Below are 144,179 nucleotides of genomic sequence, written 5' to 3' on the forward strand. Positions count from 1 at the left end.
ACCCCACTCCAGTGCCCTGGCTCTTGGCACCCTCTTTCCGCACGTGCGAACCCGGGTCTCAGTGGCGGCTGGAAACCTGCGGGGTCAGCTTAGGGCTGAGGAGTGGCGATGGTCCCCGCCTCCGTGCAACTACACAGGAGTGCGTGGCCCACACCTGCTCTTCGGAACACCGGCTAGAAAAGCACTTTTATCTCAGCCAGGGATTCAGGGTTACCGTTAGGGAGGGTCTTTCAATCTACTCTCCAGCATGTTTCCAGGAGAAACAGGAACCCAGTATTCTTTTGAGTCCTTCCTACTCACTCTCAACCCATTCTTAAAAAACAACCAACCCCCCCCCAAAACTAATAGACTTTAAAAATTTTTTTATTTAAATTCAATTTAAAGAAAATTTTTTAAAGGTTTTATTTATTTATTTATTTATTTATTTGAGAAAGAGAGGGAGAGCATAGAGGGAAAGTGAGAGGGAGAAGCACACTCCCTGCTGAGCAGGGAGCCAGATATGGGACTTGATGCCAGGACCCTGAGATCCTGACCTGAGCAGAAGACAGCCGCTTAACTGACTGAGCCATCCAGCCACCCTATTTAAATTCAATTTAGTTAACATATAGTATAGTATTAGTTTCAGGGGTAGAATTTAGTGATTCGTCAGTTGTATATAATACCGAGTGCTCAATACCTCAAGTGCTCTCCTTAATGCCCATCACACAGTTACTCCATCCCCCCACCCACTTCCCCTCTAGCAACCCTGTTTGTTTCCTGTAGTTAAGAGTGTCTTATGGTTTGCCTCCTCTGTTTTCATCTTATTTTATTTTTCCTCCCCTTCCTCTGTGTTCATCTGTTTTGATTCTTAAATTCAACATGAGTAAAATCATATGGTATTTGTCTTTCTCTAACTTATTTCATTTGGCATAATACTCTCTAGTTCCATCTACGTGGTTGCAAATGGCAAGATTTCATTCTTTTCAATGGCTGAATGATATTTCATTATATACACCATAGCTTCTTCATTCATCGTCTGTGGATGGACATCTGGGTTCTTTCCATGTTTTGACTATTATGGACATTGCTGCTATAAAAATTGGGGTACATGTGCCCCTTCAAATTGTTATTTTTGTATTCTTTGGATAAATACCTAGTAGTGCAGCTGCTGGGTCTAGGTAGTTCCATTTTTAACTTTTTGGGGAACCTCTGTACTGTTTTCCAGAGTGACTGTACCAGTTTGCATTTAAGCCATTCTAATAGGTCCTTCAGGCTTCCTGGCTTTTGGCCTCTGTGTTGTGACTTAATACAAATCACATTTCCATGACCCCTGCCCCTCTCCCACCCTGTCTCACAGGAGGAAACAGAAAGCAGAAAGATCTGCGCTCTGAAGAGAACCAACAAAACTAATAATAACGACATTTACTGAGCCTTTACTGTGCGTCGCATACTGGCATAAGCACTTAAAATGCCGTATTTCATTGAGTCCTAGCAATAGCTTATGAGATAGTATTATCCAATATCCCCCATTTAACCCGCTAATAACTGAGACCTCCTAACTGGTCTCCTGAATGTTCCTTGGTTCCCTTCCAATCCATTGTTCTTTGCTGCCAGAGTAACCTTTTCAAACTACAAGCATGATCATCTCACCTCTCAGTTTAGAGCATCACAAAAAATTTCATATTGCTCTTAAGATTCACATTCCTTTTTTTAAAGAATTATTTATTTATTTTACAGAGAGATACACAGTAAGAGAGGGAACACAAGCAGAGGGAGTGGGAAAGGGAGAAGCAGGCTCCTCACTGAGCAGGGAGCCAGATCCAGGGCTGGATCCCAGGACCCCGGGATCTTGACCTGAGCCAAAGGCAGACACTTAATGGCTGACCCACCTTAGTGTCCCAAAGATTCACATTCTTGTGTGGTCTATCCCCATGTGTCTCTCCAGTCTGTACTTCAGCCTCACGAGTCTTCTTCCAGTTCCTTGGAGGAGCCATTCTTGCCATATGGCATACCTTGAATATCCTGTTCTCTGTGCATGGAATGTCCCTTCTACCCTGTTCAGTAAACAGACCTCAGCTCCATTATCATTTATTTAGGAAAGCCTTCTCTGACCTCCCAGAGTGGGTGAATTTTCCCTAAATATAAGCTCTGCAACTCTCCTGGACGTTTTACTTTTCTCGGTGGTAATGGTGGGGGTGTTATGGGTTGTTTGATTCATATTTATCTCCTTCCCTAACTATAAGCTCTAACAAGGCAATTGAGTCTTGTTTTTTGCTTACCATTAACTCCTTAGCACAGCACATAGAAGGTGGTCAATAAATACTAGTGTAAGCATAGCAAGAAGTTAAGGTCTGGCCCAAGGAAGGCAAGTGGTACAGCTGGAATTTTAAACCCAGACTGTCTGCCCCCAGAACCTGTGCTGGACTTCGCAGACCTGGAAGGACGGGGTTGCACTTCATGAACCTGCTCCTTGTCCTCCATTCCTATCTCCAATGGCTGCCCTAGTTTCACAGCTCACAGACTGCTTGTGGGAAAATAAATCCAGAAGGCTGCTCACCTGGCTTCAAGAAAGCCCGCACCCCTGAGCCCCATTCATGGAGGGCAGGATCTCTTGGGAGAGACAGGCAAGAAGGAGGTGGCATTGTAGCTCACCTTCCAGTCCCTTGGCACGCTTCCAGCAGTGAACAACAGTGGCTGCCCTGGCCCCTTCTGTCGTGTTGCCTGGCTTTCTGCCTGGTCACTCCTCCAGGCAAGTCTTGCCCAGGGAACAGTGAAAGACAGCCTTGCTTTGTCTCTCTAGGACAGGTACCTCTGAGCTCAGTGGCAACGCATCAAGGCGGGCCCAACAGCTCCAGCCCCTGGGGCTTACCCTGGGACAGCTACTTTCCTCTGGGAGGCAGCCAGGCAGGCAGATTCCAGCTCCCCTCTCCTCAGGCAATTCAACTCAGTCTTACAGCCTTTTTCCTGAGGATGACCCAATGGAAGAAAGGGGCTCTTTTTATAGCAAGATTCCCCCCTCCCTCTGGGAACACCAGAAAGCTGAATGTCTCTGAATGAACTGAATTTGTCCATATCAAGTGTTGCTGAAAAGTAAACAGGGCTTTGACTGGAGCTAGGGATCTTTGTGAATGCAGAGCCCTTTGCTGTAGTGGGATTTGTGTTTCTGCAACTGGATCTGTGGCCAAATCACAATTGGTCCCCTTATCTCTTGGAGATCTTTGTTAGCCAGACTGATATCATCAGCACGGGTCCATGTGGTGAGGCTAGCCTGCACATACGAGTTTCTGCAGACTCCAGCCTGGCCGCTCCATTTGAGAAGCCTCACCTCTACTCAGTTTATCCCATTTGCCCAAAGAATATGAGAAAGTCACTTCCTGCCTCTAAGCCTCAGCTTCCATATCTATAAAATGGATGCCGTGAGATTGCATATAAAATTGGGCTTTGTGAACTCCAGAGGGCTTTACCATCAGAGAAGATCATTATTATGATCTATTATTAATTCTCCATAAAGCCAACCTTCCCTGCCTTATTGACCTATCTTGGAAGAAGTATCATATAGTTGTTAAAAGCACAAGTTTTGTTGGAGTTTGACACACTAGGCTTGAGTCCCTGCTCTGCCACTTACCAGCTGTGTGACTAGTAAGTTTACTTCACCGCTGTGTTTTCGTTCCTCATCTAGAAAATGATGCCAGTAACACATCTACTTCTTAGGGCTGCTGTGAGGATTAAATAAAATAATACACATAACACACGGTGGTGCATAGAAAGGGCTCAGCAGAAGGTAGCTACCATCATCAGTGCTTGAGACAGACTCGGGAGAACCTGTAGGCTGCTGAGTCTCGGAGTAGGCCCTCGCCTATGCCTGCTACAAGGCTTTCTACGAAACTCCAGGCAATGCGAGTGAGACCTGAGTGCCTTATCCCATCTCTGGAGCCAAGGCCTCCCAAAGCAGGGGCTGGCCAGCCTCTGGATTCTGGATTTTCCATGTCATGTGGTTTCTATACTAAAGTTCTCTTCATCCTGCCTTGGCTGTTGTAGATGATCAGTCCTTGAAAATTGTTCTAGTCAAGCTAATTCTGTTTCAATCAGGATTTTATTTGTGATGTTCATATGATAAGTGACAGAAGCCCTGTCGAAATTTTCTTAAACAGAAGTGTAAACTTTTTTGGTTCCATTATCTAAAAGTGCAGGGATTTCAGGCATGACTGGATCCAAGGGCTCAAATGACATAACCAGTATAGGCACCGAGGTGATGCCACCGTAGGCAGGCTCTTCCTGTCTCTTGACTGTCAACAGCTCCCAGCTTATAATCTATTCTCCCAACACCCCTCCTTTGGGTCTTCAGCTAACAAGGAGACCTCTGAGCATGGATACACGAGTGCTAGGGCCAGGAGGCCAGAATAGAAGAAAAGAACAGAGGGGAAGAGAGATTGTCAAGGAGTTCTTATCCCTCTCCTCACCTTCCCACCCACACAGATTTTGCTCTGACTGCCCTTGGGCACCCTTGGAAGTAATGGCCCTGCCCAGATCCCCCTTTGCTCACCACCCCCATCCTTATAGCTGCAGAGTCTGCTTTCTTCTCTGGTGCCCTCCCCACCACCTCATCTCCCTCTGTCAGGAAGATTGTTTAAACAGCTGTGCACTGCAGGTACCATATGAGTGCCAGGATCTCTGGCTACACAGAGCCCATGACTTGGCGCCCAGCTCCGAAGATTGTGTCTACCTTGGCAGGTTAAAGCAAAGACGAGATATTTCTGTCTTCTTCCTTCGGAGTGATTCCCAGCATCACCGAAGCCTCATAAAACAGGGCTGATGGCAGCCCTGCTGGTGTTTTCCAAAGTTGGCTGAGTATTTTGGATTCATTCCTGTTAGCAATGATTTTGTTTCATTTCTTGGGATAAGGACAGGCTGTGACCTCAAATCAGACAGCAAAGAGGAGAGAAAGAAGGGGGGAAAATCCAGTATCTGAAGCAAGAGAACCTGGGGGACAGAGGGGAGACTAGGCTTGGCTTTGAATCTGGCTCTGCCTCTTGCTCACTGTGGGACCTTAGCCAGATTACTGCAGTTCTTGGAGCCTCAGTTTACCCATCTGGCAGGGCTCTGTGTGGTTTAAATAAAATAACATGTAAAGCACAGGGCTGGGCACAAATTGAGCTCTCAATAAATATGACTCCTCTCCTCATTTCATTCTTCTCTCCAAGATAGTAGAGAACTTGGAGAAAGACCAGCCCTCCAGAGGCCAATGGAGAGCTCTTCAGACTGGAAACAGACCTCTGAAGATGGCAAGCCTCTCAGAGGGCACTAGGCCTGACCTTCCTGCTCCCAGCCAAAGGCAAGAAAGCCTGCAGGCAGCTCACACTGGTTACCTCCGTCTGCCTCAAGCACATGGAGGGCTCTACTGCCTTCTAACTTGGGGTGTGATATGCTGCTTGGGTGTGACAGTGGGAGGTCAGTGGCCCGTGCTGGGCAAGCCTTAGGCCAGATGGGGCAAATAGCAGCTGAGAGGCGAAGCACCCTTTGGAACATGGGTAGGCACTTGGGTGTGCGGACATCTACACACCACAAACGCTCACACAACATTCTCTCTGACCTGTTTTCATACAGCTCTGCACTGCCCAGCAAGAAAAGTCTTTTGTGATTATTTGCAAACTTCTTATTTGGAAACGATTTCAAACTTACAAGAAGTTGCAAAGACAAAAACAATCCAGATCCTTTAACCAGATTATTAACAATTTATTCCATCTGCTGTATCATTTGCTTTTCCCCAACACACAGCACGCTCACATTTTTTTCTGAACCATCTGAGGATGAGTTACCTGTATTATAACCCTTCACCGCTAATACTTCATTGTGTATTTTCTAAGAATAGGGAGCTTTCTCTTACACAACCAGTGTATAGATAGAAATTTCATAAATTTACATTGATACAAAGCTTTTATCTAAACTACTGTTCACGTTTCAGTTTTGTCAGTTGGCCCAATAGTGTCCTTTATGACATATTCCTCCAATACAGGACCCAGGCTAGAGTCCGATATTATATTTGGTTGTTGTGTTTCTTTAGTCTCCTTTCATCTGGAACATTTCCCCAGCTTTGTCTTTTATGACATTGATTTTTTTCTAGTTCTTGGTTTATTTTTATTTTTTAAATTTAAATTTAATTAACATACAGTGTATTATTAGTTTCAGAGGTAGAGGTCAGCAATTCATCAGTCTTATATATTACCCAGTGTTCATTACATTATGTGCCTTCCTTAATGCCCATCACTCAGTACCCCCTCCTCCCACCCACCTCTCTTCCAGCAACCCTCAGTTTGTTTCCTATGATTAAGAGTCTCTTATGGTTTGTCTTCCTCTCTGGTTTCATCTTGTATTATTTTTCCCTCCCTTCCCCTATGATCTTCTGTTTTGTTTCTTAAATTCCACATATGAGTGAGAACATATAATTATCATATGATTATCATATGATAATTATCAAATTACCATATGATAATTTCTCTGATTGACTTATTTTGCTCTGCATAATACCCTCTAGTTCCATCCATGTTGTTACAAATAGCAAGGTTTCATTTTTTTGATAGCTGAGTAGTCTTCCAGTGTGTATATATACCACATCGTTATTCATCTGTCAGTGGACATCTGGGCTCTTTCCATAGTTTGGCTATTGTGGACATTGCTGCTATAAACATTAGGGTACAGAAGTCCCTTCAGATTGCTACACTTGTATCTTTGGGGTGAATACCCAGTAGCGCAATTGCTGGGTCATAGGGTATCTCTATTTTTTTTATTAACATATAATGTGTTATTTGTTTCAGGGGTACAGGTCTGTGATTCATCAGTCTTACACAATTCACAGCCCTCACCATAGCACATACCCTTCCCAATGTCCATCATCCAGCCACCCCATCTGTCCCACCCCCCACCAGCAACCCTCAGTTTGTTTCCTGAGATTGAGTCTCTTATGGTTTGTCTCCCTCTCTGGTTTCATCTTGTTTCATTTTTCCCTTCCTTCCCCTATGATCCTCTGTCTTATTTCTCAAATGCCTCATATCAGATCATATGATAATTGTCTTTCTCTGATTGACATTTCGCTCAGCATAATACCCTCTAGTTCCATCCATATCATCACAAATGGCAAGATTTCATTTTTTGATGTCTGCCTAATATTCCATTATATATACACATATATGTATATATGTATATATATATGTATACACACACACACTATATCTTCTTTATCCATTCATCTTTTGATAGACATCTAGACTCTTCCCATAGTTTGGCTATTGTGGACATTGCTGCTATGAACATTGGGGTGCATATGGTCCTTCTTTTACTACATTTGTATCTTTGTAAATACCTAGGAGTGCAATTGCTGGGTTGTAGGACGGCTCTATTTTCAACTCTTTGAGGAACCTCCATACTGTCTTCCAGAGTGGCTGCACCAGCCGGCATTCCCAACTGCATTCCCACACAACAGGTCTCCTCATCCTCACCAACACCTGTCATTTCCTGACTTGTTAATTTTAGCCATTCTGACTGGTGTGAAGTGGTATCTCACTGTGGTTTTGATTTGTATTTCCCTGATGTCGAGCATTTTTTCTTGTGTCTGTTGGTCATTTGGATGTCGTCTTTGTCAAAATGTCTGTTGATGTCTTCTGCCCATTTCTTGATTGGATTATTTGTTCTTTGGGTGTTGAGTTTGAGAAGTTATTTATAGATTTTGGATACTAGCCCTTTATCTGGTATGATATTGACATTTTGAAGAACATAGTCTTTCATATTTTAGGGAAAAATGTTTTATTACGATAGAATTCACATACCATACAATTCACCCACTTAAAACTTCACAATTCAATGCTTTTTAATATATTCACAGAACTTTGAAAATATCACTGTGTCAAATTTTAGAGCATTTTTGTCCCCCCAAAAGACACTATGTACCATTTCCTCCCAAACTCTCCAATCCCAGGCAGCCTGTAATATCTAGGTTCTGTCTTTATGGATTGGCCTATTTTGTCTGTTTCAGTTAACCAGGATCATACACGACTGGCTTCTTTCACTTAGTGTAATGTTTTCAAGGTTCATCTGTGTTACAGAATTTCATTTCTTTTCATGGCCAAATCATATTCCATTATTTGGAATAATACTCTTTCCAGTATTATCATATTTTGTTTACCCATTCATCAGTTGATAGACTTTCGAGTCATTCTAACTTTTGGCTGTCGTGATGATTACTGCTGCTGTGAGCTTTCGTGTAATAAGTTCTTATGAAGACGTATGTTTTCATTTCTCTCAGAGTGGAACTGCTGGGTCATATGGTAACTCTATGTTTAACCTTTTGAGGAATGAACAGACTTTTCCAACGTGGTTGCATTTTACAATCCCAGCAGTGTGTGAGGGTACCAGTGTCTCCTCATCCCTGCCAACACTGGTTATTATCTGACTCTTTAACTAGAGCTCTCTTAGTGGGTGTGAAATAGTGTCTCATTTTGGTTAGATCTGAATTTCCCTGATGGCTGACGATGCTGAGCATATTTTCCTATGCTTCTTGGCCATTTGTTTATCTTCTTCAGAAAAATATCTTTCATGTCCTTTCCTCACTTCTAGGTTACTTGTCTTTTTATTATTGAGCTGCAAGAGTTCTTTAAATATTCTAGCTACAAGTCTCTTGTAAATTTGTACAATTTTTACATGATTTGTAAAAATTTTTCCCCATTCATGGGTTGCCTTTTCACTTTTCTGATGGTGTTCTTTGGAATACAAAAGATTTGAATTTCATTAGTGTACCAGTTATTTTTCAGCTTCATTCCCTTTTTTAAAAAGTGAAATATTCCTCACTTTTTTGTATCTGAAGTTTCCCTATATTGAGGATAAGTTTTTGCATTCTTGGCCTGAGTACTGTATAGAAGATATTATGCTGGGACACCTGGGTGACTGAGTAGGTTAAGCAGCTGCCTTTGGCTCAGGTAATGATCCCGGGGTCCTAGGAGTGAGTCCCACATCGGGGTACTTGCTCGGCAGGGAGCCTGCTTCTCTGTCTGCCACTCCCCCTGCTTGTGTTCTCTCTCTAGCAAATAAATAAATGAAATCTTAAAAAAAAAAAAAAGTGTTATTTTTTTTCAGGGTATATGGAACCATGCATGTGATGTCCTTATGTCCTTTACTGGAGTTGATAATTCTGATAATCTGATCAGGGTATTGCCTGATTTCTCTTCTGTATAATTATTAGATTTTTTCTTCCCCATTCATGATTTTTCAAAAGATGAAATTCTTTCTTTTCTAAGCTATCTACACTCTATAGCCCATTTGAGTTCAGTGCTCTCCAAGGCATGTGCAGCATGGTGGACAGACCCTGTGACCTCATGTCTCATCCGGGACTTTGTCCCACTGACTGTGAGGGCTCATGCAGATTCCTCACGGTTTCCTTAAACCCCTCTGGCTAAGTGAATCTCTTTGTAGGCTTTATTTGTCTACAACCCTAAGTACTGCCTCTCTGGAGTCAGAAGTGGACTTTGCCATGTTGGAACATCAAACTTGAGATAAACATTTCTGGAGAATGTGTTATTCTGGCCTCAGTAAGATGTGCTGATGTCCTTACACATCAGGGCCTTTAGGTTGAAAATAAGAAAAGATGAAGGATTGACAGGCCTGTGTGAGTATGTTTGTGTGTGTGTGTGTGTGTGTGTGCGCGCGCGCGCGCGCACGCACACGTGCTATTCCTGACCTGAAAGTTTTATAGGATTGGAAAAGTGCATTTTACTTTCTCTGCTCAGGAAGATAAGGGTTTTCAGAGGTCTTGTGTGAGAACCCAGATCAGGCATTGTGGCCTTTCTTTCCTGCTTCAAGCTCTAATTCATCTGTTCCTAGAACACATCCCACCAGAAAGCCTATGACTAAAGGACTTTCGGTGTCACTGAAATAGGAGAGACCAGCAGAGTGTAAACCCATTAACAAATAGATCTTGGATTTAGGCTGACCCTTGGGGTGGCTGCAAGGCCCAGGACAACCTCATCCAGGAGACTGACAGCAGACATCCCTACCCATCATGTCTCCTGAGGTGGGTGTGGTCCTTAGCCAGAGAGTTGCTTGTGGACTCGACTTAAATCCTTTCTCCTGGCACTGACAGGGCTGGAGCTCTAGGGCCCCGGGTCCCTCTGTCCACCCACTAAGTTAAGTGTCTCCTGACTCAGGGAGGCACTCTGAGCTCTGACCGTCCCATCCCCTCCTCTTTCCTGTCAGTGTTTCTTGCCTTATCTTTTGAATATTAAAATAAACCCAGGAGACGTCAAAAAATGTATCTTGGATTTAACTTCTCAAGTCTGAAGAAGTGGAAGAGAATAACGGTGATGATAATAGTTAACATTTATTGAGCCCTTACTCCATTCCAGGCAGTGTTCCAAGAATTCTCCATGAGAAACTCATTTAATCCTCACAACAACCCTATCCAGTCAGTTTATGTACCATATGAGGAAACTGAGGCACAGAAAGGTTAAAATGACTTGTGCAAGGTCACACAACTATGATGTGGCAGAGCTGGGATACAAATCCAGGTATCACAGAGGACATAAGGAGAATCTTGGAGAAGATGAGCATCACAAAACATACTCGTAGAGAAATCTTTCACAAGACAGACAGAGAGAATGCATTCTTAGCAAAGTACATTAGGAATTCTGGGAGGCAGATATTGGATGACTGATGCTGCTTGAGTCACCTCAGCTCCTCGTTGGAAGCCCCGAGTGAGGGTTTAACAAACCTCTGATACTTGCTCCCAGATCACCTCAAACTCCAGCTTTGGTACCTGTGTGGCTGCCAAAGCCTGCCTTCCTCAAACCAAGTCACCTGGATCTAACGTCAGGGTTCTGGGCACATGTTCTTGCTTGGCCACCATTACCGTCTTGTCGTATCATCCACAGCTGTGTATGGTGGACAGGTGCCATGCACACACATTGGCAGTGTGTCCCAAGACCAGTTTGTGGTCACACAGCAAGACGGCCACAAGGCTGCAGAGGGCTGAGCACAACAGGCCTGGCCAGGGTTCACCACAAACTCCTACTCCAACTGCCACAGTCTTGCTGGTTGTGGTCACATCAGTAACATACTGTCCTGCCTGCAGCTTCAGTTCCATTTCCTGCTCAACAGCTATTAATTTTTCTTGAATCACAAAGTGTGCATAATAAGGCAAAGCCAGCACCAAAGCTCAGATTTTTTTTAAAGATTTTATTTATTTACTTGACAGAGAGAGAGCACGGAAGCAGGGGTAATGGCAGAGGGAGAGGGAGAAGCAGACTCCCTACTGAGCAAGGAGCCCATTGCGGGGCTTGAGCCCAGGACCCTGAGATCATGACCTGACCCAAAGGCAGATGTTTAACCGACTGATCCACCCAGATGCCCCACAAAGCTCAGATCTGAGGTAGGTTTATATTTCTGCTTTTTGCACTGTGGAGGGAAAAGACAGAAAACACCAAACTGTGTCTCAAAGTTATCCCTCAATTATAGGATAAACTATAGGATCAGAGGGTGGTCCCAGTCAGGGGCTGTGGTAGCTCATGAAACTATGTGTGCTGAAATACTTCACAATATTACAGTTTGGGGACTCTCCCCCCTCATTCTTTCAACTCCTTTTCCCTCCTGTCTCAGCAATATAGAGCCAATCTAGCATGGTGCCTAGACCATTACAATGAATGAATGAATGTACAGGCTGGGGGTGTGTGTATGGGTGGGTGTGTTTGGACATGATTCAGAGCACTGTTGATAGTCTGAAAAGACCCAAATCAAGGCCATCCCACTTGGTCATTAGTCATTAGGCCAGGCAGAGAGAAGGAAAAGGTCTAAACAGATACGTTCTGAGGGCTGTACTGAACAACATGCAATCAATCAATTGTCAAACCACAGCCCTGGTCCACAAATCTCACTAGTAACATTCCCCCTTAAATTGCCCTCATTTAAGCTCGGAGAGGACAGAGACACACGTCTACTCCACCTTACAGCCACTAGGTGGCACCTGTCCCAGAAATTGCAAAACCGCTTGTTCACAGCTGGAGCTCTGGTCAGCCTGGGGTGAGAGGAAATGTCAAGTGCTTGCTGGGTGGGTCGAGGAGCTTGCCAGGGCCTGTGCTGCCAGCATAGGTTTGAGGAGCCAGTGAGTACCCCAGGAGAGGCCTGGATTGATGACTGTAACGATGAGCTCACCCCACCTAAAATAGCAACTCCTTCTCACCACCTACTCATCCTGTATCATTTTGCCCTTTACCTTCTTTAAGCAGTTATCACACTTGACTTTACAATTTGTTTATTTTCTGCCTCCCTTCCTAAGAACATAAACTCCACAAGAGCAAAGACTTTATTTTGCTCACTATAGCCCCACCTGTCCCTATGGTACCTAGCGCTTTGTAAGCCCTCAAGAAATATGTTGGATAAATGACCAAGTGAGTGAACACATAACAAAGAACTATTAGTAACCAAGGTCTGTGGTTGCACTCCCCTGAGATACTCTGAAACCCAAATAATGCTAAGTTATTATCATTGTTTGCAGCAGATGAATTTGTGTCCCTTTTATTCAGCTAAGGCAACCTGGATGAGAATTAGAGCGGTTTCATTTTTCTAAATCTATTTTGATTCTACTGTGTTCGCTAGAAAGTGATCCCTGCTGAGTAGTTCGGTTTTTTGGCTGTCCGTCACAGGAGCAGCCTTGCTGGGCCATCAGACCCCTGAGGATGGTCTCCTGCAGGCAGATCAGGACTGCCTGAAGGGAGAAGGAAGCAGGGAACCACAAATACTCAGGAAACTCAAGCTGCGTTCACAGTCCCCTAGAGTAGAAGATGCCACAGAAAGGAAGCCTCACCAAGGCTTCTAATTTCCTGTGGATGGGGCTCTCGTGGCTACATCTAGGACCTGGATTCGGAGGATGGCTTGCCTACCAAGAAGGCCATAGCCAGGCCAAGCCTCCCTGAACTTGGTGAGGAACTGCTTTACTCTTCATCTAATCCATTTGCCTCCCAAATACTGGCTAAGAGTGACAAAGACTGGGGTAAGGCTGTCAGGACCCATCCTGCCATGAAAAAGGAAGCAAAGATGCTGACAGCCCTGGTAAGAGGCATCCCTTCCGGACTGAGGAGAGGACTGAGGCTGGGCTTGGTGTGGGTGCCCGGATTTCCCGGTGCCCAGGCCCACCAGCTGTTGTAGCCTGCAGTAGGCAAGAGCTCTCGTGCTCTCCCCATGAAGATCTGCCCAAGGGCAAGTGAGTCCGTGCCTTGTGCTGGGCAGCCACGATCTTTCCCAAATTACCACAGGACAATTTTAAGATCACCTGCGAACCTAAATCCAGTGAATGCCTCAAGAAAACACACTTAACAGCTCAGAGAATGATTCAGAGGAAGCAATTTTCCACAGTGAAGATAATGATCTGGTAGTGTGAAAAGGCAAACACTCTTTTATTAGCATTGGAAACTCAAGGGAAACGTTGCTAAATCCATAAATGCAGCACTTGAGTAAATGGCTCAGGAACAATATCCACAGCTGAAAAGGAGGACTTGTGCAGATTCCAGTTCCACTCAGACTCTTCCCACAGAACTAGCTCCCTCGGAGGGCAGGGGAAACAGCTCTGACCTCTTCCCATTGACTGAACAATCAGATCCTCCAGTCCCGGTCCTATGCCCACACAGGGAAACCCAGAATGTAGAGTGCCCTGGTCTTCTTTATGTCCATACTTTGCCCAGGTGTCCTCAACCTCATGTCTCATGTCTTTATTCTATGACATATTCCAGCGCTGACCTCTTCTGGGACTTCATAAAATCAGTTGCCTATCTGAACTCTGGAGTTTGGATTCCTAAACAGGTACCTCATACTTGAAATGGCTCATCTCCTCCAGCTACCAGTTGCTCAGGCAACTAGGAGGTCTCCTTGGTGGCTGCTTCTCCCTTCCCCTCCATCCAGTTCTCATGCAAGTTCTCGACTCTGCCCTAAAACAGGTCCAGAAACTTTCTCTCATCTCCACTCCACACCCTTAACCCAGACCACCTCATCTCCCACCAGGATGGCAGCCTGGTTGGTTGCGAAAGTTGGCTGATGGCTCTCTGCCTCCCTGCCTTTTTCTGAAATCTATTCACACAGTAACCAGAACTATCTTTTTAAAACATAAATCAGCTTGTCCCACTCCTTTGCCCCAACCCCTCTGAAAGCTTTACAACATACCGAGAATGAAACCCAAGCCTCTTGTTCTAGATTCCAAAGCCTGATGTGCTCTGGCCCCTGTCCACTTCCCTCACCTCATCTCATCCCACTGCCTTCTCACTGGACAGTGACTACACACATATACACACACGGGCTCCTGCCTGCCAGCCTTTGCACTTGGCCTTCCTCTACCTGGAGCCCTCGTCCCCCTGCCTGTCCCAAGCCTGGTTCCCTCCGGCCGTTTTCAGGTTGAAATGTCATTTCCCCAGAGCAGCCCTCTACAACCCGTAATTCTAAAGTAGCAACGCAGTCATCTGTCTTGTTAACCTACCACATAACACAATGCTAGCTGATACTTTCTGTGGTGATTTATTTGTTCACTGGCCACCTAAAATATAAGTTCCACAAGAGCAAGGACCCTGTCTGTCTTGTCACTGTGCATCCCTAGGGCCTAGAACAGGGCCTGGCACAGAGCAGACATTTAATAAATCTTTATTGACTTATAGGTAGCAACTGTAGCCACAAGCAGCCAGTCTTCCATAGCATCTCTTAGGGTGGTTGGTGGGGATAGAGAGGGTGCTTAGGAAGGGCCTCAGTTGCTCACACTTATACTAGGAGCATAGCTCTGGTTGGCAGGCCTGCTCCTGGAGGGGGCCTCCTTCCAACCCCCAATGCATTTCCATCCCTGGCCTTCCTATGACACCCGCAATACAGAACCATACAGTCAAGAACACAAAGTTACCAACGTGCTTGGACAGGGTGGCACGGTTCCGCTCACCCCACCCCACATCGGGCAGGTCACTGACCCTGGTCGTATTACATTTCAACTTTCATTTTATGATTAGACTCAGAAATGTAGGCAAAGTTCTGCAATGACAAACTCTAAGTGCTTATTTTGATGATTATTTTTTAAAATGAAGATGTTTCAATTTTTGAAAAGAAATTTGGAAATGGGTACTTAGGACCCATCCAAATAAAAAAGAAAAGTTTGATTAGAGGTTGTTGTTTTTTTTTTTTAATCAATGTTATGGATAGGTTAAAAAAAAACAGGTGAAACGTGAGCTCAACAATAATGAAATAGTCTTTGTTTGATTTAGAAATATTTGTTAACTATTCTTGAGTACTTTGGTGTTGAGAGTTGTGTGTCCAGAGTTAGTCTGTTACTGAAGTAACAACGCCATAGTTGTTTGTTCTCAGTCCCCTTGGGAATGGCAGCTTGTTTGATAGGATTTTTTTTTAAATTCACTGTAATAAGATTTTTACTTACGGATTTAAATTTGTAAAAATTAACTGGTATTGAAAATGCCAGATTCTGTGGGAGAAAATGACTGTGAAGCCCCACTGTGCTGACCCAATGTTGACCGCAGTACCTGGAGAGCGGGATTTGTGTAGCTGCCTCTGGCAGTGGTGTGATGGTTAAGAGAAACTCCGGGTTTGTGATGCAGTACTTCTCCTAACTGTAGGTGATTCTCACCCACCAAGGAGATCATGTCCGCCCTGAACTCTCCAGGCCCTAACACGGTGCCAAGCAGGGTGCCAGAAGGACAGCTGAAGGTGCTAAAACCAGCACTGTGCATTTGCCACCGAGCTGAAGCTGGCCACAAGGAAGGCCGTCCCTAGAGCTATAGGATTATGTCTCTGGAAGTGCTTAGTTTTTATCTTTTTATTACTAATTCTTTCTGTTTTAAGTACTTTTTCAAATGATCACTGCTTAGAACCCAAGTTCCTGTCATCTAATGTAGGTCACACAGGCTGGAGAAGGCCACAGGGAAACGGAATCCTCCCAGGTCTTAGGTGAGGCCTGGTGCCTGGAGCACTCTCCCTTCTTCCCTCTCTCCCTTCCTCCCTTCCTGCTGTGCCTGGTCACAGCCTCGGTGCAGAGGGCTCCCTTAGGGAGGGCCGGGCAGGAGGAAGCTGAAGTTTTAGCCAAAGCAGCCCCTTTTGTGGCCTCCTTTCCACCACGGCCCCCTTGAGGAGGAGTGAGAAGCAGGAGGGACTGGTGAGTCTTGCCTGAGCTAACTAGAGTCCCGCTCAGCCAGCCCTTGATGCATCTGAGACCTCTGCCCACAGCAGTGAGAGGTGGTGGGACTCACTGCCATTCTCAGTCCATATCCACAATGCTGGCAAAGAAAAACCAAGTTCAATTTACCAAAATATCTGTATTATCTATAAAAATTGAACTCTAATGAGTCACTGCTACGGGAGGCAGCAATTTCCAACTATGTTGGCTGCAGAGGCAGACAGCTGTGTCCCACCAGCCCACAGGCAAAACGTGGCACCGAGGGTCCTGTGGGCAGGCTCACTTGTAAGGCCTCAAGAACCTGGACACTTTGGAACGCAGCAATCGGATGAAGGATCTTGGAAACATCTCCCGGGATTCCTGGGCTGTGTACTTGAAATAGTTCTGGGGGTGGGCCAGGACGTCAAACAGAGCCTTGATCAGTTTCTTATCCTAAAAAGAACAGAAGTTCTGTTGCTGGGCCAAAATACTTAAACATTCCAGCATTTTGCCAATGGAACTATAATGGGTCCAGTGTTGGACAGTAGGTTGATTAGCTGAGGAACACTTTGGGAAAATTGTTTCTTCTGATTTTTATCTTTTCTCCAGTTTTTATCTTCCCTGATTTTCTACAGAAAAAGGTATTATTTTTATAAAGGAAAAGTGAATATATTAAAAAAAAAAAGTTTTCTTTTTCTAAACCAGATGAGCCACAACACTGGGATTTTAAGAGTACTTACAGGGTTAGTGATGTGGCAAGTGTTTGATGATTACTTATAAGTATCTAAATTTGGTGAACCTTAGGCTTGAAGGATAAACAAGGAGCCAAACATCTTCAACCATCTGGAGAGTGAACATGGAAACATGATCTGCTTCCGGCTTATGATCAGCAAATTTCCCACTCTTCCTCCACACATTTCCAAATGTAAACAAATACAACTTCATTTGGCAACACTGAGGACAGCCACCTGATTTTTTTTTTTTAATTAAGTCTAGTGAAGATATAAAACTGACCTCAGCCCAGAGCAGTCTTCGTGCTGACAGGTGGCCAAATGCAGCAAGAGGAAAAGCTTCCTCCAGCGGCGCTGGGAGCTCCACGGGTGCCAGGTGACTGCGGTGTCCACCAGGGCTATGTACTCACCTTCAGTATTTCCTGATGGTTTTCAGAGGCGTAGAGCCTGCCATCTCGAACTATGTCTTCAATGAGCTCCTGGTAGTCCTCTGTTGGAACACAGGACATAACTGACATTCAGAGGGTTTTGTTATTTCCAAACTCATTCTTTCCTTCATTTTAAAATAAGGTTCTGAGGAATGCCCCTTCTGTAGCTGTTATCTGAACAATGACCACTGTGATACTGAGAAGGTGAGCAGAAGAGAACTTCCACAGACGCCCACCATCATAGCCTCACACCTACCAGCCTCTGCACCCATCTCTTCTGTTCCATCTTCCCTCAGAGGAACTGTCTATGCAACCCGGTCAAGGCCCTTCCTCCACTTTATCCACCGACTCCATCTTCTCTCACAAAGGCAAGGACATTGGTTCAATAATTCTGCCCTTTCTTCCCTACACAATGACATTCTTTCGCCTGACCAGGCATTCCCATCAGCACATAAATGTGCTATTATGTCTCTAATCCAGAAAAAGTCCTTCCCCCTTGACCTCATTTCTCCTTCCAGCTTCTATCCTACATTTCTGCCCCCTTTATTGCAAAACTCCTCAAAAGAATTGTCAACACTTCTTCTCTCCAGTCATTCCTCCTCCCGGATCCACTTCCTCATTCAGTTCCAGGATAAGACACTCTGATTTTCCTCCTCCCCCACTGGTTGCTTTGTCTGAGGCTCCTTTGCTTTTCTTCCTCTTCTCTCTGACCTCTTACTGTAGGAGGGACCCAGGGCTCAGTGCTTGGGTCTCATCTCTTCTGTCTACACTCACTCCCTGCTGGCCTCCTCCAGGCTTGTGGCTTTTCTCTGCTCTGCTTCTCTGCCTTCTGTCCTCCTCCCTTTCTTCTCTCTGCCCTCATATTGTGCAAAACAATTGAGCTTCTTACCCACCAAGGAAGACTCTTTTTTATGTTGTTGTTTTTTTTTTTTTTTTGGATGGGGGTGGGGAGAATTTGGCTGGCTGGAGAAGGAAGAAAGCTACGTTCATTTTCTTATTAATAATTTTTGGTCCTGACGTATACATTAAATGCAGTGTATATCACATAAGCTGTCTCCGAGTCTAAACCCCCACCTTTCAAAGTCTAGCCTATTTCCTACAGTCATAATTCAAGCCAGGCATATGCAAAACACAATCTTTTCCAAATCCCAGGCTGAAAAGAATGCCTCTTTGTATGCATATCATGTGCAGCAAAACCAAACAAATCATAAGAACATCACTGGAATTGTGTGGGAAGAGTTCTTGAAAAAGTTTCTCCTAGTCAAGTGATGGTAAATGGAAACTCGTTAGCTCTTCTTAACTATTGTATAGTTCTCATAATGGCTAATTGAATACATGTACAACCCCACTGGTACCCTATGCGTGTGGTCTCTTCTTTCTTAGTCTTTTATTTTAATGAGTATAAAATATGAGGAAGGGGACTTGTTTTTCTCGAATTCTTTGGCTGCAGAGCGTCTTCCTGGGTGAACCAGCTCCTTTGGGTGATGGGTGTTCACCCAAAGGAACACCAGCTGCTGTGCTGTGTTCAGGTGTAAGAGAGAGTGGAAGAGCTGTTGGCCACTACACCAATGCTTCCAGACTGCTGTCAAAAAAATCTTCAAACGGTTCTCTCCACTCTTAAGAACTACCATGTTTCGTCACTTGCTACAACTGTCATGAGAAAAGCAGTTGGGAGTTGTAGGTAAGAACTCGGGCCCTGGAGTCCCAAAGACCTCAGCAGTGTTGTCCTCCTGCGACCTCAGGCCGGTAGTCTACATTAATCTCTAAGCCTGAGTGGCCTTGTCTGTAGACCCAGCCATGAATCGTGTCTACTTCACGGGCGATCGTGAGGAATGTGCTGTGTCAGAGGCACTTAGCACATGCCTGGTACTCAGTACACATACTCAGTGCATGTCAGCCACGACTACAACTCTCCCTGTCCTCCAGGGGTCAGTGAGCCAGTCTGTAGCAGCCTCCCCTGCCTCCCCCCTTTAAAGATGTGTTTATTTATTTGAGAGAGAGAATAAACAGGACCGGGAGAGGGAGCCAGAACCCTCAAGCCAACTCCCTGCTCAGCAAGGAGGCCAACGTGGGGCTCAACCCCAGGACCCCAAGATCATGACCGGAGCCAAAATCATGAGTCAGCCACTTGCTGACTGAGTTACCCAGGTGCCCCAGCACCTGCCCCTTCTAAATGTGATTTCTATTCTTCTGGGCTTGGAAATCAGGTATCAAACTTGTCTGAAATACGTGTTTTAAAAAAAAAAAAAAAAAGACTAAATAAGCTCTGAGTGAAGACCTGCAACAGTTTTCAACCATTTTCTTCTGTGACGTGTAAGACATGTTCTCCTGGGCCTAACCGGGGTGACGTTGTAGCTCAAGCTACAACTCTATATTTCAGAAAATGAGAAAAACATTACCATGTTTTCATGTGTCAGAAAGGTAGAGTTGAGAACAGTCAGACTAAAATATGTGAGCTTTAGTGATATTTATTCTAGAGTCTCTGTGTCTTTTTTGGTTCCCTCACTGATTCCAGGGAAGGGAGGTTGTTGGCTGGCTGCTCTCGGGCAGATGAGGTGCTCTGTCTCGCTCAGCAGAACCACGTGGGGGGAACTGCCGTCCACCCAGGAGTCTGGCCCCAAGAGCCCCTGTCTTGAGGGTTTGACATGGTTTCAGGCACAGAGTGATAATCCTGGCTTTTGTAACATGTTAGAAACAAACTATGTGAAATGCTTTTATAAAATCCATAGAACAATATCTTTCCAAAACACCTACTTTTGACACTTGCTGCCTAAAAGCCTTCCGCACTGCACTCCAGGCTCCTCATCAGCTAACTCCACACCCTTCTTATCTCGTCTCTCCCTGCTAAGCCCCATGCACCTGACCAACTGACCCAGTCGGGCTATTAATCAGTCCCTGCACAAATGAGGTACTCTGTCCTGCAGCTTGTATCATTCTCTCTTCCTAATGTTCTTCTTCCCATTATAAAAACAAAAACACTCATATTCTTTGAAGACACAACTCTCGAGATTTTGCTGTATTCTTTCCAAAGACCCATGCAAAATTAATTGTTTCCCATTCTTCTCTCCTCACACAGAGCTCTATATCTGCCATGTTATAGCATCTATGAGCTGTGTTTCACCACTAACCCTGTCGTTCCTAGGAGCTTGCCCAATGCCTGGCACAAGAGCTGCTTGTTAAGTATTCATTGAGCTAGATGGATGAATGAATAAGTTCATGAATGAACAGATGACTAGTCCCTCACTGAATTATGACATCTTCTAGGACAAGGTCCAGTTCATTTTGTATTGCAAGCAAATGTTTGTCAACCAAGGTCCAGACTTGGGTAGGGCCCCAGGGGCAATGTGGACCACCCCTTTATTTAACAAGAGGAAAAGAAAACCAGAGAAGTCATCTGAGTTGCCCAAATCACACAGCAAATTAGTAGCGGAAACTAGGCCAAAACTTGAGTCTTTTTCTCCCTTCCTCAAGATGCTGTATAATAAAAGCCACAGTCATAACTGGCTAGTATTTACTAAGCATTTACTATGTGCCAGGCCCTGCACCAAGTCCTTTATGGACTATCTCACTGAACTCTCCCATTTGGTCTAATGATTATCCTTATTTACACATTAAGAAAATGAGGCTTAGATGGGGTAGCCACTCTGGAAAACAGTATGAAGTTTCCTTAAAAAGTTAAAAATAGAGCTACTCTATTACACTACTGGGTATTTATCCCGAAGATACAAATGTAGTGACCTGAATGGGCACATGCACCCCAAAGTTTATAGACCCAATGTCCACAAGAGCCTAACTATGGAAAGAGCCCAGATGTCCACTGACAGATGAATGGATAAAGAAGATGTGGTATATATACACAATGGAATACTATGCAGCCATCAAAAAAGAAATCTTGCCATTTGCAACAACATGGATGGTGCTAGAGGGTATTATGTGGAGCGAAAAAAGTCAGTCAGAGAAAAACAATTATCATATGATCTCACCATATGTGGAATTTAAGAAACAAAACAGGATCATAAGGGAAGAGAGGAAAAAAATAAGACAAAACCAGAGAGGGAGACAAACCTCTAAAGAGACTCTAAAGCATAGGAACCAAACTGAGGGTTTCTGGAGGGGAAGGGTGTGGGAGGGTGGGGTAACTGGGTGATGGGCATTAAGGAGGGTACCCGATGTAATGAGCCCTGGTGTTACATGCAACTGATGAATCACGATCTCTACCTCTAAAACTAATAATACACTATATGTTAATTAATTGAATTTTAATTTTAAAAAGGTCAAAAAGAAAGAAAGGAAGGGAGGGAGGAGAAAAAGAGGCTTAAAGTTGGTAAGTAACTCACATAGAGTCACTGAAGAGATTAGGCCAGGGCTGGTCCATGTTCTTACCCATGAAGCTATGCTCACTTCTATTTATTTTCTGAAAGATCTTTCCATCCCTATAGACAGGGTACCCAAATGCCTGTTTAAAATCTGGCACTTGTGAGTCAGCAACATCCTTTGTCCGTATCCCTCCTGCCTTTCTGAGCACGTGTGCTTGTCAGCAATCCACCAGGGGTTGGTTTGACTGAACACAGAGAAGCTCCTTGCATGGGATGGAGCGTGAGCCTCACAGTGCTTACCATCGTACGTCACATAAGGGACCTGGAAGCCCCTGGCACTGTTCCCTTCGTTGGACTTGAACTGAATCCACAGCTTCTTTGATCTGGAGGTGAAGGCGATGGGCCGTTCGTAGGTCTGGCAGGTCTCATATGTTGTCACAGAATTGGATGAAGCTGCCAAGGGAATTTGGAGGGGGCAGGCTTCAGGACTCATCCTGAGCAGGCAGACAGCAGCAATCATCTTTGTAAACACACCATACAACAAGCGATGCTCAAGAGCTCCGCAGGCCCTGCTTTGCCATCACAGGGGCCAAAGCCCTGGAAATGGAGAGGACCCAGCTGGCAACCGCAGGCCCCCAGGGAAGGCTCACTGAAATGCCCAGGGCTGGACAAACAGCAGCAGCCCAGGCCCCAGTGCTCCCTGCGGGAGCTGCGGAGGGGCCCTCCAATTCCGGAGCTAGCTGCTGCCATCCAGAGAGAATCACCACCTAAGACTGGGCAGGCAGGGCGGGGCCTACTTCACAGAGTTTATCTCACGTAACCCTCAAAAAACCATAGCAAGTTGTGTGGTTGTTAACTCATTTACCGAGGGTTTAAGCACTTGCCCAGGGTCACTGAATCAGTATGTGGCTAAGTCAGGATTCAAACCTATACCTGACTTCAGACACTGTAACCACTAAGAAGAGGGGCCAACACACAGTGGTTCCATGTGTCATTATTTCTCTCAGCGCTTTATGAATATGAACTCGTTTATTCCTCACGATGACTCTATAAGGTAGCAACTATTGTTATCCCCATTTTACCAGACAAGGAAATTGAGTCACAGAAAGATCCAGAATGTATATCCAAGATCACAGAACTAACAAGAGGTGAGGCTAGGTTCCGATCCAGGCAGTCTGGCTGCTGGGCCCACTCACTACACTGCCTCGAAGTTGTGTTGATGGTAGCATCTCTCAGTGGACACTGGGTCATGCGCCAAGATGGGAGGAGGGTACCTCCTGGCTGGACTCTGACCTTAGCCTTTGTCAGTCTCCAAGCCAGAGTGGCTTCCCATGGTAAAGGAAGTGGTAGGGTTAGCCTTCCATGAGCTTCATTGGCTCTCTGTGACCTTGTGGAATAGAGTCCATGGTAAGGCCAGCGGGGAAAACTGGCCTACAGAATCACTACCTCTGGGGTTCAGCAAGAAGCCTCAAGAGGCAAGGGGCCCAGCAAAATTGCACAAATTTTTTTTTCTTGGCAAATGCCATAAACTCATGTCCCATCTCTGTTCTAATATGGAGGTGACACCCTAGGCTTGCTGCTCACATTTAAAGCTGGGGAGCAGGCCAGCAGTCTTCCCCACCAGCCTTAAAGGGGGAGGGGGCTGAGGGAGGGGACGCACAGGTTTTCCGCATCACCAGGTAGTCTCCACAGTCGTCTTCTATGGGCAGGAAGATCTCAGGGACCACAATTAAGATTCGGCGTTTGGGCGGTGGGTTGATGGTCCATGTACACTCGGTGTTGGCTGGGTAATTGCCTGGGTAGTTTGGGGATTCAATGTATCCGGTGAAATCTCCCAGCTCCCCTCCACATCTTCTGTCTGGAAGGGGAAATGCCATGAGTCATGAAGGCACAACACTGTCATGGCCACCAGCAGCTCAGCTGATGAAAGCTGCTGCACCCTATTGTCATCGAGGCATGGGGCCTGCAGATGGTGCCATTGTGGAATTAGTATGTCCTGTAATGCCTAGGGCCCCCCAGGGGAGCCCAGCTACACTAACCCCCCTCACAGAGCTCACCCTACTGAGTCCCTCTCTGAATTACCATTTTCTCATTAACTTGAAGGTGATCTTGAACAGGCCCTAGTGAAACAAAGGACAACTTCAGTTTTCAATATTTTGTTTACAAATTCTAAGTGCCAGGGGAACCCATGACACAGAACTTCTAGGTCTGTCAAAACAGGAAAAGCAGAGCTTACTGCTAAATAGGGGACATTTGACCCCTTCCTAGAGACCTTGGATGAATTCATGATCGCTGTTTTCTTTCTCTTGTCTTTCTGGTCAAGACCACATTTTATTTTTGGTGTGGAAGAGAATTCCAATAAAGTATCAGCCAATATGGGGCATGTTGAATACTCACCTCTGGGAGAAACACATTTGTGCACGCGTGCACGCGCATACACGCGCACACACACACACACACACACAACCAGCTCGCCCATGTCTTCATTCACTGAATCTCCACTCATCCAACATATGTTAGCAAAAGCTCTGGGGGTTCAGAAATGAGAAAGACACAGTCCTTGCCCTCAAGGAGCTTACTGTTTAAAACTGTCAGGTGAATGTGTACTGGAGAGGATGTTGAAGGGACTATCTTTCTCCTCTCTCATTGTAACTGGGAGTTATTATTCCCATTAGGAAAAAAATAGTCTTTTCTTCTTGGAAGGGGGTCAAGTAGGGAGAGCCATGGAGCTCAGAAATCTGCCTTCAAGCGTGATAGACCTTCTGAGGATCTGTGCCATGTGGCTCCTAAGGGTCAACCAAGGGTGGGGATGGGAGGGCAAGGAAACAGATTCCATCTGAGTATAGGGAACAAATCTTCTTCTTTTTAAGATTTTATTTATTTGTTTGAGAGAGAGAGAGAGCATGAGAGGGGAGAGGGCCAGAGGGAGAAGCAGACTCCTTGCTGAGCAGGGAACCCGACCCAGGACTCAGTCCCGGTACTCCGGGATCATGACCGGAGCTAAAGGCATTCATTCAACTAACAGCCACCTAGGCACCCAGGGAAGAATTTTCCAACACTGTGAACTTCAATCCCAAATTCCTCCGGTGTGGGGAGACTTCCTTGCTCCCCTATACCACTGTCTGACTGACACTAGATTAGCTGTGATTTACTTCTGACCTCTCCTGGAGAATTTTCCATAATGATTAAAAACCAGTCAACCAGCCAACCATGTGGCAAGTCCTTGAATGATCTGCTTCCCTACTCCTATAGGATATAAATCCAACTCCTTCGTGTGGCGTTCAAGGCTTCCCTTTTTAATCTGCCTCAGATTCCCCTCAGATACTCCATGGTCCACACTCAGGGGTCTCTTCCCAAAAAGCCTTTCACTTTTCCGTGTCTGCTCTTCCTCACAGCTGTGGTCTTGGGTATAAAACTCTTTGTTCTGCTCTCTCCCATGATCTCCATCAAAACCTTCCCATGCCTTCCAGAAGCCTTTCCTTATCTCTCCAGACAGAACGAAGTGCTCTTTCCTCTGCAACCCCACAGCCTGTCTATAGGGCCAGGGACTTATTCTGCTTATGGTGTCTAGCACATAACAGGTCCTCAAACAATGTTTGCTGAACTGAAATTCTGCCCCTGGAAGGGAATGTTAGCAAGGGAGGGAATGTTAGCCTGTCAAGGTGCCTGGAGAAGCAGCCAGGCTCCACACAGGTGAGTACCTGGGGGCCAAGCTCTCCTTTAGTGCCAACCTGGGTGCTGGGAGCTGGGATAACAGTGTCCTCATGGCTCTTGGTGGACGTGGGACCCTGGCCCCAACCCCCTCCCCCCCAGCGTCAGGTAGACCCAGGCACTTTCCTCTGGGCCAAGACTTTGAAAGACTTAGAGAGACCTACCTTTACACTGCGTTATGTTTGTGGAGCCATCAAAGTCGGTGGTAGTATTTCCTGGGCAAGAAACACAGTTATCTTTTCCAAATTCAGGTTGGTATGTCCCTGCTGGGCAGCGAATGCATCGGTGAGTGGTGGTGTTGTAGAAATGTCCAGGTGAACACTGAACTGTGCGGTGGGGGGAGAGTGGAAGGAATGAAAAAAATAAATAACAAAACTGTCTTTTCATCACCGGTCACAGAAAAGTCTTCACAGTTGGTGAAATAAATTGTATGCCCAAACAAAGTACTGCTTTCCTCCTAATCTGGGGCTAATCAACACTTAATTCCCGAAATAGCCAGCTTGGGTGGGACTTGTAACTCATGACACTGAGAAAAACACAAAGGGAACAAAGTACGGGTGTATCTTCAAAGTGTTTACAGTGCATGCGGTCAGGCCTAAATGAGCACAGCCCAGGCTTTCATACAGAGCTTGCTTGTGGGTTGTGAGTTTGCCAAACTGATGCTGGGCCTTGTGCTGGGCTGGGGCCCCTGGAAGAGGCGGAGTTGGGGCTCTGGGGCCAGGTAGGACCTATATGATAGGGAAGCTCCAGGGAAGGGGACTGGGATGGAGAAAGGCTGGAAAGAAGGAGCCAAGAACCTATTACACAAAACCTGCTCACCTCTCCCAGACCAGTTGCCCCGCGCCCCGTCTGCAGGGGCCCAGGTGGCTGGGGGAGAGCACATCTAGGGAGTTCCCATGCTCTGTACTTCCTGCAGGGGCAGATGGAACTGGGCCCTGACCTCCCCGCTGCTGGGATACCACACAGGGCACTCCGGGCCGGGCTTGGTTGGAGCTTTACCAGACTCCCGTGGTTCTCAAAAGGGAAATTCCATTCTGGAAAAAGGCAAGCTGCCAAGTCCTCACCTCTGGTTTCGCAGTCCTGGAAGGAAGTGGCTCCCAGGTGTTTGGTGGGGAGGCCTCCCCCACAGGGGAAGCAGGAAGTGCGGCCGGCCTCAGGCTGGAATGTGCCCAGGGCACAGAGCTGGCACGGTGCAAAGCCATCTGCAGAATATTCCCCAGGCTGGCACAGACCTGGGGAAACCAATGACCCTAAGTGAGCAAGGCCCCTGGGCAAACCCCTTCCCGTCTCTCTGTCGATGAGCTCAGAAGTGGGTCAGCCCCGTGGCCCCATGCTGACCTGAGGTCCCACCTCAGGGAGAGAAGCCCTGTCCTGCCCCACCACTGACCCTGAGCCTGTGAGTGCCAATGTTTACATGCAGGGCTACAAAGCACAGTGCAGAGATGGAGACCAAGGAACCCAGTGATAATTGCTTCCACAGCATGCTCCAGGCCTGGGTTTGCTTAAGGTTGGGGACTTTGCAGTGCCCAGCCAGTGCCTGTAGTGCAGGAACCCCAGGGAGGGCCCTGGGCTCTGGAATCTTCTGGTAATTCAGCCTGGAAGTGCCCCTTCACACAGCAATCATAGGAATAATTCACGTACTACACATTGCTCGATGCTGGGCATAGGTAAGGATTCCATAAATGTCAACAATTGTTGTTATTACTAGTATTATTGTTACTACAAATATATGTTAACAAGGCCACATACAAGTGTAAATAGATGCCCCAAAGTGCTTCTTCATCAACCTTGCAGCTGGACTTGGGGGGAGGGGAGGGGCAGAGGGAGAGGGAGAGAATCTTCAGCGGACTCCCCGCTGAGTGTGGAGCCGGCCGCCTGGCTCCGTCACATGACCTGAGCCGAAACCAAGAGTTGGACACAACTGACTGAGCCACCCAGGTGCCCCATGACTTTTAAACCATTTGAAAGGTCCTATTTGAAAGGTCCTGCAGTTGAGTCTGGCGTGGTGTAGGTGGGGACTAAAGCTGGGGACTAAAGCTCTGGGAGTCACTGGGAGGAGAAGCAGGGGCCACAGGGCACCCCATGGTCTGTACCATGGACATCACCTACAAACCACAGTGTTAGGTCACACCTTCTATTTGAGCCCACAGAGCCTCAATATAGCTGGCCCTTCTTCCATTTAATAAAAGGAAGACATTTATTAATAAAATTAATGGGAACCAAGCCCACAAAACCTAAGTAAGCTTGGCTCCAGAGTTAACATTTTATAAGGGACATTAAAAACTCTTCACAGAATTCTAGCAAAATAACCAGATGGGTACTCTTTAAAAATCAATAAGGTATGAATTCAAGACCCACGTTGGAAAAATACTCAGAACTACTTTCTCCATGTTCACACTTTCAGATAGCCCACCATACACAGGAAGGTCACTCTGGGAGATCACTCAGGTCTCAAGTTGTTTTTATTTACAGTGAGTACAGATTGCAACAGCAACTCTTACACCTTTTTTTCTGCCAATGTATTCTATCAGCTTTTCATTTATGTGTTCAAGTGAGCATCAGCCCAGCACGTGTTGGGCACCGAGGTAGGCACTGGAGAGCTAAAGATGAAGCCAATATGGTCCCGACCCATAGGAAGCCCACGGTGCAGTATGCACTGTTTGCACCGAAACGCCACTTATGCCTTCTAAGTAATACTGGAGACCCAGGGAATAAAAAGGGGCAGATGGAACTCTTACCTCCACATTTGGATACATTCCAAGCTTCTGGAGTCTTCAGGGCTCCAGGATTTTCTGGTCGTGGGCAAGGTTCACATGTGATTTGTCCTTCCTCATTTTGGAAGGTTCCATTTGGGCACAAAATGCAGCGTTCTTGTTCTCCATCATAATATGTCCCAGCCCTGCAACTGACTAGCCAAAGGGGGAAATGATCTGGTCAATGAAGGCACAGAAGCCAAGGAAGGATGATTTGAGTGCTAGAGATGAAGGTAAATAGATGACATTGAGCCCACGCTCCTCCACACAAATGCCCTAAATGCAGAGTGTACCACCTTTGGGTTTTCTGTGCACACCCCTTGCCCTGATCCCTGTCGCCCACTCTTTGAGGTGTCCACATGGTCCCTAGACCATGAGCTCCTTAGAAGCAGGGATCACACTTGTCCTAATTATTTTTGAGCACAAGTACTTGATGACCTTTCCTATTTCACACGGCTGTCAGAATGATTATAAGGTAAAAACACTCACTGAACATAGGCCTAGTGCTTAAAGAGGGTGCTATTAATTCCGGCTGATGGCATTCCTGAAGCCTTCCTAGAGGAGACCACATCTGCAGGGCAACTTAAAGGTGAATAGGATCTCCCCAAGAAGGAAAAGGGGGCAGATCACAGAAAGTCATGCATGACATATGGGAGGAGAGGGAAGAAAGGAAGGTTGGGATAGATTTTAAAAATTCTTGAATGCCAGGCATTTGGGTTTTCTTCTTCAGGGGGAGGAGCCATTGAAAGAAGAGGAATATGACCAAAGCTGAGTTTTGAAAAGCTCACTTTCTGGTGGCTGTGGGGAGGGTGATCTCGAGAGACTTACCAGTAAGCTCCCCAACACAATGTGCTTCATGTTTATAATAAGTTAATATGTTATGAAGAGTAAACCACGGTTAATGTCTCCCAAAAGAATAAACTATAAGGAAATTAATAAACTGTGTCTCTGGCTATATTTCTGGTACTGTTAGTTAAATGTAGATTCATACCTTGTTTTAGAATATGAGTATAAAAGAAATATGCTTAAGTGGGTTCTCTAGTATCATATTCAGACATCAACATAACCATCAAAAGAGCCTTTTTAATGGCTAACATTTACTGAGTACTTACAATCTCCTGTTCACCACACCAAAAGCTTTACATATGTGATCTCAATCATCCCTAAAAACAACCCTAAGGACCTAACAACCCTGAGGAGTTAGGTGTTGTTATTAACTCCATTTTACAGAAACAGATACTTAAAGATGTTAAATAATTTGGCCAAGGTCCCACAGCTAGTCTATGAAATACACCTACGGTAAGATGAAGGGCTTTGAATTTAAGGGGGATAAAGGTCTTCAGCGAAAGTGCAGACTGAATCATAATTCAGGACTTTGCCAAGGATTCTCTCTGTGGCATTAGGGGAGTCTGACTGGAATAAACACAGTCTCTTTTTAACTTAAACTGCTGAGAAACAGAAAACAAAATTCACATGATAAAATTAGCTATTACATCTCTTCAGTGTCTGTGAGGGGTATACCTGTTTTCACGCCATCTGATGAAGGCAATCTGCATACACACTTCTAGGGTTAAACACGGCCAAGTTCTCTATTACCATTCTTACAAATGTCTTTTCTTCTTTTTCTTCTTCTTCTTCTTCTTCTTTTTTTTTTTTTAGGATTTTACTTGTTTATTTGACAGACAGAGATCACAAGTAGGCAGAGAGGCAGGCAGAGAGAGAGAGGAGGAAGCAGGCTTCCTGCGGAGGAGAGAGCCCGACACGGGGCTCGATTCTAGGACCCTAGGGTCATGACCCAAGCCGAAGGCAGAGGCCTTAACCCACTGAGCCACCCAGGCGTCCCTACAAATGTCTTTTCATTATTCACTTCATAATCTTAAAAAACAAAAGCCCAAAACAAGGCTTTTCAAAATCATAAGCTAAAATATGCCACATTTCAAATATTAGGTCTACAACTAAATGCAATCAATCAATAAAGTCTACTCTAAAATCTAACATTTTAATGCCTTTTTATGTTGTTTGGATTTCTTTCATAATATTCATGCATCATTTTTATTTATCATATTAGAAAAAATTAGAAGTGAACCAAGCTCTTGCTATCTCAGCAAACAACACTGTAACAAGTCTGATGCACAGACCTGTGGCGGACAGAGTCTATAATTTCAGACCTGGTCTCTAAATGCAGTCTTCCTGGATAGCGGTTTCCCTGATGACTCAGTTTCAGCTCATCTCCCATGAAAAGGTGGGCTGAATTATATACTAGGAATTCATGACTTCTTATCCTGTGTCCCACTTGACTCTCCGAGGGCCCACAGTCCAGGAGGAAGAGGATAACTCCCTCATGGCTCTATAGGGTCAAGTGTCCTGAAGGCTGGCAGAAAGTAAATAAAACAGAGGCTATCCGGATCCCCTCTAGCCAAGCCAATGCCATTTCTGTAACATTCTATTGGCTAACGGGAAAACACCAGATGATGGTGATGATTTCAAGCCTCACTAACCCTAACCTGGAGTCAGATCGCATGGTCGTGGTTCCTCTGGCGGAACACGGGTCCTCTCCACGGGTGTGCCAGCAGGGCTCTGGTTCTCCCTGGAAAGAGTAACTGGATGGGCTCCCGCTGCTCCGGGCGTCTGCTAGCTTCCTTAGAAGTATTTATACACCCCAAAGACTTTTCGAGGTTACATTTTGAGAAGCCTCACAATGTCCCATATCTGTTGCAATTTTCCAACTGAGCAAAGGGCTGAGAAATGCCCCTCGGGCCAGCCTGCAGAAGGGAGGGCACCTGCTCTTTTTTCTCCCCGTGAAAGTCACGCTTCACAGAAACAAACTCACATTGCTGTTCATGGTTTCCATTTTCATTCCAGAAAGTCCTACAGAAATCATTCCTGCCAAGCACCTTCCAAATTAATTTCTTTCACAAGGTAAAGATGAGCTAAACAGCAAAGAGGGACTCTGAAGAGATGCCTGAAAACCGCTTTTTGCAAATGTGCTGAAGATCTGGCCTGAAGAGACCTCAATCACACGTTCCAGTTGGTTCTCTTTTCTCCTTGAGCAGCCGGCTTGTTTTGCTGCCCTAAACAAAGGAGTCAATTGCCCCTAAACACTTCAGGATCACAGCAAAGCTTTTGTGTGTCTTCAGCGACCATCCCATTCTCAAATCCCACACAGCTGTTTTCTCCCTCTCTTTAAAAAAAACAACAACAAAAACAAAACAAAAACAAAAAACAAGAAAGCTTTTCTGATGCAAAAGGGAGAGACTGGCAGGGGCCAGGATTAATGTTGACAAAGAGACCTGAAGGCTCACCCTCTTTTCAACACCATGGCCTTTGAGTATTTCAGGCTATGGACAAACACTATGGTCTCTCTGTGGCGAAGATGGTGAACCTAATAAAAGAGGTCACTCTCTAGCATCTGACTGTTTTCTTAAGAGTCACGCCTTGACTTCTGAAGGAAAGCCACAAGCAGCCCACGTGGATTCCCAGGGTGCTCTGGAACCTCTGGTTTGTCAGAGCTCAGAGGCTAGGACCACATGGTGGCCTTGGGATCCTTGTTCAAAACCCTCTTAAATGAGTGTTTCAGGGTAACAGAGGAGAGCAGCCCCTTACCTCAGAGGCTGAGCCGTCCTACCTGTCCAGGTTTTTGGTGTGTGTTCAGGTTTGCTAGAGTTGGGGCAGAGAGCTGAGTCCAGCCTGCCGCCTTCCTGGCCGGGTTCCCCAGGGCCTGCCATGTTCTCGTCATATCTAGTTAATGGGGGCTGAGATGTCACTTCCTTTCGAGTACCGCTTCTGCCCTCAATTTGAGTATCTCCCCAGACATGTGCCCTTTGCCCTCTTTTCTCTTAATGTGGGTGGTTATCCTTGAGATTTCACCTGTTGTCCCTATGAAAATTCATTAATTCTGTTTAATACTTAGCACTGATTATGTGCAGAGTACTGTTCTGAATGGAGCTAGAGCCATCACACAGAAGTCAGACGCGGCCCTGCCCTAAAGGGATTTTCGTTCTAGTGGAGAATATGGACACACATACAGAGTAGAATGCTACTGAGCGGTAAGTACGATGAAGAAAAGCAAAACAAGGTAAAGAAGGGAAGGCAGGGTGGTGGGGGTAAAGTCCGTGCGTTTGTGGTCTCAGAAGAGTGGCCAGGCTTTCCTCTCTGAGCAGAGATCAGACTGAAAGGAGTGAAATGATCCTGCAGTGGTATTTGCTTAATAGCAAAAAATGCCAGTGTAGGAGGATCAGAGTGGAAGGGCCAGGGCGATAGGAGAGGAATACTAAAAAGCAAGCAAGGGCCACACAGTGTAGGTTCTTGAAGGTCACGGTAAGGAAAGTAGACCTTACTCAAAGCGTGTTGGAGGTTTTACATAGAGGAATGGCCTGGTCTGACTTATGTTTCCAACAGAACTTCTGACTGCTCTGTGGAGAACACAGGGAGTCAGGCAAGGGTGGGAAACAACTCAGAGCCTGTCACAACAGACTGGGCCCAGCATGTCGGTGGTTTGGAATAAGGGTGGTAATGACGGAGGAAGACAAAACTACTTAGAGTCAGACTATAATCTGAAGGCAGATATGACAGAATTTGCTAGTGGACTGGGTGAGGAGCATGACAGAATGAAAGAGATCAAGAAGAATGTGAAGATTTTTCATTTGAGCAACGAGGCAAATAGAAGTGCTGTTTACTGAGATGAGGGAGAAGCAGGTTTTACTTGGAAGGGAGGGAGGACGATAAAATGTTTTGTTTAAAACACGCTGAGTTGAAGATGCCTGTTGGCCAGGCGAGTGCTGATACTGAGAAGGCACTGGTTTTACCAGGGGTCTCCAAGGTCGAATACTACACCTCGGAGGTTTATGAAATGATCCCCTGGGTGTGGGCAAAGCCTTTTCATGCTATGCCTAGTTATTTTTACCTAAAAATAAGAAAAAAGGAAAGGTTCACTGGTTCAGTGTATGGTGTCAGACAGGTCCCTCAGTCAGTCCACATCTCCGTGAGGCATAGATACACGTGAAGATACAAGGTCTCCAAGGAAAGAAGGACGGGCATTCCCCAGCTCTGGGAGTGGGAAGGTCCTGACTGCTTAGCTTCTTTTCAATGTATGGAGAATTGTAATTTGCCTGGTTGAACAGGTTTCCAGATTGTATTATCCACCTCCAACCAAACTAACTGGCACAAAATAGCCAGCGACTTGAGAAAATCCTGCAAAAACCCTGGCCCGAAGGTACAACTAACAATAGAAGCCCAGGTGAGGGGCAGGGAAGTGCTGGGCAGATGCAAACTTTTACTCCAGGATGAGTTCTTTGTCAAATATCACAACACAGAAACAGAAATCAGATCTGACAAGAGCTGAGCCAAAACACCAGCAATGAACAAAAAGGTTATTTGAAAGATGGATTTACAACCTCTACTGCTAGCAATGGACCTTGCCAGACTATAAATGTGGTACCTAAAGATGCGAACCAGTTATTTAAAAAAATTTTTTTTAAAGATTTTTATTTAATTATTTGACAGACAGAGATCGCAGGTAGGCAGAGAGGCAGGCAGAGAGAGGAGGAAGCAGGCTCCCTGCAGAGCAGAGAGCCCGATGTGGGGCTTGATCCCAGGACCCTGGGATCATGACCCAAGCTGAAGGCAGAGGCTTTAACCCACTGAGCCACCCAGGCGCCCCTATTTTAAAATTTTTGTTTAATCTGTACCTCCTTTTTAAATCATGTACGTAATATATTATCCAATAGAACAAGTATGTAGTTTTTAAATAAGTAAACGTTCATAAATTCAAAAATATTTTACTTTGGGGTGCCTAGGTGGCTCAGTGGGTTAAAGCCTCTGCCTTTGGCTCAGGTCATGATCCCGGGGTCCTGGGATCGAGCCCCGCATGGGACTCTCTGCTCAGCAGGGAGCCTGCTTCCCTCCCCCCCACCTGCCTCTGCCTACTTGTGATCTCTGTCAAATAAATAAATAAAATCTTAAAAAATTTTTTTTTTTTTTTACTTTCAGAGTGTGCGTACCAGCGCATGGTGGTGGCAGTGAATGAGGTCAGGTAGGACAGTGTGAAGGACTGAGCCCAGGGATACCCAGTGTTGAGAGATCAAAAATGAGGGAAGAACCAACATAGGAAATAAAAAGGAAGCAACCTGGGAGGCAAAAGGAGAACCAGAAGAGCGTGCTGTCTGAACCCCGGGAGAAGAGGGTGTTTCTGGGAGGAGGAGAGGGTATCCCCAGTATTTGAATGAGAGTCAGCAACTGATTTTGGTAACATAAAGGCAGTTAGAAATCTCGGGAAAAACGGTTTCAGTAGAGACGTTGGGAACACAAACTCTAGACTGGCTAAAGTTGAGGAGAAAATGGGAGGGGAGGAAGCAAATACAGAGAGTTTAGACAACTCTTTTAAGGAATTTTGCTCTACGGGGGTGGTCAGAGAAATGAGGCAGTATCTGGAGAGAAGCATGAAGTCAAAGGAGGGTCTGTTTGGTTTTTAAGACAGGAGATATGTTGGTGTGCTGTTGGCAATGACCCAGGAGAGAGGAAGAATGCTGAGCTGAGGGGTCAGTGGGGACAACAATGGGAGCAATGTTCTTGAGAAGAGGAAAGCAGATGGGCTCCAGAGGCCAAGTGGAAGAGCTGGCCTTGGTCGGAACATGGGCTGTTCATCCATTTTAACAGGAAGCAGGGTGGAGTATGTGTGGACAGATGCAGGACAGGAGGTTTGGTCTGCATGTGATAAGATAAAGTCATTTCCCTAGATTCCCAGAAGCCCGTGGACATCTCTGCCTGGAAGTCTTGTTGCAACTTAAACTCAACGTGCTCAAGGGGAATGCTTCCCTTCCCTTCCTTGCACAGTTATTTCTACCCCTCTGGCAAACAGCATCTCTGCTCCCCCAGTCACCAAGCCTCCAACCTTTGCAATCCAGCCCGTAGTTATTATTCCAGACCTTTCCTCCCTGCTCCATCAGTCAGCTGCAGCATTCTGCAGCTGTGTTCCCTTGGTCCATCGGCTAATCTCCATCCCTGTGGCACCAGAGTGCTTTGATCCTTGCCATCTCTAGATTCCTGCCATAACCTTCCAACGACTTCCCTTGACTGTGTTCCTCCTTGCCTCAGCCCTGTCCCAGCCTACCGTCAGACTCACCTTCCTGAAGTGCTTCTCTGACTGCTTCCCTCCCTGACTCCAGAGTCTTCTTGACTTGACTCCCCGCACTCCTCTTGGTGTCTTTGATTCCGACCTCAGTCTTCAGTCTCCTTTTCTGCATCTGAATTTTCTTTCTTCCTTGGGCTTTCTCTCAAGAGCCTATTTTTTCCTGCTTTTCCTATAAATCTTTTCTGATTATTTCTTCCCCAGTGATCACATTCATCCAACCATTCAACCAACCCACAGGCTTTCTCTCCATGCCTCCTGCATATTAAACAGGGCTGGGTGAGATGAGGGACACGTGGGAAGCAAGGGATGGGTCAGAGGCAAAATCAGAAAACTCTGAGTTCACCCCAGCTCTTTCCTCTTCTAAGTCCCCAATCTAATTTATCACCAAATGCTACTCACATTTCCTCCTAAATATTTCTAGAATCTATTGCTTCTTTTCTAGTCCATCTAGTCCATCTCTATTCTAGACCACATCTCGTGCCATCATATTCTCAACATCTCTCATGCAAAGCATTCAGAAACTTCCAAGCTAGGTTTTCTGCCTCTGGTCCTAACTCTCAATCCAGTAAATGAAATTTTGCTAGAATACAAATACAACCTGACCCATTCCCTGATTCAACCCTCTCATGGCACCTTGTCACCTAGATATAAAGCCAAGGCTCCTTAGCAGCATACACAAGGTCTCTCATGACCTACTGTGCTTCTCCCACAAGCCAAGCCGCCCACCACATCCCCCTTTCAGCTTGAGGTTTAGTGGTACTGAGGTATCAATCACCTCCTGGGTCCATCTTGCTCAGTCACATTCCCCAAGGCTACTCCTCTGCCTGGATACTCCTCTCCATGGACGCGCCACCTGTGTATCCCTCAAAACTCAGTTTAGGCTTCTTCTCTCTGGGGAAGGCTTCTCTAACCCTTCCCTGGGAGGACCAAGTGTGACTTGAGAGGGATGTTGTCTTTTTTTTTTTTTTAAATATTTTATTTATTTATTTGACAGACAGAGATCACAAGTAGGCAGAGAAACAGGCAGAGAGAGAGGAGGAAGCAGGCTCCCTGCTGAGCAGAGAGCCTGATGCGGGGCTTGATCCCAGGACCTGGGATCATGACCTGAGCTGAAGGCAGAGGCTTTAACCCACTGAGCCACCCATGCACCCCGAGACGGATGTTGTCTTATTTATAAAGGCCTCCTCAGCACCCACCACAGATCTGGCCCATAGAGGGTTCTCCATACAAGTGCTATCGGAGTTAGATACTTACAAGGCACAGGCTGTACCCAGAAGAGAAAGCATTCCCATTGAGAGAGTTAGGAACACAGGCTCTTGAGACAGATCTGGAGTGGAAACCCCGGCACTTCCTCTTACTTGCTGGGTGACCCTGGGAAAACACCTTACCTCCCTATGCCTTAGTTTCCTTATCTATTAAAAAAAAGGCATGATGCAAAATAGACTTACAATGAGGATCAAATGAGATAATATATGTAAAGTGCTTAGCACAGTGCTAAACACACTGTAAGTGCTCAATAAATGTCAACATTTTACTAAATTATGTTTTGTTTTGTTGTGGGTTTTTGGGAGGGGTTAGAAAGAGAAAGGTGGTGAGTGCTATGAAATGTGTAAGCCTGACGATTCACAGACATGTACCTCTGGGGCAAATAAACATGATATGTTAATAAAAATAATTAATAAAAAAAAAGAGAGAGAGAGAGAGAAAGGAAGAGAGTGAATGGGGGTGGGGAGGGGCAGAGGGAGGGGGAGAGAGAATCTTAACACAGGCTCTATAACCACGGAGTCCCACACAGGGCTCGATCTCACAACCTTGAGATCATGACCTGCGCTGAAATCAAGAGTCGGACACTTAACTGACTGAACCACCCAGGTATCCCCTAAATTATGTTTCTTAAACTCTTTTAATCAAAAGAATTTCCTACCCTGTTTGTGTGATAAGTATTGGTCTAATATTGGTTTATATCGCTAATAAAGACTTTATATCTTCCATGATTTAAACAGAAAAGAAAATTTCTGCCTGTTCGATTGCAAATAATTTCTCAATTCTGAAAAAATTAAATAGAAAATGCCTGGCTCATTCCTGCCTCAGGCCATTTGCACCTGCTGATCCCTCCTCAGCCAGAATACCCTCTGCCCCCATCAGAGCTTTACAAGGCTAGTTCCTTCTCACTTAGATCAAATGTCACCTGCTCTGAAAGCCTTGCTGAACACCTGTGGGAAGTAATCCCTCCTCCACTCTGTCCTTCTCTGTACTTCTATCTTCATAATACTTATAACTTCTGAAACTACTTTTTTCTTTACTTTTTAATTGTCCATGTCCTATAAGAATGTGAATGTCATACAGGCCGGCTCCCCACCCTTTATCTTCTCACTGTTTCATCCCAAGATCAGAGTAGCCCAGAGTGGTATCTGAATATATACTGGTGGTATTAATTTTTCTCAACTGCTGCACAGGGAAGCTACTGCTCTTGAGAGTTGAATTAAACCCTCCCAGTCTCTCTCAAGAGCCCAGGCACAAAATGCTTCCCTGGTTTGCCAGTTGCCTGGATGTGTCTTCTAAAAATTTCAGCAAGTTTTAAGAATAATTACATATAAAAATATACATTTAGGCAAGTACAGACCTTAAATAATTCACCCTTTATGAAGGGATAAGTAGCTATGAAAGAAAAATAGAAATCCATGTCATCATTAATTTTTCTTTAGATAAAAAGAAATTTTTATTTAGGAATTACTATTATTAGCCCACATTATTACTATTATTTAGGAATTACTATGGAGATTAAGGAATTTGCTCCTCAGAGAATATAATCACTAATTTTTTTCCATCTTGCTAGAATTGAACACAGATGGTACAAAGGTCACCTGCAGCAGGCTGTCCCCAAAGTCCTTAAATGCCAAATGAATGAGACTGCTATGCAAAATGATTATAAAAAGAAAGAGTTTAATTGGTCAGAAGTGATTATGTTCTTTGATAAGACTTGGGACTTTAAAATTAATTTTTTAAATGATATTGGAAAAACAATTCAATGGAAAAATAGGCAGAGAATGTGGATACTCTCTGAATGAGAAAACCAAATGGCCACAGACATATGACAGCAAACTCAGTTTTACTAAATAATCTAAGAAAAACAAGTTAACATTTGACTATCATTTTTGCTTATTAGATTTGCAAAAATTAAAAATATTAATGACAGGGCACCTGGGTGGCTCAGTGGGTTAAAGCCTCTGCCTTCAGCTCAGGTCATGGTCCAAGGGTCCTGGGATTGAGCCCCACATCGGGCTCTCTGCTCTGCAGGGAGCCTGCTTCCTCCTCTCTCTCACTCTCTCTGCCTGCCTCTCCGCCTACATGTGATCTCTGTCTTTCAAATAAATAAATAAAATCTAAAAAACAAAAATCCATGGCAAGCAACCCATGTTAGCAATGATGTGGGACAACGAGCTCTCAGCTACAAGGCTGGAGGGAGTCTATAGAGGAATGGTCTTTTTGCAGGATAATTTGGCAGCGTCTATTAAAATTTTAAGTCTGCATCTCTTTGACCCAATAAGTGGACTTCTATGACATTTCAGACATGTTGGCCACATGCACACACAAAAAAAATCTTCACTGAAGCATTGTTTGTATTTTAAAAATTAGGAATAACTTAATTAAATGTTCACCATGGGGGTCTCATTAATAAATACCGGCATCTTAGAACAAATACAGACTAGGAAGCTTTAAAAGGAATAAGGTAATTCCTCTATTAGAAGGATGCTCATGATCCACTCTATCATTAGACACAACCCAGCACTATTCAAATTGTATTGATATATTTTTTAAGGTGGGGGGAGGGGCAGAGAAAGAGAGAGAGAGAGAGAAAATGAATCCGGAGCAGCTCCAGGCCTAGCGTGGAGCCCAATGCGGGGCTTGATCTCACAACCCTGAAATCATGACCTTAGCCAAAATCAAGGGTCAGATGCTTCACTGACTGGGCCACCCAGGCGCCCCATATATTGAGACATGTTTTTAAAATATGGTTTCTTCATAGGTAAGTTGATAGCTCCCAAAGTTCAAAGTTCTTTGAAGACGTAAGTCAGAAACCCTATTACTCTTCTGCTCAAAACTCTTCACTGGCTTTGTTTCTCACTCAAATTCAGAGTCAGAGGCCTCACCGGGCTTCCCATTCCCTCATGATGTGGCCCCTGGCAACTGCTCTGACCTTCTCCCTTCCCCTCTCTCCCTCAGCTAGCTGTCTGGCCTTCTTTCCCTTGCCTCAGAGCTTTTGGTACTTGCTGTGTCCTTCACCTGGGACTCTTCCCCCAGATACCCCCATAGCTTGCTTCCTTCCATCTCTCACATCCGGTTCCGAGTGACTCCGCAACAACTACAGTCCCCGACCATAGTCTACATTTGGGGGGAATATATTCCTCCTCAGCCCTCTCCCTGCCCTGCTACTTTCTAGTCCCCTTCCCCGCTTACCCCTCACATGCCCTTACCGCCATCTGCTCCACAACACAGTTCCTTCTTTACTGGTTTGTAACCTGGCTCCCTCTTCCTAAGATATTTACCTTTTTGTTTAATTACTGCATTCCCAGCACCTAGAATAGTACCTGGCACACAGTAGGTGCTCAATAAATATTTACTAAATAAATAAATAAAATCTCATTTTTACACGTGCATGAAAACAGATGAAAAAAAAAAATACCTCAAACCCACTGACAGTGATTCTTACTGAAGAATAGGATTAGGAGAAATTTTACCCTAACTGTATATGATTCTGTACCACTTGGAACATACACTATTTTGGTAACTGGAAATGAAATAAAAAATATTTTGAAGGAAAAATGTAACAATTCCATCTGCCCTTCCAGTGACCTCAAATGCTTTTGGGAGACCCTTTTGGCCGACACTGAAAATAATTTTCAAAAAGAACTACCCTAGGCATAGCTCCACTTGTATGTACCATCCAGAGTTCAGAAAATATCAGTAAACTTGGTCTTTATGAGGTTTTAAGACCAGTCAATATTCCAGGAATATAAAGAATATTAGATACATTCCTGCCCCTGAACACTTACTCACTCCCTAGCCCTAGTCTTTTTTCCTGTGTAGAATGCAACTTTCTTCTTTTTTTTTTAATTGAAATTCAATTATCCAACATATAGTACATCATTAGTTTTTGATGTAGTGTTCAATGGTTAGTTGGGTGTAACACCCAGTGTTCATCACCACACGTGCCCTCCTTAATACCCATCACCCAGTTACCCCATCTTTTTACTTAACATATACAAGCCCTCCTTATACACGCCTCCTCCCTTCAGCAGGAGGAAGAAATTTCACTGGTAACTCTTTGTGCTGTTTTCTCTACATGGTAGAATCCTCAACACTGCAATCAGACAGGGTGAACGCCATCTGGTTCCATGGGGCTACAAAAGTCATCCATTGCTAGAGGGAGCTCTTGAGACAAGACGCATTGCCTCTCAGCAACAATCCAACTTAACTTAGCATGACAAGCATCTCAGGACACATTTACACACACAACAGCCACAGCATCTTTTCACAAGTTGTCACGGTCATGAGGCCTCTGTGAAGTAACTCCTGATCCTCATTCCTGGGCCTTTTTCCCAGGAACACAGTCATGGTAGTATTGGCAATACTCTAGTTTTGCCTGATTTCTTAACTGGCCACGGAGGCTCCCTGGCAAGGCTGCAAGGCCTCTCCCTAACAGGACTGCAAATGCGGAAGTTCAAACCCCAGGTTAACTCCGAGGGGCCAGTGGGAAGACTGGCCTGCCTGTCCCTGACAGCTTTCTGCAACTCACCCTGTAAAGCAGGTTAGCAACAGCCAACTCTCATCACCATTTTGGTATGGAAACGGGAACTCTTAGAATTTTAAATGAGAACAAACCAACCAGCTGGGTTTTTTCTTTTTTTTTTTCTTTTTTTTTTCTTTTAAAGAGAGTCAGCTAGAATAAAAGTCAAGACTATTTGAGAACCAGCCCCTGGTGGACAATTATACTTGATTTTACACTTGATTTTTACTACAGTTTGGCAAAGCAACAGATTTGGGCTGGGGGATTACTGCTGACAAGTCTCCTGAATGAGTGCCTTGGGCTCAGCTTTGCTTCTTCAGAAACACAGGTTTATTACTCCTTAGCTCAAGCCTCACTTCTAGGGCCTTCTAATGATGCTTGAGAAAGGACATCAGTTTATTCTGGAGGGGGCTGGTTATCCAAACGCACCTTACTTGGGTCTAGAGCCCAGGCTTTGGAGTCAGATAGTCAGTGTGACCTAGAGCAAAAGAACCTATAGCCCTCTGAGCTCTGCTTTGTTCGTCTGTTAAGTGGAGTTAATAACACCAGCCTGGAAAGATGACCATTTGGGTTGAATGGGACAATGCAGGTACCATCTTAATGTTGTACTTGTGTCAGATGAAAACTCAAGAAATCATTTCCAGGATTATTATAAAGTGAGACTATAAAGGGATTACCTACAAAGGTAGAACCTCCCATAAACGCCCAGAACAAACAAGTCTCAAGACTGACCATCCTAGAACATCTTGCCCAGGTTCCCCTTGCCTAGAACTTCATGAGTTGGTATTGTTCAAATGCCGCATCTCAAACTTAATTCTGAAACACACACACACGTGCGTACACTCACACGCATGCACACGCACACACCCATATATGGTACTGTCACTACCAGTAGTCTTGGGCTAAAGCTCAGAGATCGCATAAGGCTGCCAAGTGGCCTCCAAGACTTGCCTCTGCACGAAAATATGGACAGGAGACTGTTCATGGCTGCCAGCAGCTGGGCCAGAGGGAAATGATGGGAACTGATAGTGGGGCATGCAGAAGGCTCATGGGTGCCTCACACCTATCGTCCTGCCCCTGCCCAGGACCACAGTGCTCTAAAGACCACTGTGCCTCAGACCCCTTAAGGTCAGCACTCCCTCTCCTCATCACCCTACCTCTTCCTTTCCATTCTTCAATTTGGCAAATGTTTATTAAGTGCCCACCACAAGCCAGCCACTGTGCCAGGCACTGGGGAGCTCCTGGTCCAGAAGACACAATAGGCCCCAACATGGTATTCCTGAATGACAGTGGGTGTCCACAGTGTTCTCTGGAGTGAGCCCAGACAGGGAGAAAGGGCCACACTTTTGGTGACCCCGAGTCTTTACAGAGCTCAAGACAGTTCCAATGGCAAGAATATCCTGGCCAGGTGGTCACTCACCACATTGGTTTCCTGCGCGGCCCTGACCCACTCCACAGGACTGCACTCGGTGTTCAGGTGTCCTGGGAGACTTTTTTGCCTCTTCCAGGTCCATGCCTGAGAGCTGGAGGTGAAACTGCTCCCTGTTGGCAGCCTTCCTGAGTGCACGGATGGCTTTCCGGAGCCGCTTCTCTGTTCGTTTGACGATACAGCTCAGGTCACAAGAAGCTATGGAAATAAGAGGGATGGCTGTGGGCGAGGAGGTCAGGCTAAAGCAGTGAGGACGTCCAGACCCACTGCAGGACCCACCAGCAACACCCGCAGCTCCCTGAGGACAGAATGGGGGAGACCCGGGGCTGGGCACCTTGCAGGCTGGGCAGCATTTGATTCAAACAGAAATTGGTTGACCAAAATGGAATCTTTGAATTTTTAGGAAACAGATGATACCATGAGGTTCCAAACTAATTCAGTTTAGTTTGGGAGTGAAAAAGAAAAAACAAAACAAAAAAACAGGAGATACTTCAATGGTTGCATTACTTCCCCCGCCACCACCCCCCCCCACCCAAAGAATGACGAAAAGTGAAAGGCAAAGGAATAAGGAGCAAGCTGGGAGAAGCCTGGCACCAAAGACTGTTTTCAAACCAACCTGTCACCTCCTTTTGGTTAGTTTCAAGTTCAAACTCAACAGTGATAAACATTTCCTTAGTGGCGCTTGGGCGGCCAGGGGCTCCTGGGACGTGCTTGCTGGAGCTGCATGTAAGGTTTGCATAGCGGAAGCTCTCTTTTACTGAGCTGTGCTTCTCTGTATGAAGAAACAAAATGATCGGAAGCCAGATCCTGGCAAAGCACTCGGCTGAACATTCGCTAGAGCTCAGTAAACATTTCATTAAAACGACTCTCAAGGGACAAAGTGATTAACTCCAGATGCCAAGACGCTGTAAGCCTCAGCTTGGAGCACGGTGACATTTTAATTTTGAAGAGCCTCCTATATAAATGAACAATTTAGCTCTCGAGAATGATTTTCATGGATGAATGCTGGATGTGTGCAACTGACCAGCCCCCTGTGGGGAAAACAGGACGCGGGGTTGCCTTGCAGTCCTAACTGATGGTCTGCTAAGGTGTGCTTGTGTTCTCACGGTTGGTTTCCTTAGAGCCAGACTGTGTAGTACCAAGCAGGGGCTGAGGCTTCAAACAGGGAATGAGCACAGGAGTGGAAAGGAAACCAACTCCTGCTTTCAGGCAAACTGAGCTTGGAGTAATTCCAACCCGAAGGGAAGCAGGAAAGCACATTAACAGTGATGTCTCATTTTGGAATAACCAGGAGCAATATACGGCAGAAGGCATCTAGGAAATCAAAAAGTATCATGAAGGCATCTAGGATGGGAGGAAGTGTTGCATAAGGCAGGGCTCTGCACACCCCCATTCCAGACTCTGGCCGTCTCTCCCCCCACCTCCACTTCCAGTGGATCTTTTAACTAATGACTGTGAACCCAAACCAAAGAGCACTTCTGTGTATCATCCACACAACTGACCTGTCTCTAGTTTAAACTCTTTATTCAACTGAGGTGTCATCTGTATCACATTCCTCTTCAACATTACAAGGCTGTTCAAAGCAGTAAGTCATCAGGAGCCAAAGGAAGGAGGGGGCAAATTAATCCCACCCCACCCTACTCTCGGAAAAGTCCCCTTACCTTTTCAAAAGGCTAACTTCAAACCTCAAACTAAACAGACACTTTGAACCTTCCTCTCTTTGAATTTTCCCAAATCTATATTTTCAAACTTTTTATTTTGGAATAAGTTTAGATTTGCAGCAAAGTCACTTAGATAGAACTGAGAGTTCCCATATACTCTTTAAGTTTTCCCCCATGCTAACATCTTACATTATCGTGTACATTTATCAACACTGAGAAATTAACATAGTACAATACCATTAGGGAGATGAAAGACCAAGACTATTTTTAAATAATGGTTTTTTTCCTGTGATCTAAAAGCATAAATTCTGGGGCACCTGGGTGATTCAGTTCATTGAGCAGATGACTCTTGATTTTGGTCATAAAATCTCAGGGTCATGGGATTAAGGCCCACACTGGGCTCCACATTCAGTGGGGTGTCTGCTTGAGAGTCTCTCTCTCTCTCCCTTTGCCCCTCCCCCTCACATAAATATTTTAAATTAATTAATAATATATAAATATATTTATATTATATAGAATATATAATGATAAATATGAATAATATTAAATAAACATAAATATATAAATATATTTATATAATAAATAAATAATAAAATAAAATGATTAAAATAAACAAATAAAGTAAATGCTCACTGTGGAGAATTTGGAAAATCCTTAAGAAAAAAATGAAAATTTCCTGTCATCTCCCCACTGAGCTATAACTACTATAATGATATGGTCAGCTTCCTTTCTTTTTCTTCTACTCACCCTTTTTCTAACACAGTCTGGGTGTATTAGACATATGAAATCTTACTCTCATTATATTGTAAGAACATTTTCCTATGTCAGTAAACATTCTTTAAAAACACACAATTAATAGCTGCATAATATTCCATCAAATGGAGGTACCAAAATTCATCTCAGTTTCTTAAAATATGCAGTCATAAGTGACTACAGTGAGCCTCATATTTATTTGTATGATTTATGTGATGGCACACTGGGGAAAGAAGCAGCCCTAAGACATGAGTCATGATTTTTTTTAATCTCTAAAATTATTTTACGAAATAATACTGGAAATGTGAGCTGGGGGGAGAGGAGTGTTGAGTTCTGCTCTCCTCTACAAGGCCAGTTCTACTTGGATGGTGTTTGTTCTGCTGAAGCCAATGGAGTCACTGCCTCCAAAGCCTGGATCCAGCAGGAAAGCTGGATATCACATCCTTGTTCATCAGAGATTATCTGAACCAAATCTTTCTCATTTCTTTGGCTTATATTCCAAGCAAACTCTGGGATCTAAAAAATTTAACCCAATACAATCACAAACTGCCAATCATCTTAAAGCCCTTACTGATTGCCGTGAACTTGGGTTTCTCCAGGGCTCACCATGTGTGCCTGGTAAAGGAAGCCCTGAAGTGTAAGTCCAGAGCTCTACAGGGGTGCTAGGCTAGGCTCCTCTTCCTCCTGTGGGGAGAGTCCCTGGAGATTCTGGACTGTTCGATCCCAACTGAAGGGCTCGGCATGTTACAGGCCCCTTTCCCAACATGCAAGCAAGCTCCCTACACCAGCTATCTGATTCCATACCTGGTAGTGCTGGTCGCAGACCCTCGGGAAACAGCTCAGCCTTTTTCAAACTACACTTGCCTTCATTTAGTTTAAAGGTTACACTTGTCCTGATGGTGGCGACATCTTCAGAAAGAAACAAGTGAGAGATGTTACCTTCAGAGGCAAAGGAATGGAAAGACCCGGATGGGGTTTATAATGGCGAGCTATCCCAAGGCGGGGTCCCGCCACACTCTGCATATCCTCAGCCGCTCTCTTCTCCTGAGACCACAAAAGATTTGGCTCATGACCCTGAGGCTGGGAATGCCAGGAGCCTCCTAAGAGTTACACTTGTTCATCCAGCTGAGATGAATCTAATGCTCAAATATAATAAAGAGAGGGCCCCAAACAACCTCAACACTGAAATGAACTATGAGGTCACTTTTGTGCCTTCCTGAGAAAGAAGACCAGAATCCCCTAATTCTAATTTGGACATGATTGCTGAGGGAAATGGTGGAGGGCAGATTCACCTAGAGAAGCCTTTCCTGGGAGGACAAGTTTGAGGGAGCAGATAAGGATGGCACTCACCAAATGCGGCTAGGATGTCTGGGCTCTGGGGGGCAGAAAAGGTCCCACTTTGAGGGCCTCGTGTGCAAAATTCTGCTCTCCCCCCACAATCGGTCTTAACCATATGTCAAGTTCTGGAGCCAAAGCCCAGGACTCACACGCTAGCTCATTGACTTGTGGTGAGAACTTAAGCAAGTTACTAAAACCCCCTAAGTCTCAGTTTCCTCCTCTGTCAAACAGACAAAATTGAGGTATTTACATTAAGGTACCTATATTACTATGAGGATTAAATGAGATGATGCAAAAAAAAGAATAGCTTAGCCTACTGTCTGGCACACAGCAAGAACTGAATAACTAGTAACTATCGGTTTGCCCATCCTGGTTAGAATCCCAGCTCCACTGTGTCCTATCTGAGTCACTCTGGGTACATTATTCTATCTCTCTGAACCTCAGGTTCTTCATCTAATTAATGAGAAGAATAGTAACATTTCCCTGAGCACTGCAGTGTGGATTAAATCAGCTCAGTCCTGTAATACAGTGGCTGGTATATTTGAACTGCTCGATCAATATATTTCAGTATTACTATCATGGTTCATGTCTCTAGCTCTGCTCATATATGTAATATGGACATCAAGCAAGAATCAGGGGCACCTGGGTGGCTCAGTCAGTTAAGTGTCTGCCTTAGGTTCAGGTCATGATCCTGGAGTCCTGGGATTGAGTCCCACACTGGGCTTCCTGCTCGGCTGCTTCTCCCCCTGACCCTCACTCTGCTTGGGCTCTCTCTCTCTCTCTCTCTCTCAAATAAATAAATAAAATCTTTAAAAAAAAAGAATAATTTCCTCATTGATGTCCTCATGATGTAATCACAGAGATCTCTAAATCTGGGAGGATAAGGCTACTTTAAATCTTTACATTTCATTCTATGTCTTCTGACAAACAGAAAAGGTTTGGGACTGTTTCTCTGGACAGAATGTTTGCCCCATCATGCCTATGTCTATCTCCACCAACGCCATGTGCTCCAGGCACACCCTGCCTGCTGGGCCTTTGAGGTACAGGGAGTTTGGGAGACCTGAGTCTCCTGATCCCAGAGCTCTGTGGGCCTCTGCCCAACAGGATGACCCACCAGGACTGAACACGGAGCCTCCGAGCACACAATGGACACTCGGTAAATATCTGTTACGTGGTGAGTCAGTTTTCAGGCACCAAGTCTGTGGGCAAGAACAGTCTGTAATGTGCTCGCAGCACTGAGGAGATTAAGAGAAAAGAAAATAAAGCCAATGCCCAAGAACAGCACCCCAAGAACGAAGCCCTTTTAACACAGTGAACCCCAGAGAGAACACGCAGATTTGGTAATTACCCCCGAAAGCTGAGTCATTTGATTTTTGCTGTTTGCTCCTGAGAGAAGAGGAAGAGCCACAGGCGACAGAGTAGGCCTCTTGCAGTCCTGACAGACAGAACGTGGGTTGTCAACATGTAAGCAAGGTTACAGTCTCTCCTGGTAGCAGCTATATTCGCTCCCTGCCCCCCATGCCACAGAAACCACAGACAAATGCCCAGCATATGGGGTCTCAAAGCATGAGCCTCCCCGATGGTCAAGCGGCAGCTGGCCAAAGACCTGGAAACCCTTTGAGGGCATTGAACACCTAACGGCCAGGAAGGCCTGGCCCTGGCACGAGGACTCGCCCGGGGGACTGGGACCCACTCACCTGAAGAGAGGTGAATGCCCGAGTGACATCTGAGGAAGCACCTGTCTCCTCCGCCACTCTTACCGCAATGCAGGGACACATAGGGTGATACGCTAGTGGGCAGGACCCCCTTCACCTCTGGACAGGACAAAAAGCAGACACTTACAGAAAGAGCAGGACACTTCCAGGTGAGTCCCAGACACCCAAGGCCCCAAGGAAAGAAGGGAGGGCTGATACCCAGCACAGAACACAAGACACAGGGCACTATTTCCCTCCAAGGTAAAGAAGCTACTTGCATGCTCTTTTTTTTCCCATGCAGGAAAACAGAAGGGAGTTCCAACCTACGCAGAAGCACAGACGGAAACACCGAAGAGCCTGTAAAGTATCTCCTGTTTTTGAGCTATTTCAAGAACGGCTGCTGCCACTGAGGGGAGAAGCATCAGGGGCAGGATGAAGGCGGGTGCACTCCGGGCCCCGTGGGGACAGAGCTGCCTGCGGACTGAGAGACACGGGACCCCTTACCCACACAGTCTTTCTTATTCCAGTGGAGCTTGTATGCTGAGTGGCATCGGCATTCGTAGCTGCCCACTGTGTTCACACAGACCTGCTGACAGCCCCCGTTGTTGACGCTGCACTCATCAGTGTCTGCAGAATAAAACACTCTCCTGTCACAGCAGCCTGCTGGGGACCAGGCTGACGCCATCCCTCCCCTGAGGAAGGAGCAGCAGGGAAGTCACAGGGTTGAAAGCCACTAACCCAAGGTAAGGTGCTAGCTGCCTTCAGGATGTGCACTGGGCCCCAGCTGACCCCGCTCCCCACTCTGTGGGTTTCCTGGCACGCGCTTCACCCGGATGGTCTCAAGTTCCATTCTGGACCAAACCTTTCCACCATTAAGGATACTCAGAAGGGGACACACTCCACTTCCACGTGTCCAAACTCAAACACTGCACAGGCCCCAGATGTGAAGTTCTACCATCCTCCTGGGCTACATGCTAAGGGAGACAGAGTTAGGACTCCTCACTGGACAGTTCATATTCAGTAGTTGAATTATAGAGAAGGGAAATTACTTGCTTTAATCCCCATCTACCCAAGACCGAGTCCAGGTTGGAAGGCAGCTCCACCTAAAACCCAGACACACATCTGTATTCAGGCCACACATCCTTGGGGTTTCCTGATGGACTGAAAGAGGATGTGTGTAGCCATGCCAAGGATATATTGAAAAGAAGGAGAGACGATGTTATCTACACCAAATCACTGCTATCCATTCTTCTTAAGCACAGGGTACAAGAATTGGGCAGGAAATATTTAAGCCCCGGGTTCCCAAATATTTGGATACTCAGGATCACCGTGGAAGCCATAATAGCCATTCTGAATCAGAAGCTGAATATGTATTCTCAAAGATTGTTGAATGAACCTGATGATCATGGGGGGGCAGGGTGGGAGTCATTTGAGGTCAAATCTGATTTATGCCATAGTCTACATGAGAATCAGGACAGATGACATCAGAACACAGGGCTACATGGGCACAGCACAGACAGATGGAGTCGATGGTCCACTTCCAGCTCAAAGATCAGCTCAGATCTTGAAACATGCTTCTCAGCTGGTTCCTGGGCACAGCAAGGCTGTGGAAATGGTTGATGCCCTGCCAAGTCTAAGGACTGTGACTTTATGATTCACGGGGAAGTTCCAACAGACAGGGTATCAGCTCCTGAGAGAGCCTCCCACGGTCTGAATATACTACATCAATAAAGTCAATAAAGAGTTCGCAGTTGATTAGCTCAGTTCTTCTCTCTGCTCCGTAATGTAACATGTTAAAGGGATCAATGTTTTTAAGCCCTTAACAGATGCTTCCCTTGAGTCGATGAACTCACTACTGCCGTACTAAAATGTCCCACTCATTCCCCAATATGGGAAACTTGACCGGGACCTGGGGAAACTGTGGAAGGTAGGCCCGTCTCCCCTGCAGGACCAACGTCCCCTGCCTCTAGAGGGGCCTTCTGCTCACCTCCACAGTGGGTGAAGCCATAGAGGGTGTACCCTTTGTTGCAAGCACATGTGAATGTTCCGGGGTGGTTGAGGCAGCTGTGGTCACAGGTCCTATCCAAAGAGCATTCATCCACATCTGTAATTGTCAAAGGGAGAGGGGAGCTGAAACCAACGCTGAGGGGTGAGTACAAAGAACAGGTCTATAACTCCACTCACTGACCAACAAGAAAAACAATGTAAACAGAATTTAAAAAGTGTCCATCAGTTCTCCTGCTTGCTTGTGTTACAGAAAATGTTAAGCAGCCTACAGTAAGTTTACTCACAATCAGAATCCTTATTTCTAAATTCTGTTGTAAATTGCAGTTGCCTTTAAGCTCAGTTGGTCTCTCTCTATCCCATGCTTATCTGCAGGGCTGAGTAATTTAAAATATTTAAATGAAGCTAAATGAGATAGCATTCCTTAAAAGGGTTTGCAAATGATAAGCTAACCCATGCATTACTGTTGTTACATCACTATTGGTAAAGCAACAGTACTGATTATATGAGCTATAGCAAATGGAAAGGAGAAAACAGTTGGGGTTGGAAATAAATCTGGTTCTTATCTTTCCAGAATTAGCCTTTGGGCCCCAAGAGGCCAAGTGGGTTTTAATGTCCTCTGCACTGAAAGAATGCATGAACACTAACATCCTCAGTGATTTTCTATCACAGACACTAAAATTTGGTTATTAAGCTCCAAACTGGATCCTGTGAGAAGGGAAAATTCTCTGTTGGCCAATCCCTTGGCTTTGTTCTTCTGCCATGGTTCAGTCCCACGGAGCCCCTCCTGTCCTGGTCCAAGGTGGAGGCATCGCTGGCTCCCGCCGGGGTCCTGGAAACTAGCTTAGGAGGCTGCCTTTGTCAGTCTAATCATCTCTTCTCCCCTGGTCTGGTCCTCACATCTTTCCTATAGACTAGAATTTCAGTGCTTCACTTCCTCAACTCTTTGGAGGGTTTTAACAGAGTTACGACTTGCATCTCCAAATGGATAAACCAGGACTAGTGCAGAACTCCGTGGAAGCCAACTATCCCAGTGCTAGATCTCTTTTTCAACATCAAATGTGCCATAAGAAACTATGTTAATAAAAAACAAACATTTGGAAGGAACTGGAGGGATGAAGAAATGAAATTAAAAAGGGCAAATTCTTACAAAACCTCTTCATCACTAGCTTTTCCCAGAAATCCTGGCAGTTTCTTCAGTAAATCTGTTTTGTGAAAATATTCATTCTACCAAGACCAATCAGTGAAAAATAAGAAAAAGTCCATTTCTTTCCTAGTAATTGATGTTACTCTATGAATTCTGCTATTAACATCAGCCAGTTGTTGAGAAAGTGGACTTGTTCAGTAGCCGGCTTTGGCTGCAAATGACGGGCTGTTGCTTTGCCAAAAATAATGAGATCACTTTTCTAATTTCTTTTTAATATGTTTACACAGCTTAAACAGTATTTCTGGCTCTATACATTCTGAAACATTATGTGGAACATCAAATTTGCTTTCCAAGTACAATGAGAGAAAGCCATGCAATAGTCATCTAGAATGAACTTGTTGAATTTAAACGGGGCTATACTTGAACTGCCTGAAAAATTATTTATTAAGAGAAAGAAAAAAAAAAGAACAGAGAAACCTAATTCACACACCATAAGATTAAAAAAAAGGGTAATGTTACATTTTTATTACTTGAAGTGAGAGTAAATATTATTTTCTGATTTTAACTCTGGGATTTCTAACAAAATAATTTAGGCTGTACTTATTCCCAGAAATGGAACAAGACTACATGACAGCACATCTTTCCTGAGAGCAGCTTCCTGTATATCCCTGGGGCATAAAAGGTGTTCATCTGAAAATATCAATCACGCCTCGCATCCAACACACCAAAGAGTTACCACCACCGCAAAGAGTTATCAGTAACAACAACTGCTCCCCAAAGATGTTTCCTTGACACCCCTTGTGTGGGAGCAATGCATCTAAAAGGAGGTCTGTAACACTGCCCGAAGACCTCCAGCATTGCCTCCATTCAGTCCCTCTCCCCAGGCCCCAAAGGCTGGTTGGTCATTAAAATAAGGGCTATCAGGAAGAGACCAACCGGTACATGACCTTGGTTATGGGTTGACCCCAACTTTACGCTAGGAAAAAGTAAGGTATGTTAACAGAACCTACATATTTTAGCCACCAAGTTTTGTCATAAAATCCACAAAACTAAAGGAAAATTTAGAAGAGAGAAATTATTCATAATCTCAACACCCTAATGCAAACCTGTTTACGCTCTGTGATCCATGCCATTTCTGGCAGCGAGCTCTGCTGTAATCACACCAGATGGATGCTTTGAGGTGTTCTCTAATCATTAACAGCTTAATGTCCAAAATACACTTGTGAGCTACATCAGTGTTTTTATTCTACCAACAGATGAAATAAGTGAAGCATGGGCCGGAGGCTGGATTAATGACTCCGTCCAGCAGCCCAAGGAGCCAGTCTCTGCCAGCGTGGGGTTTCGTCTTCTCGGCTCCAACAGTGGGCACTGCATAGCCCAGCTACGTTTCAGCACATACCTTGGCAAGACTTTTCATCTGTTAATAATTTAAATCCCTTTTTGCAGCTGCAGTCAAAACTGCCCACGGTGTTTTTGCAGAAATGATCGCAGCCTCCATTGCGGCTCTGGCACTCATCAATATCTGTAACAGGCAAGCATGGGCAAATCAGAGAGTGAAATGGGCCTGCCTTTCTCCAAATCCCTGACGTGCTACTGTGTGCGTGCTTCGTTCCTCTCTGCTGCAGAAACAGACCCGTGAAAGCATGAAAGGGTGTTTGCTCATGTTTTCAATCTTATACATGTTTTCTTGTTTGGCTGAACCAACTGGGAAAGGCAAGTACCTCAGCCCCTCAAGAATTCTGACTTTTGCTACCCTTGGCTAGCATTAAGGAAACAAGTTATGGGAAAAGAATGGTAATGTCCTATTATATTCTCATCCTTGCACGGCTCTCTCAAGATAAGGGGGCTCCCTTCGGTATACTTTCCATTCCAGTTTATTGATTAAAGTTATAAGGAATTAGGACATTTGTTTGGGCAAATTATATGATGATCAAGTAGCCTCAAAGCTTTTAAGTGATTCCTGATACTCAAATTAATCCTATCTTCTCTCAGTTTCATCTGGTAACTAGTTATCTGCTTTGTATCATGTTAAAGAACTAAGACTTTGTACTCTTGCCCGTGAAATACTAGCAGGTCATTGAGGTCTCTATTCATCAGTAAAAGTTAATTGTACAGCTATTCATTAAGTTCTCTGGATAAAAATCTTGGCTGTTATTTCTATAATAATCTCTAGGCTGTTATTTATGAGATGTGATATTATCACCTGCAAATGAATGTTTTCTTGAACTTCTGCCTTTTTTCTAATAAGGCCGCTGCCTGGGTTATCTGATGTTCACAGAAGCTGACCTTCTCAACAGTTAGTGTAATTAAGTTGGCTCTAATTAAGCTTACTCAATTATAATCTTCCACTAGCCCAGGGAATAAAAGCTTCCACCGAAATTAATCATAAGCTTCCTGGAGTCTCTCTGGAGGTATGGAGGGGACAAGCTGCCTTTTTCCCCACACATTAGCAGCTTGGAGAAGCACAGGTTACCTTTACAGGTCTTCCCATCCAATTGGAGTGTGAATCCCACGGGACAACTGCAATGAACACCTGTCGAAGTATCCTTACAGGTGCGATCACAGCCTCCATTGTTGACAGCACACGTTTCTGACAAGGGGGTAAGAAAGACAGTTAGCTTGCTAAAGGAGCCCTGATGCAGCTGGGAGAGAGGATAAGACTGCAGGATTAATGCTTGACAAAGTTCACAGAAGCCAAGAAGCACTGTGGGGCACTCACAGTTGTAGCCCAAGTCTCTACCACCTGCAGGTGAGATAAACGGAGAGCCGGTGTAGCTCCTCTCACCCACCTAAATGAGCGACATCTCCCAAAGAAGCTTGATAGAAGGTTAAAAATGTGTCTCCAGCCTGCTGAGCCTTTCCCCCCTCCACTGGCAAATCGGAAGCTACTACGTGTTCCTACTGATCCGTAGCCACTGACCCGCGCAGTGTGGCCACATCTGGAAAGCTAGATGCGAATGCAGAACAGGGCAAAGGAAGATGGTCCCTCCTTAATCCGGAACCCTCTCCCTTCAAAATAAGTAATGGACAAAGCAAGAGAGGGCAAGCTTCGCCTACTCCAACCATTCCCTTGCTATAGAACAATGACTTCATCCTTGCAGCTGTCAGTCAACTCAGATTAGGGATTTACCTTTCCCTGAAAGGAGAAAGAATGGTCAGAAGTACATGAAAAATCAGCCACAGTTCGTAAGTCGCATCTATAGAGAAGAGAAACAATGAGCAAATGTCCTTCTAGTTTTACTTACTGACTTTACTTCCATAGCTACATCAATGTAAAGCCTTGGAGGGAAAGCTTAGTTCTAATTAAATATGCCAGACAGAATAGGTTTCCTCTCAAAACCTAACATGAGTAAATAGACTTTTTAAAGTATAAATCCTTTTTTTTTTTTTAAAGATTTTATTTATTTATTGGAGAGAAATCACAAGTAGGCAGAGAGGCAGGCAGAGAGAGAGGGAGAAGCGGGTCCCTGCCGAGCAGAGAAACTGATTTGGGGCTTGATCCCAGGACCCTGGGACCATGACCTGAGCCGAAGGCAGAGGCCTAACCCACTGAGCCACCCAGGTGCCCCTAAAGTATAAATCCTTAAGAACTGGTATAGCCACTGTGGAAAACAGTATGGAGGTCCCCAAAATGTTAAAAATAGAACTACCCTATGATCCAGCAATCGCACTACTGGGTAAATGCCCCCAAAATATGAAAACACTAATTCAAAGGGATATATGCACTGCTCCCCAATGTTTATAGCAGCACGATATACAATAGCCAAAGTATGGAAACAGCCCAAGTGTCCACTGATTGATGAATGGATGAAGAAGAGGTAGTATGTGTGTACACACACACACACACACACACACACACACAGGAATATTACTCAGCCATAAAAAAGAATGAACTCTTGCAGTTTGCAGTGACACAGATGAAGCTAGAGAGTATTATGCTAAGTGAAATAAGTCAGAGAAAGAAAAATACCATATGCTTTCACTCATTGTGTGGAATTTAAGAAACAAAACAAATAAGCAAAGGAAAAAAAGAGGGAGAGAAGCCAAGAAACAGACTCTTAACTACAGAGAACAAAGTGATGGTCACCAGAGGGGAGGTTGGGAGGGAGGATGGGTAAAATAGGTGATGGGGATTAAGGTAGGCTCTTGTGTTGAGTACTGGGTCATATATAGAAGTGCTGAATCACTATATTATACACGTGAAACTAATATAACACTGTATGTTAACTGTACTAAAATTAAAATGTTTAAAATTAAAAGTACAAATCCGGCACGCCTGGGTGGCTCAGTCACTTAAGCCTCTGCCTTCGTCTCGGGTCATGATCTCAGGGTCCTGGGATCTCGAACCCCATGGGGGGTGGTGGTCCTTGCTCAGCAGGGAGCCTGCTTCTCTCTCTGCCTCTGCCTGCCTGTCTGCCTACTTGTGCTCTATATCTCTGTCAAATAAATAAATAAAATCTTTGAAAAAATTAAATAAAAGTACAAATCCCTAACGACGAAGAAAATGGAAGCAAAGACAATAGATGAAAAACGTCAAATATTCTGGAAATGGCATGTCAAGGAGGGACAGTAATGGACAAAGCAGAAAGCTAACCCCTAGCAGTCTGCAGAGGGGCTACCAACAAATGGTAAGCTCAGGTGAGCCACAGAACCCCAGAAAGGCCCAGGAATTGGAGTTGCTAACTTACCCTAGAGGCAGAGGTGAGGAAGAAGTTAAAAATAGGAAGATTGATTATATGTCTATATAACAAATGGATAAACCCTCAGATCCCCTCCTAAATTCCACAGCCAAGTGACTACCCCTTCCCTATTTGGGCCACAGCAGAGAAATTAATCTTCTGAAGAAGTGGGACCAGAGAAGCACTAGACTCGAGGATACCAGGAAGAGCAGGAGGGAGGAGGAACACTGTCAGGTGAAAGTCTGTACCCTGAAAAGAGAGATCTCAAAGCCCCCCACTACCCCCACCTCCCCAGCTCCAGAATCACTGGTGGTTAAGTCTATGTCCCCTCGGCAGGAGACTGAAGGATTCCTCTCCACCTAAACTGGCCTGGCCAAGTGAAAAGACATTTAGACTCTGGCATTTCAGGGTCTGCAAATGAAATGGCCAAGTCACTGCCTAGTCATCCAAGTTTAAAGCCTATTGGCTGGTAGAACACTCAGTTAACTTTTTAGTATTTCACTATTAAATATGAAGAGTCAGCCTAGAATCACCAGACATTTCAGGAAGGCCTTTTTTTTTTAAATTAAAGATTTTATTTATTTATTTGACAAACGGAGATCACAAGTAGGCAGAGAGGCAGGCAGAAAGAGAGGAGGAAGCAGGCTCCCTTCTGAGCAGAGAGCCCGATGTGGGGCTCAATCCCAAGACCCTGGGACCACGACCCAAGCCAAAGGCAGAAGCCTCAACCCACTGAGCCACCCAGGTGCCTCCAGGAAGGCCTTTAATATTAAATAAACACACCCAATCAAATGAATAGGGAAAAGGGAACTTGGAAGAAACAAAGACAATACAAGAAACAAGAGAAAAGTTTTAAAAATTTCATGACTAATTTCCCCAGAGAGCTAAGGAAACCATTCATGAAATATGAATAGGTGCCTCCAACAGAAGACTTAAGTAACATTTTTAAAAAATTAAGATATGAAAGCAGAAATTTCAAAAGGATCCTGTAGAGGGTTAGAAGAAAGAAGATGAAAAATCTCCTAGGAAGTAGAATAAAAATTAAAGTTAAGAGAAGAAAAATTAGTGGAGTTAAAACAGCCAACTGACAGAAGTTTCAGAGATAAAGAATAGGGAATATGTAGTGAAGAAAATTTATCAAAGAGGGGCATCTGGGTGGCTCAGTCTTTAAGCGTCTGCCTTTGGCTCGGGTCATGATCCCAGCGTCCTGGGATCGAGGCCCATGTCGGGCTCCCAGTTCCACAAGAAGACTGGTTCTCTCTCTCTCACTCCCACTGCTTGTGTTCCTGCTCTCACTCCCTCTTTCTCTCTGTCAAATTTAATTAATTAATTAATTAATTATTTTTTTTAAAGAAAATTATCAAAGAAAAAAATGTAAGGAACTTTCTCAGAACCAGGGTGCTCAACTGTCCATATTGGAAAGGCATTCGGCATAACAGGTGGGAAAAGTCCAATCATGAGGGTCGTTATTGTGAAATTTCAGACCACCAAGGACAAGGAGAAAACCCTGAAAACAACCAGAGAGAAACTTTCATGGGTTCCATTCAAAGGATCAAGAATAAAAAGGACTTCAGACTTCTTGAAACAACACTAAATCCTTAAAAACAGTAGAGCACTCACTACTCACAACTCTGAATTCTATACTGAGCCAAATGCTCAATAAAAATAGAGTAAAAGGCATTTCCAGGCATGGGAGGTTTTTAACAACCTATACCTACCCACATGAACTAATAGCAGGGAAGACATGGGGTCCACAGACACGGGAGCAAGGTGAAGGGGATTCCCAGGCTGGAGCTAGCTGGAAGACTGAGATGAGAGGTGTGCAGCCAGCCCCGGGGTCAGGCCCCTCAAGAACAGAGGAACACTCAGAAAAAAAAAAAAAAAAAAAGATTTTATTTATTTGAGAATGCACAAAACACAGTGAGAGAGAGCATGAGCAGGGGGTAGGGGCAGGGGGAGAAGCAGGCTCCCTGCTGAGGAGGGAGCCCAGTGAGGGGCTTGATCCCAGGACCCTGAGATCATGACCTGAGCCAAAGGCAGACGCTTAACTGACTGAGCCACCCAGGTGCCCCCAGAAAACACTTTTTAAGAAATGGAATTAATAAGTTGATTGCTGTATTTGAACACATTGAAAGGGTTTTAGAACTCTGCTCAAGATTTGCAAAAGAACTGGTAAGAGGTACTTAGAAACCTAGGCAAACAAAGACAATAATAAATCACAGCACACTACATGGTGGGGGTGACTCACATTTAGATACTCATAGCCACGATGATATAAATATGCAATGTTGATTTCAATAGTGATAGAACTACAGTAAAGGTGTGGGAGAGGGAGAGCGCGTGCATTGGGGGAGGGGGCAGAAGAGAGCTAAAACTCGGTGTGCTCTGGAGTAAGTAGTCCCAGCTAACATCCAAAACTGTCATATCAGGAAATAAGTGTATAATATAATAAAACAAGAAAAAGAGAAATAATTGTATTCACTCTTCAGAAATATGGGGGAAGGGGAGTGAGAAGAAGAAACAACTGGGAGAAATGGAAATTGCAACCTCTGGCAAATGGGATGAGGGAAACGGAAGTTCTGAAGCAAGGAAATGATGTTTCATTACAAGCTTAATAGCACTAATTAGGTCCTTAAGGGATTTTTTTAATATTATTCATATGTAGTATTTTGAATTAACACAATTAAAAATAACTTTAAGAGGGCAGAAAAGAGCTCAGAAATGTCACATGCCCCGTAACCAGTGGCTGCTCAATATATTACCTGTTAAATCTAGAAGCTATCAAAAAGTCAGCTTTGTTCTGGTCAAGCCAAGCTTTCTCCAAAATAAGAACATGCCCAGGGATCTGACGGCCGCCCCCACAGCCACGGCCTCTACTTCTGCTCCCGTCTCCAGCTCTGCCGGCAGACTTTCCCACACCCCACTGCCAAGTGCCACTCTTCTGAATTCATCTCTTTTGCCAGCAACACGGGCTGAAGTCAGAGAGACAAGGACTTTGCTGACAAAAACCCCAGACACATGGCCATGTTGAGCCAGGGATGGCCCAAAGTGCCTCCCTGGTCACAGCCGCTCAGAACTGGAGCCGACATTCGCTGACCACCTATGAAGTCCCAGGCATTGGACTCTGGGCATTTCCGCACCTTATCATCCTCACTGAGCTTGCTGAGAACCCTAAGAGGTAGGTTTTATGATCCCAGTTGAAAGACCCAAGACACAGGCTCAGGACCTTTCGCCAGATGGGGGCAGTGCTGGGACCCTAACCAGGCCATTCTGGTGCCCTTCCCACAATTGCCGGGTCCTTGGATGGGGACTGAGTGACAGCCGTGGGGGAAGAGCAGACACACCTGGCTTGACAGGAGCTGCTGACCCTGGTCCAGCTGGTCTGAGGGGGTATGGGCCCCAAGTGCAGGCCTGAGGTACTAAATGAGGGAGGGAGAGGGTCGACAACAGTGGCCAGGTAAGGGTGGGGGAGGCACCTACCCATAAGCAGCCGCCGCTTCACCCGCTTGTCGCCGTCCACCAACAACGTGGCATTGCTCTCTGTCCCCTCCGGAGCAGAGTCTTCTTGCTCTGTAAGAGACACCAAAGAGCACAGTTCGCAGAGTGAATGAGTCAGATGACTCACCCCTGCACAACCACTTCTGCTGAAACCCCAGACATGAGAACAATGGAGGATACGCGACTCTGTTCACTCAGTAATAATGTGTTGTAATGAGGCTCTGTGGGGAACAAGGCCGGTTACATGGCCACAGAGCCTTACTTAATGTTGGAAAAGATTTTTGAAGCATATGGCAGTGACCAGAGATACCAGGGAATGCAAGCTTCAGATTCCCTCCAATGCCCTTAGTCCAGGACAAAAAGAATCTTGGGCCTGGGAACCTCTAAATGGAGCCAGCGAAAGACATGCCACGAAGTACAGGATTGGCATCCTGACAGAAATACGCAACCCTGCCTTCTGCTCACCATAACGGTCACTGAGTCATCACAAATGGCTAGCTTTAACTTCACATCGCCCTGGCCCTTAGGATGCAATGTCCCAGTCCTCAGAATATCATCTTCAGGAGCCCCCTCACTCATCTAGGAGAGAAAGGGCTTTCCGAGGTGGCACAGGAAGAGAGAGAGAGACCCCCTCTGAGGACTAGACCACTTACTCCCACTGTCACGTGTAAGGTAGCACAGGACCTGTTTGGAGGCAAATAGACCAGAAGCACCCTGAACCTGGTGCTAAACACCAGTCACAGTCAGGGGCAGGGTTAGGGGTTAGGGGGTTAGGGGGCTAGAGGCTAGAGGATTAGGGGTTAAGGTTAAGTTTAGGGGTTAGGGGTTAAGGTTAGGGGTTAGAGGTTAGAGGTTATTGTTAGGGTTATGGTTAGGGTTATTGGTGGGCAGACCCTTAGCAAGTATCGGGCTCACTCACCGAGGCAGCTCCTCCCATCTGCATGCATCTTGTACTGTGGATGGCAGCTACACTCGGGGCCTTCAGCAGTGTCCTCGCATGAGTGCTGGCACCCACCATTTCCATGGTTACAGGTCACTGAGATGAAAAGGAATCAACATGTTGGGCCATGCATTTTCCACAGCTGGGGCTGCTTTTGTTTCAGAAGGTCTCTGATAATCATTCAGTAAGCATCTGAGCACCTCGTATGTGCTAGACATGGTGCATAAACAAGTAACTCTGACTCAGAAAGAGCCTGCCGCTATCTATGTAGATAGAGTACGAATCCAGGAAATCCCAAAAGACGGTTTTGAGCAATTACACAGGAAGATGGGGATAGGAAGTCATTCCCCTTTCATTTTTCAAGAGGAATTATACAAAGGATTCTAGACTACTGCTTTGGTCTATCAGGAGAATTTTGCATATTAATGCAGCTATACTGGGCCTATAGAAAATGTTATAGCACTTTATGGCTGGAAGAAACGGATAATGTTCATTTGTACATATATGTTAAGATTTCTCTCATCTGATTCTATCTAGATTAGTTAGAAGGGAGGATATTCAGAGGAAATGATGACTCCACACACAATTAATGCAACATTACCCAAGAATTATGAAGACTGTGTATGAATTCATTGATGATCAGCCAAAAAAAAAAAAACCAACTCAAAACTATGTATTCATAAAAGTAAACAGTGGTTACCTCTAGTAGGAAAAATGGGAGAGGGAAGAATATGTTTTCTTTGAATACTTACACAGGCATTTGCAACTTTTCCAGTTAAAGAAAAAAACTAAATACATATTTGTGATGTTAGAAAGAAACTCTTCTGAGATCATAGTGAGGTAAACACTGTGTACACATGAGATCAACTAAATAGGAATATGAAAAAAGTGAAGGGGCAGGAAGGAAGAGCAAAACAAAGTGAAACAGCTGGTTATGTGGTACAGTTCTGCAACTTTTTTTTCTTTTTGTTCTTTCCCCAAATGTGATTATAATATTATGTGAGAAGTGACCTCAATATTTTAAATTTTAAATTCCAGGTATTGGGACATCTGGGTGGCTCAATGGGTTAAGCACCTGCCTTCGGCTCAGGTCGTGATCCCAGGGTCCTGGGATCGAGTCCCATGTTGGGCTTCCTGCTTAGCAAGGAGCCTGCTTCTCCCTCTGCCTGCCATTCTCCCTGCTTGTGTTCTTGTGCATTCTCTGACAAATAAAAATTTTAATTAATTAATTAATTAATTCCAGGTATTCTACTGGTCCCTGAAAGACTGAAATGCCCAGAGTCTCACTCCAGAAGAGAACCTCATCTGGAGACCCAGGTCCTCCTTGAGAAGAGACCAGGAGCGAGGAAGGCAGTTTCCACTTTGCTCAGCCCACTGGAAGCCCTCAGGGACAGCCTTACTTTTAGGGGCCCCAGGTGGTGGCTGTGGTGGTGGTACCAGCCCTGGTTTGACAGTTTCAGGGCTGCACACTCTGCTTTGTGGTGGAAACTGGAGAGAAGTCCTTCACCAGAGAAACAACCTCCTCCTCTCTTAACCACTAAGGTCGACTCGCTGTAAACAACCATCCCTAGCAAACTGCAGGGGAATTATAGAAGGTCCATGGCTTCGGGAAGACTTGCTAAAGGAAAACCGTCCATGTTTCGTCTGGCACAAATAGTGGTTTAGGAACACCTTTAATGGCTGGTTGTTTCCTATGACCAGTTGGAGTTTCATCCTTGTGTTTCATCATCATGGGGCATCTGTGTCCAGACTGTGGACACCATTCATTCATTTAGTAAACATCCTGTGCTGGGCACTGGGGAACGACTGAGGGGCAAAAATAAGAGGAGGTCCCTGACTGGGGGTGTTCGCAGTTGGGGGGACAGACACATAAATGCACAATTCAGCACATGTGTCATGTGTTATCATTGAGGAACCAACAGTGTTGTGAGAGCCAAAATACAAAGTGGCTGCCCAGCTGGTCAGGGCAGGCTTCCGGGGACAGTTATCAAGGTGCGCCAGCTGTAGAGCTAGGAGGACCCACATCTCAATCCTGACTGGGCACATGCTCCCTATGCGACGTTGTTGCTTTACCTTCTCCACAATTTTCTCTACTAAAAATGAGGATAATAATACTTAGCTCAATAGGGTGGTGATATTAAGAAGTCAGTGGAATTGGTGCATCTTTGGACAAGCCTTTACACGTAGTAAATGTGCTCTCAATAGTAGTTAATCTCTGGGCACCTGAATGGCTCAATTGGTTAAGCATCTGTCTTCAGCTCAGGTCATGATTCCAGGGTTCTGGGATCAAGCCCCACTTGGGACTCTCTGCTCAGCGGGAAGCCTGTTCTCCCTCTCCTTGCCACACCCCCTGCTGTGTTCTCTCTCTCCCCCCTCCCTCTGTGTCAAATAAATTAATAAAATCTTTTTTTAAAAGTCACTATTCTGCTTGTCACTATTAGAAGTTAAGCAGAATATTAAAAGTTGAGTGAGAATTCACCAAGCCAGATCTGGAGGAGTGCTTGGAGAAGGCTTGGAGGTACGAAGGGACACGGGCTGTTCTCTGACAGGCAGAGGCTGGGTATTGGGGAAAGGAGGCAGATGTGGCTTGTACAAGAAGCAGGACCAGGAGGTACCTAGGTGGCTCCGTAGGTTAAAGCCTCTGCCTTCGGCTCAGGTCATGATCCTGGGGTCCTGGGATCAAGCCCCGAATAAGGCTCTCTGTTCAGTGGGGAGCCTACTTCCTCCTCTCTCTTTGCCTGCCTCTCTGTCTTCTTGTGATCTCTGTCAAATAAATAAATAAAATCTTAAAAAAAAAAAAGAAGCAGGACCAGGTAGCAAAGAGCTGGAGTTGCCAGATGACCACATCTGATTTTATTCTGTGGGAACAGGGAGACCGGCCCCAGCATTCACGGTCCTTCTGGATTTTATTTCCTTCTGATTGGTTTCCTTAAAAAGCATCATCTTCCTTCCTCCCTTCCCTAGGGGAGACTACCCCTGGTGCAGCGAACTTAGTCCTCAGTGGAGGTGAGTATCCCGTGACAGCCACCTTCCCTGACGTGACCACTGTGCCATGAGGTGGTGTTTCTGACACTGGGCTGCACAAGACAACGTCTGGGGCAGGCTGGATCCCAGCACAGGCATGTGCTAGGCTGTACTTACAGACACAGTCTCTCTGGTTCTTGGCCAGCTCGAAGCCTGGCCGGCACTCACAGGCGACGCTGCCCCTCGGGGCCTCCTTGCAGATGTGACTACAGCCGTGATTCTGATTCATGCAGCTCAGACCCTCTGCAAAACAGCAGCATGCAGCCAGTGACCAGACTGTGCATACAGTCCGCAGCCCCAGGGGCACTGCCAAGGGCTGGACGGTGGGACCTGACAACCTGGGTCTCCGTCAGCCCCACACTTTAAGAGAACATGTCATTAAAATCCAGTCAGGTCAATTAACAGAGACATGACAAATTTCCTCTGTCACCAAGAGATACAATGTCTCAAGTCTCCTAAAGCGGAAAGAGCCCTCTCCTAATACATGGAAAAGAAAGCGCCCACCAGGGACGCCTGGGTGGCTCAGTGGGTTAAGCCGCTGCCTTCGGCTCGGGTCATGATCTCAGGATCCTGGGATCGAGTCCCGCATCGGGCTCTCTGCTCAGTGGGGAGCCTGCTTCCCTCTCTCTCTCTCTCTCTGCCTGCCTCTGTCTACTGTGATCTCTCTCTGTCAAATAAATAAAAATAAAATCTTTAAAAAAAAAAAAAAGAAAAGAAAGCGCCCACCAGGGGCTCTCCGGTGGTTGTAGAGCCATACCTGCAGACCCCAGGAACCAGCTCTTAGACTCCCTGTCAGGTTGTTACCCATGCTGACCAAGAAGACAAAGAAAGAAGGAGAATCTCTCTAAGAAAATCTGCAGATAGTGGCGCCTGGGTGGCTCCGTCCTTGAGCGTCTGCCTTCCGTTCAGGTAATGATCCCAGGGTCCTGGGATCAAGCCCTGCAGGAAACCTGCTTCTCCCTCTCCCACTCCCCTTGCTGTGTTTCCTCTCTCACTATCTCTCTGTCAAATAAATAAAATTTAAAAAAAAAAAAGAAAGAAAGAAAGAAAAAAGAAAATCTGCAGATAGATTAAGATGGTCGAAATTTTCACATACTCTTGAAGATGATTTTCTGAAAACATCAACCCTCATCTCTTCCCTAACCAAATGCACACTTTGGAGGTGACTGTGACTACTGTATTTTGGCATCAGCACACGAACACTGGCCCAGGGGCCTCTCTTCTGTGAGCACTCTCATTTAATCTCTGCACCCCACCCTCCATAGCGGGCTTGGAGCACACCAGCAAGGGGGCAGAGAGAGCCCGCACGCAGGTGGTTTCTACAGCCACTGTAAAATTCTCTCCAGGTAGACTCTCATTTTCATTGCAGTCCAATCTTGTGGTAACAGTGCAAGGAAGGGGGGTAACTTCCCGAGCTGGTTTAACATGCATTTAAATGACGGGGTTTCATAACATAGTGTACGTCTGTGTAGTTTGCCAGAATCCTGCCTCTTCTCAAAACCTATTCTTTGAGACCCTGCCACCTGCCAGCCCTCTGGAGGAACTATTATCACGCCCAACAGTATTCTCAAGACCTCTGCTCCGTTCGAACTGTGTTACTGACTACACGCCCATCTGATACTTCTTTGTATCTGTGCAAAGAACATCTTTCAGAGTAGGTTTTTTGGTTCTCAGCTAACAAGACACTCTCTAATGTGGGAAGTAGTAATGCTGTTTTAAACATGAGTACAAGGGGTGCATGGGTGGCTCAATGGGTTAAGCCTTTGCCTTCAGTGCAAGTCATGACCTCAGGGTCCTGGGATCGAGCCCCACATTGGGCTCTCTGCTCAGCGGGGAGCCTGCTTCCCCTTCTCTCTCTGCCTGCCTCTCTGCCTACTTGTGATCTTTCTCTCTCTCTCTCTGTCAAATAAATAAATACAATCTTTAAAAAATAAAATAAAATAAACATGAGTACAAGAAGTTTTCATTCAACTTCTCCAGGATCCTACACTGTTCTGTATTGTGTCACTGAAACCTTAGCCAAGTGGTTCTAATTAAGTCAAAAGTCACTTCTCTCCAATTCTTACCACAGAGCTGTTGATCTGTGCTTAACTGGAATAGCCGTTTTAATACAAACAGATGTCATTCCTCTTCCAAAGGACAGTGTAACGGTTAATACATCCCACACTCTCTTAAAACCATTTTGTTTTTTATCTGACAGTTACAAGCTGTTTGGACTCCCGCACTCCGTCTGCGGGAAGTCGCTGAGATCCATTCACCCGTGCCAAGCCTGCGGCCCATTAACACAGAATGGGGCTCATACCCGAGCAAAGCTCTCTCATAGCTCTGGCTGGTGATCTGTGGAAACATTATTTGCTTCTAATACTGAGACAGCACAGGAGGTGAGAGCTGCCCCCAGAGGCAACGTTCTATCCTCCCAGGAAGGCCCAGCAAGAATTACATTTGTCCTTGGGTCAGCAGGACTTTTGGGGTCACAGGTGCCAGAAAGCACCCAGAGCTGAACATAAGAGCACCCCAGAAAGGGCAGCAGTAACACCTGCCATGCACACTCCTCGAAGAGGTCAGCTGCTGCCGCTTCTTCTCACTCTGTCTACAAGTCTGGGAAGACATCTGCAAAGTGACCTTTCCTGCCTCAGAGCAGCAATTCATTCACACAAGAAATATTTCATAAGAATTGAGAGCTTAAAAAACAAACAAACAAAAACCTGACTATGTGCCAGATGCTGTGGGGATACATGAAAATTTGTCCCCTGATGCCCTATCCTATTGAGTTATACCAAAGTTACCAGGAGATAATAGATGTTAAAACGGCTCTGGAAATGCCGGGGGCTTTTCAAAAGGGACCCTGAAGCTGTTCATAGTTCCCCGATTCAAAAAAAAAAGGCCACTGTTAGGGAGGTGGATGCGTCTGGTCCAAACTGGGAGGTCCCGCCATGGTTCTCACTCCCCTTGCCCAAGAAACTGGGCTGGCAATCATGTTTAGGGCTGTTAATTCACCAGGAGGGAAATAGCTCAAAAGCATTAGAGATACACTATTGCGATGGTCCCACTGAGGAATATTTCTGGAAACTGGAGAAAGACAGGCCTTGCAAAACCAGTGGAAACATTCTATAAAAGGCGGAAACAGTCCCTGCTGAGAGACAGCCCCTTCCTCACGATCCTGACACCTTCCTCCTACTCTGAAAAGGCAGTGGTGCAAACATCGAAAAATATTCTCAGAGCAGACAAAACGAAAGAGGAATGCTCATTTTGAGAGCCTGAGCACCCATGAATAGGGACAAAGCCCGGCTGGGGCAGAATGGCTCTCTCCAGCCTACCCCCATTACATGGGTGAAAACACACAGTCTCTTTACCAGAGCTTTGGTGTCTCTAAGAATAAAAAATAGAAGAAAAGAAAAATCAATAGCTTAAGCTTTCCCTCAAAATCATCTACTATGATCCCCTGAAGAACATTTAGTAAATAATTATTAAAAATAACCACAGCACCAAAAAATACTAGCTTGCAGGATTACCTTCTTTTAACCAATTTTGGAGTATCAACGGGGGTTTTAAAGCTCACTTTAATACAGTTTCTAAGGGCTTAATATGCACATCAAGGAGGAAATCCTAAAGGAACACTGTTTACACACTGTTCTATTTGAAGAGTTGAAACCTTAGGATGGTCAGGGTCTCAGTTATCAATGCTATAATCTGTTGGCCCAGGCTGCCGTGAATTCAACAAGAAATCAGGCTGCAACGGCACAGACAGCACTCCCAGACCACAGCTCAAATTCTTGGATTTTGGTTTTAGCTCCAGACAAGTATGTTCGTTTTAAATACTCTTCAGGGACTCCAAGAATGTCTGAATTGTAGAAAATTTAGAAAACACAGATTTCAGAAAGGAACTGCTTTTGTATTTACTTCTGTTAGGAAGAGCCTGTGTCTGTAATCAGTCTGGAGGTTCTGTGGGAGGGGACAGAGGAGCTGAGCCACTGCTTTGGAAGCACAAGGGTAAGAGATGATCTTAATTGCCGTGAACTGCTTTGGGAGTGGGTGGGGATCTTTCCTGTGTTCAAGCAAAGGCCTGATGCACAGGTCCCCACTCCTGTCCGAGGCACCTGTAGGGAGAGCAAGTGACTTGAGGAGGTGTCCTGAGTTAGTTCTTCCTGCAGGCTTCTTAATCCTGCCTCATCCCAGATGTGAGGTTCACAGAAAAGTCCAGAGAACCCACCAGGAATATGAAACACAACTGTTACTCTATTAAGGGCCACACCTGCGTGAGATAAGAGATCTGCCAGTTAGAGTCAGTGTGTGTCTCTCCTGCCCAAACACTGAGAACCAGCAGGCTCAGGGTGATAAGACTCATCAAACCCACTGGCCTGTGACCATTCCTTTTTGTACCCAAACAGCCTTTTCCAGTCAGGTAGAAGGAAGAACCCATCATTCTTGGAAAATAGGCAAAAATCATCTTCCACAAAGACACTCTTGAAAAGTCACAGAAGGGGCACCTGGGTGGCTCAGTCAATTAAGCAACTGCCTTCAGCTCAGGTCATGATCCCAGGGCCCTGGGACTGAACCCTGCATTGGGACTCCCTGCTTGGGGTGAGTCTGCTTCTCCCTCTCCCTTGACCCCTTCCCCTGGCTCGTGCTCTTTCACTTTCTCTCTTTCTCAAATAAATAAAATAAAATAACTAAAAAGAAAGAAAGAAAAGTCACAAGAACCCTGATTCAACAATAAACCTACAAATGTGTGATTAAATAGCACAAGAACTTAAACTCGCCTCATTCTTCAGTGATGAGAATGAACGAGCAGCACATGCCAAAAGGAGTTAATAGTCTAGTGTTCAGAGCACTTCCCTCACAAACACACACAGGCAACCCCGGGACGACATAGCCACCAAAACGTAGCCCTTGGCTTAAGAAAAAGCAGAGAATTAAAAACACACCATTTGGTTAAAAGTGGCTGATCAGCCACGTGTGCTTAATGCCTTCCCCCCAACTCCAGAGAATCCACTGAACTAACAGAGGAATAAAAAAGGTATAGACCCAAAGCAAAGAGAACAAGATGGCGGCCATCAGAAGAGCCATCTACAAATTTCTGGAGGAATGGTAAGCAGTGGCGCGGGGAAACCACAGCATCGAAAGCCCATGCCTGGGAGGGGGTCCCTCTGAGCTAGAACCCCAGAGGCTCAGAGTTCAAAAATGGGAGACCCGGGGAAGACTGGATCCGGGTCTGCCGTCCCTCTAAGAAGGCTCAGCTCCTCCCCACCCGCCCAGGGCCCCGAGCGCGCTTGCACTTGGGGCTGTGGTTTGCAGCACCTTTTTGAAAAACTTGGCAGATTGTCCATTACATTTCTCCTGAGACATCTAGTCATGTTTGAAATGTTCTCTATTTAAAGATTAGAATCAGGAATGTGAGAGTTTGAAGAGACTCAGAGCTCACCCCACCCAACCCACTTATTTTGCCAGGTGAGGAAGTGGAAGCTAAAATAGCTTGCCCAGGGTTACCCAGTGGCAGGGACTGGACTCATCCTCACGCCTCCAGATTTTCACATACTCCATGAAAATCACTGAGTGTGGGAGAGGGTCTCAGAGGTGACCCTGCCCCCCAAGTCCCACCCACCTACCCACCCACCCCCGCCCACAGCAGAGCCGAGGCACCTTCCAAGCGGTGAATGCACGTGTGCTGATTGTCACTCAGGAAAAATCCCTCCTTGCAGCGGCACTCATAGCTCCCCATAACGTTGACACAGGTGTGCTGGCAGCCGCCATTGTTCTCTAGGCACTCGTCCACATCTGGAGGGAGAGGAGAATTAGCCTTTGCTCTGGGGACTATTTCAAATGCCACCCCTCCCTGCAGCTCAGGGACACCTGCTGAGCAGAGATGAGGTCTCTCTTCCTTCCCTGCATCACAGCAGTTCTCAAAATTGAAGTCAGCAGGGTCTGGGGCTCCCTTAATCAGGCCTTCCTCATGAACACACCATAATCAATTTAGTAAATATTCATTGAACATCTTCTGTTTCCAAAGTATGGTGCTAGAGGAGACAGTAAAACACAGATGAGTAGGATCAAATTCTGCCCTAGGAGCCTACCCTTCAGCAGAGGGAAACACAAATAAAATAATAAAATGCAAACGTCCCGAGTAATTGTGAGATCTGGTAAAAGTGGGTGCAAAGGAAAAAGAGGCCACCAGGTTGCGGGGTATCAGAATGGGTTTTATGGAAAAGCTGATGAAAGAGGGGCCCTACAGAATGTCTTCAGTTCTAAATCCGGAGAAGGGAGTCTAGGCCAAAGAAAGGGCATGAGCATAGTACAGATGCTGGGGAACATGGGTATGTTCAGATAACAGTGGCCATTCAGTTTGGCTGCAGTACAGGTCCATGCAGGGAAGTTTCAGGAGATAAAGCTGGGAATATATTGGGTCAGACCATGGAGGACTTTGAATACCAAACAAAGAAGTTTAGCCTTATTTGGGCAGCAGTCAGGAACCACCGTAGCAAAGGTGGCTTGAATTGGGAAGACCCATGAGTTTGGAAGAAGGTAGTAGCCAAGGAAGGGGTAGGATGCAAGGAAGGAGAAGGATCGAAAGCCTGGGAGTTGGGCTTCACATGTGTACCTGAAATAGCCTCAGCTGGCACTAATGGGGGGCCAGACCTGGGGCCTGGCCATGGGGATGCCTAGGAAGGAAGAAATAGAAGAGAGCTGTGGGCGGAGTGCCTGCAGGGTAGAAAACCACGTAGGCATCGGGGTGGGGTGGCCGTGAAACACGAAGACCAGAGCCGGGTGGGGAAATGGGGGTGGAGATGGGGTTGGCCCCCACCACACCAGGGAGGTGATGTGTGTGAGATGATGACCTTCAGGCCTTGGTCCAGTAGGCAGGGGAAACCTGAGTCTGGTGTTGTGAAGACACCTCTGAAAGCCATTGACTTGCGGTGGCCTGGTAAAGCGGTGGATGTAGATGAGAAAGCCGAAGGCAGGAGTGGGAAAGGAGAGAAGGGCTGCAGAGAGCACAGGGCCAGAGGCAGAAGTCAGGAGAATAGCAGGGGCAGGAGGATGTGGAGGAGAGAGCGGAAGACCCAGAGAAGGAGTCGTCAGAAAGAGAGGGAGGGAGCCCTTCGCTGCTGGTCTTCATCTACCTCCCCTGGGGTGGGATAAGGGACTTTCCTTCTACTGTGTCATGTATTACTCCAGACCTGGTTCCATCAATACACAGACCATATTGCATTCTCAAAATCTTCTTTCTTTAATTTGTACTTTTTGACCTCTCAGAATCTTCCACTTATCCATCTCCACTAGACTACAGGCTTCTTGAGGACAGAGATTTTTGTTTTACTTAGCACAGCCCTGGAACTGTGGGTGTACATTGCTCAGTGCATGAACAAAAAAACAGGAGAGCAGAGCATCACCAGAGCCAAAGCAGAGGAAACTTCCAGAAAAGTCTGAGACATGACAAGGCTCAAGGAGAAGACTGATATAAAAATAACTTATTGGGGCACCTGGGTGGCTCAGTGGATTAAAGCTTCTGCCTTCGGCTCAGGTCATGATCTTGGGGTCCTGGGATCGAGTCCCGCATCGGGCTCCCTGCTCGGCAGGGAGCCTGCTTCCCCTCCCTCTCTCTCTGCCTGCCTCTCTGCCGACTTGTGATCTTTGTCTGTCAAATAAATAAATAAAATCTTAAAAAAAATTTTACTTTGGGGCACTTGGGTGGCTCAATCAGTTAAGCATCTGACCCTTGATTTCAGCTCAGGTCACGATCTTGGATTTGTGGGATCAAGTCCTGCATCGGGCTCTAAGCTCAGCAAGGACTCTGCTTGTCCCTCTCCCCTTGCTCCTCCCCCTGCTCACTTGTGCGCATGGGCTCTCTCTCTCTCTCTCTCTCAAATAAAGAAATAAAATCTAAAAATTTAAAAATAAAAATAAATAATAAAAGCAATTTACTTGTCCAGCCTGATTTCCCATGTGTCTAACACTAGCTTCTGGGCACATCCATAACAAGAAAATTCACATTTAAATATCTGTTATCTGGTTTCAAGCTTCAGATCTTACAGTCATGCATCCTCCCACACTACCAGGCAGATGTCTTTCTAAACAGATGGGACTCAAGCCATCCCCTCAAGCCTAACAAACTTGCCCTTCTCTATGCCAAAGGGTAAAGGGAGCACATTCCAAAGGTTGAGCCGCGCAGAAACACACCTGGCTGGGGTGTTCCACGATGAGGACTTGTGGTGAGCAGGAGAGATCTGCTCCCCTAAATGCCAAATCCTGGGTTGGTTTTGAGTCAAGGTGAGCTCCCCTCTGAGCTGCCACTCACCCACCCTACACTTAACCTACCATTCCTTTCTCTAAAGCCATTAGAAATGTTCCACTGAGTTGGGGGATGTACTCTGACTGAATTAATACAAAAAGCGTGCATGTTCCCAGACACAAATAGGTATCACTTGCTTGGTCAGTTTCACCAGACTGCAAAACACTGCTTCTCAACCCTGGCTGCGCGTTAGCAGCCAGATGCCGGGAACCCAACTCCTGAGATACTAACGTAACTAGTCTTGGATGAGACCTAGGCAATGGTGTTGTTTTAAACTTCTAGAATGTTCTAATGTGCAGCCAGAGTTAAGAACCACTGCCACAACACTGAATAGCTAGGAAGCACTCCTAGACGCTCAATAAAAGGAAACTGAATTCAGGAAGGAGAGCTACACGGAAGAGCTGTGTTTCGTTTCTCAGGCTCCCAGACATTCAGGACCTTGGAGCATTCTGGGTCTGGTGCCAGAGTTAAGTGGTATGTGTACTGTGTATATTCTGGAGAATATACTTGTGGCTAATCTGTGGTGAGGGGCCGAGGAGAGGATCGCGGTCAGCCCAGGGAATGCAAGAAAGTGCTGCTCCTGAGAAGTGTTGGCCCTGAGCTTCCATGTCACAAAATACTTCAGCCCTTTCAAGTCTATTTATTTGACAGACAGAGATCACAAGTAGACAGAGAGGCAGGCGGAGAGAGAGGAAGGGAAGCAGGCTCCCCACTGAGCAGAGAGCCCGACTTGGGGCTCAATCCCAAGATCCCGGGATCATGACCTGAGCCGAAGGCAGAGGCCCCAACCCACTGAGCCACCCAGGCACCCCAGCCCTTCCAAGTCTAAATGGTACAGAAATCCCTGGGTCTGCTGGTCCTGCTCTTCTTATCATACCACTTCCTTTTCTCGTGGTTTCCTTTAAAGAATCCTTAGCCCTTCAGATACACTAAGTGGATCTTCATGATATTTCTGCTAGGCAGATCCTTGCTACCAAGGCTACAAAGAGAACCCGAGGAGGGGAAATGGAGATAGTCTGCTGAAATACCTGTGTTAGCAGCCAGGGCAAGGACAGACTCCCGGCCTCGGGACTTCTGAGCCGGCCTTGACTGAGAACCACCAGACCCAGCCTGACCCAGGTCCCACCCTGGGATGGTTTGCTCCTAGAAAGTTCACATGTTCCCCCAGACAGATGACTGGATCTGCCCTTAGGCATAAATTCCTGCAAATGGCACTTTTGGCAAATCAAAAGGAAATGTAAGATTCACCCCCAGAAAACAGCATGTGTCTCCAAAACTTACACACTGAAAGTGACTTTTTTTTTTTTTTTTTTTTTTTTTAGTTTTTAATTAATCTCAATTGACTGCTTTTCTCAGAATTGGCTCTCTAGTGTCTTTTGAGGTCCTGACTGCCCTAGGCAGTCTGCAAAGGGGTTAGTGAGGCCTTGGCCTTCAATCAAATCTTCCTGACAGCTGCCGGCTTGCAAGGCCAAGTGTTCTGGCCCAAAGACTGAACTCTCACACAGGGTGCCAACGGGAAGGGCCAGAATCTAAATCAGCGTGGGGTTCCAGGGGACACTGAAGTAGGATAAACATCATACAAGGGTTGATTCCCAGATAGAAAGTCTTTCCTTGGGGTGCCTGGGTGGCTCAGTGGGTTAACCTTCTGCCTTTGGCTCGGGTCATGATCTCAGGGTCCTGGGATCAAGCCCCACATCAGGCTCTCCGCTCAGCAGGGAGCCTACTTCTCCCTCTCTCTCTCTCAAATAAATAAATAAAACCTTAAAAAAAAAAATCTTTCCTTCTCCACCACTTGAAAAATGAGTTCTGTCTGTACTTATCCAGTGGCTTATATGCTGACCTCTTTTATGTTTAATCGAACAGCCATTCCCCCTGCACTATAATGGAGCATCTCAACAGCTGTCCCTCCCTGTTGGGGCTTAGCACAAGTTACTCCTTGGTCAGCCAAGCAGATATCAGCAGGTTAATCACACAAAGGGTCATCAGTGTCAAAGGACCCTGATGCCATCTGTTTCCCAGGATGTCCTTCTGTACAACTGATAGCACCAGCCTTAAAATGCAAACGGACCACGAACACCTGTCTGCCACGTGTGCTGAATCCTCTAAGACTAGTCAGCACCCAGCCCACTCAGCCCCATCCAGTTGCTGGCTAGTTCTGAATTCTGTTTTATTCCCAGCATAAACAACCACCGTAAGCAACGCTCTTTGCAGTCCCTAACTCCAGGACTAAAACTCCAACAGATGGTTCTGTTTTGTAGAGTCAAAGGAGGTTGTTAACGGAAGGTTTCTGTTTGAAATTAGTCTCTCAAACAAAAGGTGGTGGGGGGGGGGTGGTTACCTAACTGAGATCCAATCACACATTTGAATTTTCAGAATAAGCAGTTTTACCTAATTCTAGGACAGAGATACTTACAGCATTAAAGAAATGGTTATAAGTCTTTCAAATCAAGACCAAAGATCTTAAAGGGGACAAGTCAATGCTAGAAATGAGTAATAACAATGATGTCTGTCTCTTTAGACTAATGGAGAATTTATATCATGAATGATCCCACAAAAACTGAAACACTTTACCTGGTTTTCTGTCAGAGTGTGATTTCTAGGGGGCCAGGAAACACAAATCTCTGATCCCCTTTTTGTTTTAATGAGTATGTTTTCATCAAAGGAAGCAAAAGGGCGGGGCAGCAGCCGATAAGTGAAGGAGCACTGCCATTTCCAACTGTTTTCCTTACCAAGACAATTATGACCATCATGAGCCAACTTGAAGCCATCAAAACAAGTGCAGCGATAATTGCCTGGAATATTCAAACAGTCATGGACACAGCCTCCGTTGAGTTCATTTTCACATTCATCAATGTCTGAGGAATAAAACAGAAGTTAAGTAAGAAGAAGTAAAGAAGGGGCCATTTCTTTAGGATGGAGATAGAAGTATTTACCCTCTAACCAGTCATCCCACTTCCAGGAATCTACCCTCAAGATACATCTCCAACAACAGGAAAAATAACAGGCATAAGGTTACTCACTGCAGTATTCTTTGTAATCACAAAATACTAGAAACAACCTAACTGCCCACACATAGGAAAGTGGTTGAAGAACTATGGTATATTTATTCGCTGAAGTACTGTGCAGCTATTAAAAAAAAAAAAAAGGAATGAGAAAGATCTCTGAACTGATTTGGGGTGATTTCTAGGATATGCTACTAAGTTAAAAAATCAAAATGGAAAAGAGTATCTGTAGTTTATTATCATGTCAAAAAAATCGGGGAATATGAAAAACACACACATTCCAGAGCACTTTTTGGCAGAACTTGACAAACTTATCCTAAAATGTATACTGAAATGCAAAAGACTCAGAAGAACCAAAACAATATTGAAAAAGCAGAACTTTCCTTTGATTTGGAGGACTTTCACTGACCAAAAAGCTATAGTTATCAAGACAGTGTTGTACAGGCATAAAGAAAAACATACAGATCAATGGAACAGGATAGAGAATCCAGAAATAAACCATCATATCTGTGGTCACTTGATTGTAGACAAGAGAGCTAAGGCAATTTTTTGGAAGAAATGACAGTCATTTCAACAAACAGTGCTGAGACAACTGAATGTCCATATGCAAAAATATGAATTTAGACCATTAACTCACACCTACACAAAAATCAGCTCAAAATGTATCAGGCTCCTAAATGTAAGAGATAAAACTATAAAACCTTTAAGATAAAACATAAAGCTTTTATGAGGAAAATCCAAGACCTTGGATTAGGTAAAGATTTCTTAGCTACAACACCAAACATACAATTCATAAATTTTAAAATTAATGAATCAGAGTTTATAAAAATTTAAAACTTTTAAAACATTTAAGGAATGCCTGGGTGGCTCAGTTGGTTAAGCATCTGCCTTTGGCTCAGGCCATGATCCCAGGGTCCTGGGTTTGAGTCCCACATCAGGCTCCCTGCTAAGCTCAGCAGAGAGCCTGCTTCTCCCTCTGCCCGCTGCCCACACCCCACTTGCGCGTGCTCTTTCTCTGTTTCTCTGACAAATAAATTAAATCTTAAAAAACACACACACACACAAAATAAATAAATAAAATGAAGACAAGCCACAGATTGGTGGAAAATATTTGCAAATCACATACCTCATAAAGGATTTACAAAGAACTCTCATAACAATAATAAGACAAACAACCCAGTTTCACAATGGGCAAAGGATTTGAATAGACATTTCACCAAAGATGATATAGGAATGGGTAATAAGCATATGAAAAGACAGTCAACATCATTAATTATTATGGGAAGTCAAATTAAAACCACAATGAGATACCATTTCACGCTCACTAGAACAGTTTTGATAAAAAGACAATCACAAATGTTGAAAAGGATGTGGAGAAATGGGAACCCTCATACATTGCTGATGGTAAAGTAAGATGGCACAGACACTTTGGAAACAGTGTAGCAGTTTCTTAAAAGGCTAAACATAAATTTCCCATGCAATCTAGAAACTTCTATATACTTCTAGGTATATATTCACGAGAAATGAAAAATTATGTCCACACAAAGACTTGCAGGTAAATGTTCATAACAACATTATTTATGAGAGCCCCAAAGTGGAAACAACCTACATATCCATCAACTGGTGAATGGATAAACAAAATATGGTATACCCATTCAATGGACTATTAGGCAACAATAAAAAGGAATAAAATGCCAGTACAGGCTACAACATGGATGTGCCTCAAAAACATGGTAGGTGAAGGAAGCCAAAAGCAAAAGACCACATATTGTATGATTCTATTTATATGAAATATCCAGAAAGGCAAATCTGTAAAGGCAGGAAGTAGACTAGAAGTTGTCCGGAACAGGGCTGGGAATAAGGGATCTTACTGAGAAGAAAATGTTTGAAAATTGAATTATGTGATAGTTGCACAACTCAGCTAATTTACTCAAAATCAATTATTTGTATACTTACTTTGAATTGGTGGATTTTATGGTATGTAAATTAGAATTCACTAAAGTAGTTCAAAAGAAAATACACATTTATCAGGGCACCTGAGTGGCTCAGTCAGTTAAGCATCTGACTTTTTTTAAAAAAATTTAATTTAATTTAATTTTTTTAGTGTTCCAAGATTCATTGAAACATCTGACTCTTGATTTCAACTCAGGTCACAATCTCAGGTGGTGAGATGAAGTCCCACATCAGGCTCCACACAGATTATGGAGCCTACTTAAGATTCTCGCTCCCTCTCCCTCTGCCCTCCCCCATTCACTCATAGTTTTCTCTCTCTCTCTCTCTCTCATTCTCTCTCTAAAAAAAAAAAAAAAGAAGAAGGAAGAAAAGAAAAGAAAATACACATTTATTTGCAAAAGAAATCTAGGAAGCAGGGAAGATAAACCTGGTTTATCTTCTAGAAACTAGAGAGACTGGTGATCCATGGTGTGTTAGAAGAGGTTGAAAAGGAAGAATGAGATACAGGAGAACAGGAATGGGGAAAGGGAGTAATACTTCTCTGTGTATGCCATTTTGTATAGTTCTGAATCTCAGAACCATAGTGATACACTCATTAATACATACATAAGGACATACCTATGTACTTATGTACATACATACAATCAACCAGTATACAGAGGTGGGGGGAGGGGAACAGATAAAAACAGGGTACAAAGAGAAACAAATGAACTTAGCTATATAACAAATGAATAACAACCACACTGAAGGATATGTAGAAGAAAAGTACTAGTCAAGTAACTTTGGAAAACATCTTGGCTGAATGTTGTAAGGCTAAAAATAAAAAGAGCTATATACAGATACTGTACTCTAATAAATCTGTTTCACTTGCAAGGCTATGGAATAGTAGTTTTGTAGATTATTTATGTGTATACTTGCACTGAACAAACAGGTAAGTAACTGTATTGCAGATAATGAGAGTCATCTTTTTCACTGTTGGAGAAAGAAGTTATGAAAAAGCAAAGAGGGAGATCAGATAGATTTTGTGGCATTGCTTTAGAATCCAAAGCATCAGTGTAAGCCATTGTTTTTAATATAGATGCAAGTGGATATATATAAGGAATAACTATAGATAAATGTATATGTATGGGTTAGGATACATACTTAGATTTCTTAGATTTGTGTACTGAAAGAGCCTAGGAGCAATGACATCCCAGTAACAATGAGAATACCAATCTTGGCTTCTGTGCACCATTTTCCAATCAAAGGAACCGGGGCTCGTTGGAGAAGTGCTTAGTTCCAGGGTCGGGGAAGGGAAAATACAAGATGAGTCTATGGTATCTTATGGTACCAGAAAACCAGGAATTTCTCAAAACAGGATAAGAGCATGTCAAAAGGACACAGGAAACAATGTGAAGGAGTGCCCAATGGGTAAAGCTGGAATAATTTGGGCCCCAAATAAATTATTATACATATAATTAAATACCCATGAGTCCATCTTGGCATAAATACAAATCAATGTATAAACAGGGGAGAAGCAAAAGACCTTCCTTACAGAAGAATCTCAATTAACAGATGTATAAGGGATGAGGGAAATACAAAATTACCAGTTATTACATCACAGTAATAACTGTTGCAGGCAAGATCCACAGTTGGATGCTAAAATCAGTGGGCAAAGATTTGAAACAGGATATTAACACAGACTAAAAGTATCTGCCCTAAGATGTGTGTTCACTGCAAAATGAAAAAAATTGTAACATTGCAGTGGAGAAACCCAGGATGAACCATTTTAATTAGGGGATCAAGGTTAAATATCACCAGTAATGGGACATAGTAACATCATGTGCCTCTTCCCCCAAACACCCTCTCCCCGTAGGATACGCTAAAAAGCACACAATACCACTTCTGCAGCAGCCTTGCCAAAAGCTTTACTTTTTGTGTTATTGCAATGCATAATCCTTATTTTATTGTGAGAAAACATGGGACATTCTCTTATGGGGTCAATTCCTACAATTCTTATCATGAAAAACAAAGTAAACAAAAGAACAGAGCCTCACTCATCCCAAGTGTCGAAGTCACAGAAAAACTAGGAAAATACAAGAACAGAACTGTCAGGGTTGGAGGAGACAAAGGAGACACAACTAAATGTAATGTGGGCCTCGGAATTGGAATGGTCTGGGGGTGGAACATTAAAAAAAACTGGTGAAATCTGACTGAGGTCTATAGCTTAGCTAGAAGTATTGAGCCAATGTTAATTTCCTGGTTTTGATATTGTACTATGGTTATATAAGTTGCTAACACCAGGGTAAGATAAGTTTAAGTCGTGTGTGAATTCTGCACTATTTTTGCAACTTTCATGAAATTTAAAACCATTCCAAAATTTAAAAAAAAATGTTTTTAAACAGCTCCTCAATACAAAGGCCAAGTTTAGATTCATCCTTGTTAAATCTGATTCAGTTCCCTAGACTGAGAAGTAAGAACGACACAATGAACACTGACCGCTGAAATGTCCCATCTCCAAAGTCTGGGATATAAACAAAGATCATTTAGAATAAAACTTCATTTCTTCAAAGCCACTTGGAATTATAGTATTTTTAAAATACTTATTCAGGGTCCATATTTTCATTCCTCCAACATTTTGGCAGATAAAATTCTGGCCACTCTGGGCAAACCCACTTCCTATCCTTATACTTAAACAGCAGCAGTGAAGCTGACAATAAACACAACAGAAATGATACCAGGGTTGGACCCAAAAGGTTTAAACGAGTGAGCCAGGGAACACACATAAAAGAGTTACATCTTTAAAAACCTACATCTTCGAGCTCTTGCAATCTTTATTTTCTCACCTTTTCTTTCTTGGAAGAAAGTTTCTGCTTCCCAACACTTGTGCCAAGAAATCTGAACTAAACAGGGACATCCTTACTCACTAGCTTTGTAGGTATTCAAAAGTATTATAAGTATGTAAAAGATCATATCCCTCTGGTGTTTTAGTTTTAAATAACATTACAAAGAATATATATCCCTTGTTAACAGTGATTACCTGTGGATAAAGGAATAAGAGGGTCTTTAATTTACTATTTCATATATTTTCTGTATTGTTTGACTTTTTATAATAACAATATATATTATTATTATTATTTTAAAGCCAATTTAAATACATAAAAGCAACAACTCCAGTCAATCATTATTTTAAACTAAATAGTAGACTTTTCAATGATAAACTGTCAGTGATTCAATTTCATGTGTTTTATGTTGAGCTCAACAGCTAAGAATAAAGAAATTCTTTCTACTTGTCATTCCACATCATTTGCTAAATATGTACTCTATCTCAAAGAACCCATGGCAGTTTCTGCACCACCCCCACTCCTAGATAATATACAGTGACTAGAAGACCAGTGAAAAAGTAAACATTTTTCCCCCCAAACAGGGTAAGAACATGTGTGAATTCCAGTACTGTAAGTTTAATATTTAATACAGTGAGGATGTGATAGAGAGGAATTGGCGGAGAGATGTTTCAGAGAGAGGTAGCCTTTTGGCTTCCCATGATGTAAGACAGAGAAAGAGAGAGATGGCTGCCTAACTCTGGGAGGACATGATCTTAGAGAAACACAAGGGCTCTAAGGATAGTCTACCAACCTCATTCGCTGTAAATGTGACTGTGAGCACGCCTCCTCTGATAGGAGAAGCAAGTTTTGCTTCTCATGCACAAAGAAAAATATAAATATTGGGATTTCTCACCCACCAATGAAGGACATCAGGATGCTGAGTGAATATAAGAGATATGGGTCCAGGGACAGAGCTAGGGTAGACATCTGACTTTCTTCAACCTGCAGGTTAGCTCTGTGGTTATGGCCACAAGTCCCTTTCCCAGTTCCCCAGGGGCCTCAGTGTCTCACATCTGAGGGATAGGAATGGCTTAGAGTTCCCTGAAAGAGAAGACCCCTGCCAGCTCCAACATGCCATGATTCCATTCCCAAGAATAGCCTCTTCCAATGAGTGCCCAGTGTCTGGACAGTTCTGAATTTCAGAGTTACTGACACTGGCCCAGAACACAAGATGGCAGAGTCCAGACTTTTGGCCCCAAGATCTAGAACTCTAAGGGTTTAAAATACCCCTTTGAGGGGCGCCTGGGTGGCTCAGTGGGTTAAGCCGCTGCCTTCGGCTCAGGTCATGATCTCAGGGTCCTGGGATCGAGTCCCGCATCGGGCTCTCTGCTCAGCTGGGGGCCTGCTTCCCTCTCTCTCTCTCTGCCTGCCTCTCTGTCTACTTGTGATCTCTCTCTGTCAAATAAATAAATAAAATCTTTAAAAAAAAAATAAAATAAAATAAAATACCCCTTTGCACACCTTTCAGGTATGAGCATGCAGCTCCAAACGAGGCAGGCCCTTGGTATAACTCTAAAGCTTGGGAGGTCACAACACCAAACAGTCCAAAGCCATGAGCAGGATAGAGCCTCCAGAGCCAGCAGGGGAAGGCAGAACTCCCACCCTCAGACTCAGGGCAAGGGTGTAAACTGCCCCAGGAAGGGGCAGAAGTGGCTGTCCTGATCCACAGGGCTGTTGACTTTCTGCCCCCAAACTGAGTAGGACCAAAAATGCCAAAGCACCTCTTTTCCTCTTCACAAGCTAGACGAAAGGGCATTTTGGAACCACATAAAACGTATGATCTATTGGGGAGGGTATGTGCTATGGTGATGCTATGAAATGTGTAAGCTTGACGATTCACAGACCTGTACCCCTGGAGCATATAATACATTATATGTTAACAAAAAGAAATTTACTACTTCCGGGGGGGGTGAGGGGAGCTATATGATCAGCTCTAGGGAAGACCCGATATTCCTAGTCCTCTAAAGGTCTGAAACTCACTTCAGAAGGTGGGGGTATGACCTGGGGGATAGGGGAGGAGCACTTTTACCACCATGAGTGGCCACCACATGAACTGAGGGGGTGGGGGCCTTCACCTGCTGGCCCATTTACCACGGGTCCCCAAGTTGCTTACCCTCACACTGCCTGCCCTCTCCCTGGTAGCCAGGCTTGCAGGAGCACTTGTAGGAGGTGAGTGTGTTCTGACAGAGGGCGTTAGTGTGGCAGTCATCCAGCCCTTGGGCACACTCGTCCACATCTGCAAAAGAGCACAGCAAGCTCCTGGTACGGTGCCCCAAGCCCTTCCTGATCTGGTCTAGGCTGTTCTCTAGCTTCACCTCCTGCCAGCCCGTCCCACTTCACTCCTCACCCGCTAAACTCCTCAGGAGACCCTGGGATGAACCATTCCACTTCCAGCCTCCTGTTCCCAGGCACAGCCTGTTCCCTCTCACCAGACTACTCCCCCACACACCCTTTCTATTCGTCTGCAAGACTCAGCTCCAATCTACCTTCTCCAGGAAGCCCATCATGTTCCCCCAGTGTAGGTGGTGTCCCCCACAACCTGCTGTCATGTTTATCTCCTTTCATAGCACATACCACACAGGATTGTCACTGCTTTCCTGCCAGTCCTCCCCTCTAGATGGTGTCCTGATTACAGACTGCATCCTTGATGCCAAGCACAGTGCCTGGCACATGATTAGGCATTAATAAATGCCTGTTGAAGGAAAAGACCAGGTTGGCAAAAACAAAACAAACTGGAACAAAAAAACCAAAACCTGAGAACAAGCAGTGTCAGCTTTCTCAGGGGTGGGGGTACGCGGGGAAAGCTCGCCCTGGGCTCTGAGCTCACCATCCTGAGCTCTCAGATGGCGCAAAGTGGGAATGGTTTCCACACCCCATCAACCGCTGCCCACCCTCTCAACCTGGAAACCAGCCTTGGCTGAAGTATTTCCTGGGTTGACACCACTCCAGGATGTTAACTAAAAAACAAAAGTTTTGAAAATACTGCAAGTCCAGTTAGCTCAGCATGTCCAGAGGACTTACCTCTGACTGCGGGTGTGGGGTGGGGGGGGAATCCGGGTTTGTTCGGGCTTAAGGCTCAGGATAAAACAGGATCCTCAACGCGTGCTCGTTTCTCAGAGAAAAAACCGGAGCCGACCCTGAAGCCTACAGAACTTCCTGGCTCCAGAAGAAAGAAGGAGCAAAGCTGCCAGGACCTCACGGAGGTACCGCGGCCGGGACCCTCAGTTTCCCCATCTACACAAATGAGGAGCTGGACCCCGAGAGCTGGGTGCCCTCCGTCCTTCTCAGTGGGCGGGAGTCGGCCCAGCAGGCGACTCTCCGGGAACACCCGGCAGCGGGACCGGGGCGAGAACTGTCATGGGCCCCGGGTCCGAGGCCGGGCGGCGACACTCAGGCCCTGGGCCTCTAGCCCAAGCAGTCGTGGTGCCTTGGCCGGGACACCGGGTGAGGCCCCAAGGGAGCGGGGGCCACGCGGAGCTCCCGCAGCGAAGCCCACCCCGGCCCGCCCCTCGCGATCCCACCGGGGGACCCAGGACCCCGTCCTGGCGCCGGCCCCGCTCGCCCCTGCCAGGTGCGTGCCGAGGCCCCGGAGGTGCTGGCACTCACCTTCTGGCGGCCCCGGGGAGAGGCCCCGGCCGGGCGGGATGGCGGTGGTCAGCAGCAGCGGCAGCAGCAGCGGCAGCAGCAGCGCCCGGGCGGTCCCGGGACAGCCGCGGCCCAAGCCCCCCATGAATGGCTCGGCGGCTGCGGGCAGAGGCGGCGAGCGTGGCTGCGGCTCCGGGAGGTGTGTGCGGGCGCCCTGCCCGCTGTGCTCTGACACCCCCGGCCCGGCCCCGCCCGGCCCCCGAGCCCCGGGCCTCATTTTCACACGGTCCTCCCCGGGCCAGGGCGGGCGGCGCGGGGGCAGTGCCGCCCCTCCCGGCCCCCTCCCTTCCCCCTCCGGGCGCTGGGCGGAGGGGGCGCGGCCGCGGTGGCCCGAGGGCGGCTGTCAGCCTGGCCAGGAGGGCCCGTGGCCCTAGCTCAGGCCTCAAGCCCCGTCACCAAACCGCCGGCTCCGCACCCCTGCCCCACTCCAGCCTTCAGAGCCTCGTGCTCTGCCTGTTTGCAGTGTCCTACAACTTGACCCAGTCCCTCTTGTGGGACAGATAGCACTCTGTCTATTCCCACAGGAGGCTCCCAGAAAGTGTCCTGTGTAGCTCAGAATCTTACAGTCCCCCAACCCTAAAGCCACCTGTCGGGCTTTCCCACTCTCCACTTGAGAGGGGTAATGTGGTTGGAGTGAGCAATTCCACATACTTCTGACCCTCAGGAACCCAAGGAGAGGACCACCTCAGCTTGCTGCTCACCTTCTCATGCACGCTGCACCCTTCTCCATGCTGCCCAAGCCAGGCCTTTTGTGATCCCCAGCCCCAAGCAGGGGCCCACTGGTCCCACGGCCCTGCAGTGTGCTTAGACTGTTCCTCTCTGGTACACCGCTGGGCCTAGAATCACAGTAGAAATTGTTCATCTCGCTTAACACTGGTTAAATGTATCTATAGGGCAGCCTAAAAGGTGAAGAGAAAGGGGGCTAGCGGTCAAAGGTGAGCCAGCAGGGACAGGAGACAACACCAGTTTTGCCTGGGTCACACGTGGTGTCTATGACCACCTGAACTCATAAACATCAGGTCTGGCCAGCTGCAAATATAGGCAGCTCCTGGCAGCCGGCCCTCCAAGCAAGACAGTCCTTACAAGGGAACACATGCATACAGGAACATCCCACACGGCCTCTTGCCATGAGCCCACTACACTCAGCATCACTCCAGGAACAAATGTAGCAACGATTCTGAGATGCTGTTGTTGAACACCATACTGAGGGGTTTTAATCAGAGTGTCTCTTTATTACATTTTCTCCTATGCATACATATATATACATACATGCATATACATGTATGTTTGTATGTACGTGTGTATATATTTACAGGAGAAAATTTAATAATGAATGTATATGAATAGTGGATACACACACACACACACACACACACACACACACTCCTTTGGTAATCAGAAAAAAATAAGCGTCACAAAAAACACCCACCTAGCTCATGCACAAGAACTTCTTCCTAGGGTGTCTTCCTAGGGTCCATCCCCTTTCCAGGGCACCCCGCTTTCTAGCACACCCCCACCTCTCCCACCCCACCCCCCCCATCTGAGGCCCCTGTCTTTCCCATGCCTAGGCAAAGAATGCCTCCTCTTTGGGCCTTCATTGCTAGTGCGGCTGCCTGATGGAGAATCTGAGAAAATAACTTTTCTGTGGTTGTTTTTCTTTTGACCTTTTCATCCCCCAGTGAAGGCAGGCAGGTTGCATCCCTTTTTCTGTCTTTTGCCCCTCCCTCCTATCCCCTTTTGTTTGGTTCCGAGAGAGACACTCAGCTATTTCTGGTCATAAGGATGGTTTTTACACATTTGTAAATCTTCACTTAGTGAAACGTTCCCTCCGCCTTTGTCTTTGTGTCCTTAATGGTAGCCATAAATTACCGCTTTCTTTTCTCTGTGCTGCATCAGGCTTCATTGCTTTTGAAATGATCAAAGTTATTTTCTTTTAAAATCCAACTAGAAACTGCCCATTGTGTGGCACAGACCTCGTTAGCTCCAGTCAAAGCATATAAATACATAAAGCTACCCGTTAAACTCGACGGGCGCCTCCTCCAGCCCTTGTGCCTGGTAAAGAAATAAGACCTGTGCTGTTCTTCCCCTTCACTATTTCCCCAAGTTTATGTTTCAGTAAGAATACAAATTAATTATGATAAGACCCAGTGCTTTTTTGCCTAAGAGGGTCAGTTTTTGTCACGTTTCCCGGAAAAGTTCACCACTGGCATAAATCTCAAAAAATGTTCTGAATTCTGTTTTGTTTGCCCCGACTTCCATACAAATGTGCTTTCAGCTGGTCGGCTCCCAGACTCCTGGGCAACCTTTCTGACACTTCAGATTAAAGTCAGTATGGTTTCCCAACTGGAAATTTCCAGAGGGGAAAGGCTCCAGGAGAAGTTTGTGTTCTAATGTCAGTGTTTTTGGTGTTCCAGTGTCAGGAGGGACGCGGTGGGCCCTGCACTAGCTGCCGTCTGCCCTCTATTGTCCAGCTGAGGTCCCCACAAACTTCTCTGAGAGGCCACAGCCCCTGTCCCTGGGCTGAGGCTGAATCTGCTTCTCCTTCTGCCTCTCCTTTCCCTCAGGCTGAGAGGCCAGTGAATAAGACCTGAGGGGGAAGAGAGGCCCAACAGCCCCACCACAGAAGTGTGGTGGGGCTGTTGGGCCTCTCTTCCCCCTCAGGTCTTATTCTGGCTTATTCTGGCTTCTGGCACCAGAGAAACTGTGGAGGCAGAAGACCAGGGTGCCTCCGCACTATGGACAGCTAGGCTAAACTCTGCATTCACTAGACACCTTTCAATGGCCATCTCTTCTGACTCCTTAGCAGCCTTTAGAAACTCTTTTTGGAAACTTTCCCTCCCCTGGATTTTCATCACAGCAGGCAAGCTTCTGGTTTTCCTCCTACCTCTCAGGAAATGTCTTCTCAATCACCTTCTTGGGAGCCTCCTTCTACATCCCATCCCTGATGTTTCACTCATTCCCTTGCTTCCATAACAGAAATCTCCAGCTTGAATCTCTCTCCATAGCTTCAGTTCTATGTATCCAATTGCCTACTGGATACGTCCACCTTGATCTTGCACAGGTCCCTCAGATTCAAGATGTTCAAAACAGAGCTCATCTTCTCCTTCAAACCTGCTCCTTCCCAAGTGCTCCGTCTCTCCGGAAAGGGCACCACCATTCTGCCAACACCAAGTCAGAGACATGGCACTCATCCCGGACTCCAATGTCTCCACTACATCCAAACAATCATGTCAACTCTACCTTCTTATCATCTCTCAAAGCCATCCTCTCGTTCCATGCAAGCTTCCAGAGCTCAGGGCCTCATCATCCCTCACCTGGTCTATTTCTCCTAGTCTGTGGTTCTTTACTGTAATCCCTGTCTCGAACCTCACCTGCCTTCAGTGCATCTTCCACAAGTGGTTGCTGGACTAAAATGTAGATTTCAACATACCGCTCCTAGTCTTCCTCAGGCCAAAGTCAAAACTCCTTCATATAACCACTCAGGAGAACTGTTGAGAAGTACCTACTAAAACAAAAATGTGCCTGCCCACTTCTAGGTATATACCCAAGAGAAATGAGTACATATGTTCACTAAAAGACATGTACAAGAATGTTCATAATAGCTTTAGTCACACTAGCACAAAACTGGAAATAACCCAAATGGCTACCAACAAGAAAACGCATAAAAAAGTTGCTGCGTTTTTATTCAATGGAATACTATGGGGCAAGAAAATGAACAAAGTCTCATAAGTTCAACAACATAGAAACATCTCATGATCATTACAATGAATAAAAGAAGCCAGATACAAAAGGGTACAAAGTGTATAAGTCCACTTCTGTGAAGGCTAAGAACAGACAGAACAAATTAATAGCAATTGAGGCCAGAACAGTATTCCCCTGGGGGTGAAGACTGACTAGGAACGGTGTGAAGGAACCTTCTGGAATGCTACACATGTTTTACATCTTGAGCTGAGTGGTGATTATATGGATGTGTATACATATGTAAAAATTCACTGAGATGTTGGCTTAAGCTTAATGTACTTTATTGTCTGTGTTTCACTTCAATAACAGCTGAAACAAGAACTGCCCAGCGAAAGACTTTTATGATCTGACCCCATTCTACTTTTCCAGCTTCTCTCCTATCATTCCCTCACAGGCTACTCTCCAGAGACATCAAACTGCTTATACCGGAAGTTTATCATTTTTCCCTCATACACGCTTTCTTTTACCCACACTCTTCTCTTTGCCTAAAAGACATGAAGTGGGTCTCCATAAATATTTAAATGAATGAAATGGTATATCTTGATTCTAAATATACTATACCTCAAAGAAAAAGGTGTTTGCTGAGATGCTCCCGCAAAAGCAATGAGGTATGGATGAAAGTTCTGGAGTCAGCAGGTTAGCAGATCCTGAGAACTAATGCTGGAAGGAAAACTGATCTGCTCTTGTCCACACATTAATTTCTCCTTCATGGATGGTTTTCACATCTCCTGAAAAACTTTTTCAATATGTCTGAGCTGGATATGAGGCAGTAAATTTTTCTAGTTGCTTACTCATCCTCATCTGCTTCTTTTTTCTTCCTAACATATATCCATCCCTTCCCAAGGCACACCATATTCCTAGGAGGGAAGCTGCCCCAACCTCAACTTCAGGCTCTGGAGTTGGCTTAAGATAATATCTTTCATTCTAGGGCACCTGGGTGGCTCAGTCGGTTGAGCGTCCAACTCTTGGTTTTAGCTCAGGTCATGATCTTGTGGTCTTGGGATTGAGCCCCATGTCTGGCTCTGTGCTCGGCGTGGAGTTTGCCTCAGATTCTCTCTCCCTCTTCCTCCTACTCACTCTCTCTCAAATAAATATATAAAATCTTAAAAAATACATATCTTTCATTTTATCCCCCTTAGGATAGTCATGGGTTCAGGGATAACCATATGTTTTAATCAGAGTGAATCTCAGTCTCTTTGCTTTAAAGGCTGGTATGCAAGTGTTCTTTTTTCTTCCTGTGATGTGGTTGTGGTGAGAAACTGTGGCAGCCATCTTGGTACCAACCTGAGGAGGGTAAACTAAGAGAAACACTGAAACCAGTGCTGAGGCACTCCCTTCCTCAGGATCTCTGGTTATATGTGCCAGTGCACTTTCTTATTGTTTTCACTGGGTTTGTTTTTATTTTTGTTAAGATTTTATTTATCCATTTTGAAAGAGAGAAAAGAGAGAAAGCATGAGAGAGCACAAGCAGCGGGGGAGGTGGGGGGCAGAGGGAGACATACTCTCCCCACTGAGCAGGGAGCCCAATGTGTCTCAATCCCAAGACCCCAAGATCACAACTTGAGTGGAAGATAGATGCTTAACCGACTGAGCCACCCAGGCGCGACTGTTTGTCTTTAAATTGTGGCAAAATATACACAACATAAAATTTACCACTTCAACAATTTTTAAGTGCACAATTTAGCAACCTTGAGTACATTTACATCATTTCATACTGGTGATGTATGTTGGTACATCACCACCATACACATCCAGATCTTTTTTTGTTCTGCAAAACTGAAACTTTATACCATTAAACAGAAACTGCCCATTCCCCTACCCCACCCACCCCTGCTCCTGGCAACTACAATCCCACTTTCTGTTTCTAGGATTCTGACTACTCCAAGCACCTCATATGAATGGAACCATGCAGTATTGTGGCTGGCTGGTTTCACCCAGTGTAAAGTCTTCAAGGCTCGTCTATACCGTAGCATGTGTCAGAATTTCTTCTCTTTTTAAAGTCTGAAGAATATTCCACTGTGTGTGTAGACCACATTTTGTTTATTCACCCATCAGTGGACACTTGGGTTGCTTCCACCTTTTAGCTATTGTGAATAATATGATTGTGAATATGGGTGTACAAACTGCTGTTATATCTCTGCTTTCAATTCTTCTGAGTATACATCCATAAGTGGAATTGCTGGATCATCCAATAATTCCATTTTTAATTTTTTTAAAGATTTTATTTATTATTTGACAGAGAGACACAGTGATAGAGGGAACACAAGCAGGGATAGTGGGAGAGGGAGAAGCAGCCTTCCTGCCGAGCACGGAGCCCAATGCAGGACTCAATCCCAGGACCCTGGGACCATGACCTGAGCTGAAGACAGATGCTTAACGACTGAGCCACCCAGGTGCCCCCTCATTTTTAATTTTTTGAATAAATTTAATACTGTTTACCATATCAGCTACACCATTTTTCATTCCTACAATCAATGTGCAAGAGTTCTAATACTCTACATCCTTGTCAAAATTTACTTTCTTTTGTTTTGTTTAAATGATAGCCATCATCAGGGATGTGAAGTGGTGGCTCACTGAGGTTTTTTGACTGGGTTTTTTACTTACACCCCCAAAATAGTCCCAGTCAGTTTCATATAAGCCTCCATAAGGAAATTTTGGCTGGGTAGCAGGTGATCCTCTCAGTGAGATGGGAAAATGATAGTTGGGTAGAACTGAATCCTCTCAGAAGCCTAAGAAATAAATAATTGTTTTATTCACAAAGCTGATGCTACCTTGGTATAAATGCCAGGACTCCATTTATTTTTTCAATGGTTCTAAAAACTGCATCAATGTTCTCTTCTGCTTTAGGAGGGTTAAAAATCCTTCAACAAATATTTACTTTAAAATGATAATACTTAACATCTTGAGTGAATACTAAATGTCAGACACTATTTTAAGTACTTCATGCGCATTAGCTCATTTAATTCTCATAGACACTCTATAAAGTGGATATTACCATTATCTTTATTTTACAGATGTAGAATCTGAAGTGAAGGTTAAGTAACGCTAAAAGTGGCAGACCAGGACTCAATGCCAAGATGTCTGGCATCAGATCCACCTTCTTGACCACTGCTCTGTATACCCTACATGTGCCAGGCAGTGTTAGGCATTATGGAAGATACAAACTGAATTTAGAGGCAAATCCTGCCCTCAAAGACCTAAAAGTCCATCCTTAAGACCTCTTCCAAAATATAAATATGACGATTCCTGTTTAAAAACTTTCGGTGGGACGACTGGGTGGCTTAGTCGGTTAAGCGCCTGCCTTTTGCTCAGATCATGATCTCAGTGTCCCCTTGAGCTCCACATTGGGTTCTCTGCTCAGCATGGAGTCTGCTTCTCCCTCTCCCTCTCTCTCTCCCCTCCCCCTGCTCATGGTGTGCGTGTGCTCATATGCATGAGTGTGCTTATGCTCGCTCTCTCTCAAAAAATACAATCTTTTTAAAATAAACCTTTGGTGCTTCCCTCTCTGCTTTTCCTCCATAGGGAACCTCATGAGCAGGACCAGTTCCATAATTTACAGGGCTTAGCACAAAATTAAAATGCAAGGCCCCTTATTCAAAAAACAAGGGGAAAGTTCCATTAAAGTTGCTAAAAATATTTTTTTCTTTCAAAAATGTATTTTTTTAAGATTACATTTTTTTTAAGTAATCTCTGCACCCAAGGTGGGACTCAAATTCACAACCCAGAGGTGCTCCCTTTCAAAAATATTTTATACTTGTAAAACATAGTAGGGGTAATATCAATACATAAATAATAAGAGCTTACAAACTGCAAAAAAGAACTTTTTAGGGACCTAATTTTATACAGTGCAATAAATAAAAATACTTTATTAATGTGTTATCTTGATCATAAGATTTTTTCTGCCTAATTTTTCTAGAAATTCATGTATGAGGTCATCAAATTTATACTTTTAGGATCTTCATTTTCAGTCAATATAATTAAGAGGACATTAGTCATTCTCGGCAAATGAAAGGTCAAAAACAAATTTTGATAATCTGTAATTTTGAGAAGGATCCTTCTGCTTGATCCAACTGTTATTGGGTCTACTGAGAATATGTACAGGCTATAACATACTGGGATACAGTTTTGATCAATTATTTTAAAATATAAATTTTAGAGCTTACGATTTTTGTGGAATAATTTTTCTAAAAAGATTTAACTCTTCATACAAATTAGTTTGGGGTAAGTCTGACTTTAATTTAAATGTAAATTTATACAATGGTATGTCAATGTTTCCTTTGACATTTCCTGTAATTTGTGGAGGTCATATAAGAAACTAAAAGAGGCTTCATGATTTTATGTAATTCAAAACACCTATTTATGTATTCATATCTTCAATAAGGAAAAATTAATTTTAAAATTGTCTTCCTTGTTAATAATTAGTTAATCTGAAGTTTCATATGAAAATAGTATTCTTGGGGTCCCTGGGTGGCTCAGTTAGTTGGTTAAGCATCTGCCTTCGGCTCCGGTCAGGATCCTGGTCCTGGGTCCTGGGATTAAGGCCCTTGTCAGGCTCCCTGATCAGTGGGGAGTCTGCTTCTCCCTCTCCCTCACCCCTCTGCTTATGCTCTCTCTCAAAGAAAGAAAGAAAAGTAAAGAAAGAAAGTATTATTCCTTTCCACCTCATGGAACAATTTTTGTATTTGGTTTCTAATTCTTAGCCTGGGATACTTATTTCCCAGTGTTGTAGCAGTTTTAAAAACCAGAGATTCTAAACTCTTCAAAAAATTCTAATAACTTCCTGCTATGCTTGACTGCAGGACGTATACACTTGCTTTGATTTTGTAATAATTTACTGACAAAGTTTGCTGCCTGAGAGCGGGCAATTTCTGTTCTGGTGCTTGGGCCAGAATTAATATTTGTGCTGACACCACAGGAACAGGCTCTGGGGGGTGGGTCAGTCACCGTGGGTCTCAACGCTGCCCCCCATATAGACACCTTCCTTTCTTCTTGCTGCTGCTACTATCTCAGCTGCCTGTCTGAGCTTTGTATCAGGATATGAGCTAGTTTTATTACTCTCATGAAGGCAAGTCACAGATACTATCTAAAGAAATGGAGGGTAAAGGACATCATAGAAAATTATAATTAGGGGTGTCCAGGGGGTGGCTCGGTCAGTTAAGCCTCTGCCTTTGGCTCAGGTCATGATCCCAATGTCCTGATCCAGCCCCACATAGCGCTCTCTGCTCAATGGAGAGTCTGCTTGTCCTTCTCCCTCTGCTCCTCCCCCTGCTTGTGCACTCTCTCGATGTCTGTCTCAAATAAATAAATATTTAAAAAAAGAAAAAGAAAATTGTAATTATAAAGGTAACTTCAAAAAGAAAAATCTAAGACTTCTAAATAGCAGAAGAGCCATGCACATGAAACTGGCCTTAGAAGAGACAGAAATGATAGAGATCCATTTATAATGAAAAATAAAGAAGGTTGTCAAAGAGTTACTCTACCTCTTAAAAATGAGGCAGGCCCAGATAATTTCGCAAGCAAAATTCTAACAAACTTTTAAAAAAGTAGATTATTCCAGGGCAACCCCCTCAGGTCCCCTCCCTCCTCAGGAGCCTCGTACTATCACTTTACTATCACTCAACAAAACTTGTTTTGCTGCCCATTTAAAAAAAGAAGAAGAAGAAAAAAAAAGTGGAGTATTCCAATGGTTTATTGTTGTTGTTTTTATTAAGATTTTATTTATTTATTTGACAGACAGAGATCACAAGTAGGCAGAGCAGCAGGCAGAGAGAGGGGAGGAAGCAGGCTCCCCGCTGAGCAAAGAGCCCAGATGCGGGGCTTGATCCAAGGACCCTGAGATCATGACCCAAGCCAAATGCAGAGGCTGTAACGCACTGAGCCACCCACGTACCCCTTCCAATGGTTTTTAATTGTTGTAGAATCATGGGAAAATGTTCAAGTTTTTTCTATGAAGCAAGTATACCATAAATATCAAAACTTGAAGGGAACCTACCTAATACAATCAGTGGATCATGGGACTCTTGATCTCAGGGTTTGAGTCCCACATTGGGTACAGAGTTTGTTTAAAAATAAAACCTTTTAAAAAAGGATCAAAATTTGATAATACTGTATACCCACATAAAAAAAAAACCCAAACTATTAATCAGTATCACTTATGACCTTCAATAAAAAGTCCTAAACGAAAGTTAGCAATTAGAATTAAGCATCATAATTAAGTAGTATACATTTCAGAATGCAAATATGGTTTAATATTACACCATTTAGGGGCACCTGGGTGACTCAGTGGATTAAAGCATCTGCCTTCGGCTCAGGTCATGATCCCAGGGTCCTGGGATTGAGTCCACATCAGGCTCTCTGCTCCGTGGGGATTCTGCTTCCTCCTCTCTTTCTCTCTGCCTGCCTCTCTGCCTACTTGAGATCTCTGTCTGTCAAATAAATAAAATCTTTTAAAAAAAATTATACCACTTACATAACTAAACATAATAAATAAATTTGAAGTAACAAATCATATGATCACCTCTATAGATGCTAAACAGCATTTTAAATATGTATTCTTGGGTTGCCTGGGTGGCTCAGTCGGTTAAGAGTGTGACTCTTGATCTCAGCTCAGGTCATGAACTTGGGGTCATTAAGCTCCACACTGGGCATGGACCCTGCTTAAGATTCTGTCTCTCCTTCTCCCTCTGGCCCTCCTCTCTCCTCTATAAATAAATAAATAAGCATTCTTGAGAAATTCTAGAGAAAAAAGTTCTAGTGAGAAAAATCTATCTCAGTCCAAAAGCCAATATCAAACTCAATGGGTAAACACTAGAAAGATTTCTATTAGATTCTGAAACAAGACAAAGATGATCACTTGACTATTATTTAATACTCCACAAGACATACTAGTCAAATCAACTAGACCAAATAAATCAAAGGTGTGAAATTTGGAAGAGAGGCATGTTGCAGGTGATATAATTGTATACCTAGAAAATCTAAGAAAATCAACTGCAAAACTACTATAAGTAATTTTAAAAAAAGCACAGTAAACACATAGGGAACAAAATCAACATACACAAATCAAGTTTTCTCAATATAAATGATGTGATAGAAAGAATACCCTGTTTCTAATAGCAACAACAAAAAGTTAAATACCTTGGAATGAACATAACAAGAAATATTCAAGTCTTATGTGAAGAAAAATTTTAAACATTACTAAATGCTCTCCAAAAGAAAACTTGAGCAAGTAGAAATATAACATGCTCTTGGTTAGGAATACTCAACATCACAAAAATGTCAGTTCTCCAGAAATTAATTACAATTTTTAATGTGAGTGACCCACAGGCTTTTATTTTTTAACTAGATAAATTGATTCTAAAGCTTACCTAGAAAAAGAAAGGGGCAAGAATAATGACAAAAAAGTGTGGAAAAGAAGAGCGATGATGGGGGAGGTGGATCTGCACTACCAGATATTAAAAGATGTTATGAAGCCTCAGTGATCAGAACAGTGTAGTGTTAGTATAAACACAGACAGACAGCTAATGGAGTAGGATATAATTTCCAAAAACAGTTGCAAAATCATACACAGACACAATATAATAAAGATGAAAATATGGATCACTAAATAAATGGTACTAGGACAAATGAGTAGCCACTTAGACAAAAATGAAGTTAAATCCATTCCTCATGTCTCACTGGGTTAATTTCAAATGCATAAAAGACTTAACTTTTCTAAAAATTTCAAAAATATGAAAAGAAAAATGGGAAAATACCTTTCATCTTGTACTGAGGAAAAATCTATCACCCAAAATCCAGAAGCCATAAAGGATTGCTAAATTCAACTGTCCAAAAATATACTCTGATGTTTTAAAAACATAAGTCAAACATAATAATAAACTTGGAGCAATGTTTTTATATCAGATCACAAAGGAATAATCTCCCTCATATACAAAAATTCATTAGATATAAATAAGTAGTGACCAGTAACCCAAAAGAAAATAGGCAAAGGATATGAATTAAAAGAAACATAAATTAATCTTTAACTTAAATATATGAAACAAAAATTCAAAGGTTGATAATATACTCTCTTTGCAAGACTAGGGAAATAGGCATTCAAATATTAGTGGTAGGAGTGTACAAGGACATAAGTTCTACAAAAAGCAATCTTAAAATGTCTATTTAAATTAAATATATAAAATTTTTAATGTGGATTGACTTTCATGTCTGGAAAATGACATCTGGACAAAGCCATTCAGCAGTCTGTTTGTAGCAGCATAAGATTAGAAGCAACTCAAATGTTCATCAGTAAGTAGCTAGAAATAGAAATTTTGTGACATCCATAAAATAGAACATTATGCAGCTACAAAAAGGAATGAGGGAGCTCTATATGTTTTACATGGAAAGATCTCCAAGATACAATTTTTTGAGAGAGAGAAAGAGAGAGCAAACAGCAGGCAGAAGGGGCTAGGTAGGGGCAGAGGAAGAGGGAGAGAGAGAATCTTCAGCAGGCTCCACACTCAATATAGAGAGCCCAATACAAGGCTTGATCTCAAAACCCTGAGATCATGACTTGAACTGAAATCAAGAGTTGGATGCTCAAACCACCCAGGTGCCCCTCCAAGATATACATTGAAATGAGAAAAACAAAGTACAGAACAGTGGATATTCTGTTACTTTCTGTGTAAAGAAGGAAGAAAAACAATCTGTATTCATATTTGTTTATATACACACAAAGAATCCAGAAAGATATAAAAGAAATTAAGGTGGTGACTGGGTAGATGGAGGTAGAAAATGGGAGGGAGGTTTTCAGTGATTATCTCTTTATACATTTTAATCGTTGAGCCATTTGACTATATTGCCATAGAAGAAGAAGGAAGAGAAGAAGAACTAAAGTGGAGGTGGTCTTTATTATCATGACCACCAAAGTAATTGAAAATTGAATGAAGTCTAGATCCCAACCATTTTTGAAAATCATGGAAATTTTCAGTGTTTGTTCATAGTTCAACTTCAGCATAAAGTATAAGTGAATTTCTCCTAGTGCCACAGAATTGTTAACACCTGATTATGGTGAATTATTGCCCTGGACCAATTTAGGCAAAAGAGGCAACAGATAACAAGTTTTTAATTCTTGTGGTAACATTACTAACTATTGCCTAAAGTCTGTGGGAAGAGAATGGGACAATCAACACACACACACACAGAGGTCAGTCTTTAAAATCATCATATAAGATTACATATTAGAGATGCCATTATCCTTTTAAATTAGCTCATAGAGCCTATTAATAAGATAACAAGTTAAGGTGTGACCTGTGATTCCTTGCAATTATCTGTTTAACCATTCTGCAATTTTACTGCAGATAACTAACAATGCCCTTTCATTAATTATTGGTCAACACAAGCCAGTTTGTCAATTACTTCTTACTTCTAAAATACTATTCATGTCAATGTTCAAGAAAAAAGGAAAATAAAGAGAAAAAGAAAAGGAAAAAATAGAGTTCATATATTTTACATCAAAAACTGGGCAGTGGGGCACCTGGGTGGCTTAGTCAGTTAAGTGTCTGCCTTCTGCTCAGGTCATGATCTCAGGGTCCTGGGATGGAGTCCTGCATTCGCGGGGAGTCTGCTTCTCCCTCCCTCTCTGCTCATGCTCTCTCTCAAATAAATAAATAAAATCTTAAAAAAAAAAAAAACTGGGCAGCATATGCGACAGAAGAAGCAGGGAATTTACAGTTATGTAGATACATTTGTAGAAAAAGTGGCCCTTGCTTCCATCTCTCTACCATGACACCAGAAGGATGATGACAAAGTTTCTACAATGAACATGTATTACTTATATTTTTTTGAAGATTATTTATTTAGTTATTTATTAGAGAGAGAAAGAATCGAGGGCAGAGCCAGAGAGAGGGAGTGAGACTCTCAAGCAGACCCCTCTGCTGAGTGTGGCGCCCCATGTAGGGCTTGATCTCACAACCCTGAGATCATAAGCTGAGCTGAAAGCAAAAGTTGGAACCAACTGAGCCACCCAGGAGCCCTAAAAAGGTATTACTTTTATAATTAAGAAGAGAGAAGATTTTTTAAAATGTAAATGTGTGTAAGCCGAGTGTGGAGATAGCCCTGAATGTTAACTCTGATCCTGTCCTGTGTTATCTGTGAGATCTTGGTCAGAGTCTCAGTTTTCCCATCTCTACACTGAGGGCAAGCATACCTGCTTTGCAGGGTTAAAGTTAGTTGCAGATGAGACTGTTTGTGATGGGCTGAGTACAGGCTCTGGCACGGAGGGGCACACAGTGAGAGAGATCCTCTTCCCGCACCTGGTAGAGGCAGGACCCACAGAAGCCAAGCCTGGCTGGTGCCTATTTCCTAAGTCCCTCCTCTATTTGAGCTGTTCTGTGGCTGTGCCAAAGCACAGGTACCTGCCCCTGCCTGTTGGGAGAAACCTGGTTATTAATCCATACCCATGGCATGACTGTAATTAGGAAACCTGGAATTTCTGGAGATAAGCTAGCTCCGTTTAGATCCCAGAAGGGTGTTTCCCTTTTTATGCGAATGAGGTTTCAGTGCAGGATACTGAAATATCTCCAAAAATATATAATATAGAGAAGTGAGAAATTACAAAATGCTTGGAAGAGCAAGAAGCATATGCTCTAGGCTGAGCCTTCAGGAATTCCCGGAGGACACCAGCCCTGATTTGCCAGGGAAGCCGCTGCTTCTGCACAACGGGGGCAAGCCTTAAGAACTCTCCAAAGAGCTGTGAGTTCAGACATCTGAGCTTGAACTCTGTCACTTCTTATCTATGTAAGCTTGGGAAAGTTACTTAACTTCTCAAGAATCAAGATAAGGAAGTTACCATCATAGTATCTGCTTCTCAACACCTGTGGAATTATTTCTCCAACTTTATGAGCAAAAACAAGGCCAAAAGCAAATGGAAAACAGCCCCTGCCTCACTCCTATTTTTCAAATCTCCCACAATAATGTCTCACTAGCAGAATGTAGGTCACATTGAGGACCCTAGCTGCAAGGGGGGTGTCTAGAAGAGCTGTTTATGCTGGTGGTTTTTTTGTTTTTGTTTTTGTTTTTTTAGCAGGGCTCAAAGGGATACCACAGGGACTTGGAAGTCAGTGCTGATGACCAAATAAACAAATCTATCACAGAAAGTTATTTAGTTCCTACTGAACTGGGGCAACTTCTGGCAACACCTGTTTCTGCTGCAGGGGCTCCAAACATAGTCAAGGTCAAAGCTCATTGTGCTCACTTGAAAATGTAGTAAGGCATTTTTGGTTGCCTCTCAAGCATCCCTTATCCATCATCTCCTCCTAACAACACATAGATTTTCATTCATTCAGGTATCCCTCTACCTCTCCCCTACGCAACCTATATGCTTTGGAAAACAGACCCCCATTCCATTTCCAGAAGTGGGCCCTAACTGGTTTAAATAAACTAGCACATTCTATCTTCTTGGCCATAGTCATTGGCACAAGGAAAAGTCTCTCCCTCTCTACACAGGATCCAAGTGGTGAGGGTATAATTTATAATTCATCTCTTTCAGCTATAGGTTTCTTTTCTCTTTCTTGTTCTTCTTCATCCACTCCTACAACCATTTCTTCACCTTGTTCTCTGTCTTCTGTTGCATCTTCTGTATATACATAAAAAATGAAAATATTATTCAGCCTTAAAAAAATAAGGAGATCCTGCCTTTCTTGATAACACCCATGAACCTGGAGGACATCATGCTAAGTGAAATAAGCCAGACAGAGAACTAAAAATACTGCGATTTCATTTGTATCCAGAATCTAAAACGTTGAACACAGAGAAGCAGAGAGTAAAATGGTGGTTTACCAGAGGCAGGGATGTGGGAGAAATGGGGGGGTGGTTAAAGAGTAGAAGGTTACAGTTAAGTAGGATGAGTAAGTCTAGAGGTCGAATGTACAGCAAGATGACTGTAGTTAATAACACTGTATTTTATACTGGAAATTTGCTATAAGAGTAGAATTCAGGTGCTCTGACCACATACACAAAACTCACTATTTTTCTATTTCTCAAAATTCACCCTTAACAGAGTAAAGGTAAACCACAAAAGGGAAGAAGATATTACAATATCTATTAACAACTAATAGTCATATCCAGAGTACATAAAGAACAATTAAAAGTCAGTAAGAAAAAGACAAATCAGTTTTTTTAAAAAATGAGCAAGGGCGCCTGGGTGACTCGGTTGGTTAAGCGGCTGCCTGTGGCTCAGGTCATGATCCCAGGGTCCTGGGACTGAGTCCTGCATCCTTGCTCAGTGGGGAACCTGCTTCTCCCTCTTCCTCTGCCTGCTTGCCTGCCTATCGCTCCCCCTGCTTGTGCTCTTTCTCTCTCTCTCTGTCAAATAAATAAAGTCTTTTAAAAAAAAATGAGCAAGAAACTTGAATGAGCACCTCATCAGAAAGAATATCCAAGTAGCCCATACACATGGCCCATACACATACAGTCATCATAGGAATGCAAATTAAAACCACAATGAGATACCACTGCACTCCTACCAGAATGGCTAAAAATAAAAAGACTGACAATAACAAGTATAGTGTAGGATGCAGAGAAAGGAAGGTGCTTGCACCCAGCTGGTGGGCGTGAACACTGACAGAACCACTCTGGAAAGGAGTTTGACGCATGCAGTGTGTACCAGCAATTCCCCTCCTACATACATATATAGATGTGTATGTGTACATATATATCTATATAGACATATAGATATATAGATATATATATAGAGAGAGATCTATCTATATATATATTTACGGTTTGAAAACCACTGGAAACAATAAAATTGATCTATAGTGTTAGAAGTTAGGATAGTGATCGTTTGTGGGTGCGGGGGCAGGGGCGTGTGAGGGCTGCAGAGTGGTAGTTATGAGTTCCATTCCTTCGCCTGGGTGGGAGTCATGCAAGTGTCTCCCATTTCAGTGGTGATAATTCGCTGATATGAATGCATGCTTGTGATTGCTGCATGTTGTTTGTGTGTTGTGTTTCATTTTAAAAACCCACTAGAAAAGAGCTACATGATGAAACTGAGGAAATCTTCATAAAAACAAAGACAAAAAGATGGAAAAATGAGTGAGTGATAAGATGAGGGACAGAATAGGGGCACCTGGGTGGCTCAGTGGGTTAAAGCCTCTGCCTTCGGCATAGGTCATGATCCCAGGGTCCTGGGATCGAGCCCCACATTGGGCTATCTGCTCAGCGGGGAGCCTGCTTCCTCCTCTCTCTGCCTGCCTCTCTGCCTACTTGTGATCTCTGTTTGTCAAATAAATAAATAAATAAATCTTTAAAAAAAAAAAAAAAGGGATGAGGGACAGAACATTCAGCATATCAGCAACAGACATTCCAGGAAGAGAAAACAGAAAGAGGAGGAAAACATCCAACAAATAATTTAGGAAAATTCCCCAGAAATGAAGCCCATGAATTTCCAAATTAATTGAAAGGGCCTATTAAGTACCTACAATGGATGAAAATACACATACTTAGGCAAATTTCATCATCAGAAACAAAAAAAGATCCCACAAGCTTCCAGAAAGGAAACATAGGTCTCATACAAAGGGTCTGACATCAGAGTAGCTTTGGACTTCTCAGCAGTGACATTGGAAACTAGAAGTCATGAAGCAATGCATTTAAAATTAAGAAAAAGTATGAGCACTGAAAATTGTGTAAGACTGATGAATCACAGAACTGTACCCCTGAAATAAATAATACACTATAAGTTAATAAAAAATAATATAAAATTAAGAAAAAGTATTTCCAAGCTAGAAGTCTATATTTTTCCAAACTAGGAATCTGTAAGAACAGAATAACAACATTTTCATATACGTAAGGTCTCGAAAAATGTACAGCCCATTACTTCCTAGGGATGTTACTGGAAAATATGTTCCACTAAAATAAGGGAATAAAGAAAAAGGAAGGCATGGGACCCAGGAAAACAGAATATTAAATACAGGAAAGTATAGTAACCACAACCTCTACACAGTGGGACATCCTACATCCAGGGTGATGGTAAGAGGAGAGCCCAGGATGACAGTGGGCCCCAGGCAGCCACCAGTCCAGTCTGAAGCAGGCCCAGGGATAGAAGAGACTTCTTTAAGAGGATGGGAATGCACTGAATGCCTGGTACAAACTAATGGATTAAGAGGAGATTTTTGACAACCAGCCAAGGACTCGGGGTTAAATAGTGATTAACTCAAGGAAACTAAACAAAGAAACTCCAACGGGGTCATTCTGAAGGACCACTCTAGCTCCAGAGCGCCCATGGCATCAGTGAAGACTGTGCTCATGGCTACATAGCAGCCTGGCTTCTCTCTCCCAAATCCCCATCCCTGTCTTCTTCCTCTCTATACACAGGTGTTGAGCCTAAAGGTACTCCCTAATAAATATCCAATACATGAAGCTCCATCTCAGAGTTTACTTTCTGGACACCCCAAACTGCAATGCAAGACAACTCCAGCGAAAAGAAAATTTGGGGAGGGAAGGACAATCCATCATATTTTACTACACCATGCAGCTATCAATAGCACTTACAAAGAACTCAAACTTTCACTCTTTGCAGATGACATGATATTCTATGTAGAAAACCCAAAAGATTCCACCAAAAAATTGCTAGAACTGATACATGAATTCAGCAAAGTCACAGGATATAAAGTCAACATATAGAAACTGTGGAATTGGGCACCTGGGTGGCTCAGTTGGTTAAGGAACTGCCTTTGGCTTGGGTCATGATCCTAGAATCCCGGGATCAAGTTCCATGTTGGGCTCCCTGTTCAGCAAGGCATCTGCTTCTCCCTCTGGCTGTACCCCTTTTGATGCTCTCTCTCTCAAATAAATAAATAGTCACTAAAAAAAAGAAAAAAAGAAACTGTGGAATTTTTATAAATCAATAATGAGGCAGTGAAAAGAGAAATCAAGGGATCAATCCCATTTACAATTATACCAAAAACCATAAAATACCTAGGAATAAACCTAACCAAATAGGTAAAAGATCTGTATGCTGAAAACTATAAAATACTTGTGAAAGATATTGAAGAAAACATGAAGAAATGGAAAAACACTCCCAGGTGCTCATGGATTAGAAGAACAAATATTGGTAAAATGTCTATGCTACCCAAAGCAATCTATACATTCAATGCAATTGTGATTAAATAATACCACCATTTTTCACAAAACTAGAACAAACAATCCTAAAATTTGTGTGGAACCAGAAAAGACCCTAAATAGCCAAAGTAACACTGAAAAAGAATAACAAAGCTGGAGGCATTACAGTCCCAGACTTCAAGCTATATTAAGATAGTATGGTACTGGCATAAAAATAGATGTGCAGATCAATGGAACAGAATAGAGAATTCAGAAATAAACCCTCAACTCTAAGGTCAACTAATCTTCAACAAAGCAAGAAATGGAAAAAAGACAGGCTCTTCAACAAATGATGTTGGGAAAACTGGACAGCAACATGCAGAAGAATGAAACTAAACCGCTTTCCTACACCACACACAAAAATAAACTCAAATAGATCAAAGACCTAAATGTGAGACAGGAAACCATCAAAATCCTAGAGGAGAACACAGGCAGCAACCTCTTGGACCTCGGACGCAGCAACTTCTTACCGAACACGTCACCAGAGGAAAAGGAAACAAAAGCAAAAATGAACTATTGGGACTTCATCCAGATAAAAAAGTTTCTGCACAGCAAAAGAAACAACGAACAAAACTAAAAAGCAACTCCTGGGATAGGATATGAAATTTGCAAATGATATTAGATAAAGGGCTAATACCCAAAATCTATAAAGAATCCTTCAAACACAATACTCAAAAACCAAATAATTGTTAAGAAATGGGCAGGAGACTGGGCGCCTGGGTGGCTCAGTGGGTTAAAGCTTCTGCCTTCGGCTCGGGTCATGATCCCAGAGTCCTGGGATCGAGCCCCACATTAGGCTCTCTGCTTGGCGGGGAGCCTGCTTCCCTTCCTCTCTCTCTGTGCCTGCCTCTCTGCCTACTTGTGATCTTTGTCTGTCGAATAAATAAAAAATAAAATCTTAAAAAAAAAAAAAAAAGAAATGGGCAGAAGACATGAACAGACCTCTAGGTCCTCACCTGCTACCAAACTACCAAATCCTTCAAGTCCTTTGTTCTCTTATGCAGAGTATCAAGGAACCTGCTTTTCCCAGCAGAAAAATCTTGACTTTTCATATACAAAAGATGATCAAGAATCCTTTTAAGAATAATTTCCTACAAAATGAACAAGCAACCAGAGCCAGTTTTTCTGTTTGTCTTCCCATTACATGTGTAATAATGACCATGTATTATTGCTTCGTAATTAAATTATTTTCAATAAAAGAGACACCATGGAAGTCAGGAGTTCAGCCTATGAATAAGTGTAAATGTCAAGTGCCTTGACTGCAGCTACTACCCACAAGTTCCCGCTCCACACCAGGCCAAGAAGATGCTCATTAAGGCAGTGTGGGATGTAGAGGCCAAGGCAGATCCAGGGTTCCACAAAACTGCTGAGCCCAGTGTGGGCTGGTCAGCAACAGAACCCCAAGGAGAACATGTGATCAATGCAAACAAGCTGAGACCTAGCCACGGGGGGGCCAAACTGCCTTCCCCTTTCCTCTTGATCAGTATCATCTGCCCAGGACTCACTCAGGTGTTGACCTAGCCCCTGGAAGCCTTCCTTGAAAGTCCTCTCACCAGTTCTGCTACTTATTAACTGTGTACTTATTAACCTACAAACTCAACAGGAGATTGAGAAGAGAAGAAGAGCAGCAATTCCAGGAACAGAAAATCCACCACTTTCTGAAAGGTAGAACATGTGGAGAAGTGAATCTGAAGTGACGGAAAGATAGACCGCGGGGCAGGGGAGCAAAAGATTAACAAGGAAATAAAGATCTTAAATGACACACTGGGCCAGATGGACATTACAGATATATTCAGAACATCCCATCCCAAAGCAACATAATACGCCTTATTCTCTAGTGCACATGGAACATTCTCCAGAACAGATCATATCCTGGGTCAAAATCAGGTCTCAACTGGTATCAAAAGATTGGGATCATTCCCCGCATATTTTCAGACCACAATGCTCTGAAGCTAGAACTCAATCACAAGAGGAAAGTTGGAAAGAACTCAAATACATGGAGGCTAAAGAGCATCCTACTAAAGAATGAATGGGTCATCCAGGAAATTAAAGAAGAATTGAAAAAATTCATGGAAACAAATGATAATGAAAACACAACTGTTCAAAATCTGTGGGACACAGCAATGGCAGTCCTGAGAGGAAAGTATATACCAATACAAGCCTTTCTCAAGAAAAAAGAAAGGTCTCAAGTACAAAACCTAAGCCTACATCTAAGGGAGCTGGAGAAACAACAGCAAAGAAAGCCTAAACCCCCCAAAAGAAGAGAAATCATAAAGATCAGAGCAGAAATCAATGAAATAGAAACCAAAAGTACAACAGAACAAATCAACGAAACTAGGAGCTTGTTCTTTGAAAGAATTAATAAGATTGATAACCCCCTGGCCAGACTTATCAAAAAGAAAAGAGAAAGGACCCAAATAAATAAAATCATGAATGATAGAGGAGAGATCACAACCATCACCAAAGAAATACAAACAATTATAAGAACATATTATGAGCAACTATACACCAGCAAATTTGACAATCTGGAAGAAATGGATGCATTCCTAGAGACATATAAACTACCAAAACTGAACCAGAAAGAAATAGAAAATCTGAACAGACCCATAACCAGTAAGGAGATTGAAGCAGTCATCAAACATCTCCCAACAAACAAGAGCCGAGGGCCAGACGGCTTCTCAGGGGAATTCTACCAAACATCTAAAGAAGAAATAATACCTATTCTCCTGAAACTGTTCCAAAAAATAGAAATGGAAGGAAAACTGCCAGACTCATTTTATAAGGCCAGCATTACCTTGATCCCAAAACCAGTCAAAGACCCCAACAAAAAAGAGAATTACAGATCAATATTGTTGATGAACACAGATGTGAAAATTTTCACCAATACTAGCCAATAGGATTCAACAGTACATTAAAAGGATTATTCACCACGACCAAGTGGGATTAATTCCTGGGCTGCAAGGTTGGTTCAACATCCACAAATCAATCAATGTGATACAATACATTAATAAAAGAAAGAACAAGAACCATATGATACTCTCAATAGATGCTGAAAAAGCATTTGACAAAGTACAATATCATTTCTTGATCAAAACTCTTCACATTGTAGGGATAGAGGGTACATTCCTCAATATCATCAAAGCCATCTATGAAAAACCCACAGTGAATATCATTCTCAATGGAGAAAAACTGAGAGCTTTTCTACTAAGATCAGGAACATGGCAGGGATGTCCACTTTCAACATAGTACTAGAAGTCCTAGCCTCAGCAATCAAACAACAAAAAGAAATTAAAGTCATCCAAATCAGCAAAGAAGAAGTCAAACTCTCACTCTTCGCAAATGATATGATACTTTATGTGGAAAACCCTAAAGACTCCACTCCAAAACTGCTAGAACTTGTACAGGAATTCAGTAAAGTGTCAGGATATAAAATCAATGCACACAAATCAGTTGCACCAACAACAAGACAGAAGAAAGAGAAATTAAGGAGTGGATCCCATTTACAATTGCACCTAAAACCTTAAGATACCTAGGAATAAACTTAACCAAAGAGGCAAAGAATCTGTACTCAGAAACTATAAAGTACTCATGAAAAAAATTGAAGAAGACACAAAAAAATGGAAAAATGTTCCATGCTCATGGATTGGAAGAACAAATATTGTGAAAATGTCTATATTACCTAAAGCAATCTACACATTTAATTCAATCCCTATCAAAATACCATCAATTTTTTTCAAAGAAATGAAACAAATAATCCTAAAATTTATATAGAACCAGAAAAGATCCCAAATGGCCAGAAGAATGTTGAGAAAGAAAGCCAAAGTTGGTGGCATCACAATTCCAGACTTCAAGCTCTATTACAAAGCTGTCATCATCAAGACAGTATGGTACTGGCACAAACACAGACACATAGATCAATGGAACAGAATAGAGAGCCCAGAAATAGACCCTCAACTCTATGGTCAACTAATCTTCAACAAAGCAGGAAAGAATGTCCAATGGAAAAAAGAGTCTCTTCAACAAATGGTGTCGGGAAAATTGGACAGCCACATGCAGAAGAATGAAACTGGATGATTTCCTTACACCACACACAAATATAGAGTCAAAATGAATGAAAGACTTCAATGTGAGATAGGAATCCATCAAAATCCTTGAGGAGAACACAGGCAACCACCCCTTCGACCTCAGCCACAGCAACTTCTTCCTAGAAACATCGCCAAAGGCAAGGGAAGCAAGGGCAGAAATGAACTATTGGGACTTCATCAAGATCAAAAGCTTTTGCACAGCAAAGGATACAGTCAATAAAACCAAAAGACAACTGACAGAATGGGAGAAGATTTTCACAAACGACATTATCAGATAAAGGGCTAGTATCCAAAATCTATAAAGAACTTACCAAACTCAACACCCAAAGAACAAATAATCCAATCAAGAAATGGGCAGAGGACATGAACAGATATTTCTGCAAAGAAGACATCCAGAAGGCCAACAGACACATGAAAAAGTGCTCCACATCACTTGGCATCAGGGAAATACAAATCAAAACCACAATGAGATACCACCTCACACTAGTCAGAATGGCTAAAATTAACAAGCAGGAAATGACAGATGTTGGAGAGGATGTGGGGAAAGGAGAACCTTCCTACACTGTTGGTGGGAATGCAAGCTGGTACAGCCACTCTGGAAAACAGCATGAAGGTTCCTCAAAACGTTGAAAATAGAGCTACCCTATGACCCAGCAATCACACTACTGGGTATTTATCCTAAAGATACAAATGTAGTGATCCGAAGGGGCACGTGCACCCAAATGTTTATAGCAGCAATGTCCACAATAGCCAAACTATGGAAAGAACCTAGATCTCCATCAACAGATATATGGATAAAGAAGAGGTGGTATATATATATATATAATGGAATACTATGCAGCCATCAAAAGAAATGATATATTGCTATTTGCAACGACGTGGATGGAACTAGAGGGTATTATGCTGAGCGAAATAAGTCAATCAGAGAATGACAATTATCACATGATCTCCCTGATACAAGGAATTTGAGAGGCAGAGTGTAGGGTTTTGGGGGTAGGGAAGGAAAAAATGAAACAAGATGGGATTGGGAGAGAGACAAGCCATAAGAGACTCTTAATCTCACAAAACAAACTGAGGGTTGCTAGGGGGAGGTGGAGTATGGAAAGGGTGGTTGGGTTATGGACATTGGGGAGAGTATGTGGAACAGTGAGTGTTGTGAAGTGTGTAAGCCTGATGATTCACGGACCTGTACCCCTGGGGCAAATAATACATTATATGTTAATAAAAGCAATAAATAAATAAAAAAATAAATAAATGAACGAACGAATGAATGAATAACTTTGGAATGCTTGGATGGCTTAGTCGGTAAAGCGTCTGCCTTCGGCTCAGGTCATGATCCCAGAGTCCTGGGATCAAGTCCCTCACTGGGCTCCTTGCTCTACAGGGAGTCTGCTTATTCCTCTCCCTCTGCTCCTCCTGATCTCTCTCTGTCAAACAAATAAATAAAATCTTTAAAAAAAGAAAAGGAAAAAACACTTTGCTGAGATGGGGGGCACCTGGGTGGTACAATTGGTTAAGTGTCTGACTCTTGGTTTTGGCTCAGATCATGATCTCAGGGTCCTGGGATCAAGCCTCAAGTCGGGTTCTGCACTCAGCATGAAGTCTACTTGAGGTTCTCTCTTCTTCTCCCTCTCCCTCTGCCCCCCACTTGTGCTCTCTCCCTCTTTCTAAAATAAAATTTTAAAAAATTTGAAGAGAAGAAACAGGCCAGCTAAGAAGCTATATATCACCTGTCCTGAAACCCAATTTGGGTTCATTTTTGTACGTGATGCCAGGGGGCCAATGTTATTCCTTTGCATGTTGATACCCAGCTGTCCCTTTGTTGAAAAAGACTATTCTTTCTCCATTGAATTATTTTGGCACACTTGTCAAAAATCAGTTGACTGTAAATGTGAGTATGTTTTTCTGGACTCAATTCTATTCCACTGATGTATATGTCTGTCCTGTCAATACCACACTGTCTTGGTTACTGTAGCTTTGTAAAGTTTTGAAACTGGAAAGTGTGAGTTCTCCAAATTTATTCTTCTTTTTCAAGCTTATTTTGGCTCTTCTGGATCCCTTGAATTTCCATATCAGTTTTAGAATTAGCTTATCAATTTCTGCAAAGTCAAATGGAGTACTGATAGAAATTGCAGTGAAATATAGGCCAATGTAGGGAATACTACCATATTACCAATATTAAGTCTTCTGATCCGTGAACACAGATGTCATTCTATTTACTTAAGTCTCCATTAATTTCCTTTGGTGATGTTTGGTAGTTTTCAGAGTATGGGTTTTACACTCCTTTTGTTAAAAATTCCTAAGTATTTTATTCTTTTTGATATTATTGTCAATAAAATTTTCTTAATTATCAGTTTGTTTATTGCTCCTTTATGGAAACACAATCTATTTTTGTATACTGATTCTGTATACTGAAACCTTACTAAGTTCATTTATTAGTTCTAAGAGTTTTTAATAGACTCCTTAGGATTTCCTAAATACAAGATCATATCATCTGCAGATAGTTTTACTTCTTTTTCAGTTTGGATGCATTTTACTTAGTCCTCTTGACTAATAGCTACTGATTTGTTTTTGAAAACCATTTCTTTGCTGGGTCCTTCAATCTTCAGTACACACCAGTAACGTGAAGTTAATGTGCTCATTTTACATATGAAGAAACTGAGAACAGGAAGTCACCCTATCTGAGTTTGTGGACCCAGTATTCTAAGACTGAGACCTAGCTGCTCCAGCTTCCCAGATTAAAGCCTGCATTTGGGATTTAGCAACCTTATTCTAAACAAAGAACTACCCAAGAGAATTACCTCTGTGAATTCAGTAAATTGAAATATGTTGCAGACAAAACCAAGCACCCATTTTAATTCAACATTCTGATTGCTTTTTGCTACAAAGTTGTATAAATTCATGTTGTCTCATCATGCTACAGGGGTAGGCTTAGCAAACTGCACAACCAGGTGTGCTACCATGGTGAGCTGAGGTCACCCAACTCCAGCTCTCACCAGAGTTTCCTCCAATCTCCAAAACTGAAATAAACATGCACAAACCCAAGAGCAGAAAACTTTTACAAAGTCCTACAAGATCTTGGCTAAAGATTTCTTTAATAGAAGGCCTGTCTCTAGTATGTTCAATGTTTTTGGTTATCAGTTGTAACATCAATGAGAACATCATTTTGGAAAGGGCAACATAGAGATTCCAAGAGTTGTCTGGCCCACAACTGCCCACAGAGGTAGGGAAGGTATTATCAGCCCTCAAAGCCAGAACTTACTAAAGATGGAGCAGGAGATCAGGGACCAAGAGGTGAACTAAGATGAAAGAAAAGTAACACACAGTTTGGTCCAGGGATGTTCTTGGCCCAGCTCTGGGGTCAGCAATCAAGCAACTGAAACCAAGCTTCCAGTGATTAATCCTGCAGTTCCGAGGTTGCTGCAACTGTCCAGTCTGTGTGGCTCGAGTTAAAGGTCAGACCCTAAAATAAGCCTCTTTCGGAAGTTGAGATCACTGTGACTCCAGCCTGAGGGCCAAAGCAGAAATGTTCAGGGCCTGCCTCACCCTAGAGGAAAGAGCAGGGTGAGAGCAAGGCAGAAAGGAACCTCAAGTTCCAAGGATTCTCGTGTGCTCCGCCAGCCCCACCTCCCTCAGAATTAGTATGAGTAAAGGAAGTTCTAAACAGCTAGACTGTGTCCCACAGGTGAGTGAGCCAGTAAGCACAGTTACACACACCATCTCTCACACTTAAACTTGGCTACACGCACAAGTCTGCATACTGAACTTTAGTGTAGACTATGTAACCTTAAGGCCTAGGAGATAGGCTTGACAATGCTTCTTCCTCAGCCCATACCCAATCCATCACCAGGTCCTCTCAGTCTTGCCTCTAGAACCCCTCCCCTTTAACTCCCTAGTCCAAGCTGCTCTCATCTCCCCTTTGGCCACTAGCTGGGATGCTCACATCCCTTCCTCAAAATGAAAATCTGAACATGTCACCCGCCTTCCAGAAACCCTTGCATGACTTTTCAAGGCTCTAATAGTGAAGGTAAATGTCTCCATGGCCCTGCACAGATGGGCTCCAGCTCTTGCTCGGCTTCCTCCCCACCACACTCCCCACCACCCTCTGCTCCATCCTCTGGGTTTGTGTGCTCTCTGCTCCTTCCCAGCACAGACACTTGGCATACCATTGCTCCCTCTACATAAACACTTTTCCTCCTCATTTGCCCAGTCAATTTCAAACTTCAACCTCAGGGAAGTCCTTCTGACCTCACTGACTAAGCCAAATCCCCTAGGTTCTCACAGCATTGGGTCTTCACAGAACTGATGACAGTTAGAACTTAACATGTGAGTGATTTTTTTTTTAATATTAGATTTTTTTTAAAGATTTCATTCATTTATTTGACAGACAAGAGATCACAAGTAGGCAGAGAGGCAGGCAGAGAGAGAGAGGAGGAAGCAAGCTCCCTGCTGAGCAGAGAGCCCGACATGGGGCTTGATCCCAGGACCCTGGGCCATGACCTGAGCCGAAGGCAGAGGCCCCAACCCACTGAGCCACCCAGGCACCCCGTGAGTGATTTTTTTAAAATTAGTATCTCTCTCTTCGTTAGACAGCAAACTCCATAAAGACAAGAACCATATATATATTTTAAATATTTTTAAAAAATATTTCACTTCTTTATTCTGAAAGACAGAGAATGTGTGCAATCATGACCTGGGAGGGGGCAGAAGAAGAGAGAGAGAATCCCAAGCAGACTCCATGCTGAATGCAGAGCCTGACGTGGGGCTCCATCTCACGATAGTGATATCATGCCCTGAACCGAAATAAAGAGTTGGTTGTCCAACAAAGTGAGCCACCAGGTACCCCTAAATCTTTTTAATATGAAAAATTAGGGGCACCTGAGTGGTCCAGTCAGGCAAGCATCCGCCTTTGGCTCAGGTCATGACCCTGGGGTCCTGGGATTGAGTCCCCACATCAGGCTCCTTGTTCACCAAGGAGCCTGCTTCTCCCTCTGCCACTCCCCCTGCTTGTGTGTGCATTTGCTCTCTCTCTGACAAATAAATAAAAACTTAAAAAAAATAAGAAAAGAAAAATTAATGAGCTTCCATGTATCTCATCCAGTTCCAATAATTAGAAAGGATAACAAAGCAGGATGCTAGGATTCTGGAGCAAAACCCTGCCATCTACAACTGAGATTTATATACCTTTTGAGAAAGAGCTCCAGGCACATGACTGGGCCCTGGTTTGGATGAAATGCTTGACCATGAGGATTAAGTGACAATACATCAAGAACTTCCCGTTATGAACTGGGTTCTACCAAACCATTAAATCAGGTGCAGGCATCAGTAGTTCACTGTAATGGAAATGGTGACCAAGCTTGGTTTGCTGATGCATCAGCTTGGTAGGTGGGTGGAATACAGAAATGGACAGCAGCTGCATGACAGTCACATTCAGGGAAAGCCTTGAAAGACAGTGAGAAACAAGGGAAAGCAAGGGGAAATCTTCCCAAGGAGCAGAGCTGCAAATGGTTATGGAAGGAGAGCAATATATAGGACACTACATATACATTCCTGAGCAGTGGTCAGTGGTCTAGCTGGCTAGTCTGAGGACTGAAAGAAAAAGGCCTGGAAGACTGGAGACAAGAAGGTCTGGGGTATGGGCATGTGGCTGGACATTTGGGAGTAGGCACAAAGTATGAAGACTTTTGTATCACATATGAGTACACACCAGAGAGCATCCCCCACCAAAAGGAACTGAAAACTAAGTAGATTAAATCAGTCACTTTGTCACTGGCACCGGCAGAGATGCAGGCCACACAGAGGCCCAAGAGCACGGACCCCCACAAACCAAAACTACTCTAGCTACTGCTGCCTCAGAATGTCTACTCTGCCAGCAAGAGGCCAATGCTCAGCCCAGATAAAGCACTATTCCTTGAGGAGTCCAAGCAGCCACTTGGGGGCAGATCAACTCCATCAGGCCCCTTGCATCCTGGCAGGGCCAGCAGTTCATCCTCACAGGGACAGATATCTATTCTGGGAATAGGTTTGCTTTTTCTTCCCACAGAACCTCAGCCAGCACTAATATCCAGATGCTCAGAGAGTACCTAATCCTCTGGCAGGGAATTGCATCCAGCAGAGCATCCAACCAGCACACCCACTTCACAGTGAAGTGAGTCAGGGAGCGGGTTCATAACATGAAGTCATATATACTTTTACTGGTCATGTATGCGCTACACCACCCAGAAGCTACCCACCTCAGAGAACACTGGGATGGCCCACTGAAGACACAACTGAAGCACTTGCTTCAATGACGTGAGGCAGAAATCTGTAAGACCTTGGTGCCATCCTTCAGGATCTAGTATTTGCACTATATCCAAGACCTTTATGTGGGGCTATGTCCCTAAGGAAGACTACATGGGTCTAGGAAGCAAGAGGCAGGAGTGGCCACACTTACCATCACTTCCCGGACCCACTGAGGGACACTGTCCCTTGCATACCTGCAACTCTAAGTTCTGCAGAGTTGGAAGTGCTAGTTCCTGGAAGAGTCACACTCTTGCCAGAGCTACATTCTGTAGGTCCTAGTGCATTGAACCACAAGTGTCACCTGCCACCAGCGTACTTTGGACTTCTTACGTCTGAGGACCAGCAGACAAGAGTCACCAACTTGGCAGAGATAATTGAGCCTTAACAACAGGAGGTGGTGGGAAAGGGTAAAACATATGCAGAACCCAGGGCTTCTCAGACAAACAACTGATTCCAAGCCTGAGACAGAAAACGTATAAAATGAACCTGGGACATCTTGAAATTCCACAAAGCAACCACCACGGTCATTACAAACAACTTGAGAGGCAATCTGAAGAGGCACCCAACTGCCAGGATGGGACAATAAAGGTAATAAACGCAAAAGAATGAAACTCACCAGACACATGTTAAGTCTGTGAGTTCATAACAATGTTTTTTAAAAAATAGCCACCTTCTGAGTATAACTGGGAACCATCCCAGTACTTATCTTAGAAGTTAATAAAAGGAAAGAATTAAGCACTTACCCTGCCTTTCCTATAAACTCTACTGAGAAATCAAATACATGAAGGGCAGCATCTCCTTATAAAATTATTCCACCTAATAAATGAAACAAAATGATAGATTAGAACATCCCTATGTTGCAAACCATCCCCCACCCCAGTGAATGACTTACAGGATGACAGCTGCTAACATTAAAAAAAAGTGAACACCAGACATGATGTGCCTCCTGATAAACAAATACACCACCACCTAAAGTCTCCTCAAAGGGATCAATCTAGAGGCAAATCAGGTCCCTGGATCTAGCTGCTGCATTATAGCAAATGCAGAGGACAAAGGAGCACATTGAACTGTACCACCAGCATGGAATTAACAAAATCAAGCCTGTGGGAAACTACAGATCATACATCCCAGGTTCTTCAAGAGATAAACTGTAAGGAAAAGAAAGGGGTAGAGAGAACCCTTTAGACTAAAAGGGACTTAATAGATGTATCAAGTTAAAAAGGAAACCAATTTGCCTACTATAGTGTGTACGGATGTACACTTGGGTGATAAAACAATAAAGAAACTCAAGGAAGTGGTTAATATAAAGGTCACAAAGTTGGAAGGAAGGAGAAGGCGGAGACTGGGAGGAGGAACAAGGAGGACTCTAGGAAGGCTGACTTAAGCTCTATTTTAGATCTGGTGGTGGTTACAAGGGTATTCACTCCTCAATAATTCACGGAGCTGCATGCTTGTTTATTCATCAGTCACTGAAATCTCAGAATCTGAGAAGCCCTGAATTAGAGCAGGTACAAAAGCCAAAGCAGACAGCACTTGAACTGAATGCACTTGATCTACCCAGGGCTGCTGGAGAGGCAGTTAACTCAAGTGTCCTTGAAATACTGAACTACTAAACACGCCTATTCTGTTAAATCACACATCATTCCAAAAAGGATTTGCATATTATAAAACAAAACACAGTAGAAAGTGAGGCATTCACAGCAGAATTAGCTGTGAGAAGGGCAGACGGATAGATGGTCCCAAAAGAGCCTTAATTTCTAAAACATGGTTGACACTCACCTTCTCAGCAACGTCTGCTGGAAGGGGTGTTGCTCCTGCATGGTTTCGCTGAGGCCGCCAGCACCCTCCATTAAAGCACATAACTAAGTGCTAGGTGCTGTGCCACCACCATACAGAACCGTGACCAACTGGACAGTTGGACAAGTCAGATCCCTCAGCACATAAAGGGTCAGTTAACTCTAACTGGCATGAGCACTGGCTCCAGTAATCAGCACCTAAAAGCTGGAAGAAGATAAAGGAGAAGCTCTCCTAGGTTGCCTTAAAGAGATTCCTTCCCTTATTCCCTGAGACATAAGGCACTGCCCTGGGGTGAATCGGTTGTGTGTTGTCCGTGGTCTTTCAGGCCACACACTGCACTTGAAACACACAGCTGCCACGCCTCAGCCCAGCAGTTGTGCTCTGACCACAGGCTTCCATGTCTCAGATCCCAGGAGGGCTCAAAGCAGCAGGACTCGTCTTCACAGGTGCAAGCATGTACTAGGAATGCCACACACAGGTGAGGCGACTCTGGTTTAGGTGGTCTTTTCTTCGGTCACATCTACTGAGCACTGGCAAAGTTTAAGTCTTTCCCTTCTCTCCTCTACTTTATGGATGTGGAACCTACAAATCTGCTCCCCTCTCGATCTCGGACTTGACTCTGGTGCTAGACATCCCAGAGCGTCCCAATCTGGAGGGCTCCTTCATGTCTGCACACCTTTGCTCACGCTATTCTCACTACAAGCAACATCCACTCCCTCTGACAATTCCCCACCCTAAGCACAGCTCATTATGGTCAATACCTTCCCTGGTGTCATACTCCTCCACAGTGGCACTGGCCTCTGAGTTCCTTGAGGATGGGGTGGGGTGGGGTGCGGGCATCTGGGTCTCAGTCTGGAACCAGGGCTTGAGACAAAAGGGCATTAACAACAACCAAGATTCATCTAGCACTTACTGCATACCTGACCCATGTGTGTAGTCAGCTAGCAATTACAACAGTCCTTTGATGAAGGCACTACTATCATTCCCATTTTACAGATGGTGAGTAAATGGAGGTTCAGGAACTAGTATCTTGCTCTGGGTCACATTAGCAGTGCAGTGATTTAACTGAAGAACATTTAGTTCCATAGTCTGTCATCTTAACCACCGCCAATGAATTCACTTATTCCACAAATACTTAGTGGGTATCTACCTTGTGCCAATTGCTACTTTCTGAACAGACTGTGTCCTTCCCTCATAAATCTAACATTGAGAATTGGCAAATAATTAGTACAACGGTTGCAGGTGTTAGGAAGGAAAATAAAGTAGAATAAGGGAATAAAAGTGACTGATGGGACTTGTTGGTATTTTAGAGTGCTCAGGAAAGGTGTCTCTGAGGACATCTGAGCAGAGACCTGAATCAAGGAAAGTAGTAGTTGTCAGTGGAAAACCTACAAGCTTGGAGTGAGACAGTTCTCCATGCAAACTACTTAGCAGATGTAGTGGCCTTGGGCAAGTAACTAAACCTCTGACATTCAATTTCCTTGCCTATAAACCAGTGATATCTACATTTGTCTCACAGGGGTGTAAGGAAAAGGGAGAAGTACGTGAGTAAAGCACCTGGCTTACGGTCATCTCTGGCCTAGGCCCACAACAGACATACATGCAGTGAGTTCTGTGCTGCCCTTCTTGCCCAGCCAGTAATCTCCCCAATTTCCAAAACACTGCAGACGTCTATGGCCCACTCACACCCCCTGCTGGCAGGATATTGCACTGCAGCAGTCCTCAGAGCCTCTAGGCCCTTTCCTCACCTCTTCAAAAAGCCTTACCTGGGCACTCACCGCCAGCCAGTCACCACAGATAAAGGTGAATGAATGACCCTCTTGGACCCTCCAGGATCTCACAGCCCAAGGAGAGGGCCCAACATGAAAGCAGCAATAACCCAGAGAGGAGGTACCAGCATCTAAGCAACTACAGCAGCACAATGACAGAATGATTAACTGTGCCCACGGAGGATTAGGGAAGGCTTCATAGTGGGTGACTCCTAAAGTGACCATGAACCATGAACAGGAAATAGGCAGCAGGGGATGCATTCCATCCAGGCAGGGAGAACATACAAGCAAAATCAGGGAAGCATAAAAGAGAACATTAATTGGTTTGAGGCCCTCTACCTGACCAAGCCACAGTTCTGAAACTTCCTGAAAAAGTGATGTGGTTGAAGGAAGCTAGTTCTCAGGACCCTCATAAAGATCTACTACCTACCATCCTGGGAAAAACAAATCCTTCTCTCAAGAAAAAGCTTCTTTCCCCCCCTGAGAGAAGATAGGGTCTCATGTACCCTATGTTCCCACCCCTGGTTTTCCTTACCCTTCAAGAAATATCTCACCTTGTCTCTGTCAATTGACCACCTTTGCAACCTTGGCCAAGTCCCTTCCCCTCTGTGCCTCAGCCTCGTCTTCTGTGGAGTGGGAAAATAACCCTTATCTGCATCCTTCTCAAATAGCCATTTGAGTTAAAAAACTAGGGAAAGCTCCTGGTGCTACAGCAGGAAGGACCCAGGAGCCGCCAGGCCCTGAGAGGGCACCCTGGGCAGTTGAGGGAGGAGCCTAGGCAATGCGATGCCTCTCACACTGGTCTCTCACATGGACCAAACTGTATCCCCCACCACCACTGCTCACAAACCCCCCATAAAAGTCAGGGATCCATGCAGTTTTGTTTCAGGTGTTTTATTAAGTGGGCCATATTGTAGCTGGTTTCTAGGTTGCAAAACAACATAAATTTAACAATAATAACATAGCCAGTTAGACTGTGACAAGCTTTTTCCTTCCTTAAAAAAAAAAAAGAAAAAAGAAAAGAAAAAGATTTAAAACACACAATGGAGGGTTAAATAAATAAGAGGAAAAAAAAGAAAACGAAAACCTGTTAAAACATGCTTATGTTTACTTTCGTGCAGCTGTGTGCCAAGAGGAAACGTGATCTTCTGCACGACGGTGCATCCCGGCATGTCTCCGTTCCAAATAATACTGACAAAAAAAAGAAAAGATGTGGGACTGACTCATCAGTGCTCACAGAGGCACTACTAAAAATCCCTTTGATTGGAGCTTGGGGCTTCCTGCTCAGCACACCTGTGTGTGGCCCGTGAAAGCCAAGTATCCATAACAATGTTAATATAGAAAACATTAGTTTAAAAACAACGTGGAATGGCCTCATGACCAGGCGCGGGTGAGGAAGCAGAGCTGCTCCGCCCGCACGCCGCAGGCTCAGTCCGGGGAGGCCGCAGGCTCCCAGCATGCGGCCATGGCGAGGGAGGGCACCAGCTTCAAAATAAGCGGCACCAACCTCGTCTCCCTCTCCCTATCACTCTTTCACATGAAAGTGTGTAAAAAGCAAATCAGCAAATAAACTCTAAAATAGATTATTTATTCCAAAAATCCTCTACTTTTCTTTTTACAGTGAGTGTACATCTCCTGTCTCCTGCATAACTTGCTTAAATCCCCTTGGAAAGAAGGGTCAGAGCTGCAGGGTGAGTCTCTCGCCGTCCTGCTGTTAGCTGGTGCTGGGAGGTCAGATGTCGATGCCCTTGACAAGGGACGTCTCCAGTGTGATGTTGAACTCCTGCAATGTCTGCAGCACGCGGATCAAGGAATTGACAAGTGTGTGGTCTTTGATCAGCGCCACATCCTCATACATGTGTGCGGTGATGGGGCAGTCGGCCAGCAGGGCAATCCAATGGTGTAGAAGGTGATCTCTGGTGGGGAGGGTCAGTCCGGGCGGATCAGAAGGGAAGGGGAAGGGAAATAGTTAGTACAAGGTCAAGGGGGAAACTTGCCCCATCACTCCTTGAACAAAGTCTGAGGCTGGAAAAGTAGATAGCTACCCCAGCCCCTTCTCCCTCCCCCAACAGTGCCTGGCAAAGAGGCCTTACATGGTTTTAAAAGGCTTCTGCTAGGGACTAAGCCCCAGGAACACCAACCCAACTTGACCCAAGCTGACCCAGCAACCTGCCACCAGGTCCACACCTCCTCCCCTGCCTCCCCCTACTTCCCCCAGTTCCCTAAACCCCAGCCAGACACGAGGTCCAGTCAGCACCACCTCTTCCATCTTAACAGCCAATCTGTCCCAGAGCATCAGTCCTCCCCAGAGCTATCACCACCAGAACTAATCCTAAGTGCTCACATCCACATAGCACTTGGCATGTGCCAGACACTTTTTTAGAGTTTTAACCTTCATAACAACCCTATGATATGAGATAGATGCTATCAATGTTATTATTACCCCTACTTTATAGATGAAGAAATTGAGGTAGAGAGAGATTAAGTAGTTTGTCCAAGTTCATATGGCTAGTGAGTGGCTGATCTGAAAATATGAACCTGGTTCATATGTGAATCTGGTTCCAGAGTCTGTTTTTAACTACTATGCCTTCTTTGGCCCAAATGAACCACTGCCTTACATTTATTTGGCCTTCACATTCTCACCTGACCCACAGGAACAGCCCCTAACAATCTTCCCACTCTGATGTATACCATCCATGGTATCAAACTCATATTATTTCAGTGCCCTGATTAAACAACTCTGTCCTAATATGGAAGGATTCTCTGCCCCAGCTCCCCAAGGCCCCTATCCTCCTTTCAACTGTTTCCTATGACTGCCCTTCCCACGTTAACCTGTTATTTCCTAACTCCACGTCTTTTGCTTTCTTTAGGACCTCTCTGCTAATTCTGTCTGCTTCAAACTCCCTCCTCACCTCTTAGCCTCAGATACCACCTCCTCCTTTCTCTGATCTTTCTCCTCTATAGTTTCAGTGTAACTATGAATGTATGCTTCCTTTTGGGACTCTCACAACCTTCTGCCTTGAACCGTCTTTAATTTGGACATGTAAACTTTTCAACGGTAGGAACCATGTTTTATTCAGCTCATTCCCCCTGCCTTCCATAATGCTTGACACAGCCAAATGTTTACTGAAGGAATGACTAGATACACTCTGCTTCAAATCTCACCAGTGGGATGGTTTTATTCCTCCCTATCAAAATGGGCCGCCCACCCAGTTACACACACTCTCATCCCCACACATATGCTTCATATGGGAAATTCAGGGCCTCCAAGGAATCCCCTGCCCAGGGGCCTCCAGTCATTAGCCGCTCCCCACCCCACCCTGCACGCTAGGCCCCCGGACCACCTCTGAGGCTTGGGGCCACGCGGCTGCAGTACCTGGCTCCCAAGCACACCAGCATCTGAAACTTGCCGTCCTTGCCTATGTTCCGGGGAGTGTTATTGATTGCAGTGACAAAGCGGCAGAAGTTCCGGGCCCTCGTGTGCCAGTTTTCCTCAGGGACAAGTTCGTTCTGCTCCAAAGTCTCATAATAGGTTTGTGCTTTTTCTGTGAAGAGCAGAAAAGCTTCCCAGTGACAAAGACTCTCAAAACCAACCTATACCAGACTATCCTGCGGGCAAGTCCCATGTCCCATGGGTCTCTCCATGTTGATGCAGGTAATTTAATGTAACATGAATGTTCTGACATTGCTGGTCACATGTCAAAATATAAGGTCCCTATTCTTAGGTTTTAAATTTCCTTACGTGGTCCTTGATATAAAGGTGGTCTTTTGCTTGTCTGAAGTTTAAAAGAAGAAGAAGAAAGAAAAACACTCTTGAGGGAAAAGGTTCTTGCATGAAAATTCTCCAAGTGGGTACATCACAGGGGTTGGGTTCCAAATACTATCAACTGGCCTTTTGAGTCTACAAGGAAAAAGTGTGAGGACTTGTTTCTAAGCCTTCAAGAAAAGCCAGAGCAAACAAGACTAGATCTAATTTGAGAGTCACCTGGTTTGGCTTCTGCACCTCAGCCCCCAGTGGTCAGCACCCACAGTGTGTGGGTGAGTCCCCATGTCTTTGCATACTTTTCCCACCCTCACACCCTGGCTCAACTCACCCAGGAAATCCCAAATGAAGACATTTTTGAAGAGCCGGGGAGTTTTAAATCCATGCTGGAAAGCCTGTTCCAGGGCCGAGACAAGGCCACATTCGCCACAGAGCAACAGCGTCAGACTGCCTCGCTATGTAAAGAAATAAGAGAATGCCAGGCTTGCCTCAGCCAAGCTGCCTCCCCACCACTGCTTCCCCGAAACCAGAGTCCACAACTGGGAGGGCAGCAAAAGCCTGGCTGGGACCTTGTCTGTCTCCCCAGCACCTGGCAGGCACAGTGAGGAGCACAGAGCAGCTGCCAGTGCGTAGCTGCTGAACAGATGGATGGATCTGGGTCCCCACGACAGGGGCAAAGCCAGAGTGACAATTGTTCAGGGAGATCCAGGAAAATCCAGAAGAAGACAGGAAAATACACTGCTCATTAGGGGCCCAAGGGACTCTACTGGGTCATTAGTATGTAAGGAAACAGGGTAACCCGAAGTTGGCAGAGACCCCGAGGCACACACTCTAGACTCCTGGGTTGTCCGCACTACATGGGCCTAGAAAAAGATTATTCTCTCTTGTTCAATATAAAGCCCTGGGTTGGAGGGCAGAAAGGCTCACCTCTTTCTCAGGCTTATGGAAGTGCTTCACGATGCCATTGACTGCCTCCCCGATGGACTCCTGGATCTGCCCGGTGTTCAGCTCTGATAAAAATCAAGCGGACATCCCTGACCAATCTCAGAGGCTAACAATGCCTAGTTGACTGAGCACAAGACTGAGGACATAGGAAGGGCACATGAGAGAGGCAGGATAGCCTGGACTGGACCCTAGGAAGAGTGGCTCTTGCCCATTCAACTTTGTTGAGGTAGCCCTTCCTAAAATCTTTGGGAAAAGCAAAAGCTTTTCAGAGTTACCTCAGAATTCCATCTCTAAAAGAGGCAGGGAAAGTTTATTTTCCATTTTACCCTGGAACTTCTGGCAACCAAAAGAGGGCCAAGACTTGGCTGTGAGGCCCTAGAGCAAGGAAGGAGAAGGCCAGAAGGTAGACTTCTCACTCTCTAGAATCATACATAAATAGTACAGAGGACCTAGCCCAGGCTGCAGAAGCCTCTAAGGGGTGTGACACCCCCCCCGACACACACATACACACATACACACACAGCCTCTAAGGGGTGTGACACCCCCCCGACACACACACACACACACACACACACACACACACACACACACACAGATTCATGAGAGGAGGGTGACAGATACCAAGGCAGCTACACAGGCTGGGGTATGGACTCACACATCAGGGTCCCAGACATCGGCCCACATTCCCCACCTGGGGGGCATGAGGGCCCAGCCCCTCCTCCTACTTACTGGGCTTGTTGTTGGGTGAGATGGTAACGAGCCTCCTGATGACGCTGGGGGACTGCTGCAGGGGTGGGGTCCGGCACGGCCTCTCATCCACCTCAGGCTGGGATGTGAGCAACTCCCCAACCAGGACCCGCTCCAAGCTCCCGTCATCTATGCCCTTCCCCAACCACCGACCACATGGGAACCTAAAGGTCAAGCAATGGCCTGTCAGAGCTGCCAGCTCCTCCCCTTGCTGCTCAGCAAAAGCCATCTTTTGAGCCAATCCCTGGAGACAGGCTCTGAAACCAGGCTGGGGTTCCTCAAGGCCCTGCTCATCCGCCCCACTGTGCATCATTGGGGAAGACACCTGAATGATGGGTGGCCTAGAACCTATGTACACCAACATCGGATGTCTTAGCCTGGAAAACCCTCCTTCTGTTTCTTTTCGGGTGCATGAGGCAGAGCCAAACAGGAAGTACCACAGTCTACCACGACCTAAAGGATCTCCTTGGGAACTCCACATACCCAGGCATCAAACCCAGCCCCTGGTATACCGTACCCCACGATCTCAGGGCATAGGTGAGGGAACACTTACTTGTAGGTATGTCCTGTGATCTCATTCCTGACCATCACATACTCCACCAGCCATTTAGCATATAACCCAGAGTTATCATGGCCTATCTGTACCGTCGTGAGCTTTCCCAAGTTCTGGCACTGTGAAAGAACAGCCAAAAAAGAAGGCAGGTAGGTCAAGAAGTTAAGAGAACAGAGAGGCACTACTCAGAGGTACAGATCTGACTGGCTGCCTGCAGCCTGGTCCCTTAGGATCTACAGGGACGAGCACATGACTCCCCTACCACCAAGGCTGGGGGTCTAGCACTCTCGCTGATGGGGAATGATTAAGAAAAAAGATGCTACTACCCAAAGGAAGAAAAGGGCCTACACGCAGAAGGGTCTGGAAGTGGGACAGTAGTCTGAGATTCAGAAGTCTCTGTGACTTCTGAACATGACAAGGGCAGGGAGTTATGCAAATCCAGACAGAGAAGTGCCTTCGAGTCAGAGACCACTTAGGGCAGGCTCCCCCATTCTTGGGTCAACCCTTGGCTTTGTCCTCTGATCATCCCAGGACAGGTCAACTGTGCTAATACATTAGCATTATAAAAGCAAGACCATCATAAAACCCTGCAGAAAGCCTCCATAAGCATTGTTGCTGACTCAGATCCCCAAGAGCCTAGGGTTGTGATCCCTGGGTAACACATACCTCGAAGGTCATCTCTAACACGTTCCTGGGAATCTGCAGGATCTGTGTCTCACCCAGTTCTCCCGAAATGCAGATCCATGGGTTGGCGGTGAACATGGAGCCCCCCAGCTTCTTGCTCGGTACAATCAGGATATGGTACGGGATCACTGTTTGGGGGAAGCCACAAAGGCATTGAGGGGGATCAGGAATCCCTCCATACCTGAAAGGGCCCTGACTTGCCTGCCCAGGTGTGCTGGCATGGTTGGAGCCCCTGTTGTACGGGCCTGAGCAGAGCCAGGAGCAGCAGATCCCAGGACCTAGTCTCTGGCAGGCTTAGAGTATCAGCCAATCCTACCCGCAGTCTCGCTCCTCTCAGGGTTACCACACATAGTCAAAGATCCAAGCCCATCTGCAGGCTCGGAGGCTAAGTGAATTTGTTCATCAAATAATATCACCAACTCTGTGTTGTACTGAATTGCTTTTCAGAGCACTTTTCAATCTATCATCTCATGAACTCTAATAACAATCTCAGAGAGGTCCTATAATGTTCTTTCTGAGGTACTGACAGGGAAATAGTTTCCTGTGAGTCTCCTAAGTTCCAGTCCAGTACTGCTTCTCCTACAGCCTACAACACTCCTCTCTGAGAGGGAGGATGGGTGTCATACAGAAACAAGAGTCCATGCTGCTGAGGCTGCTGAGTCACGGGCCAAACAGCTAGCCATGGGGCAAAGTCAGAGACTAACCCCTAAGGAAAAGAGCATCCTGGTACTAAAGGAAGATGAGGCTCCAAAAGCCTTCCTTGGACCGTGCTGAACCCTCCTTCCTCACTCTGCAAATAGGGAGACAGGCCCACAGAAGGGGTCAACTCTGCTCACAGAAACCTAATGAGTTAGGGCAGACCAGAGCCTGAACCCAAATCTCCCACTGCAACCTGGAGTTGTTACTTCAGGAAGAGTAATTTTTCCTTGTGTGCTGGTCTAAAACCTTCTAGGATGCTGTATCACTCTGAGCGCAAAACAAAAGGGAGATTTCTTTACAGGTGTGCAAAGAGGGCAGTGAACTTCACCACGCCATCCAACTCCACTCCACCTTCATCGCCTTAGGCCCCCAGAGCAGTGCCTAGGACAACAGTGACAACATGATGGCCAAAAAGACTGAGCTCCCCGGTGCAGAACAAGAACAAGAAGCTTCAGAGAAAAAACAACCTCCACAGACAGCAAATGTACCTCTCTCCTACAGAAACAAAAGGCAAATTGAAAGTACAAGTGACAATCTTCTTTCTTTAAAAAAGGGACAGTGCGCTAGCAGGCTCATGAAGATTGGCATTGTGAAGGCTAGTGGGGAGCACAGGGCTACTCACGGATAGTTGTGAAGACATTGGTGAAGCAAAAGTAATCGACGGCATTGAAAGAGAGGAGGTGATAGAGGAACTGCTCCTTCTCGTCGTCACAGCGCAGGAAGGCATAGCGCTTGTACAACTTTCTGTCAGAGAGGAGGCAATACATCAGTCCCCCGGTCAAAAGGAGGGGAAAAAGGCTAGAATTACTCAGTTCTGGAAGGAGACAGCTAAGGGAAGAATAAGATGTCAAGCTTCAAGTTTTTTAGAGCCACCTAAAAAAGGAACAAAGCCAGCTACTCCATCTAAATGAGGGCTACAGGGAAAGTGGCTGAAACCATAGCAGAAACATCAAAACCAAATTCCTGTATCCAAGGATTGACGTTACTACAATGCAGTGTCAGAAGTCACAGGGTCTCCTTTCCTCAACTGGGGGCTGGAATTGTCAACCCTTCAGGGATGGCACAGGCCCTCTCAGGCTTCTAGCTAGGGGCATCACCCCAGTGGGCGTTGTAGGAGTAACAATGGCAGGAAGTCTGTGATCACCAGTCGTACCGGGGCAGCCTCAGACCCTCCAGCAGACCTCAGACCCATGAGTCCAAACACTGCTGTGAGTGTGAATGTAAGCCCCAAACAGCCTGAGTCCACAAAGGGAATGATCCAGACCACAGGGAAAGAAGAGTTGCATACATCATGTCCTTCTCCTCTTTTCAAACTTCCTCCCATCCCCATCCCCATCCCCACCCCCTCTTACTCATTTCAAAGGCCAGCTCCTTTGCCTGGCATTATAGACCCTCTGCAACAGCAAGGATACCTTCCCCAAACAGAGGCGACATGAAGAGCCAAGTGCACAGGCCTTCAGCACAGAGAAACAAAGAAGGTAACTGTCCTGGTTGCCAAGACTGCAATCACTGTGGCCAAAGAGATGTGGATTCAGTAAATCTGTTAAGTTTTACCTATAAGGCACACCCAAGAGATTCATTTGCCAACCATGGCCTATACTGTGTGCAGGTGCCACCTATCCTCAAATACAACCCAGGTGAATACATCAGGTAAAGGCCGTGGTATAAGACTGCCTGTAATGAGTTGCCAAATGAAAGGCTCTCTGTGGGAATTTAAAGAGCCATAAGCTTCAATGGTCCTAGAGGAAGAGAGGCCTAAAGGACAACATGGATTTAGACAGATGTTGCAGAAGAAAGAGGACGAGGAATGGAAACCAGTTTGTTTGGAATTAAGGGCTCAGGGAGATGACCAGTTAGCAATGACAGGCCTCTTCAAATGAAGAAAGGTCCTAAATAGGATAAAGAGTTTGCAACTTACCCTTAAAGTAATGGGTTTCTGCAATTTACCCTAGAAGTAAAGGGAAAGCCATAGCTGGTTTCAGAAAATTTGAATTTAGTGCATCTGATGAGTGAAAAGGGCCCAAGAATGAAACTAAGACAGCAGCACTAGACAAGAAGAGAGGTGGAGACAGAGGCAAAGGACCTAAAATGTGCACGTGGAAGATAAAGCAAAGCAAGGAGTCAAACTGGACCCCAATTTCAAACTAGGTAGGGAGGAATAGGGACGTTCAGGGAGAAGAGTGGTGATAAAAACAAAACATTTGAGAGAAAGGTAGTTATGGTGAATAATTCTGTGAAGATTGCTTTTGTTCTCGCTGAAGGTAAAGGTAAGAAATCTGGATGGAAATAAATGCAGGAGTGGAGCTCAGAAGAAAAGTCAAAGCTACAGGGTCAGATGTGGAAGTCACAGGACCGGAAACAGAAGTCATGAGAATGCGTGAGATCACTAAGTGAGAGAAAAAGCGTGAAAAGAACATGTGTGCATGCAGAGAACTGAGGACTGTGGAAGCCAACATCCTGGAAAGGGCAGGAAGAGAAAGAGAACAGGATAGTATAAGGCCACAGCAGCCACGCAAAGTGAGTTTCAGGGTAGAGGGGCTACTACACAGTATTAGTCACTGCATGAGGTCAAGGAGAAACAGTGTAATAAGCTCAGTATACAAGAGCTAACTTTCTCCCCTAGACCCGGCAGCCCCCTTACCCTGCCTCGACCTAACTCCCTTCTCCAAGCTGCAAACAGTTTTGGAGGCTACCTGGAAATCCCAGAGACTCAGGAACATTCTATCAAGATATACTCTCCAAGGCTGTCCTCCTCCTCCTGTCTGTGCAGCTATGCACACATTTTATGTGCCCAGGTGAATACCTACTAGGTGCTGGGCAACATGCTCATTCATGCCCTCAATGAAAGGAAATTGTAATAAGCAGCAAGCAACTAGACAATGATAACACAGTGGTGAGGAAGGTTTGAATAAATACTGTGACAAATGCTATGGGTGCCCAGGGGGAGGACAAACCAAGTCTTTGACATGTCTAGACAAACTCTAGCAATCTAGCACCTAGCATCCTGAGAAGCGTGAGTGGTGTGATGTGGCTGGAGCTTTAGGCAGACTGAAGAGAAAGGTAAGAGAGAGCAGAATGAAGGAATAAATAGGTTTTGATGAAGGGCCCCTTTTTTCCTCCCTTCTACCCCACCCAAAATGCAATCTGTGGCAGCAAAACTCATTTTCCACTCACTGGAGTAGCACTGGGGCCAAAATATAAGGAGGAAAGTTTCTAATACTGAGTAAATTCTGAGCTTACCTCATTTTAAAGGGGCTACAGTTTAAAGAAAGCAAAACTAGCCTCCTGACCAAGGTCTGTGTGCCGTTTGCTGCTGCCTGGGCCTTTTGTCTCTTATATACCCAGACCTATCCACTGTACCGGACTTCACAAACTTCTTTGTGCTTGACCTGCTTTCGGATGCCTCACTGTCCTCCTGCTGGTGACACCCACACTGGCCAGCAAGAAACACTCCTGCCCTAACCTGCTACAATAGCAATTTTTTTTTCTTAACCATACACAACTGTCCCTTAGAATCTGGTGTACAAACACTTCCCTTCCAAACTCCAGGCTTATATGTTCACTTGTTCTCCCAAACTCCAAATTTTATTCCTAAGCCCTCCTGTCCCTCTAGGAAATCGAATTTAAGTGCTTTAAGAATTGCTGTTTCACAACCTCTCAAAGTGAGCTCTCTAACCTATGAAGGGTTTAAACCTACTTCTTGCTGTGGTTTACATACACAGTAAACAATCTAAATCATTACATTTTCACTTTGAATAAAAACAGATTCTGCAGATTCAACTGTCTACACAAAATTTCCCCAAGGCCCACTCCTCTGCTTTATCATCCTAGGGGAAGTCAAATAATAAAGGACACCATGAAAAGATGCCTGAAGAAATGCTAAACAAAAATGCCCAACAGGCTTGCCAGTGAAGAAAGAGCCAAACATAGACAGGAAAAGTGGAAAGTTTGTGGTCCAAGAGGCAGAGAAGGGGGGACAGTCTTCCTTCCCACTCCTCTGGTAGGTAGGGTACAAAACAAATAAAAAGAAAATCAAATGCAGAGAAGGGAACTGTAGGTTGAATGGCCCCTGGGAGTGTGAGAACGATGAATGTGAGAACCTTGGAATCTTTCCTCTTCTTCTTTCTAGGTGGAAAGTATGGAGGGAGGGAGCCTACAAGGGCCACTGGAAAGCCCTTAAGCTCTATGGAGACTCCGGCAGGGTCCAGACAGGAAGAACAAGGACTGAGTTATTTTGGGCCCACCCCGGCCTCAGAAAAGAACAAGAGATAAGGGTTATCTTAGAATTTTCCTTTTCTTTCCCTAATCCTTTCTTCCCCAGGACAGGAAAGAGACCAAGAAAATGCCCTGTGCCTAAGAGGTATACAAGTCACCCACATGCAGTCGGGAGAGGAGAGCCCCAAAACTCTGAGGTATGCAATAAGGACCCCAATCTTCTCACTACCTCTTTAAGAAAGATATTTGGGGACAGGCAGATTGAGAAGATAGGAAAAACAAACATAGCAGAATTTTTCTTCTATAGTTAAAGAGGGAGAAGAGGAAATATTACAAGATCTTCATATGCAATTTGAGTTTAGCTGAACACAGCAGAAATGAAATAGTGAATATTCTCCCTCCAAACACAAGGGTTTCCAAACCCTCCCCACCATTCCTGGGAGCCTGGTTCTACTCCAGGTGGAATGGCCTTACTTGGTAAGTTCATGATCTGAGAGAAGCTGCTTCAGATGTCTGGAAAGTAACTTTTTTTCCATGGATAGTCGCACCCATGCTCTGGCCTTTCCCACATCAGTCTTGATTTCCCCGATGTTCTGGATGTGCCTGAAGGGAGAATGGGAAAAAGGAGGTGGGGAGTGGGGTCGAAGAGGAACTCACTACCAATACCTCCCCCTGTAAAGCCAAACAGGCCTAGTGAAACAATCCGATCCCATCCTGGTCAGAGTCCATCTCTCTTATTCTCTAAATCCTGGGCTTCCCTGTGGCTTTGCAAAAAGGCTCATCACAATTTGCAGGGGGCAGAGGGATGACAATACAGCTCTCAAAAAATCAGGCTAACCCTGGAGCCCTGTGATACTCTGGTATAATTCTCCAAAAATGTCAAGAAACTCAACTGCTCGTGCAGCTCTATAACTACATCATGAAGCACAAGACCAATGGCGAGTCTTCCCGGTTAATGGAGCTGCCATAGAAGCCCAAGTCCCCTAGACTCTGCTGTTGAAAGTAGACACTTAAGGAGCAACTGAAAACGGGCTCTTAGTGGCTTAGTATATATGAATCCAGACTGACCTCATATCCTGAATGAGGGAGATTCTCAGGGGAGACATGACTGAGCTGGCATCAGACTTCCTCCGTTCTGAATCAAGAAGTATTCCTAGAACAAAAAAGCTGGTCATGTCCAAAGAGAGATCTGAATATCCAAAGAGCTGACTACCCAAATTTGAACAAGGAATAGCTGGTTACTTTGGTAACATGTCACTACATGAATATTTATGAAGTACTTAGTAGGTATCAGATGTTATGCTTTTATACATATCATCTCATTTAATCCTCTAACAACTAGATAGCCAAGGAAGGTATCACAGAATAGGGAACTGAAACTCGGAGAAGTTAAATGCTTTGCCCTAGTTACCAAGTGGCAAAGTCAGGACTGGAGGGAACACAAATCTTCTGGCTTCTAATCCAGCATGTTCTTATGTATCCACGGAAGCAGTATTTCCATTTGGAGCTATTCATTCATGTCCTATTCTTGCCTCAAACTGGGCCACAAAAGAGCCAAGGGAATGTGTAAAGAACATGTCCCAGAATGCTGCAATACAAGCATACCTCATTTTGTTGCGCTTTCACTTTATTGTGCCTCACAGATATTGCACTTTTTTTTTTTTTTTTTAAACAAATTGAAGATCTATGGCAACTCGGTGTCAAGCAGTCTACTGGCATCATTTTCCTAACAGCATTTGCTCACTTCAGGTCTTTGTATCACATTTTGGCAATTCTCACAATATTTCAGAATTTTTATTATTATTATATTTGGCTTTTTTAGAAGATTTATTTATTTGAGATAGAGTGCGTGCGTATGAGCATGTGCTCAAGTGCAGGGGAGAGGCAGAGGGAGAAGGAGAGGGAGAAGAAATCCCAAGCAGACTGCACTGAGTGCAGAGCCCAAAACAGGGCTCAATCTCATGACCCAAGAGATCACAACCTGAGCCAAAACAAAGAGCTGGAGGCTTAACTGACTGGACCACCCAGGTACCTCCATTATTACTATATTTGTTGTAGTGATCCATGATCCATGATTAGGACATGCTGATAGCTCAGATGATGGCTAGCATTTTTTAGCTATAAAGTATTTTTTAATCAATGTATAAATATTTTTTGACATAACACTATACATTTAACAGACTATAGTATAGTATAACTTTTTTATGCAGCGGGAAACCAAATAATTCACCAGACTCACTTTATTGTGATATTCACTTTTTTGTGGTAGTCTAGAACCAAACCCATGATAGCTCTGAGGTATGCCAATGTATTTATATCCTTATGTCTGGTCCAATAGTTATAACTTAGTATCTTTACCATTTAGCTGTTGACAATTTTTGGCTATCGTCTATCCCTCAGCAGTAACTTCTACAGCCTTCCTGAGAAGACTTTTTGTTCTAATATCCAGAAAATGGACCAAAAAACTCATCAGGCTACTTACATATCTCTTACACCTGGTTTTCAGCCAACTATTTTCCCCACGTTCAGCGCTAATTGAGGTCAATTCTTTCTCCTCGAGGAGAAAGAAACATTGAATTCACGCCTATGTCTTCACTTCCACTGGAAACTGATTTTCACCATTAGGATAAGAACATCTAAGAAAACAAACTTCCTGGCAGAGAGAGGAAATTGAAGGATGGTACAAAGGGGAGAAGCTGCCAAGAAGTATAGGAAGGAGGGGGACTATCCTGGAATGGACACTGTAGAAGGAATACCAGACCAGGAGACAAGAGGCCTGACTCCTAATCTGGCCTCTTCCATGAACGCAGTATGTAATCTTGAATAAATTTAATTCCTCTCTGGATCCCAGTTTCCTCCTCACTCTGATATTTTTATTAAATTAGAAATGGAAAAGAAAGGGCAGCTGGGTGGCTCAGTTGGTTAAGTATCCGCCTTCGGCTCAGGGTCATGATCCCAGGGTTCTGGGATCTCTCTCTCTCTGTCACATAAATAAATAAAATCTTAAAAAAAAAAAAAAAAGTAAAAGAAGTATTAAGAGATCATTCACATTCACACCAGGCCTTGACTCTGAGGAGTTCCAAGGTAGGACACAAGCTCTCTTAATAGATAGATTATCTCAATGTCCATCTCTGAGGTATAAAACAAAAAACTCTGAAGACAACCTGCTCCAAACATAGGACACCAGTACCACACAAATTGATTAAAAACCTAAAATCATTTTAAGACTGTCCTCTCGCTGATATAAATCTTCTATCCCGCTGATCAAAAGGCACAGAAACAGATGCCTGACTGGCTCAGTCAACAGAGCACACAACTCTCAGTCTTGGGGTCATGAGTTCAAGCCCCATGTTGGGCATAGAATTTTCTTTAAAAAGTGGCGGGAGTGGGGGTGGGGTGTGAAGAAACACATAATGAAAGCAAACCCCATGGATTTAGCACACTCTGTGGTTCAGAGAGCCGAGGAGCTTAAAATTTTAAAAAGGAAACATTATACAGCAAAGGTTTCAATGACCTAAAATAGTCTACTGCAGATAATTACTCCAGTGGGGGATAGGAAAGCAGGTGCAGGGGGTTCTCCCCAGTGGGGCAGAAACCATCTTACCTGTGGTACTGAGGCTTCCTGATGTGAGTTTTCTCTGCCGGTTTTCCTGATAATGTAACAGATGGGACCACAAGGCTGATTTCCCCTGGAACCAACACAAGGGAGAAACACCTATCAGTTTAGATTTCAGAGGCCAAGGCACCCAGTGAACAGAGTCATAGATACTTTTAACATATAGACATGGGCTTTTACTAAAAAGTATCTGTACTATTATTTCCTTATATCGATGTACACCCAGATGAAGTATATACAAATATATCAACCTACTAAAATGTAGGAGAAATATAAAGAAGAATAGAAAGGAAAAGAAAAGAGAAACGTCCACCACTTCAAACAGGACATGGCCAAAAAGAGTCTATGAATAGACCAGTGGATAAGAAAGAAAAAAAGCAAACAACCTATCAACTTCTGCTTTGGTTAAAGGCCAACCTGGGTAGAGCATGATGACTTCTGTACAGAGAAGCTAATATCTAGTCTGCAAGACCCTATGATAGCTCCTGAATTTCCTAAAACATCTAAAGGCATTATTGCCCTTAGCTCAGGGTGAGGAGAATAAGCTGTCATTAAGATGAGGATTTACTATTGAAGGTTAAAATGAAGAAGCCTGCAGGAAGGTACGCCAGGAAGGTACATTGGCATTTAACTATAGTTAATATACAGAACCTTAACATTTGGAAATGTAAGAGCTGCAGTTTAAACTATCTGAGACATATAGTAATTTGTCATTTTACCAAGGCACAAGTCTGATTAACATTTGCAAGCCTGATGTAAGGGAGCCATTTGCCCAGGTGGTGAATGAGCCCAGCTGGCCACCCAGCCATTGCTTTGTCTCTTTCTAGTCATCCTGCAGTACACGGTGCCCCTTGTTATGTGATAAAAACTTTATTTTAGATTCATGGTAAATGCTTCTATATAGCTGATATAATGTAAACATAGTATTATGGTTTTTTAGTAGTAGGATTTATTGTAATAATTTTATAAATGACTTTAGTTCTATATTTCAGAGAAGTGATAGTAATAATAATGAGGAAGCTACCATCTCCTGAGACTTGCTACAAACTAAGCACTATGTTATATGTTCAAAATATAATACTTTATTTAATGCTCTCAATTATTCTACAGGATAGGTACCTCTATGCTCATTCTCTTTAGAAAAGAGCAAACTGAGCATTAGAAAGATTAAGTAACCTGTAAAAGATCACACAGATAGTAAACAGAGTGTTGGGATTCAAGCTTCAATCTAATGTCAGAACAACTGCTCCCAATTATATTATATAGACTGCCTGGAAGAGATCATTTAACTTATGAAGTTATATATTCTGAAATAAAATTTTATGCTCTCAGATGAATGTGAGGATTTAAGGTTTCAAGATTTGTCCCTTGAGGAGCTGATAATCTATTTTGTTTCTATTCATTTGATAGATTTGGGGGAAGGGGGACGAAGCATTTGAAAGGAAGAAAATCCTCACCTATAGATTAGCAAGCTGTTAACATAAATTTGCAGTGTGTTTGGATATCCTATAAGATTTAACCAACTTAAAAAAAAAAAAAGAAAAAAGAAAGATCGGTGCCTGGGTGGCTCAGTCAGTTAAGTATCTGCCTTTGGCTTAGGTCATGATCCCAGGGTTCTGGGATTGAGCCCTGTATCAGGCTCCCTGTGGGGAGTCTGCTTCTTCCTCCGCTCATCACCCCCACTTGTGCTCTCACTCTGCTCTTTCCCTATCTCTCAAATAAATAAATAAATCTTAAAAAAAAAAAAGAATTTAATGAACTTAAAACAAAACCCAATAATCATAATGGTATTAAAAACTCACATAAGTTAAAACTAGAAAAGACTATTTTATTCATTGAAAAACCAAGTATTTTTTAAAAATTATGTTCAACAATATCAACAAGACTTACAACTTCTACACACTAACTGGTATATTGATATATGTGAAAGACAACACAAGAGCTTAAAACATTCACACTCTTTGATTTAGTAATTCAACTTCCAGAAATCTGTCCATCCCTCTACCAAAACAGAGTAGGCTCCTGAAAGGGCAGGGATTTTGGCTTATTCATCACTGTAGCCCCAGAATCTAGGAAGACTGGGAAGGCAGCCTCCCTTAATAGACCTGTGTGCCTGTGACATACACTAAGTATAGCCGGTCGGTCACCAGAGAGCCCTCACATGCAACACTGCTGAAGAGCCAAAGGCAAGAGCAGCACCAGCCTGCCATGCCAGAAGGGATGCTCTGGTTCACAGTCATTTTACTGGAGCGAGAGCAAAGGCTGGAGTGAGAGTGCAGCAGCTGGGCTGAGGCTCAGTGATAGAGCACTGGGGTCTTTCTAGTTCAGGAGATACGAATAATTCTTCTTCCTCTTTTGCACAGAGGCTGATTGAGACTGCAAGGTTCAATTTAGCCTAACTACCCATTTAGGGTATTATATAGGGAAAGCAAGATACAGATAGCACTGGATTCTCTAAGGATGTCATACACAGGTGAGAAACCACCCATTTTCACTTACCCAAAGGGCAGCAGTTACAAAACCAGTATGAAAACCAAACCTCACCTCTTAGCATTAGAAGAATATACTGGAGAAGGATGCCTATCTCCTTGAAAAATGTCATTGAAAACCCAGAGAGTTGTGAGCAGTCACGGCCAATAACAAAATTTAGGAAGCTAGCAGCAAAAACTGCTGTTTGGGTTCTCTCTACTCTTGAATAGATTAAAATAGGTAGTTGATCAGTAAGATACCCTCAGAAAAAGGCAATAAGATCACGCTCCGAGTGAATTTGGTCACAATCTGGGTGATCGCAGGATCATGCATAATGCATGATGGAGACCAGGTAACCAGTTTATAGAACTTCTGGACTGGAACATAACCAGAGAATGTCTCACCAGAAGAAAGGTGTTCTACACACACGCTAGCAAACTAAAGGTCTAAGGAGAACACGCAGTAGGAACGCAACATGGATAGTCACCATCTGCCCTGAACATGTATGGGTCCCCGAGGGAATAACTGCCCTGCCAGAAAGCACATACCCTTGCTTCCCTCTGGTGACAATGTCAGTGCTTCACTTTTAGTGCTCCAAATGCAGGATTCAGGACAAAATGGGACCTCAGTTGAAAAGTCCCCATTATTTTGTATTAGTTTCTCACTAAACAAGTAGCCTTTATCTATCCAAACTGAAGGGGGAATCAAATGGGCTCCAAAAAATATTTCTCATGCTATGGGAATTTTTTAAGAATATGGCTGCAAAGCCTCAGAGAACAGGTTTAGAACATGTGATGATATAGTATTATTTCTTAAAATGCAGGAGAAGGTTAACTCTCTAGAAATTTTATGGCAAACATCAAAGGCGGGGGGGTGTATATTTTGCCGAAAAGCTAAAGAGCTCAACTATAAATGTCGGGATCGCTCAACTTAAAGAAAAATAATTAAATAATTATGTATATATTCTACTCACTTGTTATACAGAAAAGGAAAGAAACAAATTCTTCATGTAGAGCCTAGCATAATAGCCATAATATGTTACATTCCTACCACATGCCAGGTATTTATGTTTATTATATCTAATTATCATAACCCTCAAAGGTAGATTGGATTAATTCCAGGGGTATGGATAAAGAAAATGAGATTCAAAAATCACAAGTTACTGGAAGTCATCCAGCAGAGCTAGGATTCAAATCTCAGTCTTTCTGACTCCAAAGTCAGATTCATAGTTTTAGCTCTTCAACACTTACTATGGTATCACCTAAAAATTAGGTCAGGACATGGAAAAAATTATTATTAGGTAAAAAAAGCAAGTTAGGGGCGCCTGGGTAGCTCAGTGGGTTAAACCTCTGCCTTCGGCTCAGGTCATGATCTCAGGGTCCTGGGATCTGGCCCAGTGTTGGGCTCTCTGCTCAGCAGGGAGCCTGCTTCCCCAGCCCCCCTCCGCCTACCTGTGATCTCTCTCTCTGGGTCAAATAAATAAATCTTTAAAAAAAAAAAAAGCAAGTTACAAAACATTACATATAGTTATGATTTTTAAAATGTTTTACTGAACTAAAATTCACATTACCATAAAATCCACACTTACAAAGTATACGATTATCTGTTACCAAATTAAAAAAAAAAAAAAAAGGGTGCCTGGGTGGCTCAGCTGGTTAAGCAACTGCCTTCAGCTCAGGTCATGATCCTGGAGTCTGGGGATGGAGTCCCGCATTGGGCTCCCTGACTGGCAGGGAATCTGCTTCTCCTTCTGACTCTCCCCCCTCACATGTTCTCTCTCTCATTCTCTTTCTCTAAAATAAATAAATAAAATCTTAAAACAACAACAAAATCTGGTTTTTAGTACGTTCACAGATTTGTATAACCATCACCACTACCTAATCTTATAACACTGTCATCACCCAAAAAGAAACATCATACCCATCCGTCACTCCCTATTCTTTCTTCCCGGCCGTCTGACATCCCCTAATCTGCTTTCTATGGATTTGCCTATTCTGGGCATTTTATATACGTGGAATCGTACAGTATGTGGTCTTTTGTGACTGGCTTCTTTCACTTAGTATGTTGAACCATGTATCATCCCTCAGTCCTTTTACTGCTTAACTATATTCCACTGTAAAGATACAACACATTTACTGTATCTATTCATCAACTGATAGACATCTGGGTTGTTCTATTTCTTGCCTACTAGGAATAATGCTATGAACATTTGTGTAAGTATTTTTATACAGACACATTTCCATTTATCTTGAGTAGGTAGCTCAAAGTGGACTCACTGTGTCATGCAACACCATGCTTAACATTTCTGTTACATGTTAAATTGTTTTGTTAAATGTTAAAGTGGCTGCACCATTTTACATTCCCACCAGCAACGTGTGAAGGTTCTAATTTCTCCAGATCCTCACTAAACTTATTACTGTCTTTTTTATTTTAGTTATCTTAGTGGATGTAATAAAGTATCTCATTGTGGTTGCATTTTTAAATATCCACAGTATGTGGGTACGATGTGCACAGAAAAATGTTTTGGAAAAAAAAAAAAAAAGAAAGAAAGAAAAAATGTTTTGAAGGACAGATACGGAAGACAGCCTCTATACCCACGACAATGGCCCTCCAGAAGGGCAGAGATCTTGGTCTGTTTTGTTCACTGAGGTACCTCAAGTGCCTTCAACAACAATGCCTGGCACACTGTCAGCCCTCAATAAATACTTGCTGGATACTTACATGTATTTTCTATTTTATCCATATTAAAACCACTTTTTTCAAAAAGTTTACTTTAGAGAGCAAGAGAAAACATAAGTGGGGAGGGGGCAGAGGGAGAGAATCTCAAGCAGGCTCCCTGCTGAGTGCAGAGCCCACTGCAGGGCTCCATCTCTATGAGATCTCTTAGGGCACGACCCACGACCTATTTTTAACTTTTTAAGAGTCGGTCTCTTAACCAACTGCACCACCCAGATGCCCCTAAAACTGCTTTTGAAAAGATTTCAAGTTCTCTTCAAATTTAAAAATGTATAAAAGTAGGGGTGCCTGGGTGGCTCAGTTGGTTAAGTGACTCCTTCGGCTCTGGTCATGATCCTGGAGCCCCAGGATCAAGTCCCCCATCAGGCTTCCAACTCAGTGGGGAGTCTGCTTCTCCCTTTGACTCTCCTTGCTCTCATGCTCTCTTTCTCATTCTCTCTCTCTCAAACAAATAAAATCTTTTAAAAAATGCATAAAAGTAAAAGTTGTCCATCTTGACTAGCTATTCCAAACAGAGTATTCTGAAATAAAGAAATTCTGTTATTAAGCAGCAAAAATCAAACTTACTCAATTTCCTGCAGTCCCTTCTCAAATCCTTAGACAGTTAAGCTATCTGTACATAAAAGAAATATTAATTACAGAGCTTTTCCCACTAGGAATGTACCATTAGTAAAGGACCTGTAGAGTACATTTAGTACTTATGAGCTCTCACCCCACACGCCATGCACCATTCTTCCAGCTGGAAGAGTGTGGGAAAGCTAGAAGTGAAAGGAGAAAGAGATTTTGCTCAGCAGGGAGAGTCTACAAAATCCTTACCTGCTTTACTTGTAGCCCATGACTCCAGATCCTCTCTAGGAGGTCACAAAGGCTGGCAATCAAGGTGTTCTCCTCCACCCCTGTGATGTTCACCTCCCCGTGCCCTAGTTCCACAGCCTCTCGGCCCATCTTCTCCACCAGCATCCTCTTGGTCTACAAGGAATCAGTCAGTAGGATTAGATAACCATGGTGAGCAGGATCACATTCAACTACAGAGGGCTGTGGTGACCCACACAGTACATCTGCTGGGCTGGGAAGGACAAAATGAGTGAGACCAAGAGACATTAAATGTATTTATCCCCCAGTTACAAAGATAAGAAGACAGCAATCACTGTATGACCCTGGGCAAGTGATCCATTACTCTGGATTAATTTTTTGCATTTATGAGATGAAAAGAGTCGAATAAAACCCTTTGGTCACATCAGTTTCGACATTCTCTGTTTCTCAATGTTTAACTGATCTTACCAAACAAACCTGTAAGCATTTAAGGCTAGAAATATATCTAAAGTACCTGTCAAGGGGATCAAAATTAAGGACAAATAATTTTTTTCTTTCTTTCAAGATTTTATTTAAATTCAAGTTAGTTCACATATAGTATTAGTTTCAGGGGTAGAATTTAGTGATTCATCAGTTGCATATAATACCCAGTACTCATTACCTCAAGTGCCCTCCTTAATGCCCATCACCCAACTACCCCAAATCTACCCACCTCCCCTCCAGCAATCCTCAGTTTGTTCCTTATAATTAAGAGTGTCTTATGGCTTGCCTCCCCCTCTGTCTTTATCTTATTTTTCCTTCCTTTCCTCTATATTCGTTTTGTTTCTTAAATTCCACATACAAGTGAAATCATGTATTTATCTCTTTTTGACTTATTTCACTTAGCAAATACCCTCTAGTTCCATCCGTGTTGTCATAAATGGCTCAGTAATATTCTGCTGTACATATATACACATCTTTTTTTAAAATATTTTATTTTTTTGTCAGAGAGACAAAGAGAGAGCATAAGCAGAGGGAGAAGCAGGCTCCCTGTTGAGCAAGAAGCTCAATATGGGACTCATCTCAGGCCCTTGGGATCATGACCTGAGCCAAAGGCAGACACTTAACTGACTGAGCCACCCAGATGTCCCTATACCACATCTTCTTTATCCATTCATCAGTAGATGGACATCTGGGCTCTTTCCGTAATTTGGGGTGCATGTGCCCTTCAAATTAGCATTTTTGTATCCTATGAATAAATACCCAGTAGTACTATTGCTGGGTCATATAGTAGTTCTATTTTTAACTTTTTAAGGAACCTCCATACTGTTTTCCACAGTGGCTCTAACAGCTTGCATACCCACCCACAATGTAGGAGGGTTCCCCTTTCTCTGCATCCTCACCAACATCTGTTGTTTCCCAAGTCTTTACTTTTAGTCATTCTGACCAGCGGGAGGGGGTATCTCAATGTGGTTTTGATTTGTATTTCCCTGACCAGGAGTGATGTTGAGCATTTTTTCATGTGTCTCTTAGCCATTTGTATGTCTTCTTTGGAGAAATGTCTGTTCATGTCTTCTGCCCATTTCTTTTTTTTAAGATTTTATTTATTTATTTGACAGAGATCACAAGTATGCAGAGAGGCAGGCAGAGAGAGGGGAGGAAGCAGGCTCCCTGCTGAGCAGAGAGCCCAATGTAGGGCTCGATCCCAGGACCCTGAGATCATGATCTGAGCTGAAGTCAGAGGCTTAACCCACTTGAGCCACCCAGGCGCCCCTTCTGCCCATTTCTTAATGATTATTGGGTTTTTATGTGCTGTGTTTGATTAAGTTCTTCATAGATTTTTGGATACTAGCTCTTTATTTTATGTCACTTACAAATATCATCTCCCATCCCAGGGGATGCCTTTTAGTTTTGTTGGTTGTTTCTTTTGCTGTGCAGAAACTTTTTTATCTGGATGAAGTCCCAATAGTTCTTTGTTTCCTTTTCCTCTGGTGACGTGTTCAGTAAGAAGCTGCTGCATCCGAGGTCAAAAAGGTTGCTGCCTATGTTCTCCCCTAGGATTTTGATGGTTTTTCTGTCTCACATTTAGATCTTTGATCCATTTGGAGTTTATTTTTGTGTGTGTTGTAAGAAAGTGATCGTGCATGTTGCTGTCCAGTTTTCCCAACACCATTTGTTGAGGACTGTCATTTTTTCCACTGGATATTCTTTCCTGCTTTGTTGAAGATTAGTTGACCTTAGAGTTGAGGGTTTATTTCTGGGCTCTCTATGCTGTTCCATTGACCTGTATGTCTGTTGTTGTGCCAGTACCATACTGTCTTGATGATTATAGCTCTGTAATCCAGCTTGAAATCTGGGATTTTTTTATGCCTCCCGCTTTGCTCTTCTTTTTCAACATTACTTTGGCTACTGAGGGTCTTTTCTGGCTCCATACAAATTTTAGGATTGTTTGTTCTGACTCTCTGAAAAATGGTGGTGTTATTTTGATCACAACTGTATTGAATATGTAGACTGCTTTGGGAAGTAAAGACATTTTAACAATATTTGTTCTTCCAATCCACGAGTATGGAATGTTTTTCCATTTCCTTGTGTCTTCAATTTCTTTCATAAGTGTTCTATAGTTTGCAGAATAATTTACTTATAAGTAAAAATTTTCAAACGCTTGTTATAAAACAAAAACCAAAAAACACACTGTATAACGATAATTTCAACTATGTGCCAGGCACTGTATTAAACACTGCAACTGAGAAAAGTATTATTACTGTTCCCAATCTACTAATAAGGAAATTGAGGTCAGAGAATTTAAGGAACTTGCCAAAATCACATAGCCAAAAAGTAGCAGATCTGGCCTCTGAATCTAACCCTGCCTGAATACTGAGTTCAAGTCCTTAACTAAGATTTAATTCTGTTATAAATTTGTGACATACAAAAATCTAAAGAGCAAGAAGAAAATCATCCCTAATTCCACCTTTTAAGAAAATAATTCTTAATACTTTGGCATATTTTTTCCATTGTTGTTATTTTTAGTGTTTTAAATACAAAACAGACCTCATAATCATGTGTTTTTTTTAATATATACATACATATATGTGTGTATGAGATATATATATATATCTCACATACTACTATAACCATCACCCAAGTTAAGAAATAAAACACTGCCCATTCATACCTTTGAAGCATCCCATGTGTCCTCTCTAAATTACCTTTTCACTCCGGAAATGACCACTATCCTGACCTATACAATAGAACTACAGAGAAGCAAAGAAATGCTTATCATCTGTATTTGCATTGCAAAACGAGGTGGTTTAGTTTTGCCAATACGTTTTCTTTTGTGATTTGCTTGTTCATTAAACTTTATGTTTGTGAAATTCACACACATTGATGGGGGCAACTGTTGTCCATGTCCATCACTGTACAGCATTCCATCATATGAATATACTACAATTCACTTATTAATTCTACTACTGATTGGCATTGGGTTGTTTCCTGTTTGGGGATACTACAAAGAATGCTGCTATAAGCTACTTGTACAGATCTCCTGAATCACACTGCAAAAAAAGGGTTCTCTAGGGAAAATATCCAGAAGAATACTAGATAATGCCACATTGTTTTCCAAAGTGGTCACACTAATTTACACTTCCAACAGTACAAGAGTTCCCGTTGCTCTACAAATGGTAATCACCATTTGGCAGTGCTAGACTTATTACTGTATTTCTTCAATTCTAATACATACATTATTCTACGTATTAACATCTCTGAAATTGGGATGTATTTCATAATCATTGTTAACCAAAGAATGGATATAAGGAAGTTGTCACTGCCTGGGCTTACATCTCAAAACTTGAGAATGAATGTTAGCAGCTTGGAAAACAAACCTAAGAGACAACAGAGAAGGCTTCTTTCAAGAAAGACAGCACCACCAATGTTCTTGATAGCAGAAAAGACAATATTGTGTGGAAAATAATGATACCAATGACTCAGAGTAAGCCAATAGAAGCTGTTTTTTAAAACACCTGAATTCAAAATACCAGTACTGATATATCGTCTAATTTGTAACTGTAATGATTTCTTCTGGAACAGAAAGTATATTGGATTTTATCCTATAAATGACCACCAATTACAAACTAAAAATGCAGGAAAATCTTTCTTTTCCACTGATGAATAACAGGATGTAGTAAAGATCAAGTTAGTTGAATTGTCCCAAAAATTATGGTACACTGATTTGGTTGATAGGCTATAATTTTATTAGAAATTACACTCATAGGCAACCCTCTCAGGCCCCCTCCCTCTTTGGGAGCTTTGTACTCTCAATAAACTTTGCTTTGCTGCCCATGGAAGGAAGGAAGGAAGGAAGGAAGGAAGGGATGGGAGGGGAGGGGAGGGAAAGTGAGGGAACAGAAGGCAAGGTGAAGACAAACCACAGGCTGACATCCTGCAACCCCTCCCCCCCACTCCTGGGTGGGACATGTGTGATATTCTTCCAGGAAATCTCCCATCTAACTTAATGTTAATGCCTTGCTAGAGGGGGAAAACAACCTTAATCTGACAAGGGCCTGTCTTTCAGAAACCTCCCTTTTTCCTTACCTCCCCCCAACACCACAATATATAATCAGCCACCCCTCACAACCCTAGGCAGAAGTTCTTTCTGCTCACAGGTCCTGTCCCCATGCCTCAATAAAACCACCATTTTGCACCAAAGATGTCTTAATAATTCTTTCTAGGTCTTTGGTTCCAGACTCCACCCCACTGAACCCCTCACCTATACTCCTAAACCACACGGAAGGAAGGGAGGGAGGGAGGGAGGAAGGAAGGAAGGAATTAATTCATAACTAAAACATGAAAAATTAAGAACAGCCATATTTTGGAGACACCTGGGTGGCTCGTCAGTTAAACAACCAACTGTTGATTTTGGCTCAGGTCATGATCTCCTGTCCAAGCCCCACATGGGGTTTCCCACTCAGCAGGGAGTCTGCTTCCCCTTTGCCCCTCTCCTTCTCACACACATACTCTTCTCCCTCTCTATCTCATAAATAAATCTTAAAAAAAAAAATACCGTTTTATTTTAATACAATAACCCTACTCCTGAGTATATGTCCAAAAGAACTGAAATCAGAATCTCAAGGAGCTATCTGTACTTCATGATCATTGCCCCATTATTCAAGATAGCCAAGACACGGAAACAATTCAAGTGTTCATCAAGAGATAAACGAGTAAACAAAATGTGGTACAGATATTTAATAGAATCTTACTATACAAAACAATATTACTCAGCCTTTAAAAAAGAGAAATCCTGCCTTCTGCAACAACATGGATGAACCAAGAGAACATTATGCTAAGTGAAATAAGCTAGTCACAAAAGGACAAATACTGCACAATTCCATTTGTAAGAGGTACCCAAAATAGTCAAAATCACAGAAGCAAACACAATGGTGGTTACTGGGGGAGGGGAAAGAGGGGAAATAGAGAATTGTTACTCTGTAGGTATGAAGTTTCAGTACGTAAGGTGAATAGTTTTAGAGGTCTGCTGGTCAATATTTTAATTTTATTTTATTTAATTATTTTATTTTATTTTATTGATTTTTATTTTAATTCCAATATAGTTAACATAGTTATATTAGTTTCAGGTGTACAAAACAGTGATTCAACAACTCTATACATTACTCAGTGCTCATCACAAAACCACAATGTTAGTTAAAAGCCAGCTCTTTGCCTACTCTGCCTAAACCTGTGCAGTAAACGTCAATTGGTCTCACTTTTTTTTTTTTTTTTTTTTAAGATTTTATTTGTTTGTCAGAGAAAGAGAGCACAAGCAGGGGGAATGGCAGGCAGAGGGAGAAGCAGGCTCCCGGATAAGCAAGAAGCCTGATGTGGGACTTGATCCAAGGACCCTGGGATCGTGACCTGAGACAAAGGCAGACACTTAACCAACTGAGCCACCCAGGCATCCCATCACTTTATTTTTTTAAATTTATTTTATCTTTTATTATTAATTTTATCTTTTTTATTTTAATTCCAGTGTAATTAACATACAGTGTTATATTAGTCTCAGGTGTACAATATAGTGATTCCACAGATCCATATATTACTCAGCGCTCATCAAGATAAGTGTACTCTTAATCCCCATCAGCTATTTCACCCATCCACCCTCCCATCTCCCTTCTGGTAACCATCTGTTCCCTATAGTTAAGAGTCTGTTTTTTGGTTTGTCTCTTTTCTTTGTTCGTTTAAGTTCAACACGTGAGAGCAATCATGGTATTTGTCTTTCTCTGACTGACTTATTTCACTTAGCATTATACCCTCTAGATCCACACATGTTGCTGCAAATAGCAAGATTTCATTCTTTATTCTGACTGAGTAATCTTCCTATACATATCCATCGATGGACACTTGGGCTGCTTCCATAATTTGGCTATTGTAAATAATGCTACTATAATCTTTTTGAATTAGTGTTTTTGCATTCTTTGAGTAAATACCCAGTAGTACAGTTGCTGAAACATAGAACCCTATTTTTAATTTTTTGAGGAACCCACATACTATTTTCCACAGTAGCTGCACCAGTTTGCATTCTCACCAACTATGCACAATGGGTCCTTTTTCTCTACCATCCTTGTCAACACTTGTTGTTTCTTGTGTGTTTGATTTTAGCTATTCTGATAGGTGTAAGATGGTATCTCATTACAGTTTTTGATTTGCATTTCATTGATGATGACCATCTTTTCATGTGTCTGTTGGTCAGCTGTATGTCTTCTTTGGAGAAATGTCTGTTCAAGTCTGACCATTTACTGGTGTTGAGTTGATAAGTTCTTTATATATTTTGGATACTAACCCTTTATTAGATAGGTCATTTGAAAATATCTTTTCCCACTTTTTTAGTTTTGTTAATTATTTCCTCTGCTGTGCAAAAGTCTTTTATTTTGATGTAGTCCCAATAGTTTATTTTTGCTTTTGTTTACCTTCTTGACTCAAAAGACTTATCTAGAAAAGATGTTGCTATGGCTGATGTTGGAGAAATTATTGCCTGTGCTCTCTTCTAGGATTTTTATGGTTTCAGGTCTCACATTTAGATCCTTGAGTTTATTTTCATGTTTGGTGTAAGAAAGTGGTCTAGTTTTATTCTTTTGCATGTAGCCGTCCAGTTTTCCCAACACCATTTGTTGAAGAAACTATCTTTTTCCCATTTCATACTCCTGCCTCCTTTGTCAAAGATTAATTGACCAAATAATCATGGGT

The 144,179-nt window shown here is 43.9% G+C and overlaps 2 protein-coding genes across 9 annotated transcripts in view; both read right to left on the reverse strand.

Annotated features, from left to right (window-relative positions):
• Positions 1-16,287: 16,287 nt before the first annotated feature.
• Positions 16,288-83,163, reverse strand: SCUBE2 (signal peptide, CUB domain and EGF like domain containing 2). 3 transcript variants are annotated; one of them, XM_032853430.1, is made up of 23 exons: positions 82,880-83,163; positions 81,387-81,509; positions 74,184-74,309; positions 68,811-68,945; positions 63,288-63,413; positions 60,126-60,242; positions 59,189-59,278; positions 53,503-53,619; positions 52,429-52,551; positions 49,866-49,982; positions 48,383-48,505; positions 47,882-47,998; positions 47,533-47,619; positions 45,651-45,755; positions 43,049-43,204; positions 42,424-42,630; positions 28,072-28,242; positions 26,398-26,565; positions 25,498-25,659; positions 23,283-23,480; positions 21,923-22,075; positions 17,289-17,368; positions 16,288-16,600 (listed from the first exon to the last, which is right to left on the reverse strand). In XM_032853430.1, the coding sequence occupies exons 1-23, from the start codon at positions 83,133-83,135 to the stop codon at positions 16,448-16,450; spliced, it is 3,210 nt and encodes a 1,069-aa protein (XP_032709321.1). In that variant the 5' UTR covers positions 83,136-83,163; the 3' UTR covers positions 16,288-16,447. The 3 variants fall into 3 exon arrangements, with proteins under 3 accessions (XP_032709321.1, XP_032709323.1, XP_032709324.1); XM_032853432.1 differs by lacking the exon at positions 63,288-63,413; XM_032853433.1 differs by lacking the exons at positions 43,049-43,204; positions 45,651-45,755; positions 47,533-47,619; positions 47,882-47,998 and having other exon boundaries at positions 82,880-83,158.
• Positions 83,164-116,605: 33,442 nt separating this feature from the next.
• Positions 116,606-144,179, reverse strand: part of DENND5A (DENN domain containing 5A) — a 99,271-nt gene continuing 71,697 nt past the window's right edge. For 2 of the 6 annotated variants that reach the window (XM_032853435.1, XM_032853434.1), the window contains 12 exons: positions 136,971-137,123; positions 130,938-131,022; positions 128,402-128,486; positions 127,808-127,936; positions 123,741-123,862; positions 122,402-122,547; positions 121,736-121,854; positions 121,165-121,346; positions 120,418-120,500; positions 119,822-119,945; positions 119,104-119,272; positions 116,606-117,643 (listed from right to left, as the gene is read on the reverse strand). In XM_032853435.1, coding sequence (XP_032709326.1) covers positions 117,460-117,643; positions 119,104-119,272; positions 119,822-119,945; positions 120,418-120,500; positions 121,165-121,346; positions 121,736-121,854; positions 122,402-122,547; positions 123,741-123,862; positions 127,808-127,936; positions 128,402-128,486; positions 130,938-131,022; positions 136,971-137,123 — 1,581 coding nt within the window. In that variant the 3' untranslated portion in view covers positions 116,606-117,459. Of the gene's footprint in view, positions 117,644-119,103; positions 119,273-119,821; positions 119,946-120,417; positions 120,501-121,164; positions 121,347-121,735; positions 121,855-122,401; positions 122,548-123,740; positions 123,863-127,807; positions 127,937-128,401; positions 128,487-130,937; positions 131,023-136,970; positions 137,124-144,179 lie in introns of those variants that run through there. The other 4 variants (XM_032853438.1, XM_032853436.1, XM_032853437.1 and 1 more) reach the window with 4 other exon arrangements.

This window comes from Lontra canadensis, unplaced genomic scaffold (assembly GCF_010015895.1).
Source record: "Lontra canadensis isolate GAN:19392208 unplaced genomic scaffold, GSC_riverotter_1.0 scaffold7, whole genome shotgun sequence".
In the NCBI taxonomy this organism is placed as follows: domain Eukaryota; kingdom Metazoa; phylum Chordata; class Mammalia; order Carnivora; family Mustelidae; genus Lontra; species Lontra canadensis.

Bases quoted from the DNA above. Each gene is read 5' to 3' on its own strand.
- SCUBE2 (XM_032853430.1), bottom strand. From the start codon at position 83,135: ATGAGGCCCGGGGCTCGGGGGCCGGGCGGGGCCGGGCCGGGGGTGTCA. The intron at 49,983-52,428 runs GTATGTGCTGAA...TGACAATTACAG, and splicing joins AGATGAAAAGTCTTGCCAAG to ATGTGGATGAATGCTCTTTG. The intron at 23,481-25,497 runs GTAGGTCTCTCT...TTCCCCTTCCAG, and splicing joins AAACATAACGCAGTGTAAAG to ACAGAAGATGTGGAGGGGAG.